The sequence below is a fragment of the Salvelinus fontinalis genome, chromosome 2, assembly GCF_029448725.1.
Source record: "Salvelinus fontinalis isolate EN_2023a chromosome 2, ASM2944872v1, whole genome shotgun sequence".
Taxonomy (NCBI): Eukaryota; Metazoa; Chordata; class Actinopteri; order Salmoniformes; family Salmonidae; genus Salvelinus; species Salvelinus fontinalis.
This window is the reverse complement of record NC_074666.1, coordinates 17,832,244-17,949,611: the sequence shown is the minus strand read 5'-3', so window position 1 is coordinate 17,949,611 and position 117,368 is coordinate 17,832,244. Positions and strand designations below refer to the sequence as shown.

General features: G+C 42.5%; 5 protein-coding genes across 6 annotated transcripts; 4 read left to right on the top strand and 1 right to left on the bottom strand.

The window, feature by feature from the left end:
- The first annotated feature begins 2,625 nt into the window (after positions 1 to 2,625).
- On the top strand, positions 2,626 to 15,185 carry umodl1 (uromodulin-like 1). Its single transcript, XM_055898403.1, has 18 exons — positions 2,626 to 2,764; positions 3,173 to 3,415; positions 3,727 to 3,891; positions 5,670 to 5,779; positions 5,895 to 6,081; positions 6,417 to 6,557; positions 6,660 to 7,154; positions 7,453 to 7,713; positions 8,069 to 8,181; positions 8,348 to 8,567; positions 8,832 to 8,969; positions 9,112 to 9,172; positions 9,353 to 9,776; positions 10,091 to 10,251; positions 10,506 to 10,742; positions 10,937 to 11,096; positions 12,932 to 13,016; positions 13,861 to 15,185. Exons 1-18 carry the CDS (start codon positions 2,662 to 2,664, stop codon positions 14,046 to 14,048), a joined length of 3,492 nt encoding a protein of 1,163 aa, XP_055754378.1. The 5' UTR covers positions 2,626 to 2,661; the 3' UTR covers positions 14,049 to 15,185.
- Positions 15,186 to 20,843: 5,658 nt separating this feature from the next.
- On the bottom strand, positions 20,844 to 51,418 carry LOC129813128 (microtubule-associated protein 6 homolog). 2 transcript variants are annotated; one of them, XM_055865332.1, is made up of 5 exons: positions 50,422 to 51,418; positions 26,756 to 26,975; positions 26,208 to 26,440; positions 22,863 to 22,973; positions 20,844 to 21,403 (listed from the first exon to the last, which is right to left on the bottom strand). In XM_055865332.1, exons 1-5 carry the CDS (start codon positions 51,135 to 51,137, stop codon positions 21,259 to 21,261), a joined length of 1,425 nt encoding a protein of 474 aa, XP_055721307.1. In that variant the 5' UTR covers positions 51,138 to 51,418; the 3' UTR covers positions 20,844 to 21,258. The 2 variants fall into 2 exon arrangements, with proteins under 2 accessions (XP_055721307.1, XP_055721314.1); XM_055865339.1 differs by lacking the exon at positions 22,863 to 22,973 and having other exon boundaries at positions 50,422 to 51,417.
- Positions 51,419 to 51,509: 91 nt separating this feature from the next.
- Positions 51,510 to 64,305, top strand: LOC129813140 (2-acylglycerol O-acyltransferase 2-A-like). Its single transcript, XM_055865351.1, has 6 exons — positions 51,510 to 54,943; positions 55,860 to 56,038; positions 61,569 to 61,773; positions 62,249 to 62,423; positions 63,023 to 63,222; positions 63,736 to 64,305. Exons 1-6 carry the CDS (start codon positions 54,850 to 54,852, stop codon positions 63,888 to 63,890), a joined length of 1,008 nt encoding a protein of 335 aa, XP_055721326.1. The 5' UTR covers positions 51,510 to 54,849; the 3' UTR covers positions 63,891 to 64,305.
- Positions 64,306 to 75,171: 10,866 nt separating this feature from the next.
- Positions 75,172 to 103,117, top strand: LOC129813120 (diacylglycerol O-acyltransferase 2-like). Its single transcript, XM_055865320.1, has 8 exons — positions 75,172 to 75,333; positions 81,622 to 81,753; positions 82,911 to 83,018; positions 87,279 to 87,349; positions 92,982 to 93,186; positions 93,589 to 93,763; positions 100,799 to 100,998; positions 101,468 to 103,117. Exons 1-8 carry the CDS (start codon positions 75,294 to 75,296, stop codon positions 101,620 to 101,622), a joined length of 1,086 nt encoding a protein of 361 aa, XP_055721295.1. The 5' UTR covers positions 75,172 to 75,293; the 3' UTR covers positions 101,623 to 103,117.
- LOC129813113 (uncharacterized protein K02A2.6-like) lies at positions 93,771 to 100,792 on the top strand. The gene has a single exon (XM_055865308.1). It carries the CDS (start codon positions 98,522 to 98,524, stop codon positions 99,737 to 99,739), a length of 1,218 nt encoding a protein of 405 aa, XP_055721283.1. The 5' UTR covers positions 93,771 to 98,521; the 3' UTR covers positions 99,740 to 100,792.
- Positions 103,118 to 117,368: the final 14,251 nt, after the last annotated feature.

Genomic DNA, 117,368 nt, shown 5'->3' with positions numbered 1-117,368 from the left:
AATCAGCAATTGACATTGGTGGATGAATGTGTTTCTCTGTAACCAGATCCACTTTACCACTGAAACTAATTATAGAGGTGTGATTAAAAGACATCATTATGGCTGTATTTACACAGGCAGCCCAATTCAGATATTTTTCCCACCAATTGATCTTTTGACCAATCACATCAGATATTTTTCATAGCTGATCTGATTGGTCAAAAGACTAATTTGTGAAACAATTATCAGAATTGAGCTGCCTGTGTAAACGCAGCCTATGGCACGTCTGCTCTCTCTCATTGCATATATCCAGAAGGCACTTGTTGCTGTGGTCTACTTGCCAAAAAGAAAGTCTTCGACCATTACAAACGAAGAACCATATAATGTATCTTCATTTGGAATAATTTAAAACAGCTGATGTAGTTGCATTTGTATAAACAATCTAAATCATTTGGAGTCAAATGTTACACATCATCTGAAAGGACACAACTGCTACTATTTACTTCTATGTCTGTAAACAACTCTTGACGTTACAGTGAGCAGATAATGACATTTGAAAACATCACTAATCTGAAAATGTAAAAGGCACATATGTGGTTATTTGTCTGTAGGGCTCATACTGTATGCAGTACCGTTTCTGGCAACCGGATGATCCAAGGAAGGTGTGGCACTGCTATTGCCTCATTTTGACATGTATGTATAATCTGTGTGTAAATGTGAATACTTTAAGGTAAACTATTTGACCAAAAGTATGTGGACAACTGCTCGTCTAACTTTTTATTCCAAAATCATGAGCGTTAATATGGAGTTGGTTCCCTCTTTGCTGCTTTAACAGCCTCCACTTTTCTGGGAAGGCTTTCCACTAGATGCTGGAACATTGCTGCAGGGTCTTGCTTCCATTCAGCCACAAGAGCATTAGTGAGCTCGGGCACTGATGTTGGGCGATTAGGCCTGGCTTGCAGTCTGCGTTCCAATTCATCCCAAAGGTGTTCAATGGGGTTGAGGTCAGGGCTCTGTGCAGGCCAGTCAAGTTCTTCCACACCGATCTCAACAAACCATTTCTGTATGGACCTTGCTTTGTGCACAGGGGCATTGTCATGCTGAAACAGGAAAGGGCCTTCCTCAAACTGTTGCCACAAAGTTGGAAGCACAGAATCGTCTAGAATGTCATTGTATGCTGTAGCGTTAAGATTTCCCTTCACTGGAACTAAGGGGCCTAGCCCGAACCATGAAAACAGCCCCAGACCATTATTCCTCCTCCACCAAACTTTACAGTTAGAACTATGCATTCGGGCAGGTACTGTTCTCCTGGCATCTGCCAAACCCAGATTTGCCCGCCGGTCTGACAGATGGTGAAGTGTGATTCATCGCTCCAGAGAACGCATGTCCACTGCTCCAGAGTCCAATGGTTGTGAGCTTTACACCACTCCAGCAGACGCTTGGCATTGCACATGGTGATCTTAGGCAGCTCTAGCAGGGAAGAAATTTGACGAACTGACTTGTTGGAATTGTTGCATCCTATGACGGTGCCATGTTGAAAGTCACTGAGCTCTTCATTAAGGCCATTCACCTGCCAATGTTTGTCTATGGAGGTTGCATGGCTGTGTGCTCGATTTTAGACACCTCTCACCAACGCGTGTGGCTGAACTAGCCAAATCCACAAATTTGAATGGGTTTCCACATATTTTTGCATATATAGTGCATGTGCATAAACTGGATAGAACAACCTGAAACTGTGGATCTGTGGAACTAACTAATGTGATGCCGACACCTTCAAATGGTTATTGTGCCACTCAGGTTGAGCCACCCCTCTTCACTGAGAGCACCACCCTCCTGCCCTCCAGCACAGCCTATATGGCCCAGTGACTCACAACATAATAATTGATTCATTCCTATTACTGATGGTTAAATTTCAAATCACATTAGAATTACAAGATGTAGAACATCCCCAAGCCAGTAAGGAATGTGCTGTGATGAGTAAACCTTTTAAATTCCAGAGGATATAGAGATCTTTTTCTGAAGGGGTGGAACATTTTTTATTTTTTATTAGTCTTTGAGGGAAATGTGACGAAATCAATACCCCTCCTGCCTGCCTGCCTGTCGGAGGCTGTGGGTGAGGAGATGAGTGAGGATATGAGAGTAAACACTGCCATGGGGACCTGAGTAGAAACCAAGTCACCTGGGACAGACACTGCTGCTCTCATCTCACAGCCACCATTTTTCCCTCTCTAGCATCACTAACATGTTGTTTGCTGGCACTGACAGTGCCATGGCAGGTCATAACACAACCAGTGCACAAAAGCAAAACTACAAATGTGTACAAATCCTTGTATGGTTATATATTATAACTTTTTGGGGTGATAAATTGCCACAGTTAGGGATTAATAGTAGTTTTAAATCCATGAAATGCTCTGTCAAAACATACAGGAACATAGGAACATACAAAGGAATCAATTTGACTCCAGAAATGGCACTTGAACCAAATGTGAATGAATACACCGTCTCCATGTAGTTGTGTACTCTCTCCATCTGGATTTTACATATTGCCATGCAGTGTGTTACACTTGGGACTGTGGGAGCAAGGGAGGAGAAGATCAGGGGGTGTGGATGATGAGGGGAAAGAAACTCAGAACATTTACCAACAACTCAGCTCTGAAAATGGACGTGCAGCATGGTCCTTGAATGCATGCCGTATTTTATGTATTCAAGATGAGTTGGATGTCCTTTCTCTGTCTGGCCACGGCCTTTCTGGACCTCTGTAGGGGACACAACACTTTGTTTGAAGGTAGGAAAATAAGCTAAATTAAATTATGACACAATCAATAATATGATAATGTGTATGCTCTACTGTTTATTACCATGTTCCATGATATCTTTGTAAATATGTTTAAGTAATTCTTAAACCAGAAGCAATGCAAATTTCTTTTACTGTACCTGCATTGATACTGTGGGCACTCCTTGGCTGTGGGCACTCCTATGAACGCCCGCAGTTGTGGAAATGAAAACCTGTTATGTGCTTGTGTTCATATATTCTGTTATTTATGCAACATTGATCTGCAAATACTTATTTTCCAAAATTATGTTTTTGTGACTGTTTTTTTGGAATGCCCTGCCCATTTGTCTTAGATTCTGCAAACATAAAAACATGGATAGTCTCCATTACATATATAATATAACCATTCCTGTATTTCAGGATATGACCGGTCTATGTCCAGCTACCACCTGTGTACTCGACATGAGAGCACAGTGGTGAGTAAAGTGTTGTCCTATAAGATCTCTTATACGGTCAGGAGGTCATGTGGCGGCTGGCTACCCTGGAAGATGTGTGAGGTCACTGTTTACAAAAAGGCCTATCGGACTGAGTACATGAATGTCACCAAAGACGTTTTGAGGTGTTGTGATGGCTATGAACAAGTGGGCAGCTACTGTGCTTTATGTGAGTATTTTAGCTTGTATTTTAGCACTTGTTCAACATGAAAAGAAAATATGTTTAGGAGAGCACAGAAGTATCTACAAAGTGTAAGAAATGTATTTAACAGTTTGGTCATTTTCACAATTTACAGTACATCAGTACTATGGCCCTGCCCTAATACAATCAGGACCAGTAGTCATGGAGACTTGTTTATATGGAGCAGCTAACAAAGAACACTAGATGGGGCTGTGGACCAAGAACACAGTTATAGTTTGCTATTCACAGTGCTCTTTGTAAACATTTAATCGGATACTCTCTCTCTCTCTTTGATTAAGCTATGAACAGAAGTGGAGAGTTCACTGCTAAGCCAGGGTCCTGTCCTGAGGGTGTCGTGGAGGCACCCAGGAGTGGAGGGTGTGAATGGGACTTAGACTGCCCAGGCTGGCAAAAGTGCTGCCAGAGAGAAGGCCTTTCTCTCTGTACGGACCCTCAGTCTGCAGGTAGGTACAGATCCCAGATCAACTTCATTGTGATCAAAGATATACAGGTAAATGCCAAAATAAAGGAAACACCAACATTAAATGGCTGGGATCCCGTTAACGGGATCGATATGACAACAGCCAGTGAAAGTGCAGGGCGCCAAATTCAAAACAACAGAAATCTTATAATTAAAATTCCTCAAACATAGAAGTATTTTACACCATTTTAAAGATAAACTTGTTGTTAATCCCACCACAGTGTCCGATTTCAAAAATGCTTTACGAAGAAAGCACACCAAACGATTATGTTAGGTATGCACCTACTCTCAGAAAGCACAGCCATTTTTCCAGCCAAAGAGAGGAGTCACAAAAAGCAGAAATAGAGATAAAATTAATCACTGACCTTTGGTGATCTTCATCAGATGACACTCATAGGACTTCATGTTCCACAATACATCTATGTTTTGTTCGATAAAGTGCATATTTATATCCAGAAATCTCAGTTTACATTGGCGCGTTACGTTCAGTAATGTTTTGCTTCCAAAACATCTGGTGATTTTGCAGAGAGCCACATCAATTTAAAGAAATAGTCATCATAAACTTTAATATAAAATACAAGTGTTATGCACGGAATTAGAGATATACTTCTCCTTAATGCAACCGCTGTGTCAGATTTCAAAAAAACTTTACGGAAAAAGAAAACCATGCAATAATCTGAGTACAGCGCTCAGACAACAAAACCAGCCATACAGATATCCGCCATGTTGGAGTCAACAGAAGTCAGAAATAGCGTTATAAATATTCACTTACCTTTGATGATCTTCATCAGAATGCACTCCCAGGAATCCCAGTTCTACAATAAATATTTGATTTGTTCGATAAAGTACATAATTTATGTCCAAATACCTCCTTTTTGTTAGTGCGTTTAGCTCAGTAATCCAAATTCATGAGGCGCGAGCAGACGAAAAGCCCAAAAGTTCCGTTACAGTCCGTAGAAACATGTCAAACGATGTATAGAATCAATCTTTAGGGTGTTTTTATCATAAATCTTCAATAATGTTTCAACCCAGAGAATTCCTTTGTCTTCAGAAATGCAATGGAACGCAAGCTAACTCTCACGTGAATGCGAGTGGGCAGCTCATGGCACTCATGGCATGCCAGACCCCTGACTCAAAGAGCCCTCATTCCCCCCTCCTTCACAGTAGAAGCATCAAACAAGGTTCTAAAGACTGTTGACATCTAGTGGAAGCCTTAGGAAGTGCAATATGACCAATATCCCACTGTATATTTGATAGGCGATGAGTTGAAAAACTACAAACCTCAGATTTCCCACTTCCTGGTTGGATTTTGTCTCAGGTTTTTGCCTGCCATATGAGTACTGTTATACTCACAGACATCATTCAAACAGTCTTAGAAACTTCAGAGTGTTTTATATCCAAATATACTAATAATATGCATATCTTAGCTTCTGGGACTGAGTAGCAGGCAGTTTACTCTGGGCACCTTATTCATCCAAGCTACTCAATACTGCCCCCAGCCATAAGAAGTTAATAGGGTGTTGGGCCACCACGAACCAGAACAGCTTCAATGCTCTTTGGCATGGATTCTATAAGTGTCTGGAAGTCCATTGGAGGAATGAGACACCATTCTTCCATGAGAAATTCCATAATTTGGTGTTTATTTAATGGTGGTGGAAAATGCTTTTTCAGGTGCCGCTCCTGACATATATATTCATTGTATAGTACAGTCACAGAAAATTATATTGTAAACATACAAGTATTCTTAATTATTTCACTCAGGCGGGAGAGGCTGGTGCTTTCACGTCACTGTGACAGTGAAGACAGATTACCAGCGGCTGATATCCATGGACGGGGGAATCCTGAACCACACAAGGCTGCTGCACTCTGTGGTAGGTTATTGTATCTCTCCCTATGTTCTTCTCAATGATGGTACATTATATAGTCCCTATATTTCTCACCGTATGTGCCCAGTATAGGCCATGACCATTCTGTATTGGCTTACAGGTGACTGGAGCGCTGGACTCTTATGACGTCTCTGTATACTATATCAGCTCCTGGCCTATATGGCCATTTAGAACCTCCTCCTCTCTGCTGATTAGTTCCCCTGAAATTCTGTCCCTGTCCAACACGACCACAAAGCTGCACCTTCTTCTCATACACATTGAAGAAGTCACCTCGGTGTCAGTTGAAGGTAAGGGGATTCTGTACTGTACTGTGGGGCGTAAAATACACATGGTTTTCTGGTGGATATAATGATGTATGTGTTATAGTTGTTCTCTTGTTACTGAAAACCCTGCTAAGGAAAAGCTGACTCAGTAACACCACGGTGTCCCACTCTGCCTCCACTTCCTCTTTACACTCATCTGCGACATGTTTCCTCTGGAAATGGAAAACTGGCCGTTGACACACACTCTCAAAAACACACACCAGTGCGAACACACACACAAAACGAATAGACACACACACACTGTATAATGTATATCCTGTATACAGTATCTACTACACATTATGCTGCTGTCCTTTCAGACATGAATGAGTGTAGCCATGCCGCTCTCAGCAGCTGCTCACGTCAGGCAGACTGTACCAACACAGAGGGCTCCTACAGCTGCACCTGCCATCCAGGATTAATTGATCTCAACCCCAACAACAAAGGGGTACACTGCCAAGGTAAGGACAGGGAGTGGTGTGTACATACTCTGGGTTATATGAAATTAATGTAAAGATGTAAAAGTTTGTAGCTAACACTCAACCTGTTCGTTCTCTTTTCAGCTGCTGACCCTGTGACCTCACCCATGCCCAGTAATGCCACTCATATGTTCTGGTGGGCCAATGCTACAGAGTTGCCACCCAACAGCACCAGCTATCAGTCCCAGGTCTCCAGCTTCACTGATACCCCAACAGCTATAGCTACAACCACAGACAGGAGCATGATGCTGAGCTCGACCCATATACATGCTACCACACATAACCCAGTTAAAGCCAGCTCCAACAGGTCTGAGACCAGTACCGCAGTGATACCCTCAAGTACTGTATTGACCTCCAGCAGGCCTGAAATCAGTACAGCTCTCACATCCTGGAGTAGTTCCACCTCACTCCAGCATACCACTAACCCCAACTCTCCAACCCCAACCCTCTCCACCTCGGCCCCCTCTGTACCGGCATGGCAGACACATCACCAGCAGACCAGCACTATGCCACAAACCAGCCTTGAGCCCACTCTGGTGGTGTCCCTGAGTGTATCACCACCATCTCCATCAACATGCAGTATGGAAATCAATAACACACCCATTATACATTGTACAACAGCAACAGTTTTAAGCGTATGGACTTTTTAAAATATCACTTCTAATATTTTGTTGATAGACATTCCCCCAATGACTCCCCTGCTGTTTCTAAGAACCCCTGAGGCTGTTTGCATAATATTCTCCAAAGTGCTCCACATACATCTTTAATAATCATAATTTAAAAAACTTAGACTCTCACAAAGTCATTCCTAATTGATAAAATTATATTTCATAGAAGTTGAGATTGATTACTGTCTCCCTTCTCCCCTCTCCCCCAGACCCCGCCCCCATCACCAACCTGCAGGCTTCCAACGTCACTGGCTCCTCCTTCTGCGTGTCCTGGATGACTGGCCAATCCCAGAGCGGGTTTAGCTTTCTGGTGGTGCTGATGGAGGGGTCAAAGGTCAGGGGACGCTGGGAGACGGGGCTGTCAGTCTGGGAGGTGACATTGTTGAAGCCTGGGGTTCTCTACAACGTTACTGTCATTTCCTGTCCCCATGGGAGCCAGGGGGCCAGCCTGCTGCTGCTGGTTAAGACTGGTAAGTACCATGTAAAGAATGTGTTTAAAATATCAACTTTCTGTCATCTTTTTCAGTTTTGTTATGTCAATATCACTTAAAATGTGTGCATACTTAAACTGATGCAGTACATTTGAGCTATATGTGCTTTATGCATAAGGAGGCTGATATGGTGTGCCCTATAGTGAACTGCTGGCCAAAGCCATCTGAACAAGGACAAGAGGAAAGCCCTCTATTATTCATTACACACTGACACAGCAATATGATTTGGTTTCACTTACGAAAGCACTTTCACGTTATGCTGACTCTTATAGCAGATATGAAACTGTTCTAGTGACTACAGTGCTTTGGCTGGATGTGTGTATCCAATTCACAGCTGCACAGACACTTGGAGCAACAGCTCACCTGACCAATGTGCAGTTCACTGATGCCCTGCTGGACCCTACTAGCCAGGCGTATCAGAATCTTAGTCGTAGTATTATGGAAGAGGTAGGAGACTACCACACAACGGCTGCTTAGACAAATGTTTTTTGAATGTTTACAAATGTTGAATGTTTGTATGTTGTCATTGTACTCACGTATAGAACATGGAATGTTGTAGTTTCTATCAAATGACACTGACACAAACACACTGTCTCCTCTAACTGTCCCACAGATCCTCCAGTCTCTCCCTCCTGATATTTTGGCCCTGGTAAACTCAGGAGATGTGAGGGTTCAGATCACAGGCCTGGCCCCTGGCAGTGTAGTAGTGAACTTCACCATCATCTTCACACCCAGTCAGTCCCAGGACATCCTGAAAGTGTCCTCTGCTCTGATGCAGGCCCTACAGAACAGCTCCAGATACACAGTTGACAGCAACAACACCAGCATAAATGGTAACGCTGTCTTAACCTTGTACAGTTGTAAGAATACTTAGATTTTGATAAAAGGATGTGTACAAGATGATGTGCCAGGTCTCCAATGGGCCTTTCTTGAAAATTATTATTTGAATTAATGGGGCTTTCTGGTTAAATATAGGTTGAATATGAAATAAGATAACTCTCTGTTAGCATTAGATGGAGAGCACATTTAGTGATACCAATCTGCATAAACTGTTAACCTGATATTCAATGCCATATTTTTGTTGTTGTTTCAAACAGATGTTGATGAGTGCAGTACAGGGGACATGGACTGCTCCCCATGGGCCCAGTGCACTAACACCTGGGGCTCCTACAGCTGTCTCTGTCTGGATGGATTCACGGACTCTAACCCCTCTAGGCCGGGACGGGTCTGTTCAGGTAGACAAAATGGAGTAATCACTTTCCCTTTTTGGTAGTCAAAATTCAGATCTGGATATGGTTACTAGAGTATTCGTCTCACACTGCCTAATCAGTTCACTACAGTTCAAACTGTAATTGTCTTTTTTTTGTTGCCATACAGCTCCTTTGACCACAACCACACCTATGTCCACAACCACACCTATGTCCACAACCCCACCTATGTCCACAACCACACCTATATCCGCAACCACACCTATGTCCACAACCACACCTATGTCCACAACCACACCTATATCCGCAACCACACCTATGTCCACAACCACACCTATATCCGCAACCACACCTATGTCCACAACCACACCTATGTCCGCAACCACAACAAACACTCCCGTTACAACCAGCAATACAGTGTCAACCACTACCACCTACAATACAACCTCAATTACATCCAACAATACAGATGCAGCTGCAATGAACGCAACAGTTACAACCAAAACTCCAGTCACAATCACAACCACGGCGCCAGTTACAACCTCAACCATCACTGAAGTTCCTACAAAAATGACCAGCGGTCTCATCAAAACCAGTCTGCAGCCTGAGACTCCTACATCTCTGGCTCCTCTGGTCTCTTATACGGAAGCCATCTCAGTGGAGTGCAAGGCCAGTGCCATCACGGTGACAGTGGCCAGGGACTTCCTGTGGTCGGGGCACATTGGGGACTCTTCCCTGTTCCTAGGGAGACAGGAGTGTGGCGTGAACGGAGGGAACAGTAGCCACGTCCAGCTGACGGTGGCTTGGGACGAGTGTAACACACAGCTCTTATATGTGAGTCAGTAAACTTGTCAGTCAGTGGCTAGAGGGTGCTACCTACTGCCCCCTTGTGTCACAAAGAGCATAGTCTCTGGTGTGTTTAGGCTAAATAAAAGGTTATTCTATAATGTACAAAACAGACCTGGATTTAACAGGTTAAAATGTCCTTATTTATGTACCATTTATTCTATACATTGAAAACATGCAGCCTGTCACCATGGTATCTTTTAGGTGCAGGTGTTGGATGATCAAACTAGATTGAACTGTCCTCATGGTCTGTTAGAAAATAAAATAACTAACTAATACCCATGTTAACTTTTGCACTTCAGAACAGCACTCACTACACTGCTCAGGTGAATCTGTACAACTCTATGAGCTCTCAGCTCTTGCCTGACGACACTACAAGGGTTCCCACAGTACGGCTGAAGGTCCCCATCATGTGTACCTTCAGGAGGAGCATCATCATTTCCTCTGGTTACAGCACCACAGGGTACGCTCTGCCAGGTGCCATGGTTACCTTATCTATGTCACTATGGTCATATCCACCTCCCTCCACCTTTTAACTCCCACAAATCACTGCTCAGCTAGACTGAAAAATAAACATGTCTAGAACCCAATTCTACCTCACTACTCAAATACATGCTTGCAAATATCTCTCTTATTGACATAGAGTGTATTTGAATATTCAGTATCCATGATATATTTAGCTATTTATTTACATAATATCTTATGGTGTATTGACAGGTATGATATGGTCAATGATGCTGTCATGGGCTCAGGGACGTTCTACGTGACATTTCAGCTCCTGAATGGAATGTCACCCCTCCCCCAGAACTACAGCCTGTCTCCTGAGGAGGATGTTGTGGTCGAGGTCAGCGTTGACTCCACGGTTGCCCAGATCAAAGTGGTCATCAACAAGTGCTGGGCCACCCAGAGCAGCAACCCCTTAGAACCAACAACCTATGTTTTTCTGGAAAACAGGTCTGTTCTATAATTGCTTTTGAAGGTGCCCTATTATAGTTAGCTTAGATGCTAGGTTTTTATTCCGTGGCATATAATAGAATACCATTTATATGTATTGTCCATCCGAGGATGGACATTTGCTTGAAGATTTAGATGTGTTTGGGTACTTTCTAAGCTTTCTGCCGGTAATCTGTATCTCTCTTTCTAATCAGCTGTCCCCTCCCAAACACATACACCACAGTCGTGGAGAACGGCAACTCCAGCAAGTCTCGCCTGTCTCTTCGCATCTTCTCCTACATTAACCTGAATGTCATCTACCTGCACTGCCAGATTCAGATCTGTATCGAGACTGGCTCGGCCACCTGCCAGCCTGTGAGCATCTGTCCAGATTTATTCATACTGTACTACTCAAATATACAGTATTTACTTTGATGTCTAGATTTACTCTCCAACCAGGGGTTAAATGGGGTATTCGGAGGTGGGGAAGCTCTGGCGGGTTGAATAAAAGGATTATGCCAAGATTAGGGTTAGAATTAGGGTTAGTGTTACTGCTGTAAGTACAATGTATTACTATTCTAGGGTTTGGGTTAGGGTTACTACTTTTATCCTGCTTTTTATCCTACTCCCATAAGGTGCTAGAGCTCGGCTCTGCCTGGCTCTCGCTTTGATCCGGGTATCTCCAGTTCAATTTAACCACTGTGTTCAACCCCCTTGATATGACTACCTAGAGGCTCTTGAAAAATTCTCTACTTGGAGAATGTTTAATTATACTGGACAAAAGTGTAAACACAACATGTAAAGTGTTGATTCCATGTTTCATGAGCTGAAATGAAAGATCCCAGAAATGTTCCATACGTACAAAAAGCTTTCTCTCTTAAATGTTGTGCACAAATGTGTTTACATCCCTGTTAGTGAGCATTTCTCCTTTGCCAAGATAATCCATCCACCTGACAAGTGTGGCATATCAAGAAGCTTAAACAACATGATCATTACACAGGTGCACCTTGTTCTGGGGACAATAAAATGCCACTCTAAAATGTGCAGTTGTGTCCACAACACAATGCCACAGATGTCTCAAGTTTTGGGGGAGCGTGCAATTGGCATGCTGACTGCAGGAATGTCCACCAGAGCTGTTGTGAGATATTTTAATGTTAATTTCTCTACCATAAGTCGTCTCCAATGTCGTTTTTAGAGAATTTGTTAGTACATCCAACCGGCGCACAACCGCAGACCACGTGTAACCACGCCAGCCCTGGACCTCCACATCCGGCTTTTTCACCTGCGGGATCGTCTGATGAAACTGTGGATTTGTACAACCGAAGAATTTCTGCACAAACTGTCAGAAACCACCTCAGGGAAGCTCATCTGCTTGCTCGTCATCCTCACTAGGGTCTTGACCTGACTGCAGATTGGCTTCGTAATCAACTCCAGTGGGCTAATGCTCACCTTCAATGGCTACTGGCACGCTAGAGAAGTGTGCTCTTCACGGATGAATCCCGGTTTCAACAGTACCGGGCAGATGGAAACAGCTTGTATGGCGTCATGTGGGCAAGCAGTTTGCTGATGTCAACGTTGTGAACAGAGTGCCCCATGGTGGAGTTATGGTATGGAAGGCATAAGCTTTGGACAACGAACACAATTTCATTTTATCGATGGCAATTTGAATGCACAGAGATACCTTGACCAGATCCTGAGGCTCATTGCTGTGTCATTTATCCGTTGCCATCACCTCATGTTTCAGCATGACGTCGCAAGGATCTGTACACAACTTCTAGAAGCTGAAAATGTCCCAGTTCTTCCATGGCCTGCATACCCACCAGACATGTTGCTCATTGAGCACGTTTGGGATGCTCTGGATCTACGTGTACAACAGCATGTTCCAGTTCTGCCAATATGGAGTAACTTTATGCGAAGAAGATGTGTTGCGCTTCATATGAGGCAAATGGTGGTCACACCAGAAACTGACTGGTTTTCTGATCCATGCCCCTACATTTTTTTTAAGGTATCTGTGACCAACAGATTCATATCTGTATTCCCAGTCATGTAAAATCTATAGATAGGGGACCTAATGAATTTATTTCAATTGACTGATTTCCTTATTTGAACTGTAACTCTGTAAAATCTTTTAAATTGTTGCATGTTATGTTTATATTTTTGTTCAGTGTAGTTCAATGCTGTTTTCTTTCCATAATTTTTTCCTTTGTCAGGATTGCTTTGGGCGGAGAGAAAGATTCTCCAATCTAATTGGAACAGCAAACTCATCCTGTGGACCATTGCTTCGATCACACAAAGGTAAAGTAAATGCTCTTCAGTGTGACTGCATCAAAAAAAGCTATACTGTGACAACGTGATGACTAGGCTACTGCTAATTTCATATACAGCCAAGTCCAAAATGATTGGCACCCTTGATGAAGATGAGCAAAAAGAATGTATAAAATAAATCATGCAAATACTGAGCTATAAAGAATGGAAAAGTATATTATTTTATACTAATACAATTGCTCATCCAAAGAGATTTTGTGTAACTTGTAATAATTTTTTCTCTCAAAAAGATAGGGGTCAAAATGATTGTCAACCATTTTTAATACCTTACAATACTTCGCCTTGTGAGGATAACGGCACTGAGTCTTTTTCTAAAACGTTTTATGAGATTGGAGAACACATTGGGAGGGATTCATGTCATTCCATTTTGAAGGTCAACGGCATCATGAACTTTACTCAGTACCAGGACATTTTAGCCAAAAACCTGGTTGCCTCTGCCAGGATGCTGAAACTTGGCCGCAAGTGGATCTTCCAGCAAGACAAAGACAATAACCCCAAACACACATCAAGAAATTGTTCTTTGACCAAAAAAATCAACATTTTGCAATGGCCATCTCAGTATCAAGACTGGAACCCCATTGAAAACCTGTGGTTTGAAATGAAGAGAGCAGTCCATAAGGGTAGACAAAGGATATCAAGGATCTGGAAAGATTCTGTATGGAGGAATGGTCTAAGATCCTTCCTAATGTGTTCTCCAATCTAATAACACATTTTAGAAAAAGGCCCAGGATGGTTTGTACAAGGCTACATGATGTATAGGATGATCAACTGTACATATTGTGGAGTTAATATATTCTGACATGTTTTCTGGCAGTGTCCGTCAAAGAGAGATCTGATACTCTTCGTCTGGTGGGCTACAGTTTACTGGGAATAGGACTATTCCTCCTCTTTATCGGGAGTCTGTCTTCCTTGTTCTTCAGCCACAGGAAGCGAATTGGAACCTACAGTTTCAGCCTCAAACCAAAACAAGATAACTATACCTATCATGTTTTCAATACTTAGTGCTGGAACACTTTTAGGCTAGTTTTAGGGAACTCAAAGACATAGTAAAGTTGGTATTTAATTTCTTCAAGCTGTTGCCTAGTAGTCAGAAATGAAGAGGTCAATACAGATAATTTTGATTAAACTAAAGCATATTATTAAAAAACTAAGTGTATCAAAAGGGCAGAAATCATTATTAATTTGGATGACATCAGGGTCTCTTCAATTTTTTCAACATTGATACATTTAAATACATACTGTATACAAAGCACTGTTTGCCTTGGAAATTAATGTTGTCTTGTTAGGATTTGTATAGTAAATCTTGTTTAAAAAATATAATATATTCTGCAATCCCTTCATTTTCTTTTAAACTGATATTTTTCTATAACTGAGAAAATCTACCATTTATCCTGAAGTCTTCCAAAGTCAATAGCAGACACATCCTGAAATATTGACCTGCTAAAATATGTGAAATATGTTCATAAACGAACAACTAGAAATAAAAAGGAATTATTTGTATATTGGAACATTTGTAGCAGAGGAAGAGAATATTTCCCCAATCTTTATTTATGAGGTGAAATGTTGAATTTGTGATACAATCTAAGAACTACTGTAATGATCCATACACTAGAGGACACTGTTGGGTCATTGCATTAAAAAAAATTAAAACATAGGTAGGACAACAAATGTTGGGATTTCAGTGTTATAATATCATGAATTAGATATGGTCACACTATAAACATTTTGAGGGATTGACATTAGATAACATTACATGAAGGTATGGTACATTTATCAAATACATCAAAGACTTGGTGGTCTGTATGTCTGTGCTGCGTGCATGTGTAAATGTGCAGGCCGGGCCCATCATGTGTATGATGATTTCACACCACCACTTCACACACACCTTTGTGACACACACACCTCTCTCTCTCTCCGAGAGGCGAGCCCTGTGGAGGGATACATGGTAAACAGCAGTGTCTGGGAGTCCTTTCTAAACATATTACATCGAAACTAGGGACTAGGCGGGGCCACAGAAGACTAATGTGCTTCTACACCTGCATTCTAGCTGTTTGGGGTTTTAGGCTGGGTTTCTGTACAGCACTTCGAGATATTATCTGATGTACGAAGGGCTATATAAAATAAAATTGATTGATTGATTGATTAATGTCTTTCTTTTTAACATCCCACTAAACATTATTCTAAGAGGCAGCTGAGCCAAACATCCATGTAATGGCTGCAAATTGATCTTTCTGTCCTTTTCCCCTTCATTCTTCCCCTCCTCCTCTCTTCCATCCTCAGTCCATTTGGCAGATAGGAAGCACAGACAGCATTTATCACCCTAACTGCTGGTCTGTCTGTCTGTCATCTCCCTGGGCTTTCAGACCATTACTAATTCATGTTCTCTCTTCCTCTTACTTTCAGCCCATTGTCCGTTAATTTACCATTACCAGCCAGTGCCACATCTAAGCACCTCAACTACATAATTACTGCTGGTGGTGAGGATATTCACTACGCGCGTGCGCCATCATGCATTCATTTATTTTGTCCCCCTACACCAAACGCGATCACTGAACGCAGGTTAAAATATCAAAACAAACTCTGAACCAATGACATTAATTTGGGGACAGGTCAAAAAGCATTTAACATTTATGGCAATTTAGCTAGTTAGCTTGCACTTGCTTGCTAAATTGTCCTATTTAGCTAGCTTGCTGTTGCTTGCTAATTTGTCCTGGGATATAAACATTAGGTTATTATTTTACCTGAAATGCGCAAGGTCCACTACTCTGACAATTAATCCACACATAAAAACAGTCAACCGAATTGTTTCTAGTCCTCTCTCCTCCTTCCAGGCTTTTTCATCGTTCATCGTTGGTGATTGGCATCTAAACTTTCATTGTATTACCACGACAACCGGCAGCAGTTCGTCTTTCAATCACCCACGCGGTATAACCAATGAGGAGATGGCACATGGGTACCTGCTTCTATAAACCAATGAGGAGATGGGAGAGGCAGGACTTGCAGCTCGATCTGCGTCAGAAATAGAAAGGACTATTATTTTATCTCTTGGCAACGCAGACTCGCGCGAGCAGTGTGGGTGCAATAATTGAATAACATAGATTCCTACATTTATTTTGCAACCTCACGCACGCACGCGACACGAGCGGTGTAGTCAGGGTATGAGGTCTTTACTGCATTTCGTCTAGTACCATAATTATTATCAGTGGCAGGGATGATTGTGCTGTATGTTATAATTTTCACCTACTTGCTGAAGTACAGATCATTTCATTCTTCAATCGCCCACGTGGGTATAACCAATGAGGAGATGGCACGTGGGTACCTGCTTCTATAAACCAATGAGATGGGAGAGGCAGGACTTTCAGCCGCGGGGAGCAGTGTGGGTGCAATAATTGAATAACATGGATTTCTAAATGTATTATGCGACGCTCGTGCACGCGATGTGTCCGGTCTGGCCTCCCGGGTGGCGCAGTGGTCTAGGGCACTACATCGCAGTGCTAGCTGCGCCACCAGAGTCTCTGGGTTCGTGCCCAGGCTCTGTCGCAGCCCGCCGCAACCGGGAGGTCCGTGGGGCGACGCACAATTGGCATAGCGTCGTCCGGGTTAGGGAGGGTTTGGCCGGTAGGGATATCATTGTCTCAGTATGTAAAATGTAATGAAATGTTTTTAAAAAATGTAATAAAATGTATGCACTCTACTGTAAGTCGCTCTGGATAAGAGCGTCTGCTAAATTACTAAAATGTAAATGTAAAAATGTCTGGTCAGCATGTATTAGCAGAGCTCGGCTAGCACACTCCCTTAAAATAAATTAATTCACTTGAAAAACTACAAAAAAGCACCAATATGACTGTTTATCACTCTTGAGACTGGTCATGGCTAGAAAAGATCCAGCTTTTGTCAAATTAATGTCAAAAGTAGATTTTTTTTGTTGCATTTTAGCTACCGTCACCCTTTTCCTACCTTTAACCTAATTCTCCTAACATGCTACGTTAATTATCGTAACCCGCTGCGTAAATGCTTCTAACCTGCTACGAATAGTCAAGTCTGACATTAATTTGACAAAAGCTGGATTCCGTCTAGCCACGGCCCTTAAAACGCGGTAGCCAGTACACATCCTCAAAATCATCTGAATTAATCTAAGATAATTTAAGAAATATGTAATTGATATCGATGTTTTTGAAGCGGAGGTCTAAAGGTGTCTGAATGCCTCCCAGCCGAAACAGTTTGGAAGAGTTCGTGCAGATATTATAACAACATTTTAAATGGTGTAGTGGTGTAGTGGAGGAAAAATATATTAGTGATGGGCATTCCGGCCTTTTCAGTGAGTCAGCTCGTTCGGCTTAGCTCAACAAAAAAAAGTATGTTTTGTATTTTTTCAAGTCAAACAGTTTGCGATAGTTTGACTATGATTGGTGTTAAAACAACTCTAATTAAATTATTAAATGAAATCATACTCTACCTTAACCACAATGTATTTAAAAATGCATTGGTTTGTTATGAAAAAGAACTCTATTAAACATTTGCATTTAAAGTATAACTTTTTAATGTATATAAACAAAGTGCACATACATCTAACCATTCAAAATGAATACAATCTGAACAGCATAATAGAATATTGCACCATATGAAAGAAATATAAATAACAATTTGCTAAACTGCAGCATCCCACAAATTGAAATAAATGTAAAAAAGAAGGATGCTATTACACATTTGCATTTAAAGTATAACTTTTTTAATGTATATGATTGACACTGCGTGTCTGATTGACAGGAACAACAGGTGAGTCTGAGCAGACAGTCAGAACGAATGTGTACGCTTGAGCATTTAGGCCTATATTATTTTTATTTATTTTTTGTTCTTTGAATTAGTTAATTCTATTCAATTAAATCTTTTGATTATTCATATCTTTATTTTTTTATTTTTTTATAAATAGATTAGTCTCTTCTGATATGCGAGACGGCTCCCAACGTTCACCTACAAGAGCCGGCTCTTAAACCCAACTCGTTCGCGAACGACCCATCACTATTAGTGATGCTAATGATGGGCCTAGCTGTCTTCCGGTAGATGGAAAGGCTTTCCCAAAACCTTCTCTATTAAATGTTAACTAGCTAGCTACAAAGTAGCCCTTAACACACTAGCCAGTAAACATCCTCAAAATCGTCTCATTTATAATTTAAAGATAATTTAAGAAATATGTAAATTATGTAATTTGAGTATACCTGTCAGAATATCATGATTATTTGCATTAATCCAGTGGCCATTTCTTTTGCAAACTCCATCTCATGTACAACAGAAATACTGCTAACCAAATAACAGTGCTAGATGCCTGCACATTTGAATTAAAGGGCAACTACACACACTACATTTCTTAGATTTTTTCCAAGACCTCGATCGAAGGTGGTCTCTTGATGTGGTTCAAAGATTGTTATGGACTTAGAACATGCAATTATGTTGTATTTCTGTTGTAAAAGTGTGACTTTGAGAGCGAAAACAGTTGACAGACTAATTACTTTGTTTCATTAGTAGGACTACTATTAGCCTTCTTGCACAGGACAGCTTGGGTTGGTCTGACTATGAAAGACCAATATGGGATTTATGATTTTAGGTCATTGAGTGAATGTCCCTGTTTCTCATACATTTTTTTACATTTTTTCACACAGGGCACCTTTCCTTTGCTGGGCAGGCCATTTGAAAATGTTTTGGCAAAATTTGAGTATACCCACTTCTCCAGGCACCACTACACCACTGGATGTTTTTGTTTGCTTTGGACTTCGTGAGTTTTTTCCCCGGCTGTTCGGGCACAATACATTTTTTTCTGAAGTCGGTAGTTGAAGTCTGCGCCCCTTCGTCGGTGATTGGTCAACAGTAGGGATTATTCAATAAAGTCTTTGTTGTCATTCAACGAGAGACGACTCAATTTTTGCTAAACATTTCTTTGAGAAATACTGCACCAAACATCTTAGTTAGATGTAAAATTGCGTGACTAAAATCTCCTCTGCAAAAACTTCTAAATTAATCACAGATTTCTTGACTTAACTTAGATTAATTCTGACTATTTGGAGGAAGTTTATACTGGCCTACGGCGTCTCAAAATTGGTGAACAATACTATTGATGCTTTTTTCAAATTTTTCAAGCGAAAGTCTTTTATGCGAGTATGCGAGTTCGGCCAGCCGAAGTGAAGCATGCTGAAGCCTTTAGTCATGCACTTTTACATATATTTGGTCCAGTATTTCTCAAGATAAATAATGTGCATGAAAACTAGTTGTCTGTAGTTGAATGACAACAAACACTTCAATGAAGAATTCCTACTGTGGATCAATCACCGACGAGGAGGCGTAGACTTCAGCAACAGCCGAAAATAACCCTGCCGAATGCTGCCGAATACCAAAACAAACAAAAACGGCACAACATTTCTGCATAATATATGTGCGAACTGTTTCGACTGGGAAGCATACAGTAAGCTTAAGGGAAGATGGTGATTGCCATACAGTCACTAGGTCAAATGTCAATACGGGTCAACACTGTGCTCTCCAATACTGGGGAGGATTCATTGGTGCCCCTCCCCTCTACCCTGTTCCTGTCATAGACAACAGTTTTATGTGGACAATTGCGGAAAATCTCCTTTAATCATTATGACCGATTTTACTGCTGGCATGAGTTACTTGATGTGGAATAGAGTGATGAGAGTGATGAGACACAGCCTATAGGAGGAGACTCATCCTTCCATGACTCATCCTTAGAGATACGAGTCCTCCATGTAGTAATGAAACACAGTCTATAGGAGGAGACTCATCCTTCCATGACTCATCCTTAGAGATACGAGTCCTCCATGTAGTAATGAAACACAGTCTATAGGAGGAGACTCATCCTTCCATGACTCATCCTTAGAGATACGAGTCCTCCATGTAGTAATGAAACACAGTCTATAGGAGGAGACTCATCCTTCCATGACTCATCCTTAGAGATACGAGTCCTCCATGTAGTAATGAAACACAGTCTATAGGAGGAGACTCATCCTTCCATGACTCATCCTTAGAGATACGAGTCCTCCATGTAATCACGAGACACAGTCTATAGGAAGAGAATCAAACTTAGAGGTACGAGTCCTCCATGTAATCACGAGACACAGTCTATAGGAGGAGAATCAAACTTAGAGATACGAGTCCTCCAATCCTGATGAGCAGCTCAAGTCTATGTGGCATCATGTGAAGATGTGAAGGCTTCATATAAAAGTGTTGTGTGCATGCGTGCGTGCGTGTGTTTACTCCTCTGGGCTAGGCACATTGAGGAGAATGAGTCAGCAGAGCACATCTGTACAATCAGATAACGTATGTGCATACTTATCATTTTATCATCCAATACAAATTCATTCTCATCTTTCACTTCACAATCAAAGAAAAGGGAGAGGGGTATTTAATGAAGAGCAATATGAAGATCAACAGAGAAATAGCTGCTTTAGAAAAGCCCTTAAACCCCTTTCACACAAGCGCTTATCCAGAGTAAACAGAGCATACCAGCACTCTCACACAAATATTCACTAGACTAGAATGAGTCATACAGTAAATGAAAAAGGAATATGTGTCCTAAAGCATTTAAAAAGGGGTTTCCCGAGAACCTCGATATTATATGAGTGTGTTTCACATGTTTCATTTTTGAAGTGTGTTTATTGTAGGCTATTTTCCACTGTGCTTTTCAGTGTCAGTTTTATCTTCTTCAGTGTACTCAGAGTTGTGGATAGCTTCTTGGTCTGTTCTAAACTAACACCAATAAGTCACACACCAATAAAAATACAACACAGATTAGCAAATCAGCAAGTTATCTATATTTATTTGCATTTGAATTGATCAATATACAGTTCTTTTTTTTCTTTCAATAAGCACTTTATGGTTTGGCATTTCTAACATCATTACCAAATTAAAACATTCTCTTAAAACAAAAGCATGTAACGGAAATTAAACTTATAGCACCTTTTGCATTTGCATTTGCTCAAACAGCTATGACCGCACTGCCCTAAAGCTGTTTCAAACACGCTACGTGCATCCTATTTTGGTTAGCCTCCTCACGCAGAGGAGTTGTTAATGGGGTATATCTCTTTTCCCAATAGAACTGAGTTGAAAATACTAGATATGTACAGTACAGAACAGGACAGCAGTCCCTCCCTGTATACAATAGGCCTACAGTACAGTATGTCCCTACAGTACAGATCTAGTGGATCTACTCATACTTTACATCTGGGGCAAAGTGCACAACTACGCCGCTCCTCCGTGGTTCGGGTCTTTCCTCCAGTGGTTCTGGTTCTCCTCCAACGGCACCCTGGGAATGATGATCACCGGGTCGGAGAACCTCGTCATTAAGCTCTCTAGGAGGCGAGGCAGCACAGAGTTAAGACACAAAGAAAAAGACAAAAACAAAGAGACACAAGATGAGGCATTTCTCAGAGGCCAATCACAAAGAATTTTGCTGAGTTGAGTTGAGCACCCTGTGACTACTCATATTAGAGGGCAACATTATACTGCCACAGTGGGGATGTGAAGCTCAGTCTCAGAGAAAGCTGCTAAAGCTCTCTCTTGGTTTCTTATCACTTCAAACCTAAAATAGCAACAAAAAAAACATAGTTCGCCCGCCTACCTTCCTCAATTCCAAAAAAAAGTTCAAATGTTTCTTCAATCAAAGTTAGGATTTTGTGTTATGTTCAGATCAATAAATAGCCACTGCACTCTGAGTTTGAATCCAATCTGTCAGCTGAAACCTCAGACTAAAAGCTAGAGCACACTAATGGGAATAATGAGAGTCTAATGAGTCTCAGGGTGTTCAAGGATAAACAGCCACAGGACATTCAGGAATAATATAATCTAAAATTAAACTTGAGGGGACCAAAACATGCACTTACTATCTTCTCCAGTAGCAGAACTGTCTCTCTCCAATGCTAGAACTACTGTACCTCCCCACTCTATTCCGACCATGCACCCCAATAAACATTGAATCGACATATTTTCAATAAACAATTCAGATTTAGTACCAAGTCCAGCCCATATAAAATAACCACACATTTGGTAATATTATATAACATTCGGATTGCAGGTCCCACTCAGACACCATAACAACATTACATCAAATTATCAAAATGATCAAACCAAAAAGGATAACTATGTGTTATTATAAACATATATCTGTAGGTGTGTTTACCCACAGGTTTATTCATTATTTATATATAACCACACTGGTAACATGTGTGTAATTACGATATCACTTTGATATAATATCAAATAAAGTTATATCACATAATAGTGGTTGCACGGTTGGTTTAATCTAGTTGCTCTAAAAATAGAAAAGGATGGGCGATCTCTAGTCATCTGTGTGAATAATTCAAAAATCACATTTTACTACATAGCCATGCAATTTGTTTAGCCTTGGCCTATTTCTTATAACCAGGAGCAATGAATGCATCTAGCATCTTCCAGTAGCTCAAGGAGGGATTCCAAGATGGTCTGGACTATAGCCATTCTACTACAACAAGGCAGACCCAAGGCCTCCTTAAGAGAGGAACCTTAAGGAGACATACGTACATTATAGGACATGACAGCCAAGCATTCACACAGACAGCCCCACACACTCATTCCCCTACTCTAGTTTCCATATGGAAGAGAAATGTATGAGGGATCTGACCTGGTGGGAACTGTATCGGAGTACAACGATTTTCAAAACAAAACTGTGCCACTATCAAATATTTAAAAAATCATGACTTTGAAATACATATTATGAGCACATATGAATGAGAGATTTGTGGCTTGTGGCGGCTGGGTATGTTTTTAGGTTACCTTGGAATGGGTAGTGTACAGCCCCACAGGTGTTGCTTTAGCGTCTGCACCCAGCCTGTATCACGGATTGGCTGACAGAGCTGTATGTAGTGGTACTGTTTTAGCACAACCCTTCAAATGAATCAGAATGTCACTCGTTAGGTTTTCTAGAGGTAGGATTTCACCTTGCACAGCATATCCAAATTTGACATCCTCGAAAAGCTAATAACGATACCAGATGAAGCTGGAAAATATAGTAATTACATGATTATAATGATTTTAGAAATATCCAAATGTCACATTTGTTACACGCAGAGAAAGAACATTTCATTAATCATACAGTTTGTTGGCCCAGTAAATACATGACATCCAATTCTGGAATAATGTTCTACCCATCCTTAACTTGCATATTGCTGTATAATTTGGGCAAGGTCTTTGAATATATTTGGACACATGATGCAAAATAATATATTCCTCAGCTCTCACATAGTGTAGCAGCAATATGCAAGCCCTTTGAAGGATGTCAGAACTCATGCCAGAATGTCTTTGATAAGCGCTAAAGAAAACCTGAAGGCAAAATTCTCTTCCATGTGGATTCACTCACTAAAAAGCATCTCATGTCTCACAAAGACAAAGACACAAAAACAATTCAACAAATACCTGCAACCACGGTTCTTTCACCCTCCTCCTCCTCCATACGTTTCAACACAAAGAACCAAGAGGACACAGCTTTTTCTGCTTTTGCATTTATTCATAATATTTCAGTAAATAGGAGCAAGCAGAGAGAAACACAAGCACGTCACAGTAAAATATTTGTGTCCAATACATTCTGTAACTTCTTTGTACCATTATTACTTTCTATTGTTTTTTTGTTTCTAATGCTTGGATTAAAGATCGGTAGCACCGGGTGTGCTGTGTGTCAGTACTTTACATGTATGACCTCCCCGACACCTCTACGAGAGAAAGACCCCCCCCCAGCCAAAGGCTGCAAAATGCTAATGAGATGGCCCTCACCCGTCGCTCCGTGGGCACATGCTCAGTCTAAGCGGAATATGGCATGGTGGTTCATTGTGACATACTAACTCAAGACACCACCATGGCAAATGGAGAGACAACACACTCCAGTATTCAAAATGGAGGGGAGGGAGCCAGGGGGCTCTGACTAGCACAACAGATGACAACAACACAAGAGAGAGACTGGGGAGTGTGGGGTGGCCCATGACCAGCAAGTCCTGCACAGCACAATGCACTGCTCTATTGTGGTCTACGTCATCCCAGCAGTCTGAAATGCTGTTCTGGTCTTTACTACTATCCGCTAAGACACAAGTAGACATGTGTAGTAGCCAATAGAGCTCTACTGGCACTATACAACCAATACAAACCTGATTCATTTTGACATAATGAGGTTTATGTTTGTAATACAGATCATTTTCTTTGCTCGCTCAATATATCCCATTCAAGAAACTGCATACATATGCAGAAGTATGATACAAATGTAAACCAAATATAAAATGTAGTTTCGCTGCTTGTCCTAATTCAATCAAATCACGTGAGAATATCAAGTCGTTCTACATTGGTAGCCTATGACAACTATATTTAGATTGCCATAGAAGGCAGCAGAGGAGAGATATATTTGGAGTTGAATGTGTTTAATATAATCTTGACATCTACACGTAAACTTCTCAACCTAATGAAATCCACACACACACACACACACACCCCTGGTCCAGGGAAGAGGCCAGTTGTTTGAGGCCCATGCTAGACAGAAATATAGAGACACAACATGCATAAACCAGAAACAAAGACAGAAACAAGTCCGGAAAAATAAACGTTCCAAACGGCCAGCATTCAACTTACCATAACATCGCAGACACATTTTTGGGGGTATGTTACAATAATGGTATTAGCAGAAGTAATTAGTGTTTTATACCCACATAAATAGATTAATAAATAAAACAATAAATAACATATAATTATAAAACAATGAATGTGCTGGAAGAGAGAAAGAGTTTTAACTAGTATCACATCCAGCCATGCACCTCTTTAGACCTCTGGGATGTGAATATTGTTGTTGGCTTCTCTCATCTGCTAGTGCCATGGGGGCCTAAATAATCATGTTGGTTCCAGTCAACCATGACTCTGTGTGTGTGTCCTAGCTATAGCTACATAGAGTGTATATGGGCTGGGTGAAAGCATAGCTAAAGACCATAGAGCCACAATATCAAATTCCTATCGTGACTCAGTGAAATGTAATGTTGTTTTTTTAAATGCAGAATGTAATTATAATTGCATGATAGTAACATTTAATTCAATGGAAATTCTCATCTGCTGTGCAAATGACTGGTCTAGTAATGCATAATCATGTTACAGTAACCCAGATGGCTCCCAGCTTGGCAACAAGGTTGATGAAACAAGATAGCCTTGTCTGACCTCTAAAATAACTTGATGAATGAATTTGACTGCAAAGAGAGAGAACAATTTGAATGAGAGGGTATGAGGTTTTAAATGTTGTCCTGACAATTACTTGTTCAAAACCATTCCCACATCCTCCACAATCAACATAGTTATTAGGTTTACAAAGTTAGACATTGCATTCAAGAATGATAGCAAAGTTGAACAAAGCATCTTAGTAATGCCAATCTGAAAACAGACAGACCTGGAGCCCTGCTCAAGAAGACAGCATTCAGGAAATACAGAGCAGGCACAAACTCAGCCATGGGTCGATACACTCCAAGCTGCACATTTATCAAAGATTTTCAGACCGTTATCCTAGATGAGTATCTAATGTGTCTATGCATTCATTTATGAATGTATCTTTGCATACATTTGAAAGTTACAGCTACAGAAATCGAGTCCAGTCACTGAGCCAATTTACATGGTCTTCTCATTCACAAAAATCCTTGATAAACTCAACAAAGCAATCTGTTCAGTTGGAAGATGGAAGCCAACCACACAGGATTGCTAGTCGGTGGGCTCATGCAACAATAGCACGTGCCATTCATTGGCTAACCAGGCAGCCGGTAGCCATGGTAACCTTGAGATGGAGACGTGGAGAGAGGGGGGTGGAGGGTGGCATCGGGGAACAGAGGAAGCGGATGAATACGCCCCCTTGTTACTACGGTGATCTAATGTAATGTGAGGCGGGGAAGCAACGACATGTCATGTCACAACCCTGACATTTACTGTAACTACATCTAACTTAGCCAAGAGGCAGAGAGAAGAGAGAGAAAGAGAGAGAAAGAGGGTTAGAGAGAGACGAGAGAGAGAGAGACATAACATAAAAGGGATGAAAACTTCTAATTAATTTTGCAGCCTTCGTGTTCTTTCCCCAAAGAAGAATAAAAAGTAGTGCTAAATGATTTTTACTCTTTTGCCTCAGCCAGTTTGTTGTTCATCTCTTTACTTTTCTCCTTGTCCCCCTCCGCAGGCCTGGACTCAGTGGGCTGGTTCTCAGAGGTCGTCTTCTTGGTGCCCCGCAGTGCTGTGCTGCCCGGCTGCTTCTGCTCTTTGGCCTTCTTGACAGGTTTGCCGCCCTGACTAGCTACCGTGGTGCCAGCCTTTTTGGGTTTGGATCGTGGAGCACTGTTAGACCTCTTAACCTAGGCACAGGGGATGGGGGAAGATGGAGATTATTTATATATACCATCCCCAAAGACATTAGCAGCAGGTGTAAATGACTCTGCAAAGAGCTGCAACTCCTCGGTTTGATATTGTGTTTGTTTCAGTATTACTGATATGATTTGCCATCACAACATACACAGTAAAGAGAACAGCAGCCCTCCAAGAGAAAGATTCTGTCATTACAGTGGGCTTGAAAACGCACTCTGCAAGGCTGTGGTTCTGAATAGGAGATTAGCTGCATTATGGCTGTACCATAGGAGTAGTCAATAGGACATGATCTAAAACATTCTCACCTTGGTCTCTTGTAGCCCGTTGTAGGGCTCATTGTACAGGCTGCGTATCCTCCTCCTGTCCACAGCCTTGTTGTCGTTGGGCTGCTGTTTGCCCTGCTCTCCCTTGTAGGTGGCGCTATAGCTGGTCTCCAGGCTGGTCTTCTCCTCAGGGGGAAGGTACTGGGACTTGGCTCGGATCAGCTTCACTGGCTTCACATCCCTGTGGGCTTTGAACTCCGTCCTACGAGAAGAATCAGCACCAAATACACTCAGTAAAATAGCTCTCTTCATATTTTAACCTACAATCTATTTATAGACAGGAGAGAAGACTAAATCTGTATTGTACCAAAGGGCAATTTGTGTTGCAGCATGTAGGCATTCAAAACACCCAAGAAATATGCAGTAACAGTATTTTGCAAATAAGCAGTCACTTACAAACAAGTACATTTACATAGAACTGTTTGGATATAGAAATAGACGTAGTGGAATGACTGGGTCTCTCCCACAGTATGAGTGAGTGGGTGTATGTAATGTATCGGAGATGGTTGGTGACTGCGCCAGGCAGCCAGCGGCTCAGGTGTTTAATGTAGTCCAGACACAGCAGTTCTTCAGAAGGTCAGCTCCATGGCTTTCACACAGAACAGCCTGAGCTCTAGTCTGTCTCATAGAGGGGTTCTGTACAGGACGAGCCAACCTCCAGACACATCCAAGAGCAATTAGAGATAGGCATCAAAGTGAGATCTGTTCACTATCAATTCTATAGCAGGTATATAAACGAACATGTTGCTACTAATTGGAGTTTTAGATTGAACTGCCCATCATTTATTTTTATTTATTTATTTATTTCACCTTTATTTAACCAGGTAGGCTAGTTGAGAACAAGTTCTCATTTGCAACTGCGACCTGGCCAAGATAAAGCATAGCATTGTGAACAGACAACAACACAGAGTTACACATGGAGTAAACAATAAACAAGTCAATAACATGGTAAAAAAAAAAGAGAATCTATATACAATGTGTGCAAAAGGCATGAGGTAGGCAATAAATCGAATAATTACAATTTAGCAGATTAACACTGGAGTGATAAATCATCAGATGATCATGTGCAAGAAGAGATACTGGTGTGCAAAAGAGCAGAAAAGTAAATAAATAAAAGCAGTATGGGGGGTGAGGTAGGTAAATTGGGTGGGTAGTTTACAGATGGACTATGTACAGCTGCAGCGATCGGTTAGCTGCTCGGATAGCAGATTTTTAAAGTTGTTGAGGGAGATAAAAGTCTCCAACTTCAGAGATTTTTGCAATTCGTTCCAGTCGCAGGCAGCAGAGAACTGGAAGGAAAGGCGTCCAAATGAGGTTTTGGCTAGCCAGACACCTAGGTACTTAGATGTCCACATATTCTAGGTCGGAACCGTCCAGGGTGGTGATGCTAGTCGGGCGTGCGGGTGCAGGCAGCGAACGGTTGAAAAGCATGCATTTGGTTTTACTAGCATTTAAAAGCTAGAAAAAACTTCCTCATCCCTTCCTCATCCTCAACACGCAACACACACACAGCTGCAGCGATCGGTTAGCTGCTCGGATAGCAGATTTTTATTAAAGTTGTTGAGGGAGATAAAAGTCTCCAACTTCAGAGATTTTTGCAATTCGTTCCATTCGCAGGCAGCAGAGAACTGGAAGGAAAGGCGTCCAAATGAGGTTTGGCTTTAGGGATGATCAGTGAGATACACCTGCTGGAGCGCGTGCTACGGGTGGGTGTAGCCATCGTGACCAGTGAACTGAGATAAGGCGGCACTTTACCTAGCATAGCCTTGTAGATGACCTGGAGCCAGTGGGTCTGACGACGAACATGTAGCGAGGGCCAGCCGACTAGGGCATACAGGTCGCAGTGGTGGGTCGTATAAGGTGCTTTAGTAACAAAACGGATGGCACTGTGATAAACTGCATCCAGTTTGCTGAGTAGAGTATTGGAAGCTATTTTGTAGATGACATCGCCGAAGTCGAGGATCGGTAGGATAGTCAGTTTTACTAGGGTAAGTTTGGCGGCGTGAGTGAAGGAGGCTTTGTTGCGGAATAGAAAGCCGACTCTAGATTTGATTTTGGATTGGAGATGTTTGATATGAGTCTGGAAGGAGAGTTTGCAGTCTAGCCAGACACCTAGGTACTTAGATGTCCACATATTCTAGGTCGGAACCGTCCAGGGTGGTGATGCTAGTCGGGCGTGCGGGTGCAGGCAGCGAACGGTTGAAAAGCATGCATTTGGTTTTACTAGCATTTAAAAGCTAGAAAAAACTTCCTCATCCCTTTCCCACTGCTCCTTCATACTATCTTACCAGTGTATAAAACATTTACATTTTTCTTCCGGTTGATTTGGCTTTTCACAGTGTATTTCCTTCCTTGCCAATGTCCATTGTTCATGTGACTAAGGTAGCAAACACCAAATGTAAACAGATGACTCCCGCCCTGGTCCCTGGACAAGGACAAACTACCTGTCAAGGCTCTCCAGTGACCCCACTCTGTGCAGCAGGAGACCCCAACCCCCGCACAACCACGCAACACACACCAAGAGAATAAAAGACCACAGTGAAAAATTCAATGTTCCCTCTGTGGACTACAGCAGTGAAGTGAGGGGGGATTAGTAGGTAACACTATTACTGGCCTGGATAGAGGAAGCAGCCCAGGCAGGCTCAAGTACTACAGACTAGGGTAGCACATTTTGGGGAATATTCAGAGGTGGAAACTTTCTGTGGGAATTAATGGGAATATATGGGAATTAACGGGAATATATGGGAATTAATATTAATACCATTTAAATGTAGATGTTTTTTGCATTGGATATATTTACCATATCATATGGAGACAGAAACATAAACCTTTTACCTTATCATAAGTAGACATAATTGCAAATGATTAAATCCTTCCAATAGAAATAAAAATAACTATTTAGTTACGAATTGAACTTTAATTAAATGAGTTGACTCTTCACATGGGATGATTTCACTGAACAACAAAAGAAAGGGAATATTGAATGATCCATCGCATCTCCCAAAAATGTTTTCAACATACATCTGTAAAATTATAGTCTAGAAACTAAAGCTTTGGTTGTCTTCCTCTCAGGCTTCCATGTCTTCTCCCTGGACCTCCTCAATGTCCACCTCTTGAACATCAGACTCTGAGGCCTCATCTTCACTGTCACTTTCCAACCTTGTTGAGGATGGCTTGTTGACAGGCTCAAAAAGCCTCATATTTGCCCGGATGGGCAAAAAGTCACCAATTTTTCAACCCTTGTATTGATCAGCCTGTTGTGTGCTTTGGTGTGTGTGTGTTCCCAAACAAGGACCAGTTGTGCTCTGAGGAGGCTGATGTTGGTGGGATTTGGAGGATGATGGAGGCAACAGGGGAAAGAGCCTCAGATCCACAAAGTCCCTTCCACCAGGTGGCTGATGAGATATGCTGGTACGACTGCCATATTGCATCTCCATCCCAAAGCCTTTTCTTGGAAATGTACTTCGCCAGACTGCCAAGAACCTTGCCCTCATCCAGGCCAAGGTGGCGAGACATGGTAGTGATGACACCATAGGCCTTGTTGATCTCTGCACCCGACAGGATGCTCTTGCCAGCATACTTGGGGTCCAACATGTACGATGCTGTGTTTGAAGACTTCAGGCAGAAGTCTTCACACTTTTTGATGTATTTCAGAACTGCAGTTTCCTCTGCTTGGAGCAACAGTGAAGTGGGCAGGGCAGTACGGATTTCTTCTCTTACATCTGCAAGCAGAGTCTGAACATCAGACAGGATGGCATTGTCTCCCTTAATCTGTGCAATGGCTACTGCTATAGGTTTCAGGAGTTTCAGGCTGCTTACCACTCTCTCCCAAAATACATAATCCAGGAGGATCCTCTAGATGGGGCTGTCCATATCCGCAGACTGTGATATGGCCATTTCTTGGAGAGACTCCTTCCCCTCCAGGAGACTGTCAAACATGATGACAACACCACCCCAATGGGTGTTGCTGGGCAGCTTTAATGTGGTGCTCTTATTCTTCTCACTTTGCTTGGTGAGGTAGATTACTGCTATAACTTGATGACCCTTCACATGCCTAACCATTTCCTTGGCTCTCTTGTAGAGTGTATCCATTGTTTTCAGTGCCATGATGTCCTTGAGGAGCAGATTCAATGGATGACCAGCACAGCCAATGGGTGTGATGTGAGGATAGGACTATCCCACTTTAGACCAAGCAGCCTTCATGTTCACAGCATTGTCTGTCACCGGTGCAAATACCTTCTGTGGTCCAAGGTCATTGATGACTGCCTTCAGCTCATATGCAATGTAGAGACCGGTGTGTCTGTTGTCCCTTGTGTCTGTGCTCTTGTAGAATACTGGTTGAGGGGTGGAGATGTAGTTAATTATTCCTTGCCCACAAACATTCGACCACCCATCAGAAATTATTGCAAAACAGTTTGTTTTCTCTATGATTTGCTTGACCTTCACTTGAACTCTGTTGATCTCAGCATCTAGCAAATTAGTAGATGAAGCATGTTTGGTTGAAGGGGTGTATGATGGGCGAAGAACATTCAGAAATCTATTCCAATACACATTGCCTGTGAGCGTCAGAGGTAAACCAGTTGCATACACAGCTCGAGCAAGACATTCATCAGCATTTCTCTGACTATGTTTCTCCATTGAGTAAAATGGATTCTTCACATATGATGTGGCACAGTATTTGCAAATGTACACAGCTTTTCCTTCTACATTAGCTGCAGTGAAATGTCTCCACACATCAGATAGTGCCTGTGGCAGTTTCCTGTAAAGATTAGAAAAACTGGAGTAAAAAAAACAAATACAATTCCATGTACAGATAAATAGTTAAGCAGTTAGATTAAAGAACTTCTTTGTAAGATAAATGTTTTAAAATGAAACATATATGGAAACAGGTGAATTAACACTCCTCAGTTAGCAGGCTCAAGCAAGCTAAACCCACATGGTAGCAAAAACTAACTAGCAGAAATGGTTAACAAGTTAGAAATGATTTAAAACACACTTTGCTGTAGGCTACTATTTACTAGTTAACAAAAAAGAATGTATGTCAAATTAAATATATTCACCCCACCCAGAATTGTAATCAAAACTTACCAGAAAGCATGTAGTCCTTGGCTCAGACAGTGTAGTAGTGTAGGCTCAATAGCATCTCATTAGTGTGCAAGATCTTGGAAGAATGCACTGTGCATGCAGAGGGTTGCAATTCCATTGAATTGGGGATATTTTAACCAAAAAAAGCCACAAGACCTAGCATTGCCTTATGTGTATCCCACCAAAAAGGTTCACTGTTATAAGCTAACTTTTTTGATGAATTTAAGCAAAATTCCCCAAATTCCAGGGCTTAACTTCCCATGGAAAATTTCAGAAATTTCCCGGAAAGTTTCCGACCCTTTGCAACCCTACTACAGATCCATTATAACAATTAAACTGCTGCTGAAGATCACGTAGAAAGATATGAAATCTATCACACTATAGCTCAACCCATGGCAGCTACTGTAGCATGGCCATGGATGGATGACGAGGAGGCTTAAATAACAGCCAGCCAGCCTTAAAGACCATTAGGTTATACACAGTTTCAGGCTGAAAATATATCAGACTGTATCTGTAGCTGGCTCTTTTCCATCAGAGTATGAATCAAAGCTGGATCCATACCTCAAAGATCCTCTTGTAATAGGTTGTCATGGGATCGAATGTGAGTGGAGAAAAATAACAGAATGTGTGGTGATAAGGAGAATGCCTCAAAGAGAAAATGATCTGCATTCTCTTATTCTGACGCCAATGGAACATCATCTGCTCTGCCTTCAAACCACAACTAGGGTTGTGGCGGTCATGACATTTTGTCAGACGGTGATCGTCAAGGAAATAACTGCCGGTCTCACGGTAATTGACCGTTAGTTAACATAAACACATGTAGCATTTTCTGGCTTCAACGCATAGCCACTGATGCAGACCTTTGGAACATCTACATTTTAAAAAGTCTAATAAATTCAAGTAATATAGCCTGCACCATCACAATAAATCCATTATTTATTTCAGACAAGTCAAAAAAAACATGATATGAAGAAAATGTAGTCTATTTCAGAGGAACAAAATAGCATACTCTGAGTTGTCGTTATGTTGGTCCCGTGTGGCTCAGTTGGTAGAGCATGGCGCTTGCAACGCCAGGGTTGTGGGTTCAATTCCCACGGGGGGACCAGGGTTCAATTCCCATGGTGGGACCAGGATGAATATGTATGAACTTTCCAATTTGTAAGTCGCTCTGGATAAGAGCGTCTGCTAAATGACTTAAATGAAATGTAAATGTAATGTTAGGCCCTGATCTGGCTATGCCATATGGCTGTGGGCAACACAATTAATTTAGCAGACAAGATTTGTTGGGCTATATGGTTTGATTTTTAATACATTCTAAGGCTGCATGATGTGACTCTAAGGATGATTTGAAAAAAGTCACATGAAATGCATGAGCTCTGCTTAGTTTTTTTGTACAGGCTGTACACAATTCACCAGTCTCTCATTCACAATTTGACAAACACTTGATAAGGCCTCAAATTTCCTGGCTGCATCCCCTTTGTGTGGCCGTAACGCCCCCTAAAAAAATCCATGCCTTTTGCGGCCAGTGGCCATTGTGCCCTTGGACTGAATATAATAATTATAAGTCCCTTCTCCCGGCCGCGTGCCGAAGCACATCTCACTTCAATGGCTATCTGTCACGTGATCAGGTCTTTCTCACAGGCTACAAGTGAAGACAGACACATCTGGGACGCAACTGTGCACGTCCTTATCCAATTCCGAGGTGCATATTGAACATATTGGAAAAACTGTCCACATTTACTTTTCGTCAGCCAATGAGATGAGTAGGCCTAACGAACAGTAAAAGCACTAGCCTATGTCAATCTACTATCCGCCATAGTACAAAAGTTTACCTATTTTATTCTATACGAAAAATAAATATTACAAACATAGTCTGGGACAGTTGTGGGATGCGATAGATCCCAAATTAATAAAACCACTAGCATCAAAAAACTTTTTTAAGCAATGAGCCTGAAGCAACAGATAAGAACGTTTTGTTCAAAACATTGATAAACTATTAGGCTATTTCTTCATATTATAAGCACACCAATGCGCACACGGCAGTTTTCCATTTGCCAGAAAACACCATTCTCAAAAGTGACCGCAAATGCAATTATGCATGTAATGCTTTTATTATAAAGGTGTCTCGAATTAGGTGAATTAGGTGAAAATGTTCTTCCCCAAACTTGAAACTCACGCACTGTGTACAGTATGTACTGTATGCCAGTTAGGCTCTACACCCATTGTAAAGCAAATTAATGTGCTTAATTTCAAGAAGTTATTTGGCCACTTTAGTTGTGATACAAACCTTATTAAAACATATAGCCCTATGGTCTAGGCTACATCAGGTTTGTGACTATGAATAGAAAAAGTTTCAAAAAAAGGCATGCACTGTTCCTTGCCTTAAGCTGGACATCATATACAAGTGATAATATATCATTCACAAGTATAATATTGTCACCCATCTGTCACATCTGCTCTTGCTCTCTTCAGCCCCCCCCCGCCCCCGAAAACACAAAAAATGCACAGACATGACACAGGAATAGAAACAATAACGCCTGGGGAAGGAACCAAAGGGAGTGACATATATGCAGTTGAAGTCGGAAGTTTACATACACCTTCGCCAAATACATTTAAACTCAGTTTTTCACAATTCCTGACATTTAATCCAAGTAAAAATTCCCTGTCTTAGGTCAGTTAGGATCACCACTTTATTTTAAGAATGTGAAATGTCAGAATAATAGTAGAGAGAATGATTTATTTCAGCTTTATTTCTTTCATCACATTCCCAGTGGGTCAGAAGTTTACATACACTCAATTACTATTTGGTAGCAGCATTGCCTTTAAATTGTTTAACTTGGGTCAAACGATTCGGGTAGCCTTCCACAAGCTTTCCACAATAAGTTGCGTGAATTTTGGCCCATTCCTCCTGACAGAGCTGGTGTAACTGAGTCAGGTTTGTAGGCCTCCTTGCTTGCGCATGCTTTTTCAGTTCTGCCCACAAATTTTCTATAGGATTGAGGTCAGGGCTTTGTGATGGCCACTCCAATACCTTGACTTTGTTGTCCTTAAGCCATTTTGCCACAACTTTGGAAGTGTGCTTGGGGTCATTGCCCATTTGGAAGACCCATTTACGACCAAGCTTTAACTTCCTGACTGATGATTTGAGATGTTGCTTCAATATATCCACATCATTTTCCTACCTCATGATGCCATCTATTTTGTGAAGTGCACCAGTCCCTCCTGCAGCAAAGCACCCCCACAACATGATGCTGCCACCCCATGCTTCACGGTTGGGATGGTGTTCTTCGGCTTGCAAGCATCCCCCTTTTTCAAACATAACGATGGTCATTATGGCCAAACAGTTATATTTTTGTTTCATCAGACCAGAGGACATTTCTCCAAAAAGTACGATATTTGTCCCCATGTGCAGTTGCAAACCGTAGTCTGGCTTTTTTAATGGTGGTTTTGGATCAGTGGCTTCTTCCTTGCTGAGCGGCCTTTCAGGTTATGTCGAAAAATAGGACTCGTTTTAAGGTGGATATAGATACTTTTGTACCTGGTTCCTCCAGCATCTTCACAAGGTCTTTTGCTGTTGTTCTGGGATTGATTTGCACTTTTCGCACCAACGTACGTTCATCTCTAGCAGACAGAACGCGTCTCTTCCTGAGCGGTATGACGGCTGTGTGGTCCCATGGTGTTTATACTTGCGTACTATTGTTTGTACAGATGAACGTGGTACCTTCAGGCGTTTGGAAATTGCTCCCAAGGATGAACCAGACTTGTGGAGGCCTACAATTTTTTTCTGAGGTCTTGGCTGAAATACATCCACAGGTACAACTCCAATTGACTCAAATGATGTCAATTAGCCTATCAGAAGCTTCTAAAGCCATGACATCATTTTCTGGAATTTTCCAAGCTGTTTAAAGGCACAGTCAATTTAGTGTATGTAAACTTCTGACCCACTGGAATTGTGATACAGTGAATTATAAGTGAAATAATCTGTCTGTAAACAATTGATGGGAAAATTACTTGTGTCATGCACAAAGTAGATGTCCTAACCGACTTAACAAAACTATAGTTTGTTAACAAGAAATTTGTGGAGTGGTTGAAAAACGAGTTTTAATGACTCTAATGACTCACCTGGACTTCATCACCTCCCTGATTACCTTCCCTATATACAGTTGAAGTTGGAAGTTTACAGTGTAAGTCTAAGTGTATGTAAACTTCCAACTTCAACTGTATATAGGGAAGGTAATCAGGGAGGTGATGAAGTCCAGGTGAGTCTGATGCGCAGGTGCGCGTAACGATTGTGACAGGTGTGCGCCATAACAAGCAGCCTGGTGACTTGGAGAAGGAGCACACGTGACATCGTGGTTCCTTTTCATGGCAGCCAGGTAGGCTATACTCCTGTTTCTAAAGAGAAGCAATGTGCTTAATATTTGGAAAGTTTGTAAATCAATATATAGTAGGCCTAGCTTAAAGAAAGCTGATGGGATCCTCTTTTTAATAGAGGCCATCACTCTGTTTTCTCACGCAATTACATAGCCTATAGAAATGTTGCACAACATGAGCTCATGGGCTCTCGTGAAGTGTTTGTTTAGATTTTCGATAACATTTGCATTGATGTCAGAGGGATTAGAGGAACAATAGAGTGCTGAGTACCAGGCAGTTAGCAAGTTTTGGTAGGCTACTAAGGACCATCAGCAGCATCAGAGCTTGGAGAAGCCTAATTGCCGTGACTAAACGGCTTGAGACCGCCAGTGTGGCGGTAATACGGTCACCGTAACAGCCCTAACCACAACATCCAAACTTGGTCCTCTATCTACATCTACCTCAGCCCTCTATCTCGAGCTATCCTATATGTACAAAGTAACGCTACCTTTTGTATGGCATGTTTATATGAAAAGCTTTTTACATTTTTTACATTTTACTTAACTAGGCAAGTCATTTAAGAACAAGTTCTTATTTACAATGACGGCCTACCAAAAGGCAAAAGGCTTCCTGTGGGGACAGGCTGGGATAAAAAAAGAGGAAAAATTTACAAAACGCACATCACGACAAGAGAGACACCACAACACTACATAAAGAGAGACCTAAGACGACAACATAGCATGGCAGCAACACATGACAACACAGCATGGTAGCAACACAACATGGCAACAACATGGCAGCAACACAACATGGCAGTGACACATGACAACCCAGCATGGTAGCAACACAACATGGCAACAACATGGTAGCAACACAACATGGCAGCAGCATAAAACAGGCTGCAAACATTATTTGACACAGACAACAGCACAAAGGGCAAGAAGGCAGAGACAACGACACATCACGTGAAGCAGCCACAACTGTCAGTAAGAGTGTCCATGATTGAGTCTTTGAATGAAGTGATTTAGATAAAACTGTCCAATTTGAGTGTTTTTTGCAGCTAGTTTCAGTCGCGAGCTGCAACGAACTGAAAAGAGGAGCGACCTTTAACAGAATGTGACTGGCAGAACGGGTGTTGTATGTGGAGGATGAGGGCTGCAGTTGGTATCTCATATAGAGGGGAGTGAGGCCTACGAGGGTTTTATAAATAAGCATCAACCAGTGGGTCTTGCGACGGGTATACAGAGATGAACAATTTACAGAAGAGTATAGAGTGCAGTGATGTGTCCTATAAGGAGCATTTGTGGCAAGTCTGATGGCCGAATGGGAAAGTAAATCTAGCCGCTCGAGAGCACCCTTACCTTCCGATCTATAAATTAGGTCTCTGTAATCTAGCACGGGTAGGATGGTCATCTGAATCAGGGTTAGTTTGGCAGCTGAGGTGAAAGAGGAGTGATTACGACAGAGGAAACCAAGTCTAGATTTAACCTTAGCCTGCAGTTTTGATATGTGCTGAGAGAAGGACAGTGTACCATCTAGCCAGACTCCAAAGTACTTGTATGAGGTGACTACCTCAAGCTCTAAACCCTCAGAGGTAGTAATCACACCGGTGGGGAGAAGGGCATTCTTCTTACCAAACCACATGATCTTTGTTTTTGAGGTGTTCAGAACAAGGTTAAAGGCAGAGAAAGCTTGTTGGACACTACGACAGCTTTGTTGTAGAGCATTTAACACAAAATCCGGGGAGGGGCCAGCTGAGTATAAGATGCATATAAAAATGGATGAAAGAGCTTCCTACTACCTGAGCTATGTTGTTGGTGTAAATTGAGAAGAGTGTGGGGCCTAGGATCGAGTCTTGGGGTACTCCCTTGGTGACAGGCAGTGGCTGAGAAAGCAGATGTTCTGACTTCATACACTGCACTCTTTGAGAGAGGGAGTAAGCAAACCAGGCCAGACCCCTCAGAGACACCAGTAGTCCTTAGCCAGCCCAGAAGAATGCAATGGTCTACTGTATCAAAAGCTTTGGCCAAGTCAATAAAAATAGCAGCACAACATTGCTTAGAATCAAAGGCAATGGTGACATCATTTAGGAACTTTAAGGTTGCAGTGACACATCCATAACCAGAGCGGAAACCAGATTGCATACCAGAGAGAAGACTATAGACATCAAGAAAGCCAGTAAGTTGATTATTGACACGTTTTTCCAACACTTTTTTTTTGATAAACCGGGCAAAATAGAAATTGGCCTATAACAGTTAGTATGATGTATGACGAAGCTTGCCTTTAATTTACCCAATAGGTAGACTGAAACACTATCTCTGTGAGCCCCCAATTTTTTGATGTAGTGTGACACACTTCAGAACTGTTTCCTTATCAAAGTTGTTCATTTATTTAATTCAACCTTAACTGGCATTTGATAATTAGATCTTACTGTGTGGCATTTCAAAAATATCTAACTTAGGATACTGCAGTTATATAACAGTCCACATTTATCAATACAACTAAATTATCCATCAAACTCTAAAGTTTAAGCATTTGGTCAGATATGATAAATTGAGCCAAACTATTTTATTTTCTCATAAAGTAAAGTGCCCAGGATGTTGATGAGTGGACTAGTGGTTAAAGTAAGAGCGGCTGGCGGTTAGATAGATAGACCTAGCTCCAGTGGAGTGGAAGTGAGATGGAATCACAGAGTTGTTACATAAAAAGATTGAAGTCCACTTTTAATGCTTGGGCAGGAAAAGAGAGGAGAGACAGTACAAGGTCAGATTATACAATGTCTGTGGCCAAGGGCACAGAATGCTACTACCCGCGCAGGGCGCAAGTGACGGGGTAGTGGTAGGACTGCCAGAGAGAGAGTCAAACACAAGTCTATACTGTACATAGCAAGCTGGACAACGTCATACTCATATGACTGGTAACAATTAAGCTAGTGTCTTCCAGGTCAGTGTGTGCTTGGTACCTAGTCTCCTTCCATTTCTTTCAAAACAGATCTTTGTCAAAGACAAGTATAAAAATGTTTGACGTATGATGTGATTTGTGAGGAAGATTCTTGAACATACTTGCTCACCTCTTACACACATCTAATAACTCGAACAACTCTAAACCCCTAATAGCGTCTCATTGTATGTCCCTTTACTCCCTCTATTATGTGGTGCTAAAATGAAACGTTCCTCTGCCAAAACAAGCTGTTATTTGTTACCAAGTTAACATACTGCATTTATTACTGCATTTATTACCATGTAGAAAAGCAGGTCTTGCCAAGATAACATACTGTTTTTCTTACTGCTGTATGGCTATCCACTAATGGTTCTGCCTGGTACCTGGAGCTGACCCTGCTGACCCTGCAGGAAAGATGAGATATGTTGTCACTATGACGTTATGACACTGCCACTGACAAGTGGTGGAGGGATGCCAGGGAACAACACTGCTAAGATCCACATGCCACCCTTCTCTAACATAGCACGCCAGGCAACAGCCTGGCAGAGAGGGAACAATCTGGCACTTCTCTCTTAGAGGCTTAGAAAGGGCAGAGAACGGCAAAAGGACCATTAGCACACATCGCTACAGCGCTAGTCTGAAGAAATCTATTGCCAAATAAAATCTCTCAGCATTAATTAAAACAGTTACATCCATGCCATGTCAGTTAGGTTACATCCATTCATGAGAGGATATGGAATAAATCCAATTGATTGCAGCATTTACATTGGACAGTAAAGTATCATACAGTGTTAAATACAAAATAATTATCATAATCAGTTTGACCGGACAGCCAGTCTTTTTTACTGTAAATTGACCTTCCTACGACATCCCACTTTGGCAGGTCAGAAATTCTAATCTGAAGCCCATCCGACTGTGACCCAGAGTTTCAAATAAAAAATAACATACACGTCTAAAATTATTGCAAGATTTACTACACGGCAGAATCAATAAAAAATCTTTACATAATACAGTACATAACAGAGAAACGCAGCCAGACATTCTCTAAACATTTGAGGTGAATCAAGCAATCCCAGTGTACAGTAACAGTGCCTTGATTTACTGACACGGCTTCTTTTTGTGTCAGTCAGCCATTACATGTCGCCAACTGCTGATTGTTCCTGATCAATACTCTCTCCTCCCTCTGGGATCAGCTTGCCTCTGGCGTTACGGTAGCTGAATCTGTAGCCTGTCAAGATTGCCCATGCAGTCAGATGGCTATTGGCTACACTGTGACATATTGCAACTCAGTGAAATCACCACAGAGTGTGTTGTATGTTCTGATGCATGGCTAAAGCTCGGATGTACCCACACCTTTAATAATGTTAGCTGCGTCTAGCATTTAATATAATAATGTTATTTAGCAGACATTTTTATCCTAATCAACTTACAATCATGCATGCATACGTTTTACTTGTGGGTGGCTCTAGGAATCAAACCCACAATCCTGGCGGTGCAAGCGTCATGCTCTACCAACTTAGCCATCGTGGTTCACCCAAGTATTTCATAGCAGCAGTAACATTTTTTACACAAAATAAACACACGTTTTGTGAGAAGTGAGAAAGAGCAATGTAAACTGCCTCAAGCTGGTTATGCTAATTTCTTGGCTTTATACAGTACATTATATGCATAACTGAATACGGAATGACCATAATCCTAAAATGTATGTTTAACACTTCAGTTAGAGAATCCTTTCTTCAGACTACCAGGTAATGCCACACCTCTGATCCCAACCTGCCTGCATCTGCAGGGAGTTCCTGGAAGCTAAGCTTTGTGAGGAGAGATTGAGCAGCATGTCCTGCCCTCCCTCTCTTTCTCCATCACTCTCTCCCCAGTCAGAGCCTGGGTGGTTAGATTCAGTGATTCAGCACGCATTGCCTGCATGTCCGTGGAAACACCAGGCTTTACAGGCCTTCTAAGAGGATCATTTTTAAATCCACTCAAATCTGTTGGCCTCTTTACAATATTTCAGCCGCTACTGCTGCTCTGCTCACATGCAACATTCATTCTGCAGGCAGGGGTGATCTTAGGATAAAACAAGGCACTCTCATTTGCATTGTGAACACCCTGGTCTGGACTGGTTGGCAGTGTGCAGAGAAGAGGTCCCTATGGCCAGTGAATGACTAGCCAGTTGTCCATCTAACCGTGATGAGAGTGAGGTGGGTATCGAATGAGTCAATGGTGTTTGTAAAATAGAAATCACAATAAATACATAAATGAATCAATGTTGGCATGAACATGATGTGCTGTGATGCAACTGAAAACATCTCAAATAAACAATTCATGGCCTCCCCTTGCCCCCTCTGAGCTAAAGGAAACTAAACTAAACTACCTGTCTCCCTTAAAGTAATGCTACCTGCTCCCCATTCATCATCAACCGCTTATCGCACATTATGCAATAGAGGAAGACATAATTGCCTCTGAAAGCCCAGCATTTGATTGTTTTCTAATTAGATTTCAACAAAGGAAAATAACTGCTTCATGAGATGAAGAGAAGAACTGTCTGTGCTGTTGCTCACTGTGTTTATTGTCTTTGTCTGATTACCCCAGCAGGAAAAGGCTGGTGGTTGGTGTGGATGATAATGATAGTGGAGTAAACAAAGCATAAAAACACCAGGTGAGGCCTGACCCTAGGGTTATTCTAATTTGATTCTTATGCAAAAGTGACGTTCAACGCGTAAACATGGAACAAAGCAGGAAGGCAGCTGAGCTGAGGGATCTTAACCTCTGCTCTGCCTGAAGTGGCAGCAGGTCCCTCAGTCACAGCTAGTACAAATCATTGAAGTCTACACAATGGTGGCTTTGATGGAGATAGAAAATAGAGGTCTTTGAATCAAATTTTATTGGTCACATACACATGGTTAGCAGATGTTAATGCGAGTGTAGCGAAATGCTTGTGCTTCTAGTTCCGACAATGCAGTAATATCTAACAAGTAATCTAACAAATTCACAACAACTACCTTGTACACACAAATGTGAAGGGATGAATAAGAATATGTACATATAAATATATGGATGAGCGATGGCCAAGCGGCATAGGCAAGATGCAGTAAATGGTATAGAATACAGTATATACATATGAGATAAGTAATGTAGGATATGTAAACATTATTAAAGTGGGGTTATTTAAAGTGACTAGTGATACCATTATTAATTCAATTTATTAAAGTGGCCAGAGATTTGAGTCTGTATGTTGGCAGCAGCCTCTATGTTAGTGATGGCTGTTTAACATTCTGATGGCCTTGAGATAGAAGCTGTTTTTCAGTCTCTCGGCCCCAGCTTTGATGCACCTGTACTGACCTTGCCTTCTGGATGATAGCGGGTTGAACAGGCAGTGGCTCAGGTGGTTCTTGTCCTTGATTATCTTTTTGGCCTTCCTGTGACATCGGGTAGTGTAGGTGTCCTGGAGGGCAGGTAGTTTGCCCCCGGTGAGGCGTTGTGCAGACCGCACCACCCTCTGGAGAGCCTTGCGGTTGAGGGCGGTGCAGTTGCCATACCAGGCAGTGATACAGCCCGACAGGATGCTCTCGATTGTGCATCTGTAAAGGTTTGTGAGGGTTTTGGGTGATGCTATACTGACGCTTTGCTTGTTTGATTGCCTTGCGGAGGGAATAACTGTACTGTTTGTATTCGGTCATGTTTCCAGTCGCCTTGCCATGGTTAAAAGTGGTGGTTCGCGCTTTCAGTTTTGGGTGGATGCTGCCATCCATCCACGGTTTCAGGTTAGGAAAATAGTCACAGTGGGTACGACAACTCCGATGCACTTGCTAACAAACTCGCTCACCGAGTCAGCATGTGCATCATCAATGTTATTGTCTGAGGCTATCCGGAACATACGCCAGTCCACGTGATCGAAGCAATCTTGAAGCGTGGAATACGATTGGTCAGACCAGCGTTGGATGGACCTGAGCATGGGCGTTTCTTGTTTTAGTTTCTGTCTATAGGCTGGGAGCAACAAAATATAGTCATGTTCAGATTTGCAAAAGGCAAGGCGGGGGAGGGCTTTGTATGAATCGCGGAAGTTAGAGTAGCAATGGTCCAGAATGCTACCGGCTCGTGTCGCACATTCGATATGCTGATAGAATTGAGCAAGTCTTGTTCTCAGGTTAGCTTTGTTAAAATCCCCAGCTACAATCAAGGCAGCCTCAGGTAGTATGGTTTCCAGTTTACATAGAGGGGAGGGGTTGTTGTTAATATAATCGAAGACAATTCTCTTAGACGATAATGTGGTCGGCAATTGATTGTAAGGAATTCTAGGTCAGGTGAACAAAAGGACTTGAGTTCCTGTATGTTGTTGTGATTACACCATGAGTCGTTAATCATAAGGCATACACCTCCACCCTTATTCTTACCAGAGAGATGTTTGCTTCTGTTGGTGCGATGCATGAAGAAACCAGGTGGCTGTACCGACTCTGACAACATATCCCGAGTGAGCCATGTTTCCGTGAAACAGAGAATGTTACAATCTCTGTCTCTCTGGAAGGCAACTCGTGCCCTAATTTCGTCCACATTGATATCTAGAGATTGGGCATTGGCAAGTAATATGCTCGGAAGCGGTGGATGGTGTGCTCGCCTTCTGAATCTGACCACTAGGCCGCTCCGTCTGCCTCTACTGCGGCGACCGCGTTATTTTGGGTCGGCCTCTGGGATAAGACCCCATGTCCAGTGTGGAGGTCCGAACAAAGTATTCACTTCGGGAAAGACGTATTCCTGGGCATAATGTTGGTAAGTTGACATCGCTTTTTTTATCCAATAGTTCTTCCCGGCTGTATGTAATAACACACATTTTCTGGGCTAACAATGTAAGAAATACATAAAAAAACAAATAACTGCATAGTTTCCTAAGGACCTGAAGCGAGGCGCCATCTTGTCGGCGCCATCTTGCACAGGCGCCATCTTGATCACATCTGTCACAGTCCATACCGTTCACCATCCACCACGTCATGCACTCATGTTATTGTGAAATCAAAATAAAAAGGTGAGAAGTGAGGAATGACTAAAACCTGACATAAAAGCAAGGCTTTCATCATAAATGCTACTTCTTCGGGGCATCCAGGCTGCACAGAATCATTTCAGATGGCCTACATTTTGAAAAGATGAGTCCAGGCATAGTTCTTGGTTCAGCTTCAGTACTTTTGTTTTTGTACCGTGAGGGCATTTTTATTTACTTCACGGTGCCATAAACAATCTCCTCTGAGAGACAGCTATTTTCCATTGCTTTGGAGAAATGGTTGACTGGCTGAACACAAATTAGGATGTGGTCCAGCTATCCAGTCAGGTTCCATCTGTAACTTGAAGTCAAGAAGCTTCATATCCTATTCTAGGAGAGCTTGGATAAAAGTCCTGGTTTTCTGAACAGGCCTCATTTATGTTGTAGGTCCAGGAGGAGAATTGCATTAACTGAAGCTGATCCTTTTTACATGACTGAATTGGGAGCAACCACTATATGCAGCGAACCTCATTCACATCCTTCATTTGTATGAATGTCACGTCAATCTACAACCATGCAGTGGCATTCGGTGAGACAAAGTTTTATCATACACAAATTATAAACAGTCTCATGAAAGCAAGGTGAATGAAGCCCCTCTGAGCAGTTAAAAGCCCAGTGCAGGGGAAAAAAGTGATTTTCCTGTGTTTTATATATATTTTCACACTATGAGGTTTGAATAATATTGTTAAAATACCGCCTGAAATTTCAGCCTGTTTTGGTTCGATGGAGTTTTGGCCGTAAAATAATTAATAGACCGATAGCACCTAGTTGTAAGGCCTGGGTGTCGGAGTGTGAAGCAGGAGCAGCAGGTGCAAATACAAATGTTCTTTAATGAACACGGAACAAACTAGGCCACCCTACTAACACACTGGGAGTACACTATAAACTACCCCAGACACGGGGGAAAATGAACACAGTCCAGAATAACGTGAAGCACAAAACCAACGCCACACTTACATACAAACAATCCCGCACAAAGAAACGTGCGGGCCGGCTGACTAAATAAGCCCAACTAATTACACCCTCATACAAAACAGGTGCACCCAATAAACACATAGGGAGGGGGAGAAAAGGATCAGTGGCAGCTAATAGGCCGGTGACGACGACTGCCGAACGCCACCCGAACGGGAAGGAGAGTCTGCCTCGGTCGAAGTCGTGACACTAGTTTTCAGTTTTCCCATTCCCACTCAGACCACTCCCAGATAGTCCTAGCAAAATTATTGCTTCAGAAATTGCTCTTTGCTTAGAAGCTATTTTTTATTTGTTTTCAATTAAAATTGTCAAAAATAATCACAGTAAGGTACTTAATTGTTACCTAGAAATGATTTGATATTGCGATTAGAGGTCGACCGATTATGATTTTTCAACGCTGATACCGGTACCGATTATTGGAGGACCAAAGAAAGCTGATACCGATTAATCGGCCGATTTTTATTTATTTATTTGTAATAATGACAATTACAACAATACTCAATGAACACTTATTTTAACGTAATATAATACATCAATAAAATCAATTTAGCCTCAAATAAATAATGAAACATGTTCAATTTGGCTTAAATAATGCAAAAACAAAGTGTTGGCGAAGAAAGTAAAAGTGCAATATGTGCCATGTAAGAAAGCTAACGTTTAAGTTCCTTGCTCAGAACATGAGAACATATGAAAGCTGGTGGTTCCTTTTAACATGAGTCTTCAATATTCCCAAGTAAGAAGTTTTAGGTTGTAGTTATTATAGGACTATTTCTCTCTATACAATTTGTATTTCATATACCTATGACTATTGGATGTTCTTATAGGCACTTTAGAATTGCCAGTGTAACAGTATAGCTTCCGTCCCTCTTCTCGCTCCTACCTGGGCATGAACCAGGAACACATCGACAACAGCCACCCTCGAAGCAGCGTTACCCATGCAGAGCAAGGGGAACAACTACTCCAAGTCTCAGAGCGAGTGACGTTTGAAACGCTATTAGCGTGCACCCCGCTAACTAGCTAGCCATTTCACATCGGTTACACCAGCCTAATCTCGGGAGTTGATAGGCTTGAAGTCATAAACAGCGCAATGCTTGAAGCACAACAAAGAGCTGCTGGCAAAACGCACGAAAGTGCTGTTTGAATGAATGCTTACGAGCCTGCTGCTGCCTACCACCACAGTCAGACTGCTCTATCAAATCATACACTTATAACATAATAACACACAGAAATACGAGCCGTAGGTCATTAATATGGTCAAATCCGGAAACTATCATCTCGATAACAAAACGTTTATTCTTTCAGTGAAATACGGAACCGTCCCGTATTTTATCTAACGGGTGGCATCCATAAGTCTAAATATTCCTGTTACATTGCACAACCTTCAATGTTATGTCATAATTACGTAAAATTCTGGCAAATTAGTTCGCAACGAGCCAGGCGGCCCAAACTGTTGCATATACCCTGACTCTGCGTGCAATGAACGCAAGAGAAGTGACACAATTTCACCTGGTTAATATTGCCTGCTAACCTGGATTTCTTTTAGCTAAATATGCAGGTTTAAAAATATTTACTTCTGTGTATTGATTTTAAGAAAGGCATTGATGTTTATGGTTAGGTACAGTCGTGCAACGATTGTGCTTTTTTCGCAAATGCGCTTTTGTTAAATCATCCCCCGTTTGGCAAAGTTGGCTGTCTTTGTTAGGAAGAAATCGTCTTCACACAGTTCGCAACGAGCCAGGCGGCCCAAACTGCTGCATATACCCTGACTCTGTCGCAAGAGAAGTGACACAATTTCCCTTGTTAAAAGTAATTCATGTTAGCAGGCAATATTAACTAAATATGCAGGTTTAAAAATATATACTTGTGTATTGATTTTAAGAAAGGCATTGATGTTTATGGTTAGCTACACGTTGGAGCAACGACAGTCCTTTTTCGCGAATGCGCACTGCATCGATTATATGCAACGCAGGACACGCTAGATAAACTAGTAATATCATCAACCATGTGTAGTTAACTAGTGATTATGATTGATTGATTGTTTTTTATAAGATAAGTTTAATGCTAGCTAGCAACTTTTTACTGCATTCGCGTAACAGGCAGGCTCCTCGTGGAGTGCAATGTAAGGCAGGTGGTTAGAGCGTTGGACTAGTTTAACCGTAAGGTTGCAAGATTGAACCCGAGCTGACAAGGTAAAAACCTGTCGTTCTGCCCCTGAACAAGGCAGTTAACCCACCGTTCCTAGGCCGTCATTGAAAATATAATGTGTTCTTAACTGACTTGCCTAGTTAAATAAAGGTGTACAAAAATATAAAAATCCGGCCAAATCGGTGTCCAAAAAAAAAACGATTTCCGATTGTTATGAAAACTTGAAATTGGCCCTTATTAATCGGCCAATCCGATTAATCGGTCGACCTCTAATTGTGATTTTAAAAAGTCTGTATTGGACCTGAAAACTGTAACACGGTCAGACTAGGATATCTGTCTGTCACTCCTCTGTCCTCAGACACCCACATCCCAAAGAGCCTAGTCCCCATCGGCAAGGCTCTTACATTTACATTAAAGTCATTTAGCAGACGCTCTTATCCAGAGAGACTTACAAGTACATACATTCATACTTTTTTGTACTGGCCCCCGTGGGAAACGAACTCACAACCCTGGCGTTGCAAGCGCCATGCTCTACCAACTGAGCTACACAGGACTCATAACAGTGTGTGTTTATATGTGTATGTGTGAGCACGTGCGTGATCATGCATGTGTGTGTGTGTATGTCAGAGATTAACCAACAGCTGACCTGCTTCTGTCTTTCTCCGTGCTCACACAAACTCAGGGCTCCTGCTTGTCACAATGCAGCCATTTCATGCCATGTGAGGACTGAGCAGGTCTCTTTCCGCCCTGGGCTGGTCCCCACTGGCGGCCGAACAATACTGACACAACAACAGTGGAGTGCACCACTGTGACCAGCTGCCAGACTTGTTTTTTATTTTATTTCTACCTTTATTTAACCAGGAAAAGCCCATTGAGACCCAGAGTCTCTTTTTCAAGGGAGACCTGGCCAAGAAGGCAGCAACAATCAATACATTACAGAATTAAAACATACAACAACATGATCTAGCTTTAAAAAAGCATTTGCACTCTTCTGTAACAGTCTTTCATCAACATTTTAAATGAATTCAGTGGCACTGACATATCTACAGTAGACGAAGCATGGATTGTAGACTATTCCATGCCTCTGGTGCACAAGACGAGAAGGCAGTCTTACTTAATAATACTGTAAATGTCCTGGGGACTTTAAGTAGCAACCACTTAGCAGACGGGTTATGGTAACTGCTGGTGGTGAAGGAGACCAGATTACAGAGATAAAAAGGGAGTTTACCCAAAAGGGCTTTGTAGATGAACACATACAAATGTAGCTTTCTGCGCATATAAAGTGAGGTCCAACCTACCATTTGGTACAAGGTGCAATGGTGGGTGAGTGACTTGGCATTTATATTAAAGTGCAAGGATGCATGATAAACAGAATCCAGTCTCTGTAAGACTGAGGAGGCTGCATGCATATACAACAAGTCACCGTAATCAATTACAGAGAGAAAAGTGGACTGAACAAGCTTCTTTCTAGCCAAAAGCGGGAAGGAAGCCTCATTACGAAAATTAAAACCCAATTTCAATTTAAGCTTCCTCACAAGATTCTCCATATGAACTTTAAAGGACAACTTGTCATCCAACCAAATACCTAAGTATTTGTCGGATGACAATTTTTTAATGGATAATATGACAATGCTCTTCTCTGGCTGAGTGCGAGCTCTAGTAAAGGTCATGAATTTAGTTTGTTGTACATACATGACCAGTTTGAGAGCATAAAGGGAGGCCTGCAGTGACTGAAAACAGTCTGGAGCTCTTCAACAGCCTGAACCAATGAAGGAGCACATGACTATATGACTATCATCTGCATATAGATGTAACTTTGCTGGTTACATCCCATTTCCCAAATCATTAATAGAAATTGAGAACAACACAGGAGCTCAAATGGAACCCTGGGGCACACCTCTATTAATCTCAAGAAAGCCAGACTTGTCATTGTCCGCATATACACATTGTTTTGTCAGAAAGATAGTTCCTAAACCAATTTACTGCCCCTTCACTGAGACCAATGTTACTGAACGTGTTATGTTACTGAACAATGTTCATGGCCAACTAAATCAAAGGCATTTGATCTCCTCTCTCACACCACCTCATGTCAGGGAGAATATTCTTCTCAGCGCTAGTGTTAGTAATTTATACTTTGTGGGTAACTTCAGTAAGGAAGTGTTCTAATATAATTCACAGCTGAGTCAGGCTTAGTTTTGTCATGTCACACTCACTGGGTGAAATGTGTTTCTATTCATCAGACCAGAGGTACTGTGTTTGGCAGTAAGGCTCAGACATAAAGCCTATGGAGTGTGATATCTTGGTCATGGGACTGTACTCTTGCCAAATTAAGCAGAGAACTGAAATAGGACAAGCAATAAGTGGTACTGATGAATCTTGAACAAAGGCACAACTTTCTCAAGTTGTTATCCTCAAACACTCAAACTCTTTGTGTCACTCACTCCCTGGCAACTACTCTGTAAGGAACTCTAATGGGATGTGGCAGATGACTAAACAACTTATCCACCATCTTTGTTCACAGAGCATAACAAAAACATGGCACTGCCGCTGCTCCAAGCTGTGTCTGTGTAAACTGCATATCTAGCACGGGCCTTAGTGCTCAGCTCACTGAGCCAGACAGAGACATGGCAGCTCTCCATCATCATTCATGCACAGTGCATAACGCTGGGACAGAGACAGATTTAGTTTAACAGGGACATTAATTCTACCTCAGCACAAACCTTTTGAATGTAACATTATGTATAAATAAAGACCTTCAGAACAATACGTTTTACTCTTACACTATTTCTATGGTCGATGCTGTTTTATCCATGGTACTTTATTGAGGCAAATCTGCTTCAAAGTTTTGAATAGAAAGCAGTGGTTAGAATTCCTTGGTAAAAAAATATGTTTGATGTCTGATACTGAATGATATATCAGGAATATTTTACATGTAGGCCTATTTGCTTATCTCATTAATATGTGACGACCTTCACACAACCTCATATTGAAGGTGAACTCACTCACCTACAACACCAGAGGCAAAACATCAGCAAAGCCACTTTGGAAACGCATTACACATCCACAATGACATGATGCAATGTTTGATAATGGGTTTTACCTGTGAAGTGTGTTTATAACTTACTTGTATGAGCTGCCAACAGTAACTTCCTGTTTTAACTGCCTGTTTAGCGCATCTAGCGCCGCCCTGCCTCTGGCCCCTGCCGCGTCTTCTCGCTCCACTTTGATGCTAACTTTCTTTTCACCCTCCTTCTCTGCAGTTTGCTTCTTTTTACTCCCTCCCAGGATTTCCTTTTCTTGCAATTTGTCAGCAATTTCGCATTTCTCCACACCGATGTCAACCTCCGCGTGTTTGGACCTATCCTGGACGCGATCATCGCCGATGGAGATGGAGGGATTGGGTCTGGGAATCCAAGGATGGTCACTCCTTTTAGGAATGGGCCACGGCTGGAAATCCTTCTGATATTGTGTCTTGTTATTAAAAGGGATCTCGGGAGTGTGATATTCATTCTTAGGTTTACATGATGGTTCAGGGCGCACTTTCCAGTGCTTAAAGTCTTGCCGCATTACAGAACCACACGCGCGCTCCCCAGACGCAGCGATACCGTAGTTCGCACGAGCCGCTACCGCCTGGTCGCTGTGAATGGGTTGCGTTTCTATGGCGACTGCGCTCGCTTGTGCCTGGTTATGCGGCTGTTTTTGTTGGTGCTGCAGCTTAAGATGCTGCATCTCTGAGACATCGTACCTGGTGAAAACCAATGGCACAGAAATGTCCCCCTTGTCCAGCTGGTTCCAGAAGCGGGCCATACAGCACGCCCTGGTGATGCAGGGCCACGCCATGATGTCGGTTATAGCTCAGCTCCTGCGCGCGATACAATTCTTCAATATGCCACGGATCCGAGCAGGGAAAATGACTGTTTCTCCTCGGCTCTTGATGGGCCCCGGTATCCTGCTAAAGAGGAACAAAATGTCCGAGTTATTGAATGGTGCAATCTCCGATGTTTAGCGATAATAGCCGATTGATAAATCCATGATCCAAATATGAAGATTACTGTCTCGGATGTTTTCCTTTTGCGCTGCTCTCAGCTCTGCCCGTTCTGTCCCGTCATGCACATTGGACTACGACAGGACACTGCAAGGGAAGTCTGCCCCGCCCACGCGCTAGCATCCCCCCATGACAGGATGGATGCTCAGAATTGAAGCAGAGAAATATCACCTGGCATCGTCATCATCACGCAATGTCTGCAGTGAGGAGAGACGTTTTGAAGCTTCAACCAATTCAATTCCATTATAGTTTTATGTTTCCATACGTTCACAGCAAGTTACTAAGAATTTGCTAGTAGTAGGCTCATTCACGTAGGCTACAATTGAAGAAGGTAATTAAGCATGACAGGTTGATGGTGTGCTTTAGCATATTAAATAGGGAATAAACTGAGCTGTTGTCCATACTGCAATTGGATGACATTTTTTTCTTTATTTATGTGTCATTGTATGGAGGCTTTGGAGTAAAGTTTTACTTAATAATATGCTTTAATTCCAGTGTGGCCACATATTAATAACTGCATTCCCTTCTCCATCTAAATCAAAAATCCAAGTTAAAGAATAGGACTAAAATCAAATCAAACCTTATTTAAAGTGTGTTGGATTTGATTTAGTGCTATTCTTTAAGTACAATTTTTTGGTTGGGATAGAGATGTGAATCCAACATATCAATTATTAATTTGTAGACAAACTGGAATGGAAGCCAGTCTAAGTCAGTGGCACAGATGATGGAACTATCCAAGCAGAAGATAAATCTCCTTCAAATGTTGATATTTGGTTTTGTTGACAGGCAAACACACTTCAATATCCTTTTGAAACTAATTATGTTGGATTCACATCTCCAAAAATAAATTGAAGAATGGGATCAAGCCAGTGCCTCTGCTGGAACTGCATGACACAAGGCATTTTTCCAACAATTGTTTACAGACAGATTATTTCACTTATAATTCACTGTATCACAATACCAGTGGGTCAGAAGTTTACATAAACTAAATTGACTGTGCCTTTAAACAGCTTGATAAATTCCAGAAAATGATGTTATCATTTGAGTCAATTGGAGGTGTACCTGAGGATGTATTTCAAGGCCTACCTTCAAACTCAGTGCCTCTATGCTTCACATCATGGGAAAATCAAAAGAAATCAGCCAAGACCTCAGAATAAAAATGTAGAGCTCCACAAGTCTGGTTCATCCTTGGGAGCAATTTCCAAACGCCTGAAGGTACAACGTTCATCTGTACAAACAATAGTACGCAAGTATAAACACCATGGGACCACGCAGCCGTCATACCGCTCAGGAAGAGACGCGTTCTGTCTCCTAGAGATGAACGTACTTTGGTGCGAAAAGTGCAAATCAATCCCAGAACAACAGCAAAGGACCTTGTGAAGATGCTGGAGGAACCAGGTACAAAAGTATCTATATCCACAGTAAAACGAGTTCTATATCGACATCACCTGAAAGGCCACTCAGCAAGGAAGAAGCCACTGCACCAAAACCGCCAGAAAAAAGCCAGACTACAGTTTGCAACTGCACATGAGGACAAATATCGTACTTTTTGGAGAAATGTCCTCTGGTCTGATGAAACAAAAATAGAACTGTTTGGCCATAATGACCATTGTGGAGGAAAAAGGGGGATGCTTGCAAGCTGAAGAACACCATCCCAACCGTGAAGCACGTGGGTGGCAGCATCATGTTGTGGGGGTGCTTTGCTGCAGGAGGGACTGGTGCACTTCACAAAATAGATGGCATCATGAGGTAGGAAAATGATGTGGATATATTGAAGCAACATCTCAAGACATCAGTCAGGAGGTTAAAGCTTGGTCGTAAATGGGTCTTCCAAATGGACAATGACCCCAAGCATACGTCCAAAGTTGTGGCTAAATGGCTTAAGGACAACAAAGTCAAGGTATTGGAGTAGCCATCACAAAGTCCTGACCTCAATTCTATAGAAAAGTTGTTGGAAGAACTGAAAAAGTGTGTGCGAGCAAGGAGGCCTACAAACCTGACTCAGTTACACCAGCTCTGTCAGGAGGAATGGGCCAAAATTCACCCAACTTATTGTGGGAAGGTTTTGGATGGCTACCTGAAACGTTTGACCCAAGTTAAACAATTTAAAGGCAATGCTACCAAACACTAATTGAGTGTATATAAACGTCTGACCCACTGGGAATGTGATGAAAGAAATAAAGCTGAAATAAATCATTCTCTCTACTATTATTCTGACATTTCACATTCTTAAAATAAAGTGGTCATCCTAAAACAAAAATTTTTACTAGGATTAAATGTCAGGAATTGTGAAACTGAGTTTAAATGTATTTGGCTAAGGTGTATGTTAACTTCCAACTTCAACTGTACATATCCTTGAAATTGTGTTGTCAACAAAACACAATTCAATATTACTTTTTTAATAAAGTGAATGGCCTAAAGTTAAGGCTCTTACAAACTAATTTAACATTCAACCTCAAAATAGGTAACTTACCCATGGCCACATTTTGAGGTTACTGTAACTATAAACGTATTCTTATATAATCATATAAAGCATGCATATTCAAGATAGCATGCACAGGTCATCTTAGGTCGGTGGAGATCTTCACAATTGCTTTAATAATCTGTGCAGAAATCTTGAGTAACAACTAAACCAAAAATCAGACATTGTTTTCCATTGGAATTTGGTTGTACTTTTAGATTGTTGAAAGCATAGTGATAATGCATTGGAAATTCAACTAACTTTTGCCTTTTTTTTCTTCAATAATTCATCATATAAACCACCGAAAAGAAAGATTGATAGCACAGGGCTAATCTCTCTTTAGGGTGGCAGCTAGCCTAGCGGTTAAATGCGTTGGGCCAGTAACCAAAAAGTCTCTGGTTTGAATCCCCACACCTACTAAGTGAAGAATCTGTCTGTGCCCTTGAGCAAGGCACTTAACTCTAATTGCTCCTGTAAGACGTTCTGGATAAGAGTGTCTGCTGTGACTAAAATGTGATGACTAAAATGACTAAAAGTGACTAAAATGTGAATCAACTGCTCAAAACCCTTTTATAAGCACCTGAATAAAACGTATTGGGGCTGAGCACTGATTGGTGAACAGCAGAACATCAAGAGGTTCAATCACCAGAAGACAACACACTTAATGGAAAACTAATCTGGATATTGATTGGCTACAGGCTGTCAAAGTATGCAGTATCTATAAATACACTGGCTCATTTCACACTATTGTTGCTGACAGCTCACTGTACAAGAACTTTACTTTGTTTATTGTTCAAAGTGAAGGGCATTTAAAGCTGCTCAGTAACAGCAAGATCAAAGTTCTTGAAGCTATAGATATGGGTTGAGTAATCAACCCATTCATTGAAAGGATTACAGAGATAAAACGATAAGAAGACTAAAGAAAGAGGGAGAGAGGCAGACTTTGGACCCACTTTGCTCACTCCTCTCCTGGGTGTACTAGTCCCAGACCTCACCCTCCCATCTGCCTGCACTGCCTAGCTCTCGGCTCTCTCCAGTTCCTCACCATGAAGATCCAATTTGCCCCTACTGACTTGCCACTAACCAGGAGACTGCAGATGGCCTCAGTGCTGCAGTGGGTCTTTTCCTTTCTCGGCCTGGGTGAGTGTCTGTGTCTCTGCTGTTTGTCCTGACCTGTCTGTGTGTTTGTGTGCTGTGCAACGGTGTTAGTTAGTCTTTCTTCCTCATTGCGTAACAAGTGGGGAGGCTTGTGTATAGTTTTGTTTATTTAATGGGTTGCTCGGTGTGGAGAAGCTGAAATTGAATTCTATGAGAGTTGCCAGGCAGGCTCACTGCTGGCTGACTTCCTTGCGCCCATGGAGTTGTGCCTGAAACGGACCAAAGAAAGTGCATGCAGAAGACACTGCCTTAAGTTACTCTTTACTAACTCTTACATAACATGTGTTAGACAGTGGAGACACCTCCATGGTCTTCCGTGCATGATATCATGCCAGTGTGTGTCACAATAGATTTGTCCATTAGGCCATCCACGCTTTTTATTCTCCCATAGAGGGATTGGATACATCAGTGGTACCTAGTGGACAAGAGGGAACTCACTGCTTGGTACTGGTTTTTCATGACTAACAAACTCTGGGTCCTAGTTATTGGTTAATCTGTTCAAGTCACGTGGTCAAACTCATGGCTTGAGTTGTAGTACAATTCTTGGTTTGCTTAGAAGGTCTCTCTCTCTCTACCCCTCCCTAGCTTTTTATCTCTTCTCTGTCCCTCTCTCTCTATCCCTGTCCCTCTGCTGCTCAGTGCGTCAGCAGGTTAAGTTGTAACCTAATAGTGCAGTGCCCTACACCTCATAAAGCTGCTCTATCAACCTCAAGGCACCCCAACTTATAGACTGCCGCACTTCCACTATTTTTCTCATATAAATGACCAAAATCACATAGAAAACTAAATACATGTATTCCATTTCTGTGAAATAGATTTTTAACACTAATATTCCCAGTTGACTAATGTTTATGTGTCTCTGTCTGTCTGGCTCTCTGTATTGGTCGTCTTACTCCAGCGCCATGCTGCATCATGATGTTCCTTGTGTTGATGTTCACGCGGTTCTGGCTGATCAGCGTGCTGTATGCCTGTTGGTTTTTCGTCGACTGGAAAACGCCGTCTAAGGGGGGGCGCAAGTTCCACTTCCTGTGCCATCTACGTGTCTGGGACTACATGAGGGACTACTTCCCTGTCAAGGTGGGATGACTTTACTGACTTTACAGATTTTACTGATTTTACTGCGAGCTGCTGATGACAATACTCAGTCAGAACTGTAGTGTAGAGTTGTCCTTTTTTTAATGTTCAGTTGAGAATACATGTTTCATATAAATACAGACAATTCTCATACATTCTCTGTGGGAGTGCATATACTATGGAGATGTAAAGTCCTTTATTCAATTTATTGGTTAGAGGTCAGGCAGTATCTCCAACATCTCTTGCTACCAGTAAACTCTATCATCCTCATCTCAAATCCCCCCTGTGTTATTTGGACTGGAGTCTAGAGCCCTCCGCAGCGGATGAGTCCAGCGATCTGGCAGTGGCTCCTCAGCCCTTATCTCTATACAGGAGCAGGCAGGGCCCAGCCAGACAGGACAACTGATAATGCCAATTATAGAATGAGGTCTCTCATTGTGTGGAGGTATGTATGCTCCCTCCGCATGATGGCCACATCCTCCTGCTGCCCATTCTGATCCCACTGTAATTGGCTCATTTGCTGTCAGATCTCATTCTTTGTCAGGTCTCAGCTTAGGAGTGATGCCAGAAAAATACATATGAGTGTTTGTGTCTGTATTATTTGGGGGGCTTATCAATAAAAGAGCAGGGCCCAGGTCAGTGCATGTTTTTTGACTCGAGGGAGGGACGGGCCCTTCCACAGCTGTTGCTGGTTGATGTCTCCATCTAGTGGTGGAATATGGATTGTGCATAGAGAGACAAGTTCAGCTGAGAGATGTAAGTTGGAATTTATTTGATCATCAATGGTCTTATCCTAAGAACTGTCTCTGCTGAGATGGGTCCACGCTCTTGCCCTTGGTCAGAATTTACACTTTGTTCTGTACTGATAAGCATGTGAACATCATGTGAGCATATTTCTCCTTCCAGTTACAATGCAGAACTTTGTTATCTACTATAAACTATTTCAAAGTTTCAATCGGGTCACATGAGTAATTATAAATTCTTTGCCATTGTTAAAGCCATGATTGTTGTTCTGACAGAAATAAAAATGGAGCCGACAGTTCTCCCGTGCTTCTAGCTCTTAGAAAACTTTGCAGTATTTTGTGTTTTTGTGTTTCGTTAGCTCAATAATATCTGCTAAACACGTGTATGTGACAAATTTGATTTGATATAGACCTATTTTTTCGCTTGAACTGAGTGACAGTGTCTCTTTCTTTAAAGCTTCTTTTGATCATTGTAATCAAAGATACAATTGGTATTTTCAGATGACCTAGAAATCAGCCTCAGATAAATGTAGTGTTTATCTTATTCAGAGATGCGTTTAAATTTCCAAGGACCGTCTAAGTGGGACATACCAATGTAAACCTTCATTGTAAACATGTAACAAAGCATGCTCATCAAATTGTTCATTTTTATGTTAATATCCCATTATCTTTTCTATTAGTTATAATAGTTATCTGCTTTTACTGTTACATGAAATGGTACAGAAAATGGAATACTAGCTAAATTCATCAAAAAAAGTGATTATAGGAAAAACAGTGATACTAGGGCAAGAGACTTGCTATGAATTATACTGTATCTGTTGTTATCAGTGAGTCTGATATCTTTCTTGATAGGATGCTTATCTCTTGTACGGTTGTACTTAGCACAGTGTGTCCTTACCATCACCTTTCCTGTGTGTCCAGTGTTTTCCCAAGGCCACGTCTTTCTCCTTACTGGAGAAATACTGAAAGAGCACATTTTTTACTTCACTTGTTGGTATGTAGGACTGCAGTTTGAACGGCTAGTTCAAGGCTTCTGTTATTTTCTATAACCAGTACGGAACACAATATATGGTCTATACTTGGCATGTAGGTTTCTCACTTACTGTATGAGTGGCACAAATTGCGATATGGGGGTGGGGAATGAGAGGGGCTATGCAAAATAAATACTGTAGTATTTGCTATAGTTAAAGTGTAATGTTTTTGCAGACTGTAGTATTTACTAGTGTTTTTATGCAAATAATACTGTAGTATTTACTATAGTATTCTGCAATATACTATAACATTCTATAATAAGTACTACACATAATCGAAGGAGACTACAGTGTGTAGTATAGTATACTACAGTTTATTACATTCTGTAGTAAGTACTGTTGTATTCTATAGTAAACTAGTATTTTTTCATTTGGTTATTGAGTCTACAGACAGATTTGTATTAAGGCAAATATGTTTGACAGTTTTTCTCAATCACATTTAAGCATTTCTTGGAACAATGTTATCGATTTTCAAAGTTATCAATGTTGGAGATGATCAAATCAAATCAAATTGTATTGGTCACATACACATGGTTAGCAGATGTTAATGCGAGTGTAGCGAAATGCTTGTACTTAGGAGTAACCCAACTTTTAAAAAGATATCACAGAAATTAGGCAGTCCTCATTGCCTTGATATTTCCCTATATTGTACATGGTATGAATGATGGGATGATTTCAGACCTTTGTGCACAGTAGTTACAGAATGCTGTAAACAATTGCACACATTTATCTTCTAATGAAAACAATGTGTTAATATTCTGTGAAGAAAGCACTTATCAGTGAATTTTGTATTCACTCATAACATTTGAATTTAGTTTTGCAAAAGGGGGCGTTAGATATTCAACTCGGGTACAAAGGCAAGAAAATTATCAGAAGTTCTGTAAATGTATTTGAGCATTTGATCATTGCTGTTTTGCTATAGAGACGTTTTAACACAGATCCAAAAAATGGTTGTACAAAATTTCCCATAAGTTCTGCCCGGCGAAGGAAAGGCGCCCTGTGAGAAGTTATATGAGAAACAGTGACACTTTCTGAATGTCCTGAAATGATAAATCCCAACCCAAGCTGTACTGTGCAAGTAGGCACATTGCATATTATTTTTCAGGTTTTCACTCTTAGTCACACTTTTTAATAGAAAAACAACATTAGATGTTCTAAGTCCATAACAATGTTTAAACCACATCCAGAGACCACTTTTGTGGTCTGGGGAAAATGTATGAACTGTAGAGTGTAGTTACCCTTTAATTCAAGTGTGGTGTTTTTGTAAAATTGAGTTTGTAAAACGAATGGCCACTGGATTGATGCAAATAATCATGATATCATTCTATCAGGTAGGCATAGGCTAGTTTGTAGCTAGTTTCCATTTCATTGTGAAGGTTTTTGGGAAAGCCTTTCCATCTACCAGAAGACGGCTAGGATTGCTATATTTTTCTTAACTTGCTTCAAAGTAGCCTATAGAGGCAATTATTTTATAAAGACTTCCTCGGATGCGTTCTATTGGTTTTCTGTTAACTTTCTTTCATTGTCTAGCAGCCAAAGGCATTATCCTTTTATCCTAGTCACATTAGCAACCCATGATAGTTGTTGCCTCTTTAGATCTTCCCTCTTTCTACATTTCTAATGATATTTCCATCTCTGTCCATGAAACCGTTTGCATGTGTGGTGCACATTTTAGAATGGTGTTTTCCTGCAAATTGCTTTTTGGAATATTTGCATGTAGGCCTACCGCCATGTGCACATTGCTGCGCCTAAAATGTAAAGAAATGTATAGTTTATCAACATTTTAAGCTAAACATTCTGATCTGTTCCATCAACCTTAATCATTTATATGGTGTATGCCTCCACTACACTACTTTGATATGCATCGTGGGGATTAAGAAGTGAGTATACGCAATGGACGCAGAAAAAAATAAGTGGGTTTATGACGTAAACTTGCGTATACCCTCCACTACACCACTGAGAAAAAGTGTATTAGAGAGAGTAATGTCTCCCTCAAGCAAAACATGAATTGGTTCTGAATGCCACATGGTGAATTTACACAGATCGATTCCACACGGGAATTTACAGTGAACGAGCATCATCATCGTTATTTCATATGGACTTTCCTTAATTTCTCGAGGAAAGATACAGTACATTAAACACAACCAGATACCAAGTATCAAACAAAGATCACTTCTTCAAACCTGGAATGTAATTTCCCTTGTATTATCCCCTAAGTGCCAACTGAGCATCTGACTTCATGCATTATTAAGGCTGGAATAAAGAGCAAATGTTAGTCTGAGCAGAGCAGTGTCCTTCAGAGGGTGTTATCGCTTTTACTGAGGTCTGGTTCTCCACTACCATCCCTAATGACAGCGTCATTTCCTCCGCCTGCACCCCGACATGCAAACTGAAAACATGTGACTATAGTTTATAGACACTGACTCCTCTCATCACTTTGAATTTGGAGAATGTATAAACTTTTCGTCATGTTTGAACCCAACTCCAAGCCAAAATCCAACAGCATGCCTAAAACCTCTGCTGAGTTCAAATGGTAGAGTTAAATATAATGTAGGTTACTGTATATCAAGCATGAGTGGGAGATTATGTGAAAAATGGGTTCACCGTATCAGCGGGCATAGGAGTGGACACCCATTCTGTTTGTAAACATGGAGGAACAGGAGCTAATACAAATAGAGGCTGTCTCCAGTACAGACCAAAATTATTTGTGGTCATTAAATAATTGTCCAGTGTTATCTCTATGGCAACCCATGACTAGAGCTCCATTCTCACTCATACGACATCTTTGTTGGCCAATAAGCCAAACTTTGATACAGCTTCAGCTTCCCCAATTCAGTACACTCCCAAACATGCATTCCCCATGCTGAGATATTGGGGTCAGCCAAATAACCCCAGACATCCGATGACTGCATGGCCCCAGACAACAGCATCAGAAATATTATTGGCATATTTAGTCTTAGAGTTTGACTAATTCTGTAATCTGGTTTTGGAAACAGCAAAATCTCATGATTAGACAGAGGACTACAGACAAACAAGAGAAGGAACGCGAGAAAGTCAAACGGGTTATTAACAATTGGTGGTTCGTCCTTGAATGAATCCTCTCAATCCATTAAGTCAATGCAGCCCACCCAAAGCCTGCTTAGTGTTTACTATGACTACCCTTGCTTTGCTAGTAAGAGGTTAGCGTAGCCCTATAACTAATAGGTGGGGACTTGATTATTGGAGCTCATTGGCCTTGGTCTGCTAATCTCAAACACTGAGGTCGATACAAAAAGTGTTTTTAGCAGCTTTGGTTTGACATGTATGGGCATAACATTCCCGGCACATGGCTAGCTAACAAGAAACTTTGCCCCCATCCAGTGACCTGTGACCATCCTATCAAGGGAGACAACAGGCATGATCCTTCCTCCTGTTTATCTCCTATCTGCCCGTGCAAAGAGACAGGCGACACTGGTTGATACTGGTTAGAGGCAGGATAGTCTCTACTCACAGCCCCTGTGGAGGCAGGCGAACAACAACTAGAACTCACACAGGTGACATGTGATGAAGATACACATGACATGAAGATATAGGCCAAATACCTGGAAGTCAATTCATAGGCTTCCTAGAGATTCAATATATCTTTGAAACGTTTCAGAAAATCTCTCACAAAGATTCAGATTTAGAAATGAATGTGATGCACCCTGTTTACTGTATAGTACATAACTACATAACTATTATGACTATTGAATTCACAAGTAAATCCCCTGTGTGTTGCAGCTGGTGAAGACAGCAGACTTGGACCCCGGGAAGAACTACATCCTTGGTTTCCATCCCCATGGGGTGCTGGTGGCTGGAGCCTTCATTAACTTCTGTACGTACGCTACAGGTTTCAGGAAGCTGTTCCCTGGCCTTGACAGCTTCCTGCTGATGCTGCCTCTCTGGTTCAGAGCCCCCTTCTTCAGAGACTACATCATGATGGCAGGTTAGTGGGGTTGGGTTTAGGTCAAGGCCGGGTTACTGTGAAACACTTTGACATACAGTATACAAAACATTAAGAACTCTTTCCATGACATAGACTGACCAGGTGAATCCAGGTGAAAAGCTATCATCCTTTATTGATGTCACTTGTTAAATCCAATTTAATCAGTGTAGATGAATGGAAGGAGACCAGTTAAAGAAGGATTTTTAAGCCTTTAGACAATTGAGACATGGATTTTGTATGTGTGCCATTCAGAGGGTGTTCTGAATGTTTGGTATACTCAGTGTATGTTGCTGTAAAGACAAGAGGGTAATATAAATACATCGGATTCACTAGTTGATTGATTGATTGGGGACAACCAGCATGATGCAAATTAACATCTTTGAGTTTGATCATCGTTCGACAGTGAAGAATAGTGTACCAAACTTTCCCCCCACTGTTACGAACACCTGACCTGTGTGTCTAATGTGTTTCCTAGGTCTGATTCCCTCGGACAAGGAGAGTGCCAGCTATCTGTTACGTCGACAGGGAGGTGGGAATGCTGTTGTTATAGCAGTGGGAGGAGCCCCCGAGGCCCTGGACGCACGCCCTGGCGCTTTCACCATTCTCTTGGCCAATAAGAAAGGTTTTGTCAAACTGGCAATGGAACATGGGTAAGACCAGTGCCAGAGGGGAAGGAGGACATTTTATTATCTTTGTCTCTGATGAAATCTTATAACTACTCTCATGGTTGCACAAGTGACTTCAATTGTATCAATCACTTCATCATAGTTTGATATGAATATGTACAGTGTGTACTTGTGGGCAGCTTCCTGAAATAGTGACTTGTGTAAGCCCTTTGGGAATTTCTATTGGGTGCGTGCAAGCACTGTATGACATGTAGAGGGACGAGTCAAGTGACACCAGTGTTACACAATTCAGTTTTCCCTTGACTTTGCTGGTTATACAGCAAGTCCAGCTACAGTAGCTCATAACTTATTTTGTGGGATACACAAAGCTTGCTCAAATCACGTGTTTTACATGACTGCTTATGAATTTCATAAATAGTAGAATAGTTTAGGAATAACTTCAACACCTAGTAGTGAAATGGAAACTGCATGGGTCTGCGTTCTACAAATATACTGTACCTTACAAACTCATAGAGATGACCGTAACAAAACTGAAGGCCAAACTTCTGTCTCAACTCACCTCACTTCTCTTCCACCCCTCTCCGCTCTCCTCATCTCCTCTCCTCCACCTATTCCCTCTATAGTGCCCATCTGGTGCCAGTCTTCTCCTTTGGAGAGAACGAGTTGTTTGACCAGGTGGAGAACCCTCGAGGCACCTGTCTCCGCTGGATTCAGGACAAGCTGCAGAGCATCATGGGTATCTCTCTGCCCCTCTTCCATGCGCGGGGCATCTTCCAGTACAGCTTTGGTATCATGCCCTACAGGAAGCCCATCAACACTGTGGGTGAGTCACTGTCTGATCTTCACTGTCACTCTGAATTACTGCCTAGGACAATGTTCCAATTTCATAGTTAAGTAGACCAGATAACTCTAGGCAAGGTTTTAGAAATGTTGGGCCTTGCCAGTTGAAGTCAGAGGGGTTATCAGTAGCTGTCCACTATATCTACCCAATTTATTTATCCTTTTCTCTAGCTTAAAGGCACTATGTTGAAAAGGCAATTTTTGTTTTTGGCAGTAAACTATCTGGCAGAGAGGGACACATTTGCACATTGGATATATTTGACTTGCTAGATAGTTTGATTGCGTCAGTTGGCTGCAACCTCTCAGCAACAGTGGCTGGCACTGTGTACATCTATTTGGCAATCCCCACTTGAAAATGCCATCATATTATGTTAAACAAATACCTTCAATAAAAATCATATCCAAAAAGCAAATACATTTTTGTGCGTTATGCACTACTACAGTAACCTATATTTGAACGTGATATCATCATGCATACCCTTTGACCTCTACACAGTGGGACGGCCAATCAGAGTGGAGAAGAATGAAAAGCCCACAGTGGAGGAGCTGGATGCCCTCCATCAGCTCTACACAGAAGAACTCAGCCAGCTGTTTGAGGAGCACAAGGGCAAGTACGGAGTGCCAGAGGACCAACACCTTAGCTTCGTCTGAGCAGAACTCACAACCAGGAGTGAGAGAGAGAGGGTAGAGGGAGAGAAAAGTGAGGGGAGGAGAAGGAGAGGAAAGAGAGGCGAGAGAGGCTTCCAAACCACCTTTGGCGTTGCACCACCAAATCCTCTCACTTGACTTTCCTCAAACAGATAAACCTTTACTGCCATAACCAACTGAAGGATCCAGACCAAACTACAGAAGACAAGCAAACCAATGAATTGATATGGACATGTAATATGATATGGATATGGATATTTCCCTTCATGTAAACCACTGTATTGAGTATGTGCCCATCCCACACCTATTTACTTATTTCCCATCTTAAGAAAAATGTAATGTCTGCAGATATTTTTCAAAATATAAAAAAATCTGTGTTTTAAAAAAATGCATAAACGTACACTGTTTAAGCGCTCAATATGTCCAATTCTTTCAGATGGTAGCCTACATGCATTTTCCATTCCTCAGGACAAGGTAACAGGGGACTAGTATAATTATCCGAGAGCCACATTTCTTCACTTATTCCCGAAACATCTGTCAAGAGGATTTGAAGTGACATCCGTCAGGGAGATTTGAGACTTGTGTAAGGGTTATTTCCATGTAAAAGGACCCATGGGCACCAACATATGTAGTTTATAGGAGGAGCATATAAAATTGTCAAATGAAAGCTAAGAGCCACTACTTATTTTAAAATAAAATAAATTATTTCACCTTTATTCAACCAGGTAGGCTAGTTGAGAACAAGTTCTCATTTACAACTGCGACCTGGCCAAGATAAAGCAAAGCAGGGCCTCCCGGGTGGCGCAGTGGTCCAGGGCACTGCATCGCAGTGCTAACTGCGCCACCAGAGTCTCTGGGTTCGCGCCCAGGCTCTGTCGCAGCCGGCCGCGACCGGGAGGTCCGTGGGGCGACGCACAATTGGCATAGCGTCGTCCAGGGTAGGGAGGGTTTGGCCGGTAGGGATATCCTTGTCTCATCGCGCTCCAGCGACTCCTGTGGCGGGCCGGGCGCAGTGCGAGCCAACCAAGGGGGCCAGGTACACGGTGTTTCCTCCGACACATTGGTGCGGCTGGCTTCCGGGTTGGAGGCGCGCTGTGTTAAGAAGCAGTACGGCTGGTTGGGTTGTGCTTCGGAGGACGCATGGCTTTCGACCTTCGTCTCTCCCGAGCCCGTACGGGAGTTGTAGCGATGAGACAAGGTAGTAATTACTAGCGATTGGATACCACGAAAATTGGGGAGAAAATGGGATTAAAAAAAATAAAAATAAAAAATAAAAAAATAAATAAAAATAATTAAAAAAAATAAAGATGAAGCAAAGCAGTTTGACACATACAACAACACAGAGTAACACATAGAATAAATAAACACAGTCAATAATACAGTAGAAAAAGCCTATGTACAGTGTGTGCAAATGAGGTAAGATAAGGGAGGTAAGGCAATAAATAGGCCATGGTGGCGAAGTAATTACAATATAGCAATTAAACACTGGAGTGATAGATGTGCAAAAGATGAATGTGCAAGTAGAGATACTGGGGTGCAAAGGAGCAAGATAAATAAATAAATACATTATGGGGATGAGGTAGTTGGATGGGCTATTTACAGATGGGCTATGTACAGGTGCAGTGATCAGTGATCAGTGAGTTGCTCTGACAGCTGGTGCTTAAAGTTAGTGAGGAAGATATGAGTCTCCAGCTTCAGTGATTTTTGCAGTTCGTTCCAGTTATTGGCAGCAGAGAACTGGAAGGTAAGGTGGCCAAAGGAGGAATTGGCTTTGGGGGTGACCAGTGAAATATACCTGCTGGAACGAGTGCTACGGGTGGGTGCTGCTATGGTGACCAGTGAGCTGAGATAAGGCGGGGATTTACCTAGCAAAGACTTATAGATGACCTGGAGCCAGTGGGTTTGGCGACGAGTATGAAGCGAGGGCCAGCCAACGAGAGCATGTAGGTCGCAGTGGTGGGTAGTATATGGGGATTTGGTGACAAAACGGATGGCACTATGATAGACTGAATCCAGTTTGTTGAGTAGAGTGTTGTAGGCTATTATGTAAATGACATCGCCGAAATCGAGGATCGGTAGGATGGTCAGTTTTACAAGGGTATGTTTGGCAGCGTGAGTGAAGGATGCCTTGTTAGGAAATAGGAAGTCGATTCTAGATTTAATTTTGGATTGGAGATGCTTATTGTGAGTCCGGAAGGAGAGTTTTACAGTCTAACCAGACACCTAGGTATTTGTAGTTGTCCACATATTCTAAGTCAGAACCGTCCAGAGTAGTAGTGCTGGATGGGCGAGCAGGTGCGGGCAGCGATCGGTTGAAGAGCATGCATTTAGTTTAACTTGCATTTAAGAGCAGTTGGAGGCCACGTAAGGAGAGTTGTATGGCATTGAAACTCGTCTGGAGGTTAGTTAACACAGTGTCCATAGAAGAGCCAGAAGTATACAGAATGGTTTCGTCTGCGTAGAGGTGGAATTGGAGAATAACCAGCAGCAAGAGCGACATCATTGATGTATACAGAGAAGAGAGTCGGCCCGAGAATTGAACCCTGTGGCACCCCCATAGAGACTGCCAGAGGTCCGGACAACAGGCCCAACGATTTGACATACTGAACTCTATTAGAGAAGTAGTTGGTGAAGCAGGCGAGGCAGTCATTTGAGAAAACGAGGTTGTTGAATCTGCCAATAAGAGTGTGGTGATTGACAGAGTTGAAAGCCTTGGCCTGGTCGATGAAAACAACTGCACAGTATTGTCTCTTATCGATGGTGGTTAAGATATCATTTAGGACCTTGAGCGTGGCTGAGGTGCACCCATGACGAGCTCTGAAACCAGATTGCATAGCGGAGAAGGTATGGTGGGATTCGAAATGGTCGGTAATCTGTTTGTTAACTTGGCTTTCGAAGACCTTAGAAAGGCAGGGTAGGATAGATATAGGTCTGTAGCAGTTTGGGTCTAGTGTCTCCCCCTTTGAAGAGGGCTATGACCGCGGCAGCTTTCCAATCTTTGGAAATCTCAGATGATACGAAAGAGAGGTTGAACAGGCTAGTAATAGGGGTTACAACAATTTCGGTGCTCTTATTCTCCATGGACTTTACAGTGTCCCAGAACCTTTTTAAGTTTGTGCTACAGGATGCAAATTTGAAAAAGTTAGCCTTAGCTTTCCTAACTGCCTGTGTATATTGGTTCCTAACTTCCCTGAAAAGTTGCATATCACGGGGGCTATTCGATGCTAATGCAGTATGCTACAGGATGTTTTTGTGGTCTGGAGTAAACCAAGGGCTATATCTGTTCCTGGTCCTACATTTTTTGAATGGGTCATACTTATATAAGATGGTGAGGAAGGCACTTTTAAAGAATAACTAGGCATCCTCTACTGACGGGATGAGGTCAATATCCTTCCAGGATACCCGGGCCAGGTCGATTAGAAAGGCCTGCTCGCTGAAGTGTTTTAGGGAGCGTTTGACAGTGATGAGGGGTGGACGTTTGACCGCGGACCCATTATGGATACAGGCAATGAGGCAGTGATCGCTGAGATCTTGGTTGAAAACAGCAGAGATGTATTTGGAGGGCAAGTTGGTTAGGATGATATCTATGAGGGTGCCCGTGTTTACGGATTTGGGGTTGTACCTGGGAGGTTCATTGATAATTTGTGTGAGATTGAGGGCATCAAGCTTAGATTGTAGGATGGCTGGGGTGTTAAGCATGTCCCAGTTTAGGTCACCTAGCACCACGAGCTCTGAAGATAGATGGGGGGCAATCAATTCACATATGGTGTCCAGTGCACAGCCAGGGGCAGAGGGTGGTCTATAGCAAGCGGCAACAGTGAGAGACTTATTTCTGGAAAGGTGGATTTTTAAAAGTAGAAGCTCGAATTGTTTGGGTACAGGCCTGGATAGTAAGACAGAACTCTGCAGCCTATCTCTGCAGTAGATTGCAACTCCGCCCCCTTTGGCAGTTCTATCTAGTCGGAAAATGGTATAGTTAGGAATGGACATTTCTGGGGTTTTGGTGGTCTTCCTAAGCCAGGATTCAGACACGGCTAGGACATCCGGGTTGGCAGAGTGTGATAAAGCAGTGAATAAAACAAACTTAGGGAGGAGGATTCTAATGTTAACATGCATGAAACCAAGGCTTTTACGGTTACAGAAGTCAACAAATGAGAGCACCTGGGGAATAGGAGTGGAGTTAGGCACTGCAGGGCCTGGATTAACCTCTACATCACCAGAGGAACAGAGGAGGAGTAGGATAAGGGTACGGCTAAAGGCTATCAGAACTGGTCGTCTAGTACGTTCGGAACAGAGAGTAAAAGGAGCAGGTTTCTGGGCGCGATAGAATAGATTCAAGGCATAATGTACAGACAAAGGTATGGTAGGATGTGAATACAGTTGAGGTAAACATAGGCATTGAGTGATGATGAGAGAGATATTGTCTCTAGAAACATAATTTAAACCAGGTGATGTCACCGCATGTGTGGGAGGTGGAACTAGGGTTAGCTAAGGCATATTGAGCAGGGCTAGAGGCTCTACAGTGAAATAAGACAATAATCACTAACCAGAACAGCAATGGACAAGGCATATTGACATTAGGGAGAGGCATGCGTAGCCGAGTGATCATAGGGGTCGAGTGAGTAGTTAGGCTGGCTAGAGACACGGCAATTCAGACAGCTAGCGGGCCGGGGATAGCAAGCTAGCAGAAGGGCCTTAGAGGACGTCGCGACGGAAGAAGTCTGTTATAGCCTCCTTGTGCGGAGCCTCCTTGTGCGGTTATGTCGGCAGACCAGTCGTGATGGGTTAGTAGGGTTCCGTGTAGTAAAGGGATCCAGTCCAATTGGCAAAATAGGTATAGTGGCCCAAGAAATTAGCCGATGGATTTCTTCAGCTAACAGTCCAATATGCTCTAGACAGCTAGTGGGCCATGGCTAGCAGGCTAGCAGATGGGCATTCAGGGGATGTCGCAACGTTATAGCCAGTTGAAGAACACCCTCGTGAAGGATGGGTGGGGCTCCGAACCGGCAGTAAAAGGGCTCCAGGCCAATTGGCAAAATAGGTATTGTAGCCCAGGAGTGGCTGATGGACCTCTTCAGCTAGCCGGGAGATGGACTTACCAATCAATTAGTGTTTTCACTGATAACAATTTTGTTTATGAATTATAACGTGTCACTCTGTTACCAAATCGGTAACAGAGTGACCAGAAAATCAGTAACAGAATGACTGCAATAATTCTCACAAACAGTTGCAGTAGAGCACAGTACAGTAAAGAAAAGTAGAGTATAGTTTAGTGAAGAAAAGTAGAGTACAGTATAGTACAGTACAATCTACTGGACTGTACTGTGCTCTATTTGTTCTTGTTTGGAGGCGGAGCTCATTAGTATAATAGCCAGTGTGTAGGATAATACCCAAACATGCAAAGGAGGATATTACATTTTTCTACCTTTGTGTACCTATTTAGGATACATCACCATGAAGAGAATGACATGAACAATTATGCATTTCTGTATAGTACAAATCAAGGACCCATTATGTCATTCTGTTACCATCATTCTGTTACCGGGTGTTGATCCACTTCATGTACTGTAGTTCAATTACCAAAATAGATTTTTTCAAATTCAAAGTGTCATATCATAGCTGACACCCGATTCCTTCTGCAGGAAGTTTTTGGAAAACGTGGTGACGTAAAAAACGTAAGGAGATTTTGCTGTCATTTAACCAAACGTTGCATCTGCACTGTTCCTCAAGTAAATGTGTTTTAGTAAAATGTTCAGTGGCAATTGTTAAAAGTAGACTTTTGAATATAGGTGTATGGTTTGTTAAACTTTTCAATCAATGGTTTTTGCTTGGCATACACGTTCAGTGAAAAGGTGAGTCTCAGCTGTGGAATTGCCCTAAGGTTGAATGTCCTATCACATATTGTCAGAGATTGAATTTGTAGGGAGATGTCATGTAATGCGGTGGTGCACTGTATCCTCACTTATGAGGCCTCTAGATTCCTATATAAAAGACTATACTCACTGTTTTACATAATGGTAGTATATCTGATTTAATAAGTTTCCATTTATATAAAATCCCAATGTCTCTGTCTCAACAGAAGGGTCATATATTAATTTATTTTAATATTGTAAAATAAAATCTGTTAAAATAACTGATGCCATTTTTGTCACTAAGATTGTACATTTGTATTATAATACCAGTTAATTTATTTTAATAAAGGTGTTTTCAAGTCTCACTCACTGGATAAACTTTGCACACAGCTGTCATCCAGTTCTGATTAATTAATCAAGGGTCAGTGACAGCTTAGAGTTAGATCTGGTCCATCAGCGATAAGGCTGTCTGTGAACTTTCGCAACACTTTTTTTATGACTGCAATGGCAAGGGTAAAATGTTTCCAAACGGGCAGCAGACTGGCAGCTGGTCACATTAGTGTGACTTGGACCGTATCCAGGCACTTTCAACAGAGACCAATGACCCTCAGGCCAGGAAAGAGAAGAAAGAAAAGCACAGGCAGAGACAGAGAAAAGACTCCAATAATCTACACACTGGGCAAAAATTGGTACATCATTTCAACAAAAAATAAAGGTGATGACGTTTAATCAACGTGGGGAAATTATTGGATTTACAAAAAGTAATCAATGTAAGGGAATTTCGTCTGTTTTTTACCCAACTTTTAACCTTAATCCAAGAACGTGAATATTTTTTGTTGATTTCACATTTAATTCACGTTAGTTGACAACTCAACCAAATTGAAATCAAAACTAAACGTTGAACTGATGTCTATGCCCAGTGGGTAGAATGAAAATGACAGGGGAAAGAAGGATGGAGAGAATGAGAGCGTGAATACAAAAAAGAGACACAGAAAGGAAGACGGTAAAGTAGCAGGTGATAGATATCAAACAAAATCTTATTTTTTTTTGATGAGCCATTATTTAATGCTAATACTGATTTCCAAACATCTTCAAGTTCTGCATGACATGGTGTGGGAGTGTGAGGGGTGTGTGACAATGACCTGCATAGAAAGATGGTCTGGCTCCCCTGGCAAAGTGGCAGGATTGGCAGACTGGCAAGATGACAGTATTTGGAGAGTTTCCTGCCCTGTGATAACATTTGACACCAACAGGAGTATAGAGTGGCCTGTAGAGTACTCCAAGTAACTCAATCCATAATCAAATCCACAATTCACAATTACTTTTGGGGGGTAGGCATTGTGTATAACAACAGGGCTACAGCCAGGTCGCTAGCCCCCAACTGCATTATTTGACATGTGTCCAATGGGGTTATACCTGGTTACATCAATGTGAAATCAGATTACAATATCCTTTTTTTAAATATCAATGCCTTTTTCAAAATGTATATTTCCTGCACCGTTATTCTTGTCTCCTCAAGTCTCAAATATACAGTGAGCTCCAAAAGTATTTGGACAGTGACACATGCTTTGTTGTTTTGGCTCTGTACTCCAGCACTGGATTTGAAATGACACAATGACTATGACATTAATGTGCAGACTGTCAGCTTCAATTGAGGGTATTTTCCTCCGTATCGGGTGAACTGTTCGAAATGTTGACATATTCATAAAAAATGAAAGGTCTTGAGTCAATAAGTAGTCAACCCCTTGTTATAGCAAGCCTAAATAAGTTCAGTTAAAAATGTACATAATAAGTTGCATGGGTTCACTCTGTGTGCAATAATAGTGTTTAACATAATTTTTTAATCACTACTTAATCTCTGTACCCTACACATACAATTATCTGTAAGATCCACTCAGTCGAGCAGTGAATTTCAAACACAGATTCAACCACAAAGACCAGGGAGGTTTTCCAATGCCTTGCAAAGAAGGGCACCTATTGATAGATGGGTAAACAAAAAACAGCAGACATTGAATAGACATTGAGCATAGTGAAGTTATTAATTACATTTTGGATGGTGTATCAATACACTCCTTCCCAACTCAGTTGCCGGAGAGGAAGGAAACAGCTCAGGGATTTCACCATGATGCCAATGGTGACTTTAAAACAGTTACAGAGTGTAATAACAACAACATTGGATCAACAACATTGAAGTTACTCCACAATACTAACCTAATTGACAGAGTGAAAAGAAGGAAGCCCTGTACAGAATAAAAACATTCCAAAGCATGCATACTGTTTGCAACAAGGCACTAAAGTAATACTGCAAAATTGTTGTGTTTGGGGCAAATCCAATACAACACATTGCTGAGTACCACTCCCCATTTTTTCAAGCATAGTGGTGGCTGCGTCATGTTATGAGTATGCTTGTAATCGTTAAGGACTGGGTAGTTTTACAGGATAAAAAAGAAACAAAATGGATCTAAGCACAGGCGAAATCCTAGAGGAAAACCTGGTTCAGTCTGCTTTCCACCAGACACTGGGAGAGGAATTCACCTTTTAGCAGGACGATAACATAAAACACAAGGCCAAATCTACACTGGACCTGCTTACCAAGAAGACAGTGAATGTTCCTAAGTAGCCGAGTTATAGTGTTGACTTAAATCTACCTGAAAATCCATGGCAAGATCTGAAAATGGTTGTCTAGCAATGACCAACAACCAATTTGACTGAGCTTGAAGAATTTGGAAAAGAATAATTGGCAAATGTTGCACAATCCAGGTGTGTCAAGCTCTTAGAGACTTACCCAGAAAGACTCACAGCTGTAATCACTGCCAAAGGTGCTTCTACAAAGTATTGACTCAAGGGTGTGAATAATTACAGTATGTAAATGAGATATTTCTGTATTTCATTTTCAATACATTTGCAAACATTTCTACAAATATGTTCTCACTTGGTCATTGTGGGGTATTGGGTAAGAAAAAGACATGTATAATCCATTTAACATTCAGGCTGTAACACAACAAATTGTGGAATAAGTGAAGGAGTATGAATACTTTCTGGTGACCACAAGTATTGGGACAAATTCAATTATATGTGTATTAAATTAGTAAACAATGTTAAGTATTTGGTCCCATATTCATAGCACACAATGACTACATTAAGCTTGTGACTCGACACATCTGTTGGATGCATATGCTGTTGTTCTGCTTGTGTTTCAGATCATTTTGTGCCAAATAGAAATAATGGTAAATAATTTATTGTGTCATTTTGGAGTCACTTTTATTGTAAATAAGAATACAATATGTTTCTAAACACTTCTACATTAATCCTGAATGAATCGTGAATAATGACGAGTGAGAAAAATACAGACACACTAATATCATACCCCCAAGACGTTCTAACCTCTCACCATTACACTAACAAGGGAGGTAAATGATGGAGGACCAGTATGAAAAAGTGTGAAAATGTGTGCACTCATTACTGTAAGTTGCTCTGGATAAGAGTGTCTACTAAAATGGAAAAGGTATGAATAGACCATTTAAGATTTCACATAGAAATAAGTTGCATTTGCAAAGTATTTCAAGAAACTGGAAAACATATATCATGCAAGTATTTTCATATTCCTCAAGTATTATCAGATTAACTGTTTTGTACAGATAATTATCAGACTCAAGTTACAAATGCTGGTAAACACTCAAATACAATCCTTTACTAGTCCTGTATTAGTGGACCAATATAGACGTCTTCAGCGCTGGCAAAATATTTTCTCACAGCACCCCCAAACTACTTCCTGTGGTTATGACTGAAACCCTACCAGTGCATCATAACAGATCGTGACACCTATGAGGGTGTCATAAAGGCATATAACACTTTCAAATAAACTGGAACACCACCCAGATGGGTTGTAATGAGTTGATGCCAAAATAAAAATGCTCAAGGGTCAACGACAGTACAGTAGATATCAGCCAAATGCACTTTTGATTCTGATCCCATTTGATTTCTGTGTGTCTAGACTGTGGCTATTACCCCATCTCTGTTGGCATTGCCTGATCAACTCTTTGGACCTTAATGAATCAGGGGCATGATAAAGTTACATGTACTTGCAATATCTGAGAAGAGCATGTACTGTAGGCCTACTGTACAGAAAATATCTTAGATGTCTTAGTATGTGTCCACAGTGGGCAGTGTCAAATTTTGTCGAGTGGTTTCCGTTCTATGTGTTCTTTCTATGTGTTCTGTGTGTTTGCCAGGCTTGGCAACGAGGTAGTGGTTGAAAGGCAGTACTTCTGGAGTCTCTGCCAGAAACTGAAACACCCAGGGGAGGGCACTGAACTGACCAGGGCCTTGCACAATATACTGTCGACAGTTGCCCATCTGCACACTGACCAACTGAAAAGCCAGGGGGACATTTCTATGCCATGGCTCAATGTGCTATTAAATCAAATTGAACAACAGCTTGATGGATTCCTTGATTTGTTTCTGAACATGTTGGTATTACCTTCTCAATACAATAAAGTCACACTCTGAGAAAAAATATAATACCATACTCAAGAGCAGTGAAAGGCTGTCTCTTTACCAACATGCATCTCATGTCCTCTTTTCTGTTCCTTAGGCTCACTGAAGGACCCACAACCCGTGTGAGAATTCTAACTTGCCCCAAAAAAATATGTTAAAGTGACTGGAGACATTTACTCTTGTTTCCTCAGCCCGACTGCTCATGTCAATTATTCTACCAGATAGGCTAAAAGTGTCTTGCGTGGCCATCTCTCTAATCCTGTCTCGTGAAGTAGCCTAAACAACTAGGCATTGGCTAACCATAGTGACCTGTTAAGCATGTTTGACATTTTCAGCTTTAATGCCCTTACGAAAAAAGATTGCAGTCAGAGTGTAGTATAACCGCAGTACACTGCAGTATAACTGCAGTTAGAGTGTAGTATAACTGCAGTATGCTGCAAATACTGCGTCCAAAATAACAGTTTATTTACTGCAGTAATTTTGCAGTGTAACTGCAGTTAGAGTGCTGTATAACTCGCTGTAGTTATTCTGCAATTACTGCGTTCAAAATACCACAGACGACTGCAGTTACTGCACTATTACTACAGTTTAAAAACTGCAATATTTTTTGTAAGGGTGGTGCTAAAAGTAAAAAATCTATAAGAATTTCATAGCGGGGCGGGCTGTCAGATATGATGGAAATGGTCAAAACACAACCGTTGATCGCTGCCGACATCACGTGACTGTCCAGTAAATACACACGGTGAGATAGTGACAGTGCCCGTTCAGTGTTAACCGTGCCTGCCTCCTTCAGGCCCAAGTGTTAGTTAGACAGTGCCAAATTCGCATCTACTTAGGTTATTTTCCAGGAGCGCATTGGTTTGTAAATAAAAATACACCTCCCACCGCCTCCCATACTGACTGTGACTGGCTCCTCCCATACCGGTTAAATGCGCGCTCGGTGCTTCAATTCAGTACAGTGGAAGGCAGTCATGTTAGAGGAGCTGTAGAGTTGACAAACTTTAAAGCAGCAAGTATTTCCTAGTCTTGTAATCTGTTTAGTCCCGGAGCCACAGTTATGAAGACCATACTTGCTGCCTACTCCGGTGCCCTAAAAGGTAAGATATGCACCCTCTTTCAAAATTCACTGCAAACAAATTGCACACAGACTTCAGCCATCCTATCAAGCGGCAGTCATTTGATAATCGGCAGTCATTTGATAATCGGCAGTCATTTGATAATTGGATCATCTCCACTATATTCCAAATCCTGTGTTGGCGTGTAATCAGCTTTCGTGAGATGAAGAAGCAGCTTGCAAAACATTCAACTATGACAGAACTATGACAGCCCAAAACATAATCAGAAGTTTGTTGAGATGCTGTTTGTTGTGGATGCAATACTCATTGTCATGTAAGCCATTTGTTCTGAAAGACATCAGATAAGCCAACACATTGGTGTGTGGTGAAGAGTGTATTTGGGCACAGTAGTTTTCATATGTTGCTTGTGTATTTTTTTTAGGGGTCTGATCTGTGAAGGAAGAGAAGTAAAAAAGTGTACACCAGGGCCAATTTCAGTAGACAAATGTGAATGTTGAAGATATACAGTACATATCATGAATAGGGCTGACAAGTTCATTTATTCTACATGCCAGAGAGGCTCAAGTTTGTTCAACATAATATATGTATATCAGCAACTTTCCACAACGTTGTGCCCTGCTGAAAGCTGCCCGGTAAGGGGAAAGATGTGAGGTTAGTGACTGATTCACTGTGTAGTATTACTAGTCTAAATTAAGTCTTTGACCCCCTGAGGCTGATACTGCCCAGTAGCCCTGATTTTGAAAGCATTATTGACTTAATTATGCAAGTGTGGGCCAGAGTGCAGAACGGATAGTGTTTTGTTTGACAGCACGATGCAGTGTTATTTAGTCCATTAAGATAGGTTTACGTGGTTGTGTTGTCCCGTGGCATGGGAAAGATCTGCTGATGAGGCACTATGAACTTGAGTAGATTAAGAAGTGTCCCCTCAGTGGCTCGTTCTTGTTCTGGTCTGTCACTATATACATCAGTGGAGGCTCCTCAGAGGAGGAAGTGGAGGACTATCCTCAGTGAATTTCATAAAAAATAGTGAGACATTAAAATGATTATTTTTAGATAAATAATTTGATATGTTTATTATAGTTATTAAAACACACTGTGTTGCTATGAAGGTCTACAGTAGCCTCAACGGCACTCTGTAGGGTAGCACCATGGTGTAGCCGGAGGACAGCTAGTTTCCGTCCTCTGGGTACATTGACTTCAATACAAAACCTAGGAGGCTCAAGGTTTTCAGCCCCTTCCATAGACTTACACAGTAATTATGACAATTTATGGAGGACATCCTCCAACCTATCAGAGCTCTTGCAGCAGGAACTGACATGTTGTCCACCCAATCAAAGAATAAATCTAGTACTGGAAGCATAAGCTACAGCTAGCTAGTACTGCAGTGCATAAAATGTGGTGAGTAGTTGACTCCTAGAGAAAGACTAAAGTTGAACAGTTTTGAGCAAATTAATGTCTTCAAAAATTAAGGAGAAGCGAGAGAGGGCTAGCAATTTCCTTTGTATTTTTTTCACTTACTTGGCTAACAAATGCAGGTAGCTAGTTCAGCCTACTCAAACAGAGATGGATGCTATGTTAGCTAGCTGGCTATGGCTATCCAATACTGGAACTCTTCCAAGTCAAGGTAAGCTTTTGGTTTTATAAATGTATTGCCATTGGGCCCGCCGGTGTAACTTCCATACTGCTTGCTGACTGAACATTGTACTGCATAATTGTAGCATGTTTACTAACCCGTTAGGTCTAGTAACTATGTTGACTATGACGTTAGATAATATGGTGACAAAGATGTAGGCTGTGTGTAACAGTTATGATGTATGAAGCTTTGGCTTGGAAAGTTTTTTTTTCCGCCTGGTCACAGACAGCTGATGTATTGTGCACTGAAGTCCACAAGCAAAGGGGAAAGGTGAGAGGAAGAGAGTGCGTATATGCGAGAAGGAATACAACAAGCAAAGTGATCATGCTGCTTGAATGGGGCTGCTATGAAAGGGAACTGTGCTTGTGTGTGATCAGAGGTGTATTCATTCCGCCTATACTTTGGAGCAAAATATTTCTTAAATGGATTGAAACCGGGATAAACAAATCTGAATTTGTCCAATAGAAACGCTCTTTTGCAACTGTTAGACTAATGATTATGCTCTAGATCAGCTAGATGCAGGCAAGACTGCAAGGCGGTATTGAATGTGTCAGTCTGTCACCCTGATTACTAAAAAAAAATGTCTCTCGACCTGTGCACCTACATAATAAACTTTCATTCATAGGCTAGGTTGTACAGTAGCAACCTCATGATGGGTATGGGAAAAAATAAAGTATCATGGGTAGTAACCTAAACCTATCGATGTTACATTGAGCTGGGTGAATGGAATATGAATGACAGTCATCCAATATGCTGTAATGGAAATAAGGCCATGCTCATTAAACGGCACTGACCGCCACTGATATACAGTACCAGTCAAATGTTTGGAAACCAACTCATTCAAGGGTTTTTCTTTATTTGTACTATTTTCTACATTGTAGAATAATAGTGAAGACCATTAAAACTATGAAATAACACAGAATCATGTTGGAATAAAAAATATTTTAGATTCAAAGTAGCCACCCATTGCCTTGATGACAGCTTTGCACACACTTGGGATTCTCTCAACCAGCTTCACCTGGAATGCTTTTCCAACAGTCTTGAAGGAGTTCCCACAAATGCTGAGCACTTATTGGCTGCTTTTCCTTCACTCTGCGCTCCGACTCATCCCTAACCATTTCAATTGGGTTGAGGTCGGGTGATTGTGGAGGCCAGGTCATCTGATGCAGCACTCCATCATTCTCCTTCTTGGTCAAATAGCCCTCACACACCTTGGAGGTGTGTTGGGTCATTGTCCTGTTGAAAAACAAATGATAGTCCCACTAAGCGTAAACCAGATGGGATGGCATATCGCTGCAGAATGCTGTGGTAGCCATGCTGGTTAAGTGTGCCTTGAATTCTAAATAAATCGCAGACAGTGTCAACAGCAAATCACCATCACACTGCCTCGTCCATAATTCACGGTGGGAACTACACATGCGGAGATCATCCGTTCACCTACTCTGCGTGTCACAAATATATGGCGGTTGGAACAAAAAATCTCAATTTGGACTCATCAGACCAAATTACAGATTTCCACCGGTCTAATGTCCATTGCTTGTGTTTCTTGGCCTAAGCAAGTCTCTTCTTCTCATTGGTGTCCTTTAGTAGTGGTTTCTTTGCAGCAATTTGACCATGAAGGCCTGATTCACACAGTCTCCTCTGAACAGTTGATGTTGAGATGTGTCTGTTACTTGAACTTTGAAGCATTTATTTGGGCTGCAATTTCTGAGGCTGGTAACTCTCTAATGAACTGATCCTCTGTAGCGGAGAACTCTGGGTCTTCCTTTGCTATGGTGGTCCTCATGTGAGCCAGTGTCATCATAGCACTTGAAGAAACTTTTGAAAAGTTCTTGAAATGTTCTGTATTGACTGACCTTCATGTCTTAAAGTAATGATGAACTGTCATTTCTCTTTGCTTATTTGAGCTGTTCTTGTCATAATATGGACATGGTATTTTACCAAATAGGGCTGTCTACTGTACCTTGTCACAACCCAACTGATTGGCTCAAACACATTAAGAAGTAAAGAAATTCCACAAATTAACTTTTAACCATGCACACCTGTTAATTGAAATGCATTCCAGGTGACTACCTCATGAAGCTGGTTGAGAGAATGCCAAGAGTGTACAAAGCTGTCATCAAGGCAAAGGGTGACTACTTTGAAGAATCTCAAATATAAAATATATTTTGATTTGTTTAACACTTTTTTTTTTTCTTACTACATTATTCCATATGTGTTATTTCATAGTTTTAATGTCTTCACTATTATTTTACAATGTAGAAAATAGCCCAAATAAAGAAAAAACATGGAATGAGTAGGTGTCCAAACTTTTGACTGGTACTGTATAAAACATTAACCAGTTAAACTCTGAGCAGTTGTTTTGGGCCATGTACAGGGCCCGGTGTGACATATCATTTGAAGCTACAGGCCATGTCTTTTTTATTTAATCGAACCCCATAAAGGCTATAAATCATGCGCTATGGGACATATTTATATAGTATGCAATGTAGGTCAAGTCACCAAAAGTGCAACCATTTAGTATGCATGGAAAGGGTCCACCCTGATGGTCATTGTAAAGAATTGCATTTCCTTCTCCATCCACATTGCCTTGTATGCATCCTCCACATGCGCCTTTTTGCTTGCTCATTGTTTTCATTAGGAAAAGTGAATGGGAAAAGTCGTTTTGAAGTTTCTTCACCTGTCTATCTTATTTAAAAACTCCGGAACCTCAAAGCCCTGATTGCTAAGTTCATTTAAAGGCTTAAAAATCCATTCAGCTATTTTGGCACAGTGACTCACTACCCAAACCAGACCCAAGTAGCCAAGAGACATGATGTGGCCTCCTACTGTTGTCTAGTGGATGAACTGGGAATCAGACATATATTTACATCAATGGATAGATATACTTCAGATTTCACTTCATATGTATATCATTCCTATAAGACAAAATTTTGTTTGCATCAGGCTCTGTAGTAGTCGCATTATTTCTGACACGTGTATCTGAATCCCATAGTTCTTACCTTTTCTAACAGTACTAAGCATGTGTTTTTAAGACTAATAATTTTGGAACCGAAATGTACATTGAGGGTATTATACAATATTTTGCGTCATTTAGAAAATGCCACCAGAGGGGGGGTCAGAGTTTAATAGGTTTTAAGGACACTTGCTCGTTCCAAGACACTGACCAGGGGAATCCAGATGAAAGAAGCTATGATCCCTTATTGATGTCACTTGTTAAATCAACTTCAATCAGTGTAGATTTGTATTTATTATGGATCCCTAGGCAGCAGCTACTCTTCCTGGGGTCCAGTAAAAACTAAGGCAGTAAGATGCATACATTAAAATACATTTTACAACAGATTTCACAATACATTAAGTGTGTGCCCTCTGGCCACTACTCTACTACGCCACACAATCCAGGTGTACGTGTGTGTTTATACCTGTGTGTGTAACTCTTCACAGTCCTCGCTGTTCCATAAGGTGTATTTTTATCTGCTTTTTAAATCAGATTTTACTGCTTGTGTGAGTTACTTGATTTTGAATAAAGTTCTATGTAGCCATGGCTCTATGCAGTACTGTGCACCTCCCATAGTCTTTTCTGGACTTGAAGACGGGGTTTGCATGGGTGTCCGAGCTGTGTGCTAGTAGTTTAAACAGACAGCTCGGCGCATTGAACATTATTACAAAAACAAGTAGTGATGACGTCAATCTCTCTTCTACTTTGAGCAATTGACATGCATATTATTAATTTTAGCTCTGCGTGTAGATTTTAAGGGGCAGTTCGATTTGTGGCACCTGACCACACGACTGGGAAGTAGTCCAGGTGCGACAACTAGGGCCTGTAGGACCTGCCTTGTTGTTAAGGCAGAGCAGTGCTTTATTATGGGGAGAGGGCTTCCCATCTTACAGGTAACTCTCAATCCACAATATAGCATGGGGTGTAAAGTCATAATGAAGGTCAAGAGACAGGTTAAAGAAGCATTTTTAATCCTTGAGACAACTGAGACATGGATTGTGTATGTGCGCCATTCAGAGAGTGACTGGGCAAGATACAAGATTTGCCAAGTGCACTGGTTTGAGTGTGTCAAGAACTGAAAACTGCTGGATATTTCACACTCAACAGCTTCCCCTGTGTATCAAGAATAGTCCACCACCCAAAGGACATCCAGCAAACTTGACACAACTGTGGGAAGCATTGGCGTCAACATGGGCCAGCATCCCTGTTGAACGCTTTCGACACCTCATTGAGTCCATGGCCCGACTAATTGAGGCTGTTCTGAGGGCAAAAGGGGCGGTGCAACTCAATATTAGGAAGGTGTCCTTAATATTTTGTACATGTAGCTGGCAGGACTGTGGCTCTGCTCTTTATGAGTAGTGATCAGACCATGGTGGTAAGTTGCTCTGTCTCTATAGCAATTGCAGTGGCATGAGGAATTTGACGTGATGTTTATTGCTTGTGGTCTGTTTGATCACGGAGCTTTGTAAGGGATGAACATTTTGTTCATTTTCTCTCTAGTGTCTAATCTAATGTCCCTTGTTTATGTATTTGACATACTTTGAGAACCTGGAAAAGGATTGACAGTTTATTATTTTCATATTCTAGTCTTCTCACTGACTGCAACTGTGACTTAATCGATTGATGTGGATGTACTGTACAGTATTGACTCATTTATGACCCTGTCTATCTTCTCTAGGCACAGGCTATAGCATCCTCTCGTCCCTGCAGGACCTGCCCTCCCCTCCATGGCCTGCCCTTCGATCCAAGCTGGAGAAACACCTTCAGGTCATCGCAGTTCTTCAGTGGGTCATCTCCTTCCTCGCCATGGGTGAGAATGTGACTGGATCGCTGTGTGGCTCTAACTACACTAGACAAAAATATTAACACAACATGTCAAGTGTTGGTCCCATGTTTTATGAGCTGAAATAAAAGATTGAAATGTTCCATACGCACAAAAAGCTTTTTTCTCTCAAATGTTGTGCACAGATTTGTTTACATCCCTGTTAGTGAGCATTTCTCTTTTGCCAATGTAATCCATCCATCTAACAGGTGTGGCATATTAAGAAGCTGATTAAACAGCATGATCATTACACAGGTGCACCTTGTGCTGGGGACAATAAAAGGCCACTCTAAAATGTGCAGTTTTGTCACAACATAATGCCACAGATGGCCCAAGTTTTGAGGGAGTGTGCAATTGGCATGCTGACTGCAGGAATGTCCACCAGAGCTGTTGCCAGATAATTGAATGTTCAATTCTCTCCATAAGCCGCCTCCAATGTTGTTTAGAGAATTTGGCAGTAAGTCCAACTGGCCTCACAACCGCAGACCACGTGTAACCACGCCAGCCCAGGACCTCCACATCCGGCTACTTCACCTGCAGGAATGTCTGAGACCAGCCACCCGGATAGCTGATGAAACTGTGGGTTTGCACAACCAAAGAATCTCTGCACAAACTGTCAGAAACCGTCTAAGGGAAGCTGATTTGCGTGCTCGTCATCCTTACCGGGGTCTTGACCTGACTGCAGTTCAGTATCATAACCGACTTCAGTAGCCAAATGCTCACCTTTGATGGCCACTGGCATGCTGCAGAAGTGTGCTCTTAACGGATAAATCCCAGTTCAACTGTACTGGGCAGACGGTGTGTGTGTGGGCGAGCGATTTGCTAATGTCAACGTTGTGAACAGAGTGTCCCATGGTGGGGTTATGGTATGGGCAGGCATAAGCTATTGACAATGAACACAGTTGCATTTTATCAATGGCAATTTGAATGCACAGAGATACCGTAATGAGATCCTGAGGCCCATTGTTGTGCCATTCATCTACCACCAACACCTCAAGTTTCAGCCTGATAATGCACTGCCCCATGTCACAATAACTGGAAGCTAAAAATGTCTCAGTTCTTAGTGGCCTGCATTCTTGACAGTACAGTGCAGGTGCTGAATAGCTGTTCCTCTGCTCTCTCTCCTATCCTATCTGACCACATAGGCATCAGCTGCACTGTGCTGTTAATCTACATGTTCTGCACAGACCTCTGGGTGATCGCTGCCATGTACACTACCTGGCTAATCTTCGACTGGAACACCCCCAAACAAGGCAAGTACCACGGTCACTCAAACCGGCTCTTAATAATGGTCAGGTTGAGAGGGTTTTCCCTGTCAGTCCTGGGATTTGAACTGGCAACCTTTCGGTTCCTTAACCTAATGGCTGCCGTTGCCCTATTGTGGTTAAATTGTGCCCTTCTATACAGTGCTTTCAAAGTATTCAGACCCCTTGACTTTTTCCACATTTTGTTAGGTTATAGCCTTATTATAAAATGTATTGCATTGTGTTTTCCCTAAATCTACACACAATACCCCATAATGACGAAGCAAAAACATGTTTAGAAATTTTTGCTAATTTATTACAAATAAAAACTGGAAATATCACATTTAAATAAGTATTCAGACTCTTTACTCAGTACTTTGTTGAAGCACCTTTGGCAGCGATTACAGCCTCGAGTCTTCTTGGGTATGACGCTACAAGCTTGGCACACCTGTATTTTGAAGTTTCTCCCATTCTTCTATGCAGATCCTCCCAAGCTCTGTCAGGTTGGTGGCGGAGCGTTGCTGCACAGCTATTTTCAGGTCTCTCCAGAGATGTTCAAGTCCAAGCTCTGGCTGGGCCACTCAAGGACATTCAGAAACTTGCTCTGGAGCAGGTTTTAATCAAGGATCTCTGTACTTTGCTCTGTTTACCTTTGTCTGAATCCTGACTAGTCTCCCTGCAGCTGAAAAAACATCCCCACAGCATGATGCTGCCACCACCATGCACCATCCCTACGGTGTAGCCAGGTTTCCTCCAGACGGGATGCTTGGCATTCAGGCCAAAGAGTTAAACCTTGGTTTCATCAGACCAGAGACTCTTGTGTCTCATGGTCTCAGTCTTCAGGTGCCTTTTGGCAAACTCCAAGCGGGCTGTCATGTGTCTTTTACTGAGTGGCTTCTGTCTAGCCACTCTAGCATAAAGGCCTGATTGGTGGAGTTCTGCAGAGATGGTTGTCATTCTGGAAGGTTCTCCCATCTCCACAGAGGAACTCTAGAGCTCTGTCAGTGACGATCGGGTTCTTGGTCACCTCCTTGACCAAGGTCTCTTTCTTTAGATTTTTCCCATGATGTCAAGCAAAGAGGCACTGAGTTTGAAGGTAGGCCTTGAAATGCATCCACAGGTACACCTCCAATTGACTCAGGCTAATTGACATCATTTATCAGAAGCTTATAAAGCCATGACATAATTTTCTGCAATTTTCCAAGCTGTTTAAGGCACAGTCAACTTAGTGTATGTAAACTTCTGACCCACTGGAATTGTGATACAGTGAAATAATCTGTCTGTAAACAATTGTTGGAAAAATTACTTGTGTCATGCACAAAGTGGATGTCCTAACCAACTTGCCAAAACTATAGTTTGTTAACAAGAAATTTGTGGAGGGTCATGTCAGGATGAGCCTGCAGGAAGGGTACGAAATGAGGGAGGAGGATGTCTTACCTGTAACGCACAGCGTTGAGATTGCCTGCAATGACAACAAGCTCAGTTCGATGAAGCTGTGACACACCGCCCCAGACCATGACGGACCCTCCACCTCCAATTTGATCCCGCTCCAGAGTACAGGCCCCGGTGTAACATTCATTCTTTTGACGATAACCGCGAATCCGACCATCACCCCCAGTGAGACAAAACCACGACTCGTCAGTGACGAGCACTTTTTGCCAGTCCTGTCTGGTCCATAGGCGACGTTGTTGCTGGTGATGTCTGGTGGGGACCTGCCTTACAACAGGCCTACAAGCCCTCAGTCCAGCCTCTCTCATCCTATTGTGGACATTCTGAACACTGATGGAGGGATTGTGCATTCCTGGTTTAATACTGGTAGTTGTTTCCATCCTGTACCTGTCCCGTGGTGTGCTGTTCGGATGTACCGATCCTGTGCAGGTGTTGTTACATGTGGTCTGCCACTGCGAGGGCGATCAGCTGTCCATCCTGTCTCCCTGTAGAGCTGTCTTAGGCGTCTCACAGTACGGACATTGAAATTTTATTCCCCTGGCCACGTGCAGTCCTCATGCCTCCTTGCAGCATGCCTAAGGCACGTTCACGCAGATGAGCAGGGACCCTGGGCATCTTTTTTTTTGTGTTTTTCAGAGTCTGTATAAAGGCCTATTTAGTGTCCTAAGTTTTCATAACTGTGACCTTAATTGCCTACCGTCTGTAAGCTGTTAGTGGCTTAACAACCATTCCACAGGTGCATGTTCATTAATTGTTTATGGTTCATTGAACAAGCATGGGAAACAGTGTTTAAACCCTTTACAATGAAGATCTGTGAAGTTATTTGTATTTTTACGAATAGTTATTTTGTTGAGTTTATATACATACGCTACCGTTCAAAAGTTTTGGGTCACTTAGAAATGTCCTTGTTTTTGAAAGAAAAGCAAATTATTTGGTCCATTTAAAATCACATCAAATTGATCAGAAATACAGGTTACATTGTTATTGTTGTAAATTACTATTGTAGCTGGAAACGGCAGATTATTTTATTTATTTTTTGTATGACTATATAGTTATTCCACTAAAAATCAGCAGTTTCCAGCAACAATAGTCATTTGCAACATTAACAATGTCTACACTGTATTTCTGATCAATTTGATGTTATTTTAAATGGACAAAAAAGTTGCTTTTCTTTCAAAAACAAGGACATTTCTAAGTGGCCCCAAACTTTTGAACGTGTGTGTATGACACACCTACTCATTCAAGAGTTTTTCTTTAGTTTCACTATTTTCTACATTGTAGAATAATAGTGACGACATCAATACTATGAAATGTAGTAACCAAAAAAGTGTTAAACAAATCTAAATAATATTTGAGATTCTTCAAAGTAGCCACACTTTGCCTTGATGACAGCTTTGCACACTCTTGGCATTCTCTCAACCAGCTTCACCTGGAATGTTTTTCCAACAGTCTTGAAGGTCCCACATATGCTGAGCACTTGTTGGCTGCTTTTCCTTCACTCTGCGGTCCAACTCATCCCAAACCATCTCAATTGGGTTGAGGTTGGGTGATTGTGGAGGCAAGGTCGTCTGATGCAGCACTCCATCACTCTCATACTAAGCACAAACTAGATGGGATGGCGTATCGCTGCAGAATGCTGTGGTAGCTATGCTGCTTAAGTGTGCCTTGAATTTTAAATAAATCACTGATTGTGTCACCAGCAAAGCACCATCACACCTCCTCCATGCTTCACGGTGGGAACCACACATGCGGAGAACATCCGCTCACCTACCCTGCGTCTCACAAAGACACGGCAGTTGGAACCAAAAATCCATCAGACCATATTACAGATTTCCACCGGTCTAATGTCCATTGCTTGTGTTTCTTGGCCTAAGCAAGTCTCTTCTTATTATTGGTGTCCTTTAGTAGTGTTTTTTTTGCAGCAAGTCAACCATGAAGGCCTGATTCACGCAGTCTCCTCTGAACAGTTGATGTTGATGTCTCTGTTACTTGAACTCTGTAGCATTTATTTGGGCTGCAATCTGAATGTGCAGTTATTCTAATGAACATATCCTCTGCAGCAGAGGTAACTCTGGGTCTTCCTTTCCTGTGGCGGTCCTCATGACAGCCAGTTTCATCATAGCGCTTGATGTTTTTTGTGACTGCACTTGAAGAAACTTTCAAAGTTCTTGAAATGTTCTGTATTGACTGACCTTCATATCTTAAAGTAATGATGGACTGTCATTTCTATTTGCTTATTTTAGCTCTTCTTGCCATAACCCTATTTGGTAAAAGACCAAGTCCATATTATCTTCTGTTTACCACCCCTACCTTGTCACTACAGAACTGATTGGCTTAAACGCATTAAGAAGGAAAGAAATTCCACAAACTAACTTTAAAACAAGGCACACCTGTTAATTGCAATTCATTCCAGGTGACTACCTCATGAAGCTGGTTGAGAGAAAGCCTTGCACACTTTTGGCAGTCATCAAGGCAAAGGGTGGCTACTTGTATTCTTCAAACATATTTTGATTTGTTTAATACTTTTTTGGTTACTACATGATTCCATATGTTTATTTCACAGTTTTGATGTCTTTACTATTATTCTACAATGTGTAAAACTAAAGAAAAACACTTGAATGAGTAGGTGTGTCCAAACTTTTGACTGGTAACGTGTGTGTGAAACTGGTTTGTGTCTGTGACCATAAGGAGCTGTGCTGGGAAATTGAGTTAATTGGCACTATGTTAATGTTTATTTACATTAATCATTATGTGGGTTACATGATTCATTATTCAGTATTATTCTGACTGGAGATCTATCCATTACCTTGGTTTTCTCAGGTGGCAGGAGGTCCCCTTGGGTGAGGAATTGGACTGTGTGGACTTACTTCAGAGATTACTTTCCCATCAGGGTGAGTGGAAAAGAATAGGCCTAACATTTTTAAAGGTATAATGTGTGAACTTACGGGTGTGTGTGGAATGTGTGATTTGGGAATGGGCCATTCAGTGCTATGTAGCGTCTTGACCTCTTATATTGGAGGATGTATAAACAAATAAAAGTGGGATGGTTTTCACTTGTCAGTGTGTATGCGTTGTCATAAGGCCAGATAATTAGGTTTGCTATCAAACTGGAAATTTGATGGAAACAACATGGATATGCCTGCCTGTACAGATGATAAAATGTGCTTTTTCTGGTCGATACAAAGTTAAAGAGCATCAATGTTTTTATTGATTATGGTGTGCTGTAGCACAAGCTTGACGATAACCTTATCTGAGACTGTATCCAGTATCAGCTGTTGGTTCCTGTTCCCTGATGATGCTATAAGGAGTTGACGTCGATTGAAAGGATAGGTTTTGCCCCGCCTGATAGGCGACAGCTCATCGAGTTTTTTCCCAATTTGTATTATTTCGCTCCTCCGCATCTGGAGATTGTTGGGAGACACGTTCTCTTGGTATCCTAACAGCAATACATTTTTTGCCTTCACATTTTTTGGCAAGTTCCTCTTGTGCTTTCTCTCGCTGCCCTGCTGACCAAGGGTTGAATTAGCTGAGTTGTTTGTATGCCTTCGCACTCCTCATGAATATCAATGAACCAACGGCATTCAAATTACATCTGCTATGTTTACTTGTCCTTCAGTTCAGCTATTTGATTTAAGTGTTTAAAATGGAGCATTTTAGAAACATTAACCCTACAATAAATGTTTTACCATACAATCTCTTTCACTCATACATAGAAAGTATAGTCAAAGGCTCTTAAAGCGAAGCCAGATCTTGGATATGGTCACCGAATAAAGGTAGTCTTAACCAAAATTACTCAATTATTGACAGTTAACAGCCAGGGGGATTCAGGTGTGTGTGTGTGTTGCCTCTGGAGCTTGAACTTTGGCCCTGCTTGTGATCCATACTTTGAGCACTGACTGTTTCTGTCTGAGTGGCTTGATGATCACTTATTTGCATCAAGTAGCTCTGATGCAAACTGAATAAAATGGCTGTGTTTGATAACATGTCTCTGCATCGATTAGAGACTTAAAGTATTGTATTTTTTGGGGTTGGTAACTAGGATGATGTTTACTGCTGTTTGTGATGTGGAGTTAAGGGGCTTCAATTGTAGGGTTTTCTGGCTCAAAGACGCACTGTATGCCAGGTATTGGTAGGGCTTGAGACACATTAGATACTTCACATGTCAACATCCTGTTTCAGATGAATGGTTGCTTAACTTGTTTTAGCTTGTGCAACTAATGCAGTTGGATGCCAGCTGGTAGTCAGGCCTGGCTGGTGGCAGCGTGAGTGTCAGTGCATGCAGGGACGGTGGCTTACATCTTGCAGTGTCAGCAAGGTCTCCTTCTCTCTTCCACTCACTGCATGTATGTTATCAAATACAGCGGTGGCCGGTTATTGGCTGAATGCCCGGGGCACAAGGTGGTTGGAGTGGTCAACAAAGCAGCATGGCAGAAATATAATCGCAAGTTTTCAAACTTTAAAAAAATGTATTTATTAAAAATCAAACATTCTCAAGTGATTTTGTGCATTTGAGCAACAGCATAAATACACCTATTTTACTTTTACAAATGAAACTGAATAACCACTGCTACACATGCTGACACTGTATTTGAACAGATAGATTATACTATTTAGAATGAGCAGTCAGCTCACAAAAGATCGAGTGCACCAGGATGGCTAGCTAACAAAGCATGATGCGCTAGCCAGTTAACTTTCATTCTGAAATAACTTCATATTTCTGAGTTCGTCAGATATTATTTTAGAAAGACTTAAAATTGGCATTGGAGCTAGCTGGCTAGCTGCTTATCAAAGGTACACTGTTGCCACCTGCTCATCAAACATCTCATTCCAAAATCATGGGCATTAATATGGAGTTGGCCCCCCTTCTGCTGCAATAACAGCCTTCACTCTTCTGGGAAGGCCTTCCACTAGAAGTTGAGATATTGTTGCAGGGACTTGCTTCCATTCAGCCACGAGCATTAGTGAGGTCGGGCACTAATGTTGGTCGATTAGTCTTGGCCCGCTGTCGGCATTTCAATTCATCCCAAAGGCGGTTGAGGTAAGGGCTCTGTGCATGCCAGTCAAGTTCTTCCACACTGATCTTGACAAAGCATTTCTGTATGGGCCTCTTTGTGCACATGGGCAGTTTGGAAGCACAGAATCATCTAGAATGTCATCGTATGCTGTAGCGTTAAGATTTCCCTTCACTGGAATTAAGGGGACTTGCCGAAACCATGAAAAACAGCCCCAGACCATTATTCCTCCTCCACCAAACTTTACAGTTGACACTATGCATTGGGGCAGGTCGCTTTCTCCTGGCATCCGCCATATCCAGGTTCGTCTGTCAGATGGCGACGTGTGATTCATCACTCCAGGGAAGGCTTTTCCACTGGTCCAATGGCGGATTTGCTCTGGACACTACGCTGACAGACACAACAAACCTTCTTGCCACAGCTCGCATTGATGTGCCATCCTGGATGAGCTGCACTACCTGAGCCACTTGTGTGGGTTGTAGACTCCGTCTCATGCTACCACTTGAGTGAAAGCACCGCCAGCATTTAAAAGTGACCAAAACATCAGCCAGGAAGCATAGGAACTGAGAAGTGGTGTGGTCACCACCTGCAGAACCATTCCTTTTTTGGGGGTGTCTTACTAATTGCCTATAATTTCCACCTTTTGTCTATTCCATTTGCACAACAGCATGTGAAATGTATTGTCAATCAGTGTTGCTTCCTAAGTGGACAGTTTGATTTCACAGAAGTGTGATTGACTTGGAGTTACATTGTGTTGTTTAAGTGTTCCCTTTCTTTTTTTGAGCAGTGTATATAACTAGGCAATGAAACAAGCAAAATGTCAGTATAGGGACAAAGTGGAGTTGTAATTCAACAGCTCGGACACAAGACGTATGTGGCAGGGTCTACAGACAATTACGGACTACAAAAGAAAACCAGCCACGTCACAAACGCCGCCGTTTTGCTTCCAGACAAACTAAGCGCCTTCTTTGCCCGCTTTGAGGATAATACTGTGCCATTGACGTGGCCCACTACCAAGAACTGTGGGCCCCCCCCTCTCCTTCTCCGTGGTCAACGTGAGTAAGACATTTAAACGTGTTAACCCTCGCAAGGCTGCTGGCCCAGACGACATCCCTAGCCGCGTCCTCAGAGCATGTGCAGACCAGCTGTCTGGTGTGTTTTAGACATTCAATCACTCCCTGTCCCAAGAAGGCAAAGATAACTAAATGACTATCGCCCCGTAGCACTCACTTCTGTCATCATGAAGTGCTTTGAGAGACTAGTCATGGATCATATCACCTCCACCTTACCTGCCACCCTAGACCTACTTCAGTTCGCATACCGCCCCAACAGGTCCACAGGCGATGCAATCACCATCACACTGCACACTGCCCTATACCATCTGGACAAGAGGAATACCTATGTAAGAATGCTGGTTATTAACTCTAGCTCAGCATTCAACACCATGGTACCCTCCAAGCTCATCATTAACCTTGAGGCCCTGGGTCTCAACCCCGCCCTATGCAATTGGGTCCTGGACTTTCTGACGGGCTGCCGCCAGGTGGTGAATGTAGGAAACAACACCTCCGCTTTGCTGATCCTCAACACTGGGACCCCACAAGGGTGCGTGCTCAGCCCCCTCCTGTACTCCCTGTTCACTCACGACTGCGTGGCCATACACGCCTCCAACTAAATCAAAGTTTGCAGACGACACAACAGTAGTGGGCTTGATTGCCAACAACGACGAGACAGTTTACAGGGAGGAGGTGAGAGCACTCGGCGTGTGGTGTCAGGAAAACAACCTCTCACTCAACGGCAATAAAACAAAGGAGATGATCGTGGACTTCAGGAAACAGCAGAGGGAGCACCTCCCTATTCACATTGACGGGACAACAGTGAAGAAGGTGGAACGTTTTAAGTTCGTCTGCGAACACATCACAGACAAACTGAAATGTTCCACCCACACAGACAGTGTGGTGAAGAAGGCGTAACATCGCCTCTTCAACCTTCAGGAGGCTAAAGAAATTTGGCTTGTCACCTAAAACCCTCACAAACTTTTACAGATGCACAATTGAGAGAATCCTGTTGGGCTGTATCACCGCCTGGTACGGTAATTGCACCGCCCTGAACCGCAAGGCTCTCCAGAGGGTGGTGCGGTCTGCACAACGCATCACCGGGGGCAAACTACCTGCCCTCCAGGACACCTACAGCACCCGATGTCACAGGAAGGCCAAAAAGACAATCAAGGACAAGAACCACCTGAGCCACTGCAAGGTCAGTACAGGTGCATCAAAGCTGGCCCATCAGACTGTTAAACAGTCATCACTAACACAGAGAGGCTGCTGCCTACATACAGACTCGAATCATTGGCCACTTTAATAAATGGATCACTAGTCACAGTAAATAATGCCACTGTAATAATGTTTACATATCTTACATTACTCATCTCATATGTGTATATACTGCATTTTATACCATCTATTGCATCTTGCCTATGCCGCTCGGTCATCGCTCATCCATATGAGCGATGACTCATGAATATGTACATATATTCCCCATACTGTATTTTATTTATTTATCTTGCTCCTTGGCACCCCAGTATTTCTACTTGCACATTCATCTTCTGCACATCTACCATTCCAGTGTTTAATTGCTATATTGTAATTACTTCGCCACCATGGCCTATTTATTGTCTTAACTCCCTTATCTTACCTCATTTGCAATCAATGTATATAGACTTTGTTTTATTTTTTTCTACTGTATTATTGACTATGTTTTGTTTATTCCATGTGTAACTCTGTTGTACGTGTCGAATTGCTATGCTTTATCTTGGCCAGGTCGCAGTTACAAATGAGAACTTGTTCTCAACTAGCCTACCTGGTTAAATAAAATAAATAAATAAACATTCTTATTCCATCCCTTTTAGATTTGTGTGATTAGGTAGTCATTGTGGAATTGTTAGATATTACTGCACTGTCGGAACTAGAAGCACAAGCATTTCGCTACACGCCAATTAACATCTGCTAACCATTTTGTATGTGTCCAATAAAATGTTACTTGATTTACACCTTTACAATTTACAATAACAGCATTTACAGTTGACCGGGGCCGCTCTAGCAGGGCAGTATTGCATCTCTGTAATGAAACTACTGTTCACACTATCTGCCCAGTGAACCGTAACTCCATCGACTACCTCCTCTCTCAGAATGGAACTGGCTTCTACACCTGCATTGTTTGGTGTTTTAGGCTGTACAGCACTTTGATATATCAGCTGATGTAAGAAGGGCTATATAAATACATTTTATTTAGTGGAAACGTGCAGGTAAACATCCCAGACACACCGCACATTTTGCCTTATTTGCCTGTAAATTTATTTTATTACTTGAGTGCAAAAGATGCATCATATCAGGGCTAAAATGATAAGCTGTTCCAATTTCAGGACATTAGTCTTAACACATCCTCTAAACCTCTCCTCTGAGACTGGTGTGATAGTACAGTCTAATCATGTCTCTCTTGTCATCTTTTTTTCCAGCTCATCAAGACACATAACCTGCTGCCCAGCCGAAACTACATCTTTGGGTACCACCCCCATGGGATCTTCTCTTTCGGAGCCTTCTGTAACTTTGGGACTGAGGCCACTGGATTCTCCAAGAAGTTCCCGGGTATCAAGCCTTCTCTTGCCACCCTGGCTGGAAACTTCCGGATGCCAGTCCTTAGAGACTATCTCATGTCTGGGGGTGAGATGGTTTCTGGGAGTTTTGTCCCTCTGAAGAGGCTGCCTCTTCTCTCTTTAAACTGCTGATAACAGCCGTTTATCTACAGACTGTAATTTGGCAGAACTCTGAGCTTTGTCCTATTGCGCAGCCAGGACGAAACAGCCAGCCTCTGTCTACCAACCTGTATTTGCTGATCTCGCTATTGTAGGGAGCTGCTTCTGTCAAAAGCTAACAGTGCAGGTTATCTTAATTTGGTCATTTAGAGTAGTATTGTAATGTAAAATGTACAGCAATAATATGTGTCTGTGCTCAACCAGTATGTATTTTCTCTTAAATAATGTCTACTGAAAACAGACTTGATGGTTTGGTCTTTGGGCTCATGTGTGATTGCTGAGCCTAACCCCATTCTCTCCCGTGCGTCAGGTATCTGCCCAGTGAATCGTAACTCCATCGACTACCTCCTCTCTCAGAATGGAACTGGCAACGCAGTGGTCATCGTTGTCGGGGGAGCAGCAGAATCTCTGAACTGTGCTCCAGGCATGAATTCTGTCACCCTGAATAACCGCAAGGGCTTTGTGAGGCTGGCCCTCCAGCAAGGGTGAGAGTAGAGCACAAACATTCTGCCATACACAAATCCTGGCCACACACGTACACTACATGAGCAATAATATGTGGTCACCTGCTCGTCGAACATCCCATTCCAAAATCATGGCCATTAATATGGAGTTGGTCCACCCTTTTGTTGGTTTAACAGCCGCCACTCTTCTGGGAAGGCTTTCCACTAGATGTTGGAACATTGCTGTATGGACTTTCTTCCATTCAGAGCATTAGTGAGGTCAGGCACTGATGTTGGGCAATTAGGCCCGGGAAGTCGGCGTTCCAATTCATCCTAAAGGTGTTCGATGGGGTTGAGGTCAGGGCTCTTTGCAGGCCAGTTAAGTTCTTCCATACCGATCTCGACAAATCATTTCTGTATGAACCTCACTTTGGCCATGGGGGTATTCTCATGCTGAAACTGTTGCCACAAAGTTGGAAGCATTGAATCGTTTAGAATGTCATTGTATGCTGTAGCTTTAAGATTTCCCTTCACTGGAACTAACTAGTCCGAACCATAAAAAAACAGCCACAGACCATTATTCCTCTTCCACCAAACTTTACAGTTGGCACTATACATTGGGGCAGGTAGCATTCTCCTCGTATCCGCCAAACCCAGATTCGTCCGTCGGACTGCCAGACGGTCAAGTGTGGTGATTCACTCCAGAGAACGCGTTTCCACTGCTTCAGAGTCCAATGGCAGCGCTCTTTACACCACTCCAGCCAATGCTGGAAGGGTGATGCTGAAATTGCCAAGTCCACTAATTTGAAGGGGTGTCCACATACTTATTTGTACATAGTGTACCTCTCTGTTACACACATCAATTGATCTGACTACATGGTGTTTGTTTTTATGTAAGACATCTCATCTGGGCAGAAAAACACTGAACTGAATAAACTGCTAAAGAAGAGTGCAGGATATCTAGTCTGCCAATGTGAACGTATTGATGTTAGGTATTGCACAAAACAGCCCTGGAGTATTCCTACCTTAGTGGACTTTGTCTACGTTTATCCTCAACACTAGTTTTTGAAATATTAGACCGTAAATCTAATGTCATTATGACCAATTGGATTGAATCGAGAGAATTGGCTCAACAATAGGATTGGCACCAGGGTTGGGTTAAGTCTAAAAATTATATTCTAATTCAATTCCCCCCTCCCTGAAAATTATATTTAATTCAAATTCCAGGTCAGTCTTTGAATTCAGACATTCATTTCCTCTCAATTCCAATGTTAGGTCAATTCCGAGGATTCAATCTCTAATGCAATATTATCCCCGAAAACTCAAATTTCTTCAGGCTGATCATGTCATTGTTCAGACAACCTAGCTATATTGAAATTATTTAAATTGCAGTCAATTTGTGATACGAAGTTCATTAACTGTGAAATTTACAAATATTAAATTCAAAGTCAAAACGGTCTAATTTCAAGATTGTTGAAATTATATTGAATTCAATGTAAATTCTCCACTTCATGAGTGAATTTAATTGGAATTTTAAATTGGAATTGACCACAACCCTGATTGGCACAAAACACTTACTTGTGTGGTAATTGGTCCTCAATTGCTCAGAGCTCCTTCTGGCATACAGTACACAGACACCTGGGTCAAGGCCAAAGGATGGACTCCATCAGATTGTGACTCCTGAGAACACTGTTTCGGCACACTGAGTGAGCTGGCGTAGACCAGATCAGACTAACTGGGAATCCCACTCTACTCCAGACCCATTAGGCTGCCATTTTGACTTGCTCAACTTATCCAAACTGTAGTATTTGGGATCTACATCTGTTTATATTAGTTACTATGCTGTTACTAAGCGGTGATGTATTACGACAGTGTTACGTTACTACACCTAATAGGAAATGCACATGCGCACTAGTGTGCCCGGGGACTGTAGAGCACGAGAGGTTTTGACTAAACGAAAACTAACTGTACTCCCGTCTCCTGCCTGGTCATTTCTCCACAACACAGATATTACAGTGGCGACGAGGTGATTAAACTTATTTAACGGACATTGCTTGAAGGGAAGAATGTTGCGTGAATAATGAAACTCAATATAATTACGTAATTCGTCATTTTTTATTTTCTTTCGCCAGTAAAAAAAGGCTAAGCACTGCTAGCAGGTACAGTGTTCAGGAGCTGCCAAGTAGCAAGACTATTGGAGTCCAGAATAGCGACACTGCCCTCTGGTGGTTAAATAAAAAAACTGTCATTGAACCCATTGAAATTAGGCGATCTCAGTGGAGAAATATTGTCAAGAAAAAAAAAAGGAAGAAGGAACGTAACACGGTGTGTACATTATTACAAATGAGTGCAGTGAACGAAGTAATTGCAGAAACTTCTGAAGTGAAGAATTAGATGAAAATTAAGGAATAAGGAAACTGAACAATTAACTGTGAAAATGGCAACCATTGGTCGAGTACCAGTTTGAGGCTACAAAAGAGGATTTTGATTCCTATTTGGAGCGTTTTGAGCGTTGGCTGGCTGCAAATGAAATCAAAGATGAAAAGAAAGCAGATGTATTTCTCAGTGTTTTGGGTCCAACTGAGTATGGATTGATGAAAGGTCTCATTGAACCAATAAAAGCAGTGAAGTTGAACTATGCAGAACTGACTGAAACTCTTTCAAGGCATTTCAAGCCTAAGCCAATTCTCATTGCAGAATGTTTCAGATTTTACCAACGTCACCAGAGTCAAGGGGAAACCGTGGCTGACTACATCCTTGCTTTGAAAAGGCTGGCAAGTACATGTGAGTTTGCACAATTTCTTGATGATGCTCTTCGAGACAAGTTTGTATGTGGTCTCACAGGTGAAGCATATCACAGAAGGCTTCTGTCAGAGAAGGACCTAACCTTTCGGAAAGCCTGTGATATCGCACTTGGACTCGAGCTTGCCCACAGGGATACTATTGAGCTATCGGGATATGCAGAACGTCAGAAAGGTGTTCACAAGGTCAGTGATGCACGTGGTGAAAAAGGCTCACAAAAGTCACACTTTTCTCAGCCCCGTCCTCAAGGTTACACAAGAACAAAGCAGCCCACATCTCAAAGGTCTAAGCCAAGTTGCTACAGATGTGGGGGAGATAATCATCAGCACAGTGAATGTCGATTCCAAATGTAAAGTGCCACAATTGTGGAAAGGTTGGACATTTACAGAAAGTGTGTAAAGCCTCAAAACGCACAGCAAGAGCGCACAGTGTCAGACGCAGCACAAGAAGAGGAAGGTACTACTGAAACAGTATTGGAACTGTCCACAGTGTACACAGCTCAACAACAAAAAGATGGAATCTATCTCAACATGGAGTTAGCGGGAAAACCGGTAAAAATGCAGCTGGACACCGGAGCGTCTGTATCTCTGGTTCCAGAGAGACTCTACAAAGAAACTGAAAGAGTGCCCTCTTCAGCCAGCGTCCATCCGCCTTTCTTCATACACTGGTGACACTATTCCTGTGTTAGGGCAGATGCAGGTACCAGTCCGGTATGAGGGGAAGGAGTGGACGCTACCGCTTGTCATTGTTAAAGGAGAAAAATCAGCCTTGCTAGGCAGAAACTGGCTACAAAAGATCAAGTTGAACTGGGGAGAAATCTTCAGTCTGAGAAAGGACAAACCAGTGAGTCAGGCTACACTCACTAACATGCTGGAGAAGCACAAAGAACTTTTCAAGGATGGCTACGGCGAAATACAAGACTTCACAGCAAAAGTCAGAGTGCAAAAAAGGAACCAAGCCTATCTTTCACAAACCACGTCCAGTTCCCTATGCTCTTAAGGAAGCAGTAGAGAAGGAACTGGACCGCCTACAGAAGAATAACATAATCACGAAAGTAGCGAGGAGCGACTGGGCCGCTCCGATTGTTGTAGTCCCAAAGAAAGTCAAGACCGTCAGAATGTGCGGTGACTACAAGGTCACAGTAAATCACTGCATACTACCAGAGGATTATCCACTACCAAACGCTGAAGATCTGTTTGCCACTCTAGCTGGTGGGAAGGTTTTCAGTAAGCTGGACCTGGCATTCACTTATCAGCAACTGAAGCTGGATCCGGAGTCAGAACAGTATCTGACCATCAATACACACAAGGGGCTATTCAGATTCAATCACTTGGCCTATGGAATCTCGACAGCTCCAGCGATATTCCAACACACAATGGATCAGATCTTGGACGGTATAGACAACGTTGTGTGCTTCATGGACGTCATCCTCGTGTCAGCACCAACCATTGGAGAGCACCTTGTAGTGGAACTATTACGGAAAGTTTGTGGCAAACTTGTCCACATTGTTGCATCCGCTTCACCAACTGCTGCAGGCCGATACAAAGTGGAATTGGTCCCCACAATGCGAAGAAGCATTCAAGACTTGCAAACATCGTCTGCTAAAGAGCAAGTGGCTTGCCCACTACAACACAGAGATGAAGCTGAGACTCGCGTGTGATGCATCTCCATACGGAGTAGGAGCCGTCATCTCACATGTTCTATCGTCAGGTGAAGAACACCCTATTGCATTTGCATCACGGACTCTGTCACCAAGTGAGAAAAATTATGCTCAAATTGAGAAGGAAGCCCTGAGCATAATATTCGGAGTGAAGAAGTTTCACAAATACCTGTACGGAAGGAAGTTCCAACTGCTGACAGATCACAAGCCTCTGTTGGCCATCCTTGGACCAAAATCAGCTATACCAACCCTTGCTGCACTTTGAATGCAACGTTGGGCTCTGATATTGTTAGCCTACAACTACGAGATTGAGTACAGACGATCCAGTGATCACGCAAATGCAGATGCACTATCAAGACTACCATGCAATAGTGACTCCGACAGTGAAGATGATAGAGCAGTCTTCCAGATCGCTCTCATTTGACGAACTGCCCATATCTGCTTCAGACATAGCAGAGGAAACAAGGAAAGATCCAGTGCTTTTCAAAGTCTTGGACTTAACATTAGGAGGTTGGCCAAACTTCGTAAATGACGATAACCTTCGTCCATTCATCGACAAGAAAGACCAGTTGTCCACTGATCAAGGATGTGTTCTGTGGGGATCAAGGGTGGTGGTACCTCACAAATTCCAGAGGAGACTGCTATCTGACCTGCATGAGGGACATCCAGGGATCACTCGAATGAAAGCACTCGCTCGCAGTTATCTGTGGTGGCCTGGACTGGATCAGGACATTCAACAGCATGTAGGCCACTGCTCACCTTGTGAAGCTGTTCGCAACAAGCCTGCTGCTGCACCTCTTCATCCATGGTCCTGGGCTGCTACACCTTGGGAACGCATCCATGTGGATTACGCCGAGATTGACAAGCAACATTTCCTTGTTGTCGTCGATGTCCATTCCAAGTGGATGGAAGTGTTCCCTACTCAACTGACCACAGCTGAGAAGACCATCAATCTTCTCAGACACCTGTTCGCATCCTTTGGACTAGTCAAGGAGCTCGTATCGGACAATGGCCCTCCTTTCACGTCAAACGATTTTGAAATGTTTCTCAAGAACAATGGAGTAAGGCACATCCGGTCATCACCTTACCATCCGGCATCAAACGGAGCAGCGGAGAGAGCCGTGCAAACCTTTAAGAAGGCCTGGACTAGACTCGAGGTTCAGTCTGTGCCCACCCAACAAAGGCTTCCCCGGTTCCTGTTTACTTACCGCAACACACCACACACAGTAACGGAATGTACACCAGCTGAACTGTTTCTGAGACGCCAACCACGTACCCGCCTGACATTGTTGAAACCAGACTTGTCAAGCACTGTGGCAAAGCACCAGCTACAGCAGAAGAAAGCTCATGACAGACACTCAAAGACTGTCAGAGAATTCAAAGAGGGAGAGAGGGTGATGGTACGTGATTTCAGACACCCCAAGAGCCTGTGGAACTCAGGTGTGCTCTTGCAACGCAAAGGACCTTTGACTTACCAAGTCCAAATTGGTCATCGCCAGGTCAACGTTCATGTGGATCATCTGCTACGGTCCAACGCCCCAGCAGAGAAACGCTGAGAGAACAAGAACAATAACGACCCCCAGGGCTATTCTCCTGACTGTGGACGTACGGGAGAGACAGAGCCTGACCTTCCACCCAAACCTGGCCCACTACCGGAAGCCCAGGAGGAGCGGAGATATCCTATTCGACAGCGAAGGGCACCTCAAAAGCTTGACCTGTGAGTTGAGCTGTTTAAGGTAACAGACAGTAAAACAAACAAACACTTTAATATGTCCTAGATAAAAGGAAAGAAAACGGACATTACCTGGGTTAGTTATTAGGACACAAACTCCATCTTCGGGGCAGAATAATCCCCTGGATTTGTGCTGGACTCTGAAAAGTCTGCTTCAACCCAGTAGTTGAAAAATGTTAAGAATGCATTGTTCAGATATATTTCATTAGTAGTTCCCTAACATATTTACCTTGTTCTCTGGGAGTTAAAAACTATGGGGGAGGAGTGTAGTATCTGGGATCTACATCTGTTTATATTAGTTACTATGCTGTTACTAAGCGGTGATGTATTACGACAGTGTTACGTTACTACACCTAATAGGAAATGCACATGCGCACTAGTGTGCCCGGGAACTGTAGAGCACGAGAGGTTTTGACTAAACGAAAACTAACTGTACTCCCGTCTCCTGCCTGGTCATTTCTCCACAACACAAATATTACACAAACAAGCCCACTTCAGTGATAAATATTGTTTGATGGTTGATTGTAGATACGCTGGTTAATGGTGTCTTAGAGGTTGTATAATATGTTATGTAGACCCTCATTCACAACAACCTTCGATAACATGCATGATTGCTAATTTCCCCTGGCATGTACAGTACGTTTCTGGGTCACTGGCTCATATTTTTAGGATCTCTAAGACAAGTGGCATGTAGGCCTATGTTACCCTGGTTAAATGCTTCCCAAAGGTTCCTTTTCTAAATTCCTCATAATGCGTTTTCATGACAGATGTTGAAATAGAGCAGGGAAGCACCAAAACAAGTCATCATTCAGAGATCAGGTGATATCCATTATGCCCTATGAGTAACTTCTGGAGACTAATGTAAACCCTTGCTCTCTGTCAGGTCTGACCTGGTGCCGGTCTACTCCTTTGGGGAGAACAATGTGTACAAGCAAGTGATCTTTGAGGAGGGAACCTGGTGTCGGCTAGCTCAGAAGCGGCTGCAGAAGATTCTGGGCTTTGCTCCCTGTCTGTTCCATGGCTGTGGCCTCTTCTCCGATTCCTGGGGAATGGTGCCTTACAGTAAACCCATCACCACCATCGGTGAGAAACCCTCTCCAAGACCACACTGAAAGTGTCTCACAGGCATTTAGTGCTGGATGACTTAGTTTCTGGTAGTGATCCAGGCCATGTGTTTGATGCTATTCGCTCTGTTCCGCCCATTATTATGAGCCATCCTCCCCTCAGCAGCCTCCTGTTATCCATCTATCTTATTGATCTTATCTATCAAAATATATGCTCAACTCAAATTGTTCTGTCAGCCAGGATCTGTAGATTATTGTCCATCTGTAAAAATCTTAAGTAATTACAATGCTTGGTCAGGTTATGGTTACTACCAAGCAGTTCAAGGGCAACTCTAGCTCCTCTGTGTTAACAGAACCAACCACACAGTCAACATTTTCTCTTCCCTGCATCAAGGCCATGTTCATGTTAAACATTGCAGTTCGTCAAACCAAAAAGTAAAATGTCTAAGTTGATTTTGCGGATATTGATTTTTACCCCCTTCTCTTAGTGGGTGAACCGATCACGGTACCAAAGGTTGAGGAGCCTACTCGGGATATGGTGGAACTGTACCATGCCATGTACATCAAGTCCCTCAGGAGCCTCTTTGACAAGTATAAGACCCGCTTCGGATTGAAAGAGAGTGACATCCTGCACATCCAATGAGGAAAGAGTGAGTGGGACCCCTCGGAACCTTGTTCAGCCTCGACACCCCATTCACGTGCATGGCTCTGATTGATTGTCTCTGGAATTCAATCGATATACATAAAGTTGTGGGAATAAACCCACAGCGCTCTCATCCTCGTCCAGTATACAAGGCTCACGTCCCTACTCCACTCAGGGTGAAAATGGCAGGTTTTAGGTTGCCTTACTATTCTCCTTGACCTAGTCCTTGCCAATAGCAAAGTTGACTAACTTAAATGTCTCCAAATGGAGTCTCTTCAGCATATGTCACATTTATAGATATGTTCCATGACAGAAGAGATGAGTATAGTTTGATAAGATACGATCACTTGCAGTGTGGAACTCCCACTAGGTGGCACTAGAAGGTTATACACACAAGCACCATGTTTGTTTCCCCCAAGCATCGATGTAGCTGTCACATATTAGGCCCTAAACAAAGTTCAATATCAGATGTTTTGAGGCCTTTATTTATTTTTTGCTAAATGCACAAACAATGCAATTGTAATGGTATGGTCTCACTGAGAAGTTAATATAGTGTGGTAATTGAGCCAAAGAGCTGACGGGTGTCCCCTCCCAGCACACGCATACTTTATTGAAACTGGAAGGTGAAGTAATTCTAATGGATTTAGATTGTAATTATATGATGCCACTAAGTATTGTATTATGTAAATAAGAAAAAACCTGTCCTCCCTTGTCGAACGGAACAATTAAAAAAAAAAAACGTTTTAAAATTAATATATTGATGCACTTTTTGTATTTGTTACAACCCTCTGAGGTACTTCTCTAAAATGTGCCTTATTGAAAAATTCCTGTCACATTTTTATTGACTGGGCTGCAGAGTGTTTAGTGCCTTGATGACCCATGTACTGTAGTTGTTGACGATTTTGATGATGTAAGAACAGTTCTTCCTCCACACAGAGGGCAGATCAGTGATGAATGTCATGAAAAGAAAGGGATTGTAAAGCATGTGCCTTGTAGAAATAAAATACACTTATTGTGGGGTTCTACTCAATTGAGTAAAATGGCAAATGTACAGTTTAAGGGTTTTTCTATCACACATTTGGATTAGAGTTAAAAGTCAAACTCCCCTGGTAATTACCAACAAGTGTTTGAGAAATTACTGGGCATATCAAGTCTATCGTCTTGCCAATTATCTTAGGTGCGGGACTGTTTGTATATTATGCAAGATGAAAAGACTACAATTATTATGCAAGATGAAAAGACTACAATTATTTTGCCATGTGGTGAAATGTTGAGGTTGGTGATGAGTGCTAAATAGAAGTGTCATTTGAAATGTACATTTTTCTAGCTTCAACATTAACTTCTTGTAAAGAGCAGTAAACATTTCACTCTCTTAATTCATGTGCAATAAACAGCAGCCAATGCCTTTATGTTGTGAATGAATAGCTTGAGCAAAATCTGTCTCCTTAAATGAAACTTTATGTTTTTAGAATAAAACTTAACATGTCTTCGTAAATGTTTTTTTTCCTGTCATCACACCATAGAAACAACATTGCATCTTTTTAGTGTTTTGTATTTTATTAGGATCCCCTGAAGCAGCAGCTACTCTTCCTGGGGTCCACACAACATAGAACATGACATAATACAGAACATCATTAGACAGGAACAGCTCAAGGGTCACTGCATACCACTGCTGGCTTGTTTCTGAAGCTAAGCAGGGTTGGTCCTGGTCAGTCCCTGGATGGGAGACCAGATGCTGCTGGAAGTGGTGTTGGAGGGCCAGTAGGAGGCACTCTTTCCTCTGGTCTAATAAAATATCCCAATGCCCCAGGGCAGTGATTGGGGACACTGCTCTGTGTAGGGTGCCGTCTTTCGGATGGGACGTTAAACGGGTGTCCTGACTCTGAGGTCATTAAAGATCCCATGGCACTTATCGTAAGAGTAGGGGTGTTAACCCCGGTGTCCTGGCTAAATTCCCAATCTGGCCCTCAAAACCATCATGGTCACCTAATAATCCCCAGTTTACAATTGACTCATTCATCCCCCTCCTCTCGCCTGTAACTATTCCCCAGGTCGTTGCTGCAAATGAGAACGTGTTCTCAGTCAACTTACCTGGTAAAATAAAAATAAATAAATAAAAGGACAGAACTAAAGACATTTAAAATAAGGACAATAGAAACAAAAAGGTCCTAAGGACAGTTGCATGCATGCATTAGTACAAATACACTGAACAGAAATATAAACTCAATATGCAACTACTTCAAAGATTTTACGAGTTAGAGTTACTGTTCATAATAGCAAATCAGTCAATTGAAATAAATTCATTAGTCACTAATCTATGGATTTCACATGACTGGGAATACAGATCATCCGCTGGTCACAGGTACTTTAAAAGAAAGGTAGGGGCGTGGCTCAGTAAACCAGTCAGTATCTGGTGTGATCACCATTTGCCTCATGCAGCACAACACATCTTCTTCATATAGAGTTGATCAAGCTGTTAATTGTGGCCTGTGGAATGTTGTCCCACTCCACAGGAGGTTGGTGGCACCTTAATTGGGGAGGACGGGCTCGTTCTAATGACTGGAGTGGAATTGGTGGAATGGTAACAAATACATGGGCTCCCGAGTGGCGCGGCGGTCTAAGGCACTACATCTCAGTGCTAGAGGCGTCGCTACAGACCCTGGTTCAATTACAGGCTGTATCACAACCGGCTGTGATTGGAGTCCCATAGGGCGGCACACAATTGACCCAGCATCGTCCGGGTTAGGGTTTGGCCAGGGTAGGCCGTGGTAAATAAGAATTTGTTCTTAACTGACTTACCTAGTTAAATAAACATCAAACACATTATGGTGTTTAATGCCATTCCATTTGCTCCGTTCCGGCCATTATTATGAACTGCATCCTGTGTCCCAGTCTTCTTCAATGGCTGTGCGAAGTTGTTGGATAATGGCGGGAACTGGAACACACACGTCGATCTAGAGCATCCTAAACATACTCAATGGGTGACATGTCTGGTGAGTATGCAGGCCATGGAAGAACTGGGAAATTGTCAGCTTCCATAAATTGTGTACAGATCCTTGCGACACGGGGCCATGCATTACCATGAGGTGATTGTGGCGGATGAATGGCACAACAATGGGCCTCAGGATCTCGTCACGTTATCTCTGTGCATTCAACTTGCCATTGTTAAAATGCAATTATGTTCGTTGTCCGTAGCTTATACCTACCCATACCATAGCTCCACTGCCACAATGGGGAACTCTGTTCACAACAAATCAAATCAAATTAAGCTTTATACAGCCCATATCAGACATGGAATGTAACGCAACGTGCGTTACAGGAAAAAAACATAAAAAACAATGAAAATAAAAGCTGAAATATTTACTACACAACAAACATAAAATAAAAAACAAAATAATGACTCAAACTGAACAACTAAAAAGCACCGTAAGGAAAAGCAAAGCAAAAAATATGTGTTTTAAGATCGCTTTTAAATATGTCCACAGTTTCAGCCCCCCCAGGTTCTCTGGTAGGCTATTCCAGAGGCGGGGGGCATAATAACTAAAGGCTGCCTCTTCATGCCTCATGGTCCTAGGCCTTGGGATAGTTAAAAGGCCAGTGCCAGAGGACCTGAAGGCCCTACTGGGTACATAACTTAAAAGCATGTCTGACATGTATTGGGCTGCACAATTGTGGATTGATTTAAAAACCAATCTTAAAATGAATTCTAAAACTTACAGGCAGCCAGTGCAGAGACCTTAAAACTAGTATAATGTGTGCTCTCCATCTGGTCTTGGTCAGTAGCCGTGCTGCAGCATTCTGTATGTTTTTTAGTTGTCCAATGGCTTTCTTGGATAGACCAGACAGGAGAGAATTACAGTAGTCAAGTCTGCTTGTAATAAAAGCATGGATGAGTCACTCTGTATCAGGCTGAGAGAGAAACGACCACACGTGTCAATGTTCCTCAGGTGGTAAAAAGCTATTTTGGTCACATTCCTAATGTGTGATAAAAAAATGTTCAGAATCTAAAATAACACCTAACTTTTTTTACCTGGTGTTTTACCTTTATTACCCGTGAATTAAAATGTGTAGCTAGATTTTCTCACTGTGCTTTGGCTCCAACAATAAGTACCTCGGTCTTGTCTTGATTTAGCTGCAGGAAGTTGTGAGTCATCCAAGTATTTAAATCACTAATATAGTCTAATAATTTATCTGTGGAGCTAAAATCATCTGGTGATACAGAAATGGAAGGTTGTGTATCGTCTGTGTAGCAGTGAAAATCAATGCTGTGGTTTCTGATAACGCTGCCAAGGGGTAACATATATAAACTGAACAGTACCGGACGCAAAATCGAACATTGTGGAACGCAACATGTGATATGTATTTTTTCTCAGTTATGTTCACCAAGGTTGACAAAAAACTCTCAACCGGTTAAATAGGTCCTAAACCAATTTAGAACCGGACTGGAGAGGCCAACCCACCTCTCCAGTCTGTCCAGAAGGACATCATGGTCAACAGTGTCGAATGCAGCACTTAAATTTAAGAGTACAAGGACAGAGAGCTGTTTTGCATCTGGGTTGTCTCTAAGATAATTTAACACTTTAACTAAGGATGTCTCTGTGCTGTGGCGGACACGTAAACCAGATTGTAATTTTTCTAAAATACAGTTGGCACTTAAAAAATCATTAAGCTGTTTGAACACCAATTTCTCCAGAATTTAAGAATGGAAGGTTGGAGAATCCCTGAAAATTGCTAAGAGCTGAAGAATCTAGATAAGTTTTCTTCAGAAGGGCTTTCGCCATTGCAGTTTTTAGTGCAGTGGGGAAAGTGCCTGTGAACAGGGAGTGATTAATAATAGCTTGCACTTCTTCAGATATGCAATTAAAAACTGTTTTGAAGAAGGTGGTGGGGATAGGATCGACAAGGCAGGTAGAAGGCTTAAGTTGTGATATCACTTTCCTGAGCATATCTGTTTCAACCAGGGAAAATAATTCCATAGTGTCTTTGCGTGGTAGGCTAGGGCACATATCATCAAATTTCTCATCAGGTCTGGCTTGACTGATACCCAGCCTAATGTTGGTTATCTTATCTCTGAAATATGCAGCAAACTCATTACATTTAGAAAGTTCACATAGGTCTGCGTGTGTAGGATTTATCAGGCCATCAATGGTCGAGAAGAGCACTCTCAAATTATTCTGATTAAAAGTTAGAAAAATTTGCCCGTCTGGCTAAATGCCTTGTTATATATACCAAACTGCTCTCTCAGAATATCATAATGGACCTGAAACTTTGACATTCTCCACTTCCGATCTGCTTTTCTGCAATTTCTCTTTAATTGATTTGTTTCCTACTCATCCAAGGGGCTCTCCGTTTGGATGTGCCCTTTTTCAACTTCATTTGCTATTAAATTTATCAACTAAATCATCACAAGAGGAAGGCAGAATAGGTGGTGGAGTATTGTTCATACACTCAATCAAATATGTAGCAACTTCAGAGGTAAGATAGCGTTTCTTAATAATGCATTCAGTATTACCCTGTGCTATGGGCAACAAGGTTGTAAAAAATACACAGTGGTGACCTGATAAAGCAACATCAACAATAGAGGATATGTCAATAGAAAGCCTCTTGGTAATAACCACGTCCAGAGTATGGCCTTATGGGTGGGCCCAGTAACATGTTGGATAAAGTCCATGGAGCTCAAAAGATTAATACATTCAATGGCCTTGGAGTCAGTCTCTTTGTCAACATGAATATTACAATCGCCCAACACATTTATTTTATCCAAGTTCTCAAGGAAAATAGACAATAGTTCAGATAGATCAGTAAAGAATGTGGGTCAGTGCTTTGGTGGCCTATACAGGGTTATGGCCAGCACTGGTGGCTGACATTACAGCTGAGAGCATTAGTAAAAAATAGATGCTGTCCCCCCACCCTTTTCCCCTTTTCTGATAGAGTGTGAAACGCTGTAGTCAATAAGAGCGGCACTACAGTCTGATGACAGCCATGTTTTAGTGAGAAACATGCAATCACCTTTGCGCTGAGTAATGAGGTCATTCACGAGAAAGGTTTTACTTGAGATTGCTCTAACATTTAAAAGCGCCATAATCAATGAGTGTGGGCCACTCTGCCCCTGGAGCATCTGCCTCAAGGTAACCATTAGAATAACAACCAAATTATGAACGGTACAACCGTAGTCTCCAATCTATCAGAATGGTAGGAGATGACAGTTTGTATTAACTCACTAGAAGGCGGAGTTAAAGGAACATACATTAGGTTACTCACAATAAACATAGTGTCACGTTCCTGACCTATTTATGTTAGTTTTTGTGTGTTAGTTGGTCAGGACGTGAGGTTGGGTGGGCATTCTATGTTATCTGTTTCTATGTTGGTTTCGGTTTGCCTGGTATGGCTCTTGATTAGAGGCAGGTGGTTTGCGTTTGCCTCTAATTAAGAGTCATATTTAGGTAGGGCATTCTCACTGTTTGTTTGTGGGTGATTGTCTCCTGTGTCCGTATGTTATGTTCGTACCACATAGGACTGTAGCGTTTGTTTGTTTCGTTTTCGTTTCGATGTCGTCTGTTACCTGTACGTAAGTTTATGTTTAGTTATGTAAGTTTATGTTCAGGTCTCGTCAACGTCGTTTTGTTATTTTGTAGTTTGGAAAGTGTTTTGTGTCGTTTCGTGTTTGCCATCATCGTTGTTAATAAAGATGGCTTATTTCCCTAAGCCTGCGTTTTGGTCTGAAGATCCTTCTCTCCTCACCTCTTCCGAGGATGAGGAGAGCGTCACCCGTTACAGAATCACCCACCAACAAGCTAAGACCAAGCGGCAAAGGGAAACTCAACGGAGTAAAGGACAGGAGAGAAACAAGGATTTCTGGACTTGGGAGGAAATATTGGACGGGAGAGGTCCATGGGCACAGCAGGGAGAATATCGCCGTCCCAAAGCTGAGCTGGAGGCACGGAGGAGAGCAGAGGCTACCGGGGAGAGGAACCGGAGCTATGAGGGAACGCGTCTGGCACGGAAGCCAAAAAAGCCCGTGAGTAATTCCCAAAAATTTCTTGGGGGGGGGCTAGGAGATAGTGGGCCAAGGGCAGGTAGGAGACCTGCGCCCACTTCCCAGGCTTACCGTGGAGAGCGGGAGTATGGGCAGGCGCCGTGTTACGCAGTAGAGCGCACGGTGTCTCCTGTACGAGTGCATAGCCCAGTGCGGGTTATTCCACCTCCCCGCACTGGGAGGGCTAGATTGGGTATTGAGCCAGGTGTCATGAGGCCGGCTCAACGCGTCTGGTCTCCAGTGCGTCTCCTCGGCCGGCATACATGGCACCGGCCTTATGCATGGTTTCTCCGGTTCGCCTACATAGGCCGGTGCGGGTTATTCCACCTCCCCGCACTGGTCGGGCAACCGGGAGCATTCAACCAGGTAAGGTCGGGCAGGCTCAATGCTCAAGAGAGCCAGTACGCCTCCACGGTCCGGTATTTCCGGCACCACCTCCCCGCCCCAGCCTAGTACCTACAGTGTATACACTACGCACTAGGCTACCAGTGCGTATCCTGAGCCCTGTTCCTCCTCCACGCACTCTCCCTGTAGTGCGTGTATCTAGCCCGGTGCCTCCAGTTCCGGGTCCACGCACTAAGCTACCTGTGCGTCTCCAGAGCCCTGAACCCACTGTATCTTCTCCCCCTACTAATCCTGATGTGCTTGTCCTCAGCCCGGTGTCATCAGTGCCGGTACCACGCATCAGGGATAGAGTAGGCTTTGAGAATACAGTGTGCCCTGTCCCTGCTCCCCGCACTAGTAGGAAGGTGCTTATCATTAGCACGGTGCCTCCAGTTCCGGCACCAGGCACCAGGTCTACAGTGCGCCATATCCGGCCAGAGCCATCTGTCTCCCCAGCGCCATCTGAGCCATCCGTCTCCCCAGCGCCATCTGAGCCATCCGTCTCCCCAGCGCCATCTGAGCCATCCGTCTCCCCAGCGCCATCTGAGCCATCCGTCTCCCCAGCGCCGTCTGAGCCATCCGTCTCCCCAGCGCCGTCTGAGCCATCCGTCTGCCAGGAGCCTGCAAAGCCGCCCGTCTGCCATGAGCCTGCAAAGCCGCCCGTCTGCCATGAGCCTACAGAGCCGTCAGCCAGACAGGAGCCGCTAGAGCCATCAGCCAGACAGGAGCCGCTAGAGCCGTCAGCCAGACAGGATCTGCCAGAGCCGCCAACCAGACAGGATCTGCCAGAGCCGCCAACCAGACAGGATCTGCCAGAGCCGCCAACCAGACAGGATCTGCCAGAGCCGCCAACCAGACAGGATCTGCCAGAGCCGCCAACCAGACAGGATCTGCCAGAGCCGCCAACCAGACAGGATCTGCCAGAGCCGCCAACCAGACAGGATCTGCCAGAGCCGCCAACCAGACAGGATCTGCCAGAGCCGCCAACCAGACAGGATCTGCCAGAGCCGCCAACCAGACAGGATCTGCCAGAGCCGCCAGCGAGCCATGAGCAGCCAGAGCCGTCAGAGCGCCATGAGCAGCCAGAGCCGTCAGAGCGCCATGAGCAGCCAGAGCCGTCAGAGCGCCATGAGCAGCCAGAGCCGTCAGAGCGCCATGAGCGTCGAGAGCCGTCAGCCTGCCATGAGCGTCGAGAGCCGTCAGCCTGCCATGAGCGTCGAGAGCCGTCAGCCTGCCATGAGCGTCGAGAGCCGTCAGCCTGCCATGAGCGTCGAGAGCCGTCAGCCTGCCATGAGCGTCGAGAGCCGTCAGCCTGCCATGAGCGTCGAGAGCCGTCAGCCAGCCATGAGCGTCGAGAGTCGTCAGTCAGCCATGAGCTGCCCTTCAGCCTGAAAAGGCTAGATACCCAGAACTGCCCATCAGTCCAGAGCTGTCTCTCTGTCCGGAGCTGCCTTTCAGTCCGGAGTTGCCCCTCTATCCTGATCTCCCTCTCTATCTTTATCTACCTCTATAGTCTTATCTATCCCTCTGTCTTGGTTTATCTCTCTGTCCCGGTATTGTCATTATTAGATATGTTATTAGGAGGATTTTGTGGGGGAAGTAAGAGGGTGGACATTCTTGAAGGGAGGGGGCTAGGATGGATTATGGTGGGGTGGGAACCGCGCCCGGAGCCTGAGCCACCACCGTGGTTAGATGCCCACCCAGACCCTCCCCTAGACTTTGTGCTGGTGCGTCCGGAGTTCGCACCTTGTGGGGGGGGTACTGTCACGTTCCTGACCTATTTATGTTAGTTTTTGTGTGTTAGTTGGTCAGGACGTGAGGTTGGGTGGGCATTCTATGTTATCTGTTTCTATGTTGGTTTCGGTTTGCCTGGTATGGCTCTTGATTAGAGGCAGGTGGTTTGCGTTTGCCTCTAATTAAGAGTCATATTTAGGTAGGGCATTCTCACTGTTTGTTTGTGGGTGATTGTCTCCTGTGTCCGTATGTTATGTTCGTACCACATAGGACTGTAGCGTTTGTTTGTTTCGTTTTCGTTTCGATGTCGTCTGTTACCTGTACGTAAGTTTATGTTTAGTTATGTAAGTTTATGTTCAGGTCTCGTCAACGTCGTTTTGTTATTTTGTAGTTTGGAAAGTGTTTTGTGTCGTTTCGTGTTTGCCATCATCGTTGTTAATAAAGATGGCTTATTTCCCTAAGCCTGCGTTTTGGTCTGAAGATCCTTCTCTCCTCACCTCTTCCGAGGATGAGGAGAGCGTCACCCGTTACACATAGTGCCATTTATACAGGAGTTGATATGCTTTCAATGTCCTCTGTTGCTTATTCTGACAGGGAGAACTGGAGCACAACCAAACCCTGTCTGTCAGTCTCTAAAAACAGTTTGCGATGTTGCTGGAAATAATAATGGAACCCCTGCGGTTAGGGTAAGTCCAGTCTCTTTTAAAAAGTGCTGGTTGCTCCCACAGCAAATCAAAGTTGTCACAAAAAGAGACATTCCTGTCGTTGCAAGACTAATTCAAGACCATGATTGTAATTTTGTCAAATCGCCACCATAATAACAGTTCAAAAGTATTTCTGTGTTCATATTTCAGAAGAACATTTGTATTCATATGGACATTCAGAATGGTGAAAAAATGCATGCTGAAGGCAAATAGAGCCACATTACAAATTATTACTAACCCAAACACAGCGGTGAACAATTTGGGCCTTCTACGCTTTCAGAGAAAAGCTAAGGATTTATAAAATAATACAAATAGTAATAATTATATTATTATTTTCAATCATGTTCTGATTTAATCGCTCCTGTGTTTGTTAGAAAGGAAAGGGTTAACACTGAAGAGAAAGAAATATCCAATCAGGATTTTTCTTTGGTGGTCTCTAGGATGATAAATCTAGCTATCTAAGTCAGCCATTGGCTAGGCCAGCAGACGCATCTGCCATTCAACTGTATTAGGGCAAAATGTTAGAGTGAGAGTGGAATCAACCAATCACATTGACTTGTAATGGGTGAGACCGTTGTTACAAAAACGTATGGAAACTTCTGCGTTCTCAAAGGCCAATAGGCCACTGTGCAATAGCGAGCAGTAGTTTTCCCATGGTCTAGCTAGCTAGCTTTTGTTGTAGACTAGTTTGTAGTGGCTGCAGCAGGTTTTTATCGAGGATGTTGTAGTAGGATGTCCCTTGGGGGTATCCGTACCTATGTATGACATAGGCAGACTAGGCTAGTAACATGCTGAAGCTAGAACATCGTTGTCGTGCCTAAATTAATACACTGATCTAATCTATGGGTGATGAAGCCGAGGATATATTAAATGCTTCACCCTTGACTGAGGAAGAGAAACTTAACTACAGTGCCATTAAAAACGGTTTTGAAATGCATTTTGTAGGGAGACACAACATTATATTTGAGAGAGCTAGGTTTAATGTGCGCGAGCAGGGTGAAACATCCGACAGTTTTATTACAGCTGTTCACAAGCTAGCAGAACATTGTCCGTTTATTGTCCGTTTGGCGCACTCAGGGAAGAGCTGATTCGAGATCGGATTGTAGTGGGAATAAGAAATATATCACTTTCTTAAAAGTTACAGTTGGATTCCCAGCTTACCTTGTCCAAAGCTGTAAACCAGGTTAGGCAGAGTGGGACAGTATAAAGACAGCAGATGATGTTGCACGGCAGCAGCTTCTTGCAGAGTGAAGAGAGTGAGTAAATAAATGCATTTTCATACCGAGCTTTAAAAAATGGAGGGGAACACAGAACAGAGACAGACGTGGAGAAAACAATCACAGACAGCACCAGTAGCTAGGTCAAGTGCTTGTGCAAATGTGGGAATTCCCCTTTCCACAGCTGGAAAGATTGCCCAGCAAAGTATATGGAATGCATGAAATGTCACAGGAGAGGACACTTTTCAGTTGTTTGTCGATTAAAGCAAATGCATGAGGTCTCAGAGGAGGTACAGTAGGACAGCATCTTTCTGGGAGAAGTAAGGGGAAACAATGCTGGCTGTCTTTCAGACATTAAACTCAATGGGGAGGTTGTGTCATTTAAACTAGACACAGGGGCAGCAGTGACAGCAATAACCAACTAGCCTGTATAGCTATAGTAGAGATGGCCCTTTGCTCTCTACAAACAAAACACTGTATGGGCCAAGTAATAAGATATTAGCAGTGGTAGGGCAGTTGGGGATTAAACTGGAGAGTAAAGACAAAAGTGCCATCCAGCCTGTCTTCGTCATTGACTCTCCGGCCAGACAGTTGCTGGGGCTGCCAGCAATTGAAGCATTGCAACTCATTGAGAGAGTGAGCGAACTGGAGGACCCAGGTGAGGTATTCAAAAATAAATTCCCAAAAGTGTTTTCTGGCCTAGGAAGGATAGAAGGTGACTACAAAATCCATGTGAAAGAGGATGCAGCCCCCTATGCCCTTACCACCCCCTGCTGTCTGCCTATCCCTTTATTGGCCAGAGTAAAGGAAGAGTTGGGGAGGACGGAAGAAATTGTGGCGGTGTCTAAAATAGATAGTCCCACTGACTGGTGTGCAGGGATGGTGGTGGTCCGAAAAGCCAATGGGGACATAAGGATCTGTGTGGACATGACTAACTTGAATGAGGCACTCTGCAGAGAGAGGCACATTTTACAATCAGTGGAGCAGTCACAGTTGGATGGCTCACAAGTCTTCACATAGCTGGCAGATACCGCTGTCACCAGAGAGTAAGGCGCTCACAATGTTTATAACACCGCTTGGCCATTACTGTTTTAATGTTTTTCCATTTGGAATCGCTTCCAGTCCCGAGCATTTCCAAAGCTGCATGTCTCAGCTGTTCGATGGTCTGAGTGGTGTCATAGTCCACGTGGATGACATGCTCGTGTGTGGATGGGACAGAGCAGAACATGATGTAAGGCTCACAGTAGTTCTGACCAGACTCCAGGAGACTGGCCTGACACTCAATGAAAATGCACTTTTGCACAGTCAGAGGTCTTGTTCTTGGGACACAAAATCAGTGCAACTGGAATTTAGCCAGACCCGGAGAAGATCAGCGCCATCACAGATATGCCCATCCCCTAGAACGTGGCTGAAGTCAGGACCTTCTTAGGCATGGCCACATATGTGGGTAAGTTCCTACCACAGTTTTCAGATACAACCAAACCCCTGAGAGACTTACTAGCCAAAGAGAATGACTGGTCATGGGGTCATGTGCTACAGGTTGCGTTTGACAAAATCAAAGGAGACCTGGCCTCACAGAGAGTGCTGGCCCAGTACCGTCCCCACACTAAGACAAAGGTATCAGCAGATGCATCATCCTTTGGGCTAGGGGCAGTCCTCACACAGATGCAGGACAACATGGAGTGGCGTCCAATAGCATACATTTCCCAAAGCTTATCTGACATGGAACAAAGGTATGCACAAGTGGAGAAGGAGGCGTTGGCTATCACATGGGCATGTGAAAGGCTTGTTCTCGCAGTTTACAGCAGAGACCGACTACAAACCACTGTTGGCTCTGTTAGGGACAAAAGCACTGGACGACTTGCCTCCCAGAGTTCTGCGCTTCCGCCTCAGATTACTGAGGTTCACCTACAAGATGGTGTATGTGCCAGGGAAGGCACTGATCACAGCAGACGCACTCTCCAGGGCCCCAATTAAACGCCCATTATCAGAGGAGGAGCAATGCCTAGAGGGTGAGGTACAGGTGTTCATTAATGCAGTAAGAGACAGTCTACCTGCATCTCAGACCAAACTGCAGCAGATTGCAGAGGAGCAACAACGAGACCCCATCTGTCAACAGATAGTGCAGCAGTGCAAAAAGGGATGGCCCAGGCAGGAGGAACTGCCTCAGCTGCTGAAGCCCTATTGGGTGCACCAAAGTGACTTCCACTGTAATGGAGACCTTCTCATGAAAAGACAACAGATAGTTATTCCAGAGACTCTACAACCAGAAGTGCTAGACAGAGTGCATGAGGGACACATGGGGATAACCAAATGCAGACTGAGGGCTCAACAGTTGGTGTGGTGGCTTGGTCTGAGTAATCCCACCCACTTTACCAAAGCACAGCCCCCACACCACTAGAGGGACATCTTCAACCACCAACTTACCATCCTGAGACAAGGCAGAGTATAGCCCACAAAGATCTCCGCCACGGCACAACCTAATAAGGGGGGGGCGCCAACCCAGACAGGAAGACCACGTCAGTGACTCAACCCACTCAAGTGACGCACCCCTCCTAGGGACGGCATGGAAGAGCACCAGTAAGCCAGTGACTCAGCCCCTGTAATAGGGTTAGAGGCAGAGAATCCCAGTGGAGAGAGGGGAACTGGCCAGGCAGAGACAGCAAGGGCGGTTCGTTGCTTCAGAGCCTTTCTGTTCACCTTCACACTCCTGGGCCAGACTACACTCAATCATATGACCTACTGAAGAGATGAGTCTTCAGTAAAGACTTAAAGGTTGAGACCGAGTCTACGTCTCTCACATGGGTAGGCAGACCATTCCATAAAAATGGAGCTCTATAGGGGAAAGCCCTGCCTCCAGCTGTTTGCTCTGAAATTCTAGGTACAATTAGGAGGCCTGCGTCTTGTGACCGTAGCGTACGTGTAGGTATGTACGACGGGACCAAATTGGAAAGATAGGTAGGAGCAAGCCCATGTAATGCTTTGTAGGTTAGCAGTAAAACCTTGAAATCAGCCCTTGCCTTAACAGGAAGCCAGTGTAGAGAGGCTAGCACTGGAGTAATATGATCACATTTTTTGGTTCTAGTCAGGATTCTAGCAGCCGTATTTAGCACTAACTGAAGTTTATTAAGTGCTTTATCCGGGTAGCCGGAAAGTAGAGCATTGCCGTAGTCTAACCTAGAAGTTACAAAAGCATGGATACATTTTTCTGCATAATTTTTGGACAGAAAGTTTCTGATTTTTGCAATGTTACGTAGATGGAAAAAAGCTGTCCTTGAAACAGTCTTGATATGTTCATCAAAAGAGAGATCAGGGTCCAGAGTAACGCCGAGGTCCTTCACAGTTTTATTTATACACAGATCCATACAGGGCTCTGTTAGCTTACAGAGTTACACCACTGCATCATGGGCCATCGCCTGTCGAGCTCCTGTTGGGCAGGAGGCTGCGCTCCCCATTGCCTGTCTCGCCGGCTCAGCTTAAACCCCAATAGCCTAACAGGAAGGACTTCGCTGAGAGGGACAAATGGCTGAAACAAACTCAACTGGAGGCTTTAATTGGAGACACCGTGCTACGGAGAGACGGGAGCTGGCAGAAGGTCAACGTGTGTTGATTACAAACTCAAAGATACCAGCAATAGTGCTGAGAAAAGTGGATGCCCCACGCTCCTATTTGGTGGACACAGGCTCAGAGGAGGTACAGAGAAACAAAACACACCTCAGAGCTCTTCCAGATCTACCAGCCACACAGACTGAGGCCACAGACAACGCGCAAAAAGAGGGGGAAGGAGAGAGAATGCCCACAGAGCTACAAGCTCTCCCAAAAAGGGATGTGAAGCCACCAGAGTGGCTGAAAGACTGTTACGTGAAGAGAATACATACTGTTTGGGACGATACCAAGCAAAAAAGAGACTGTACCTAAGTTCATACTGTGTAATTTAATGCTTTCATACTATTTCAGGATGTGAAGTAGCATGCTAGAGAATAATACTGGTTTCCAAATTGCATATCAGTTATGCTTCAGTGGTTATGCATGTTGAGTTCTTGTTCATTGGAGAGGGGAAGATGTAGTAGGATGTCCCTTGGGGGTATCTGTACCTATGTATGACATGCGCAGACTAGGCTAGTAAACATGCTGAAGCTAGAACCTCATTGCCGTGCCTCCTTATTTTAGATAATACAACAGATGTTGTTGCTAATTTGTTAGCTTTTAGCTTTTCAAGAATAACTTTCAAATTATTATCATCTCGTGAGTGGAACTGTGTTTTTTATTGCAGTGTGCATGCTGTTGTTAGCCATCTATTTTAAAATAACTTTTGTGTATGTGTGAAACATTGTTGCATTTAAACTTTAGGTTACTTTGTGTGCTAAACGTGAAATGTTTTTTGCAATGGGAAGTAATAGTTGTACATTTCGATAAGGAAATGCTTAGCCTAAAGGTTGTGTTTTTGTATTCTATGATTGGGACCTACTGGCATATTTTGTCCAAGTGAATGGACTGCTTATCGTTTAATTAACATCATTCTGTGTGTGATTGCTGTCTTTCCATCGGCCCTATGCAGTGGTGTAGTGGTGCCTGGCGAAGTGGGTCCTGTGTGAAAAATCCTATGTTTTCCTAGAGACTTTTCAGATGTCATTCTCAAACCCCCACCCCCAAAAAGTTCTAAGTTCACAA

What these genes read in the sequence shown, in the direction of transcription:
- umodl1 (XM_055898403.1), top strand. Translation starts at nt 2,662, where the DNA reads ATGCATGCCGTATTTTATGTATTCAAGATGAGTTGGATGTCCTTTCTC. An exon ending in GCTCGGCCACCTGCCAGCCT is followed by an intron (nt 11,097 to 12,931) that starts GTGAGCATCTGT and finishes TTCCTTTGTCAG; the next exon opens with GATTGCTTTGGGCGGAGAGA. An exon ending in ATTGCTTCGATCACACAAAG is followed by an intron (nt 13,017 to 13,860) that starts GTAAAGTAAATG and finishes GTTTTCTGGCAG; the next exon opens with TGTCCGTCAAAGAGAGATCT.
- LOC129813128 (XM_055865332.1), bottom strand. Translation starts at nt 51,137, where the DNA reads ATGGCGTGGCCCTGCATCACCAGGGCGTGCTGTATGGCCCGCTTCTGG. An exon ending in ACGGGCTACAAGAGACCAAG is followed by an intron (nt 26,441 to 26,755) that starts GTGAGAATGTTT and finishes CCCTGTGCCTAG; the next exon opens with GTTAAGAGGTCTAACAGTGC. An exon ending in AAACTGGCTGAGGCAAAAGA is followed by an intron (nt 22,974 to 26,207) that starts GTAAAAATCATT and finishes ATTCATTTGAAG; the next exon opens with GGTTGTGCTAAAACAGTACC.
- LOC129813140 (XM_055865351.1), top strand. Translation starts at nt 54,850, where the DNA reads ATGAAGATCCAATTTGCCCCTACTGACTTGCCACTAACCAGGAGACTG. An exon ending in CTTTTCCTTTCTCGGCCTGG is followed by an intron (nt 54,944 to 55,859) that starts GTGAGTGTCTGT and finishes GTCTTACTCCAG; the next exon opens with CGCCATGCTGCATCATGATG. An exon ending in GAAGCCCATCAACACTGTGG is followed by an intron (nt 63,223 to 63,735) that starts GTGAGTCACTGT and finishes ACCTCTACACAG; the next exon opens with TGGGACGGCCAATCAGAGTG.
- LOC129813120 (XM_055865320.1), top strand. Translation starts at nt 75,294, where the DNA reads ATGAAGACCATACTTGCTGCCTACTCCGGTGCCCTAAAAG. An exon ending in CTACTCCGGTGCCCTAAAAG is followed by an intron (nt 75,334 to 81,621) that starts GTAAGATATGCA and finishes TATCTTCTCTAG; the next exon opens with GCACAGGCTATAGCATCCTC. An exon ending in CTGGAACACCCCCAAACAAG is followed by an intron (nt 83,019 to 87,278) that starts GCAAGTACCACG and finishes TGGTTTTCTCAG; the next exon opens with GTGGCAGGAGGTCCCCTTGG.
- LOC129813113 (XM_055865308.1), top strand. Translation starts at nt 98,522, where the DNA reads ATGCAGATGCACTATCAAGACTACCATGCAATAGTGACTCCGACAGTG.